Source organism: Rhinolophus sinicus, linkage group LG06 (assembly GCF_036562045.2).
Source record: "Rhinolophus sinicus isolate RSC01 linkage group LG06, ASM3656204v1, whole genome shotgun sequence".
In the NCBI taxonomy this organism is placed as follows: Eukaryota; Metazoa; Chordata; class Mammalia; order Chiroptera; family Rhinolophidae; genus Rhinolophus; species Rhinolophus sinicus.
In genome coordinates, this window is record NC_133756.1 from 141,672,306 (window position 1) to 141,816,484 (window position 144,179).

The 144,179-nt window shown below is 36.9% G+C and overlaps 1 protein-coding gene across 1 annotated transcript; it reads right to left on the reverse strand.

Annotated features, from left to right (window-relative positions):
* Window positions 1–14,758: 14,758 nt before the first annotated feature.
* On the reverse strand, window positions 14,759–89,416 carry LOC109450795 (doublecortin domain-containing protein 1). The gene is made up of 20 exons (XM_074336164.1): window positions 89,297–89,416; window positions 81,243–81,424; window positions 78,360–78,452; window positions 74,133–74,232; window positions 72,527–72,662; window positions 70,772–70,931; window positions 66,961–67,119; window positions 65,653–65,853; window positions 60,405–60,498; window positions 58,009–58,179; window positions 54,185–54,370; window positions 52,566–52,769; window positions 50,905–51,106; window positions 47,480–47,632; window positions 46,681–46,782; window positions 41,405–41,541; window positions 39,985–40,164; window positions 29,753–29,903; window positions 27,107–27,216; window positions 14,759–15,956 (listed from the first exon to the last, which is right to left on the reverse strand). Exons 1-20 carry the CDS (start codon window positions 89,330–89,332, stop codon window positions 15,930–15,932), a joined length of 2,784 nt encoding a protein of 927 aa, XP_074192265.1. The 5' UTR covers window positions 89,333–89,416; the 3' UTR covers window positions 14,759–15,929.
* Window positions 89,417–144,179: the final 54,763 nt, after the last annotated feature.

A 144,179-nucleotide genomic window follows, 5' to 3' on the forward strand; every position in this document is an offset into this window, starting at 1 on the left:
GTTTTTAATCTATATAACCTATATAGTTTAATATATATAATCTATATAAAATGGAAAAAACAAAAGCTTGTTATGAGGAGTTTCTAAGCTAATTTGGGTACAGTGGTTATTATAGAAAAAATTATGGAGGTTCAGGAAATCTTTCAAAGAAGTCATTGTAGAGAAGTGGGCCTTGAAAGATGGTGAATATTTGGATAGTCAGAAGGGAACCTAAGAATCTTCTCACACACTTGGATTTGCCTTCCTATTCCAGAGGGGTTAGCAGAGCTCCTAAAGCCACTTTGGATTTCAACTTCCTTCCGGATTCATGGACGTAACACCAAATAGGTCTTACATCCTCAGACTCTGGATTCGTTGCCTGGGATCAAATCATAGAATTATAGGTCTACCTGCATTATTATTTATGTATGTATTATATGTGTGTGTGTGTGTGTGTGTGACTAAACCTCAGATTTTTTTTATCTGAAAAGTCAGGGTTGTTGAGTGGTTTAAATGGAACAACATATGTAAATGTACAATACATAGTCACTAAAAAAAATATGCGTTAGTTTTTAACTCTTATTCTTATTAACATTGTACTTCCCCCCTAATGTTTCTTTCTCAAGCCCTGACTCTCTGGAGTACTGAGAAATACTTGTTTGATCTGCCTTCCTCATCTACCCTTTGCCCTAGGTGGAAGAACACAATCCCTGATTAAAGGGGTACATCCTGCAAAAACAGACTGTGAAAGCAAGTCCACAATAGACGGAGAGACAATGCATTCTTGTTCAGAGCAGCCACCAACAGTGATGACAACAGCCATCAATGGGCTGGGGTCAAAGGTCAGCAGTCCCTCTGTCATTTCATTCTTCTTCCGGCTCCCAATGGAGTTCATAGGAACTCAATCTCAAGTCTAAAATCCAACCAAAGCCCATCCACGCAGGCCCACACCAAGGACACCTAATGACCAAATTCATAAGGCAAAACAATGTCTTCACTCGGTTTTCTGAAAGTAACTTTACCATCCCTTTGGTGGTTGTTGAAACATGGTGCAGCCACCAGCCAAGGGGGAGACATTGGATGAAACTGGTGATTCAGGCCCTGGGAGTGGGAATTACAGACCATCAGGAGAGCTAGCCCGGACCCCCTGGACACCCCGAGGAAACACCAGAGAGAGCCAGCAATGCATCTCTAGGTGGGCATCTCAGGAAGCTTCAAGTGCTGAGCCAAATTAAAAATGGGAAATGTGTGAGCACAGAGGTTGTTTCTGACAAAGTTTCTTTCTTGTTTCTGCCTCGTGGAAAACAGGAACATCAGCTCCCTTGGAAACCATTAGTGTAGTGGATGCTCTTCCTATGCTCCTCGAGGCACGTGCGTGACATTTGTCCTGGATGCAGCTGGAATCCATCCTTTATGGTGCAGTTTATCCCTTGATGCCATTGTCTGCTGGGAGATTGCCCAGATACTGCAAGTGGGCAAGTAATACTTTTCAATTACTGTACATACATTCCGACATGCTGTGTGGCCTTCGCCAATTTGCTGCATAATCTGTCTTGATAGTACTCACAAAGCAGGCTTCTTGAGAGTGTGGACAAAGTAATTTCTCTCTTTGTTGCCTAGGAATCCTTTTGTAGGCTCAACCCAGTACACGAGCTATGTAGAGCAGCATGTGGGAAAGAGAAGCCTGAGTGGTCTCCACCAAAAGAGGGTGGGAATGAAATGGAGAAATGTGGACGGGGCTTGGCAGAGAAACTCTGCTCAACAAAAGGAAGGAAACCCAGCATTCACATCAGTATGAATGACTCTGCCAGGTGCACCTGGCGCCCTCTTTTCCCTTAATGTGGTTGGTTAATTTATCTTGGAGAATAATCACATTGTGAACGCTAACTATTGCCAAGCCATGTGCTCAACACTTATATTAAATATATGACCTCACTGAATCGCACAGTAATCGTATATGGTGTCTATAACTGTCTCTATTTTGCAGACGACAAAATGGACACTCAGGTTTAAGGAACTTTGGTAAAACTTGGAATTCAAATGCAGACCTGGGCGAGTCTAAATCCCACACTTTCAATCACATCGCTATGAATCTGGATAAACGGAGATTGGTTTGGCATGAAACACCAAATGGGTACTCTGCTCTCTGCTGCAGCTTGGAGTGGTTCCTTCACAGCTGAGGCTGCCCCAGAAAGCCTCAGAAGAACCCAGGCAGGCGGTTTGGTCACTTTTTATAGCCCTTTGGATACATAATGATATATAATTTTCTTATTAAATTTCTATAAACCTATATTGCTTCAAGACAAAGTTCTGTCTCCCTGTTCTGACCCATCCCATGTATCATCATCATCAGCGGAGTCTGGTCTAGTCACTTCTCTGCTCGGAATCCCCGCAATGTCCTTGGTTGTCCCCAAAGCTGCAGCTACTCTTTGGTGTCCAGAGCTGGCCATCCCCTGCCTTTCCAGGCTGACTTCCTACTGCTCTGTGGATCTCTACATCAGCCAGTACTTCAGCCCAGAGCAGCTCTGCTCTAAATATTTTGTGGGTCTGCAGAGAATCTCACTTTCAGAAGGATTCTGTGGTTTTATAAAGTTTGAAAAGTACTTCTCTAACCTCACCACACCCCAATTCATTTGCCAGTCTCCCTCCCCTATATCTCTACTCCAGCTCTTCTCCTGAACTGCTCTTCCTGCCCACACCACCTTTTGGTGTTTTACAAGTCCTTCAAAGGCCTGGTAGAAATGCCACTGCCTGCATGTCACCTTCCTCAGTGTCCCCAGCCAGAAATCCTGTCCCTGTCCCTTAGGTACTCCCATAGCCTTTTGCTTACACTGTTCTTGGAGAACTTGCCACACCAAACCTTGTGGTGCGGTTATTTCTGCCCATCTCATCTCGTCTTTCCCATCTGACCCAATCCTAGGGTTGAGCCAGCAGAAACCATGCCCATATATCCATTACATCTGTGTGTTACCTCAGCATCTAATATTATGTTCTGACCATGCCAGGCATTTAATAAATATGTGCTGATTTGAACTTAAGTGATATTGATAATTGGGCATCACTTTAAGCGATGGCTTTGGTAAACTGATCGGGGAACACATCTTCAGGTCTTTGAAGCTGGTCTGGTTTAATTTTGTTACCCTCAAAAAGATATATAGAAGTCCTAACCCCCCGTACCTCAGAACAGGACCTTATTTGAAGATAGGGTCTTTATAATCAAGTTAAAACTGAGGTCATTAGGATGGGGGCTAATCCAATGACTTAATCCTTAGAGAAAGGGAAAATTTGGAACCAGAGATGAAACGCATAGAAGGAAAATGATGTGAAGCCACAGAGAGAAGATGGATATTCATAAGCCGAGGAGGGAAATCTGGAACGCATCCTTCCTTCCCAGACTTCGGAAAAAAAACAACCCTGCCAACACCTTGATTTTGGACTTGCAGTATCTAGAACTGTGAGACAGTAAATTTCTGTTGCTTAAACCGCCCAGTGTGTGGTGCTTTGTTAGGGCAGCGTTAGCGAACGAACACAGTAGCCAAGTGTTACAGGGACCAACAAAAACATCCTGTGTCTGCCTTTCCAGGCCTTTCTGCTCCCAATGCTAAGGCAGTAAGAGCTGCTTTCATTTTCTTCCTTCAAAGGATCTTTATCCAGGCAGGAGGGTGCCTGATTTTTTTGTTTTGTTTTGTTTTGTTTTTACAGATGCCCTTTGGGACATTTCTATCTTCAACAGAAGGTCTATTGAGGGGGGCAGGCATGGTTCTATTGCTGGGATATAGCCTGAGATCTCTCATGGCTTTAGTTTTGTCTCCCTCCAAGTTTCCAAATGCCTGAGGCATCAGAACAGCAGCTTTCATTTTTCTTTGTATCTTCGCCAGCATCTCTCTACCTATATGGACACGAAGTGTGAGTAGGGAAATAGCAGTGATTCTCTACTTCCTCTAAATGTTACTGTGGTGTGGCCATCCTTTCTAACCCTAATCACTTTCAAACTCTTCTTACAGTTATGTGTGTGCACGTTTCCTCTTTCCCTCCAGATTTAAACTTTCTGAGGTTGCATCCATGGATAAACACCACCTAGGACTCGGTAATAAATGCCTGTTGAGTGGACAGATGAACGAATAGATAAATGGAGGCAGGGGGAGCAGTGGCTAGACACATAATCTTGAAAATAATAGAGAAGAAAACCTAGTCCAAAAGGGAAAAGGGAAGTGGATCATCATTCTTTGACTCCTGATTTAAAGACATGAAGCTGAGGTCCGCCTGGGGCTCATTTATAATTATTTACAGCCACAATGTCAGAATCTAATGGACAGAACCCAAAGATGTATGAGGAAACCTATGGAATATTCATGTCGGCCGTCACTGATACAGAGGGCTTCTAAAGCAACAGCCACTCAGATTAATAATAATAATAACAATAATAGCTAATGTTTATTGATTTCTTGCTTTGGGCCAGCCACTATCCTAAGACTTTATACACATCATTTCATTTAATCCTCGCAACAACCCACTAAGATAGATGATGTTTTTAAAATATAGCTTCATGAGATGTTAAGTAATATACTCAAGGTCTCAAGACAGGAAGTTGTGGAGCTGGGATTACAATCCAGTTGGTACAACGCCAGAGCCTAAACTCACGACCTCTGCTACAAAGTCTCATTTATAAAATTTCCTTGCCAGAAGCAGCCAAAAGCTCCAGTGCTGCTTGCAAGGTTGTCTTTTGTGAAAACCTTTTTTCACAAAAATTATGAAAAACTTTTGTTATACAATGCATACTGTTTCCTGTATGTCCATCTGCATCTAATTAAAGAAAGATGAGAAGATATTTTGATGGGGACACGTTGGTGAGGGGTAGAATACCAAATGTTTCATAATAAAGTTTGGTTCTTGCTATCTCCTGGTGGTCAATAATGTTAATTTAATTTAATGCATTCAATTATGCTTGAACAGCCAAGAGTTATTTCTTGATGGCAGCCTTTGGACACTGTTTGCTCCTAGTGGTGATTTAAAGCAAAAGGCCAGAATAATCATCGTAATTGAGATTGGAATCTGTGGGAGTACAGGGAGAAGAGGAGTAACTTCGAATTTCATGTTATAGAGCGGCCCTTGCAAACGTTTCAAGGCTTTTCAGTGTAGAAGTCAACATATTCTTTTCTTCCCTAGAAATTAATTTCTTTATTCAGCAAATATTTTTTTGAGTGCCAGGCACTGTTATGTACCCCTTGGGGATACAGTGGTGAAAAAAAAACAGGTTCTCTGTCCTCACTGAGCTTACAGTCTAGAAAGGTAGGGAGTATTAAACCACAGGTAGGCACAGTCCTGTGTAACAGGGGTGATGACGGCAGAAATACAGGCTGTTATAAGAGCACATGGGGGGAGGGGCCAAGGAGGTCAAGGAAGACTTTATAGATTCTAGGATCTTTGTGTATAATTTTTGAAGAACTGAAGTTTTTTTAGATGACAATGAAATAGTACTTCATAAAGCATATGACTATTAAAAATACTTTTATTGTTTGAAATGATGGTAGGCGGTTTTTAAAAGGTCCTCTTGGCCAAATGGCTAGTTATCCACATAGGATGAAGGCACAGCTGAGAGGTTGTTCACATTATATCAGCGCTACCACCTGGAGAAGGGATTGTGCTGGCAGCATTCTCTTCCTCCTCCAAAGGGATGTTTCTTAACCCTGGAAATGCTGAATGCTGGAGGAGGGCCTTGTTGCATTTATAAATCTGGCCAGGCAGTCTGTTAATTGTTTATTTAGATATGTTTTTTATCACACCTCATTGCAATTGGAACAACCTGATTAAGAGTGTCTCTGTACCAACTTTTCTATCCTTGCAAGGATTTCAGAACAGTCCAGGATTCTATTAGAACATCTCTTGCCTCATACAGTAGCTCCTTCACCACTGAATCTTCCAGTTCACAAATGCTAAGAGTTTCAATAATATTACAACGATCGAGTTCAATGCAATTTAAAACCTATTTTTAAAACAGTAGAGTGGATTCAGCGCCAATGCTTAGATCCAGCTTTCTGTGTGTTGAGATGCCACCTAGTGGACTAAATTGCATACACAAAGTAAAACTATTCTTTCATGAGTAATAATCTAGCATTTTCTTCCTAAAATTTGAAGCCCCAGTGACAAATCTTAGCTGGTGAGATTTCTAAATTTCTAAAACTAATTATGTGTATTAAGCATAGGTTCAGTTTGAAAGAGGAGAGTATCGGACAATATCTGCATCAAAGGAATTGGTTGAGTTGGTGGTAGTAGTAGAAAGAGACACGGATGCAAAATAAAAGTAGACTTTTATCTGAGGTGATTAAGATTTGGAGCAAATACAAAAACTAAACTTTAGACTTCAAAGTAGATAATTCTGAAGACACATTACGTTTCACAACCTCTTACATGATTAGGCATCGTTAATGCACCTCTGTGATCATTTGGTGAGGGCTAATATTCAAAGAACATTTCCTGACTATCTACTAAAGCTAGGGACTGAGACAGAATAATGAGAAAAACTGAAGAGGAAGCTGAGAGAGCAGAGAGATACTACTGTAGAACATTCTGGATTTTGCCATTTAATTTTACAGTCAGTGTTATGTCAGTACTTCAGCCATCTGTGCTCTGGCGCATTCCTGACAGAATTGATTGTTCGGAATCAACTGAAGACCGAAGAGACCTCTGCTGAGATGATTTGAGCTCACTGACTTTCCAGAATTCCAGGACTCTTAGGGAATTTGTTCTATTTGTGTCAATAAACTTGTTGAAGCATTATGATCTTCCCTTTGATTCAAGATCAGATGAATTTTACCATCTTGCTGTCATGGGGCTTTGGGAGAATTTCTTTGTCCTCACCTGGAGTTGGCTGAGAGTTGCTCACCTTTCATGGAGTGCTTGAATCATTTCCATAGGGCCTGGACCTCAAGCAGTTAAAAGGACTTGAGACAATGGAGAGTAACAATGGCCACTAAATTGAAAATTCAGTGCACACCTTAATTCAGGTAACTCCCCAAGATTACATGAGTTGAACTGACCTTCTTGCTGTTCTGTCACCTTGGTTGAAGCAACATTGCCCTTAATTCTTCTTCGGCTATCTCGATCTGCTCTGTGGAAAACAACATCAAAACTTCTAAGAAATCAAATCTGATGCTTTCAGTAACAAAGAATTAACAAAAGTGTAGGCCAGACACTCCCTACTTCCCCATAACCTTCTCCTACTTTTGACATAGTGTTAGTCTTGGGGTCCAGCAGTATGATCTCTATTAAAAACAAAAACAAAAACAAAAAAACTGGTTCCTGCAAGTGAAATGTACCAGTAATGCGAGCCCTATCGCTGCCCACCATTGCGTAGGTTGTTAGAGGCTGGTGAAATCTTGATGAGAACAAGTCAGGAGGAATAGCATAAAAGCTAGTAGAGTTGTACAGTTTTGACTGCATTAAGAGAAGTACAGTGAAGTGGATAGAGTCTGAGCTCTGGCATCAGGGACACTTGGTTTGAATCCTATTTCTACCACTTACTAGTGGTGGGAATTTGAGGTGAGTGACAACCTCTCAGAACCTCAAATTCTTCATCTGTAAAAGGGGATAATAACAGAATCTTTGAAAGAGCTGTTGTAAGGATTACGTATTATAAGTAAAGTGCTTATCACAATGCCTGTCGTCTGGCAAGTTTTAAATGTAGCTCAGTTAGCTATTATTATTGCGACTTTTATGATCATTAATATTTGACATCACAGTGAGCTTTACTTGAATGATGCTTGGCTACTTCATTCAATTCTGGATAACACATTGTCAGAGGGCTCTGATATAACAAATGAACGAGAATTCAAAAAATGTTTGATCAGATATATCATGAAATTATGTTGCCTGAGGTCTAAGTGGAAAGGGTACAGCTTTGGAGGAGCACCACATTGGACCTCAACTATTGAAAGGCCTGTCATGAGGAAGAGGGTTAAGGCGGCTTGTTCCTCATAGACCCAGACATAGAACTAATGAGAGTGAATAGAAGTTACAAGCATATATATTTCAGTCATCATAAGGGAGAATCGTCCTTAGAATGGGCTGTCTAGGAAGGTGGTAAAATTCTTCTCCCTGGAGGTGCTTAAACCTGGACAATCAGCTGTCATGGATACAATGTTGGAGAGTGGTGAGGGCCACTTTTAAGCACTGGATGAGTATCTGCATTAGGAGATTATCCAAATCTCCCTCAATTCTGATATTCATCCCAGGATAAAGAAGAAGAGAAAGATAAGAAAGAAGTGATAGAGGCAAGAGATGGAGGGAGGCGATCATTCCTGCTTCCTTCCTTTCCTGCCTTTCTCCTGGGTGCTGTGGGATTTAGCGATGGCCACCACTAGTCCCTAAAGCACTTTTGTGCAAATTAGAAAATGGTATCTTCTCTAGACTGGTGCAACAGCACGGGTGTAGGGGTCAGCAAGATGGTAGGCAGTGTCTTCATGAAAATTACAAGAAGGAGACTCTTCCTCTGGGCAGAGGTGTGGTGAAAGGAGTGAAGACAGAATTTCAGCCCCCATGTACCTTCTTAGCAAGGCACTCCTGTGCAGTGAATAACTTGGAGAACGTATGTGGCATCTGAGCTTTAAGTCTCTGGCCTTTTCAGTGTGTGTGTGTGTGTGTGTTGGTTTCTCTTTTCAGAGCATTACCACCTGCTCAGCAATCGACCTGGCAAGTCTTGGAGAAGGAGAGGTTGGAGATGAAACCTGAGCACTGTTTTCTCTTGCAGATTCACTCAAGACAAACTGGCGATCACCTTTATGTCTTCTTTAGCCCTTAGAACCTGGGAATGTGACTTGAGCAATACAATCATTACATTCAAAGCACATGTCTTAAAACAAAGTGAAAATTCTGTGGGATGCATTCTATAGAAGGTGGGATCAGTAACGATAGACATTTATGGGATTCGGCCACCAGCATACAATTTCCTTCTTTATACCCCAATTTCCCCTCATGGCCGTGAATGAGGTAGGAGTGTAATTTCAGGGACTGACTGATCTACAGATTCTTGTTCTTCCTGTCCCCCCACCCCACCCCCATACAACAGGGATTAGGCAGGTCACCTGAGCTCGGCCAAACAGGGGTGATCTCCTCTCCTGAGACTGGCTATTTTGCACTAGTGACCCAGGTCTAAAGAGAATGATGGAAAGTCATTTACTTGATGGCTGTCCTGGATACCAGAGGGTTGCTGTGTCCTTTCCTTTGCTTCCTGCCTCCTGCTTCTTGGGTTTCCTGTCTATTTCCAAGGCTTGTCCTCTTGCATCTCTTCAGTTCTGTGAACCTCCAGTTATCTTTCCAGCAATCTCCTGGTTGCTTATGTTGTCAGTAGTAAATTTCTGTTCCTTGCAACCAAGAACGTTAACTGAAATACCAACATCAAAGTTGAAAATAGCAGGCGTCTATTCATAATATAAAGGGCTCCTGAATCAACGTCTCCACTGCTAGAATGTAACTTTCCGTGCTGGGATTATGTGTCACCTGCTGGTCCAACCTCCATTTCTAGAATAATAATTATTACTTTGTTAGCTTTATATTTATTGAGAATTATTTGAGTATTAGGCTAAAAGCTTTATATACATCACCCCATTTAATTCTTGTAACAATGCTTCTAAAATAAATACTAATATTATATTCATTTTAAAGACCAGGAAACTGTGGTTTAAAATAACTTGCCCAAGATCAAGTTAGGAAGTAGCAGAGTCAATATTTAAACCCAAGTCTGGGTCACTTCAAGATTTGTACTTGTAATCATTCTACTATTTTGTCTCTTATTTTGCCTTACTGACATACACATAGTAAACACTCATTCAATGTTAATTCAAATAATGAAATAATCATAATAAATCAAGTAATAGAAACATATAAAAACACATATATTTACAAATTATGAGCTAGCTTTAGGAAAAGACTTAAATTCAGCTCATTTACAGAGTAGCCATGTTTCAGCTTTTGATATTTATGTGTTATCATCAGGACTCCCCATTTCCCTCTGTTCTCGGTGCATGGCAGCCGCCATGATATCTCAGCTGGGTCTTTCCTGCTTGTTAAATGTCTACTAGACTGAACACTCTCCAAGCTCCCAGCAAGTTCATTAGTTACCTGAAAATACCTACCTCATCTGTCATCAACACTCAAATGACCTAGGGGATTTTTCATTTCCACTCCATTTTCCAAACCCTTTCTAGCATTTACCGCCCACATCTGGAATCAATCCTGACCAGAAGCAAAATGCTGAATGGTTGGGCTCCTCCCAGGGAAGACTTTCTCCCAAGGAGTGACAAGAATATGTCACGTATGAATTAGCCATTCTCTTCTAGAGGAAACTGCCACGGCAGAGGCAGCCTTCATGCATTCTAATTTGCTCATATACCCCCTCTGTCGTTACTTGTTTAAGCAAAATATTTAGTTTAACATTTTTAGCCATTACAGCCTAAAAAACACACATATTTTAAAATTAGATTTGAGTTATAAATTATGAGAATCCTTTAGCAATACCTATGCTCATTATCTTTTGTCTGTCTCTGTAGAAAAGATTTCAGATAGTCTTAGAAAACATCTCTGACTTTCAAGTCTCGTACCGTGGCCCACACCAATATTTCTGTGTGATACCCACTCTAAAGAGAAAAGACAGTATCAGTTTGCCAATTACAATAAAGTCAATTATAAGGTTTTTATTTTACACTACTTTTTTCCCCTTTTCTAAGCAGTTTGGAGGCCAAATTCATAGACTTCTAGAATTGCTTTCAGGGGACAATTTTCAGATTATTGTGAAGGAAAGATAGTTAATTCAAATTTTTCTTTCTTTTCTTTTCTTTCTTTCTTTGTTTTCTTTGTTCGGGAGAGGGACTGGACAGGAAAAGGTGACCTCAGGATACTAAACTCCAGACACCTTTCTTTGGGAATATCTTCATGAAAAAACAAACACAAAAAACAAACAGTGATGAAAGCTGCTTTCTGACGGCCTCTAGGAAAATATGTGTATGCACATGGAAACCGTCAATCTCTTGATTAGATAAACTGCATTATTTTAGTAATACAGCACATCCTGTCCATGATTTCAAATCATCAAAAAGATTTTTTTTGTAGTTCTGGAGGAAACAACAATAAGAAAATCCAAGATGTACAATATATCTCAAGATACCTCAGCACCTGCAAGGAGATTATCTATGCTGATAAAGTGAAATATTACTACGGATAATAGAAAGTTACAAAACACAAGAGAGAAAGAAAACAAGGCAATCAGGGATATAGAAAGGCAGTGTTTTACAATAGAGTCCATGATTTAAGAGACTAAATCCAGGCATTTTGTTTTGCTGCCTTTAAGGTCAATAATTGAACAACAGAGTTTTTTAAACAGACTCAGTTGTCAACAATTCTGAAGTGTCTACTCTGTGCCAGTCGTTGTGCTAAGTGCCTTATTCATCGTGTGGCAGCCACTGTACCACCTCGTGCGGACACTGGGTACTGTGGGGACCATGTATGAATGACCAGACCTGGTCCTGGCCTTTTCTTACACAACTGGGCAATGCAACGGTGAAACCCCTGAGAAAGCAAATCCAACCTCTGGATTGAGGGAACGAAAACAATGTGAACAGTGAGCTCTTTGAAAAGAAAACTGCTTCCCTATGGCAGAAAATAAGGGGGAAGGGGGCCCATGCAGGGAGCCCTGCAAGCAGGGAAGGTAGGCCCTGGGGAGTGTGATATTACACAGGAACATAATGGGGTTGACTGCATACTTGTCTAATTACTGAAGCTATTAAAATCTCTATAATTTAGATTCAGGCAAAAAAAAAAAAAAAAAAAAAAAGGCTTATATGCACACACATGCTCCTGATTGGATTTTATGAATCCACTCCTTTCGATTCTAGAAGGACACCACCCTGCTGTGTACATGTGGCTGCTAAACCTGACTGACCTTCTCCCCTGGCCCTGCCCCTGCCCCAGACTAGTGTAGTCTGTTACTGTAATAAGCAGTTAGGTTCGATAAGGCGATGGGTGATGGGATCATCTGTGTTGAAGCCGAATTATAATGCCTCAGTCAACGAATTTAATCTAAACCAAATGCTTTGGGATTCTGAAAGCTCTGGGAACAGAGAAACTATAAGTTTTATATTTGCCCAAGTTCAAACAGAGAGCAGACAGAGAGATTCCAGAAGCTCAGAGAGTGGTAGCAAAAAAAAAAAAAAAAAAAAGTCTTTTCTCCTGAGTTCAATCAAAGGAACAAGTAGGGTATGCTTTGTACTCATCTCTCTTTTATTTTTTTTCTCTTCTGTGCACTTTCTTTTCTCTTGACACAAAGAAGGGTCATCGGTTTAATGCCAAACTTAACTTGCTCAAACAAGGACTCAGCACATAGTAGGTCCTCAATAAATAAACTCGAATGAACAAATGGACAACAGTTAATGTAGGAGTTTAGTGCCTGTGCTTTCAGGGTCGGGCTTCACTCTGCCCCTTAGCTGTGAGACCGCAAGCAGGTTACTTAACATCAGGGCCTCGGTTTCCTGATCTGCAAGATGGAACTAATAATACTTGTAAGGACTACCTTAAACAGGTTAATGAATATAAAGAACTATCAGAATGCCTGACACATAATGGGCAGCTTCCTAGCTAACATTCATTGCCTCTAGCACTTATGCTCCTACCTACTGTGCACCACTTTGTCTTCTGACAACCCTGGTGGTGACAGTGGGTTTGGTGGCAGTGATAATAACGATTACATTCTCCTGAGGCCCCAAGAGAGATACATATAAACTCAATTAACATTTCTGAAGTCATGTCAAAATTTATTATGCTTTGTCTTTGTCAGGAGCCAGCATATCTAAAACGTGAGAGTCTTCTGATGAATCGGATAATAGTTGCTAGTCTACATTCAAGACACAGATAAGATAGGAAAATTTCCCAACGTTGGTGACACAATTTGATGAGTCTATAGAAGACATAATTTCTTATTTACTAACTCGAATCTACTACTCTCTTCCCCAGACTCTATGGAGTGCTTCCGAAGTATCAAATTATAGTTGTTACCCTCTGCAAATGATTTTTTATATCACCATTCACTTACTCACTGAAAAAAATATCTTTCAATAACTATGTGAATTTGAATATCAATTTGTCCAGTCACTTTCTATCCATTTACTCAACATTCTTTCCTTCATAGCATTTATCCCTAGTTGTTTTCCAACCTATTTATTTGTTTCCCCTCTGTACTGACTGTGTGCCCTCACAAGGCCAGTACAGTCCATGAGAATTAAGATTTTTGTCTCGTTCAGCATTATAGCCCAGCTCTGAGCAGTGCCAGCATATCAAAGGAGCTCCGTAAATATATGTTACATGAATAAATGATGCCAATTTCCTCTGCGTTTGGGGTATTGTTTTCTTCTCAAATACTTGAGTACACCACAATCCTAAAAATGTATGTTATCAGCACCCCTCTAAAATAATTTTTGCTAACTTTCAACTACAGCATTTGCCTCCCCCACCCCTCTTGAAGATCGGAAGGTCCCTTCTCCCCACTTACATGAGTGTCATGTAAAACCTCTCCTACTGGCCACAAGGCAGCTATGAGATGTCTTAGGTTGGATGCATGAATGAAAGAAAGCTCATCATTTTGATGTATTAACACCTGGCGTGTAGTGGTCCCTGTAATTTTAATATAGCATTAAAATTCTCTAAAATAAAATGTTTATTTTGAATTCTAAGTCTGTGATCTCTTTCTTTCCTGTACAATAATACAATGGTATTTACTTCTTTTATGTCTGCACGAGATCCTACAACTACTTTTGAAGACTATTCTGTTCTTCATAAAAAAAGGACAAATGCTTTTTCATGCTTTATCTCATCTGATGCAAAAAACAACTTTTGAGGGTAGGAGGAGATAGTGTTCTTCTCATTTCTCAGAGGAGAAAATACATATGTCCCAGGGGTTGTAAGAAGCACAGTCAGGGTTGAAAAGAGCTCCTCATTTGATATTTCACAAAGATTTCATGAGCACCTACTCTGTTCCAGGCACGGTGCTGAGCTCTGGGAACAAAGCAGAAAACAGAGCAGCCTTGGAGGGTGTCTTCGGCTCCTCGCTCAACGTCCTTTTCTAATCTGAGAACTCTAGCTAAGGACAGTGACGTTAAATCATACTCCAATGTATTTTTCATATAAAAATGTAATAGTTTTAAGGAGGTTTCTAAGCAATACCTTACACAGAGTTAAAAGGCATTTTAACATCATTTCTGACTGAGAGTATGGTAAGCTTTGACTAAATTAACTGAAGTATAGTGGCAACATGACAGAATAAAATGATAACTTAGAAAGTTATCTGAACGTGTGGAAACATCACCATGTTATATCAAAGATAAGTGTAACTAAAAGTATAGCAGTGGAGGTAGCGGGGGTTCCAACCCAAGATGCTCTGTTGTTCAAAGAACAGGTATGACTGATTTCCAGGTAGGCTCCAGACATCTTCGGCCACTCCTCTGCTGAGTTTCACCCCAAAGCTGGGGCTGTCAGTGTTCCCTGTTATTCTCCCAACAGACGAAAGAGAAACAGCATGTATTCCCTTCTGCTTATAAAAGCAGCAAGTAAACGGGCTTTATGATCGTAAGAAATGCCAACTTAATTAGCTTTTTTTGTTCCAGGTAATAAGTTGTTTTCTCCAAGGAATGCCCAAAATTAACAACAATGTTTGAAGAAGTTTATATTTCCTTTTCTTTTCCCACTTAAGATTCATAGATGAAAAATTACATACAAAGATAGTAAGAAATTATCATGGTTTATTGTTTTTGAATGTAACAAGATAACATGTTACAATAGTGAGAGTTAGAAACTGTTTCATCTGACTTGTATTTTGAAATCTTCCATTGAGAGGGAAGGATCCTATGTGCCCCAAACCCTAAAGGTTATGGAAATCAGAAATATCTTCTTATATCAGGAGTTCTTCACTTGGACGTTCACAGATGTTTTTCAGGTAGGCCTGTGAATCCCATGGAAAAGTATTAAAAAACATGTTTTGTCTGTGCATTTTGTAAGTTTATGGCTTTTCAAAAGAATCTCGAAGGAGTCTGTGAACCAAAACAGTTTGAGAACTCCTTTACTACAGTCTATTGAGATTCTGAAGGTAGTGAATTCATTTATAAGGAATTTCACACAATTTTTTGGACGTTTCTTTAAACTTTGCATTTGAAACCAAGATGTATAGTCATCAAAGACATATTTTACAAATATGCCTACTTTACACGATGACATTTTTTTCATGTGCACAATTTGGAGAAGTGTTTCTTGCCCCTGAAAAGCAGAAAGGATTATCCAACTATAAGTCCATTTCATTTGACTCTGAGGATTTCATTCCCTGCACAGCTGACTGAAATGAAATTCTATAAAGCAGATCCTCTATTCCCGCTGTACAGTTGTAATGTCTGTTTGTGGTCCAGCACAAGAGTGGAAGATGGCCGAACCTCATCTTCCCACCAAGCTGCTCTGGCAGTGGGAATTTGGGGCATTATCTTTGAGTCCTTGTGGGCACAGCTCTGTCCCAAGTAAATAAAAAACAAGGGTCTGTGCCCTCTAGGTACGTACCACCTATTGGGGAGACAAAACATGTGCTCAAAATATATGCAAGTTTTTTTCCCCCAACAGGCCATGATATACACTGGAGAAACTATAAGTGTACACAGGATTACTCTAGAATATACAATCCCCATGGCTAACATTGTCCTTGATTATGATATGTCTTATTAGGAATATATAGATCATTTATAGTTGATTTATCAGTGTTGGTAATTCTTCAAAATCCGCCTGTGAAAAATCCAGTTGTTTTGAAGAATAAATTTTAGGACCTAATTTTTAAATAAACTACACAGATTTATTTTGCAAAAGTAGATTTTCCTAAATTCAGAGTGATCAGCAATCTAAATAACTGGACTTTCAATCACACGCTTCTGTTTTCAAGTAGGCGAAGAAAGTTTTCTTTCCTATAAGATAGAGAAAAACATGTATATTTTTCATATACATACGCTTATTTATATACACATATACATATATATGAAGTTTAGCAGAAGTTGCTATTTTACAAACATTTATTAGAATAGGTGCATTAAAACTTGATAAGGTTTGTAAAATTTATAGAGGCATCCCTTTCAAGGCCTGATGTGAGTTATGAAATCTAATTTTGTTTTCATAGCTCTGTGATAAAATTTTATCAATGTTATAAAAAGGGTCTTGACTAAGACTGACCGGAAATCTGAACTATCTGGCCAGGCAATAAAAACACATTCCTTAGCTGCAAAGTGTCAGACAAGCAAGGTTTACCTGAAATTGATCGATAAGTCTTCCTTTTACAGTTGAGTGCATTCACTTTACCTCATAGGATAATAGTTTTTTTTTAATGGTTTTTCCATTAATATCAGACTTCAGTGTTAGTAAGAAACAAGAGAGACATAAAAGGGAGAGAGACAGGCCATCAAGAAAGAATGCTGTGATCTTTAATGGTGAGCACTTGTGCTCAGACGAAGTGCTTGCGTGGCTGGGACTTTTTTTTTTTTTTGCCAACTGTTATGGGTTGACTTGTGTGCCCCTCCCCCCAAGTTCACATGTCAAAGCCTTAACCCCCAGCATCTCAGAATGTGATCTTATTTGGAAATAAGATCATTGCAGATGTAGTTAGTTAAGATAAGGTCATTCTGGGGTACAGTGGGCCCCTAATTCAATATGACTGGTGTCTTTATGAAAATGGAAAATTTGGACACAGACAGGGACACAGGAAGGATGCCATGTGAAGATGGAGGCAGAGACTGGGTGATGATTCTATAAGTCGAAGAACACCAAAGATTATCTGCAGACCACCAAAACTAGGGCAGAGGCATGGAACACATGCACACTCCAGAGGGAACCAACCCTGCCAACACCTAGTCTCCCGAACTCTGAGACAATGCATTTCTGTTGTTTAAGCCCCCATTTTGTAGTACTTTCTTATGGCAGCCCTAGCAACTAATACACGAATGAATACAGCCATTAGGCTAAGAAGTGAGACCCCCAATGGCTTGCTATGTCCTGGTGAGCTACTGAGGACCTCTGCCACACACTGGGCTGTGCTCCTTCCACCTTGAGTTGAGCATCTGAGGGTAACTCACTTGGCCTAACTTAGCCACCATCAGGGAAATCGTCCAGACAGGTAGCACCTAACCCATAAAGTGATTCCTTGATGAAGGCATCCAGTGCACTCAATTTTAGAATTACCAATAACCACGCCTGAAACTTCTACAGCATTGAAAACTTATAAAGCGTTTCTAGGGTGGTAGAATGGAAACAGCACAGGCTTTGAGGTGAAGAAGATCTGAGTTCGAATACCAGCTCTGCCACTTATTGGCTAGTGGCTTCGGGCAAGATCTATCACCACTCAGAAGCTCAGCTTCCTCATTTGTAAAATGGAAAAGGACAAAAAATGTCTCCTTCTGAAGATGGTCATGAGTATGGAATGAAATAGACAATAGTGTCAGAGGTCCAGCTGGCCTGGCACGTGGAGACACTCAAAGCAGCATTGGTGCCCCTCCCCTTCCATGTTTCTTATTTGATCCTCATGCCAAAGCACTTGCTCAATAGTGCAGGAGGCAAGACTCAAGTCAGGCCTTGAACACCAAGCCCCTGGGAGGAACCACCTCCAGTCCTTGGCTACCACTAAGCTGGGCCGTGGCCTCCCTCTGCTGCTCTGATGAAACCTGGATTGGGCTTCTGAGCACCAAAGTGATCTGGATGCCAGTCCTAGTGACCACCTGTTCGAAAGGCCCTACCAAACAGAGAGCTAGGCTTCCCATGGTCATCTGGAATTCTTGCTGTCCCTCTTGTTGCCCAATTGTATCGCACTACTGAATCAGAATCAGACTTTTAAAGTTGGATGGGACTTTAGAGATGAAAGAGCCTACTTTCCTCATTTCATAGAAGACAAAACAGGAGCTCAGAAGGATGGGCCTCCAACCAGTTAGCATTGAGTTGAATGGTCTCATGAACCGTAGTCTAATGTTTCATCCTATTAGATCCCAAACACTCATGGTGTCAGTTTAGGAACGGAAGAACCTGAATAGATCCAAGGTGTCCTTGGATCGTATTGTACGGTATTTTATGCATTATAAAATAGTCTCAGAATAAACCTTTGTCATTGAAGAGAAATGTGGCTTTAGTGGTATCAAGGTCCTTCCTAGCTCTATGGTACTTAGACCAAGACAACGTGCAGGTGGATTTCAAAATGGTGCTGCAATTGCATTTAATGAAGGGGTGGGTTGCTTCGGCGCTCTTCCTCACCTACTTTGTGGAGGGAGTGAAGTTTGCTCATCACAGCCCCCAGCATGGAGCAGCTCCTTTCCGGAGCTCATGGGAGTTTCAAAGTAGGTGGAGGGGGTAGGGAGCAGCAGCTCTTACTTGGAAATCTCCTAAATTGGCTGACTCCCATTTACATGCTGTTTCTGGCAACAGAGATCAGTCTGGGTCACCTCTATGCCACTGAGTAAATATGCTGAAAATTATTACTATTTCAGACAAATGTTTAACTGTTCTCAGATTATCTATGACACCAAGGGCCAAAGTCACAGCAATCTAACCTGGGAGTGAGTTTATTTTACTTGGTGATTTATGGAATGAGAATTCTGGGCGCTCTGTGGGACTAATTTAATACGAAACATTCAGATGTCTGTCTTATAATGCCATTCATCTTCCCTTAGCCTGCTTGCACCAGGGGGCATGTGGTTCAGAGAGCAGGCTCTCCCTTCTCAGCCACAAATCATCACACTTGTGAAAGGGGGTGACATGTCTTCCCTTCCAAGCCAGGCTGCCTGCAGCAGAGGCAGCGAGCAAAGGGTCCATCTGGGCACTGATGAGAGAAGAGAGTTTTCCACTCTATCAGGCCTCGGGAGTGTTTTGAACATTACAGTCAGCAAAGGTGGGATCATAATCGACACTGTTTTGGTTTGCCCTGTGATAAAGGAAATTTAGTCAGTGTCTACTGCCTTACCAACAAGTAAAAGACTTGTTTTATAAGAAACTTATGTAATATTTTGTGGATTTATGTGATAAGTCATGTACTAGCTTAGGTTGCTATAACAAAGTACCAGAGGCCTAGAAGCAACAGAAATTAATTTCTCATAGGTCTGGAGCTTGGAAGTTCCTGGTCAGGGTGCCAGCATGGTTGGGTTCCGGTGAGGGCCCTCTGCTGGGTTGTGGACTGTGGACTTCTCATTGCATCCTCACATGGCAGCGAGGAGAGCAGAGGAAGGAAGCTCTCTTATGACTCTTGTAAGGGCAAGAATCCCATTCATGAGGGCTCCATCCTTGACCTCATCTAATCCTAATTACCTCAAAAGACCCCACTTCCCTATACCATCACATTGGGGCATAGGATTTTAATATATGAGTATTGGGGGCACAAAAATATTCACTCCATAACAATGCATGTGAGGAGAAGAAAGTTCCATCAAAAAAAACAAATCAGACTCTGATTCAATTTCTATGTTAAAAAGCTGGTACCTTTTTAAACCAGTTACCCTAAATTTTAGATTCATTCAAGAAATATTCACTAATGTATGCTATATGGTAAGCAATATGCAGATACTGGGAATACAGGTTTGAAAGCCTGGCCTTACTTTCAAGGAGTTTATAGATGAGTAAAAGAAAGAATATGTCAACAGTGGTGAGCCAAAGTAAACAGGGGGACACAGGGACATATGAAGGAAGCTTCTACAGAGCTGGGTGTGGGCAGTACTCAGGGACAATTTCCTGAGAAAGCAGGAGGAAGAGAACATGCAAAGGAAGTGAGAGACAACACACGATTTGGGAGAAATTGAGGGAACATTTACGGTGAGTGGGATGCAGATTTCTGTGAGCAAAGGGGTGTGAAAACTGAGGCTGCAGGGCTTGGGGGGCCCAATATTCCCAAGATCATTGGGTACCACAGGGAGGAGTCTGTTCTTTATTTTGATGACAATGTAAGGTCCCTGAAAGTTTTTAAACAAGAGGGTAACACAATATGTTTTTTATTCTAGACAGATCATTTTGGCTACAACTTGGATAAACAATTGGAGTAGAGCAAGGCTGGGGGTATACACTGATGAGTTACAAAGCCATCAGTATTATGAAAAGATACTCAACTTCACTAGCTATTAGGGAAATGCAAATCACAACCACAATGAGATAACACCTCACACTTGTTAGAATGGCTATCATCAACAAGACAAGTAATAGCAAGTGTTGGAGAGGATGTGGAGACAAAGGAACCCTCATACACTGCTGGTGAGAATGTAAAATGGTGCAGCCACTGTGGAAAATAGTACGGAATTTCCTCAAAAAATTAAGAATAGAATTCCCATATGACCCACCAATCCCTCTTCTGGGTATCTACCTCAAAAATCCGAAAACATTTATCCGTAAAGATATATGTACCCCTAGGTTCATTGCAGCAATATTCATGGTGGCCAAGACATGGAAACAACCAGAGTGTCCTTCCATAGATGATTGGATAAAGAAGAAGTGGTATTAGTACACAATGGAATACAAGTCTGCCATAAGAAAAGATGAAATAGTGCCATTTGTGACAACATGGATGGATCTAGAGATTATCATGCTAAAGCGAAATAAGTCAGACAGAAAAAGTTGAGAACCATATGATTTCACTCTTATATGGAATATAAAACTGAAAGCAACAAATGAACAAGACAAACAAACAAACAAAAAACTCATAAACACAGAAAACAGTTTAGTGGTTACCAGAGGGAAAAAGGGGAAGAGGGAGGTAGAAAAGAGAAAAGGGGGTCAAGTATATGGTGGTAGAAGGAGAACTGACTCTGGGTGGTGAACACACAATGCAATATACAGATGATGTATTATAGAATTGTATATTTGAAACCTACATAATTTTATTAACCAATGTCACTCCCATAAATTTAAAAAGAATGTGAATGATAAAAAATAAAATAAATACAAAATAAAGATAACCATCAGTATTATCCATGTGAGCAACAATCTGAAATAAAACAGTATAACTAAACAACTTCAAAGCACATTAAGAAAGTTGTTAGCCAGTCTGGCCTCCCTCGGGAGAGGGCGAGATGGTAACAAAAAAAAATCAAACTCCACAACGGAACTCAGCCTATCAAAATGACTGCATTGAACAAAAGGCAAAGAAAGGTCTAATAAAAAGGTTTTGGCATTCCAAATTGATTTGGAAAAATTGCCTGATGCCAGAGTGTCTTGAGTTTTGCTGGGATATATGTGCAAGATCCACATTCTCGGATATACTTGCTTGCGTTCACAAGTGTAACTTGGGAGTCCAAATGGTATCCATTCTGATATTGTAACCAAAGTCATAGATTTCAACCTCAAGTTTGTGTCGCCTGTATAGCAAAGATCCCCAAGGTTACCCCATCAGGGTCAGTTTCGAAGATGCACCCAAGGGCAAGCCTCTCACGGCTGAAGAGGGATAGTGACAGGCCAGCTGAGTCCACTGCTAATTCCATCCCTCAGTGGTGACGGGAGATAAGGACCATAACAATGGCAGAACTAGGGGTCTATACCAAAAATGCCATGGAGCCCCGAATTGCAGTCATGTCCACAGGGATCTAAGGAAAGATCAACCCACACCACTGCTTACACAGCCAAGCTGTGCTTTGTATCACGTGATCCCTGACACCCTAATCTGAATAAATGAGTCTAAGGCAGCTACTGGCGGCCTCCAGCCATGCAATCTTCCATTAGAAGACATAAAAACTGTAATTCAGATGGTCGTGTGGCCCTGGAGCCAAAAGAAATATAAAGAGAAGGCAGAAAACAGAAGTCATGAAGCAGCAGAAACTGTAAGTAGGCATGCGAGCATCTTAGCATAGAACAGAAGAGCCCGTGGAGAAGCAGAAAATTCATGGAAGAAGCAAGAAGCCCAAAGAAATGGGGAAGTCAAGAGTGGGAATGGCAGACTTACTGGGTGGCCATTTGGACAGACAGGCCCTTACATGGCTGCCCACTGCACTTAAAAAAGAAAAATTCAAATGCCTTAGCAGGACCTACAAGGCCCTTCAGAATCCAGCTCATCTCCTTCCCCTACACTTCACCTCATACCTGTTACTCCAGCATTTGTGGTGTCTGCACCATCCAAGTAGCCACACACCGATTGCATTCACCTTTGCGTGCCCAGCACCCAGAACAGTGAGCACCTGGCTATATTTATATATGAATAGTTCCTAAAAAAAAAAACTATTTTATTTGCATTTTCTGTCTTCTAAGGAAAGTGTCTGTCTCTCAACCTATATGGATTTCATTGATGGGACAAGAAAACTATCTTCAAAATTGTCGTTTCTAAGAGCACATGTTACTGAACTGAAATAACAGCCTGCGGTGTTTCACACTGTTAGATGAGCCCGCCAGGGATGCGGGTGGCTCAGGCTTCTACATAAACTAGACTTAGAGCAAACATGGAACAGAGAGGTTCTAGCCTCCCATCTAACAAGAAGCTCTTTCACTGGAGAAAGGTCACTTCGGCAAATAGGACCCTGGTGCTTTTTCTAAAGCTCTTTCTCTTTACACATATAAAAAAATGCATGAGAAAACTCCAGGAAGCTCTTTCCCCCACCCTCAAAATAACTATATATATTCTAGCCCTGGCATTATTCTTGTGACCTTTAAAATAGGAAGACTTTTATCAGCACTGAAAGCAGCTTAATTAACAGGGGAAGCTTCCCCACCTCAAACTCATGTGTTTCACCTACAATATCTGGGTCCTGGTTACAAGCTCTGGGTGGTTTGTCCCGACCCAAGAACATTTCCATTATTTCTCCAGGAAATGGTGATGAGAAAACGTGAGGACATTTAGACTCAAACCCTCACACACATAGCAAGTGATTCTTTGTCTTCATAGCCGCTGAGCACAAAGGCAAGGGGAAGTGTTCCAGTCCACAAGCGTTCTGTAAACTGGTACTGAGAACTTCCGGTCACGCCCAGCTGTCAGTCACAAACTCCTGAGCCAGTTTCTCAGTGTGCTCAGCTAGCACTCTCCATACCAGGGGCATCTTAAATGCTCAGCCCCTGCCCCCACCTCAGGTGTTCAGAGCAAGGAGCTTTCAGTCGGGCCTGGGACTCTGCATTCCATCAAACTCCACAGCTGCTGCCTGGGAACATTCAACTCTGAGAAGTGTATTAAGAAAGCACCCTTACTGATCCACAAATGGCTCCGGGGACGGTTGTTTTTAACATAAAAGATGGGATCTAACGGCCCTTAGACGAGAAATTGCAAGGAAGGCTGAGACGAGAAGGCCCAAATGCAAGGTGTGAAAGAAAGGAAGGAAGAGGGGAAAGAGGGGCGAAAATGAAAAAAGAGATAGAATCAAACCTTATACGAGGGGGGCAATAACCCTAGCAGTTCTAAGGGTTCCTTCCTCTCCTCCTTTCCTCTCCAGCACAGTCTGCAGGGTTGCTTACGGAGAGGCCGCCTGTGGGCAATTTCCTTTAAAACAGCTGCTGGCCGGTGGTACCTTGAGACTGACTGCCCAGCTGTCTCAGTTGTTCTGACAGAGTTGACCTTGAGCATCCACACCCAGGCTAAAACCTCACTATTGATTCCCACGTTTGAAACTTCTCGGACTGATAAGCCAGGACCTAATGGATCCGGCGGTTGACTGCACCGTATATCTATCCCTAAACCAGCACAGGGATACAGCCGACAATGAGTGATAGCACATCCAATTCGGAATCACCGTTTTACTTGTCATATAAATATAATTTCCTGTCTCCTTTCTTCCTCCCTCCCCCAACCCAGTTGCACCCTGGGCATAAGCACGTCCTCTCTCCTCATATATTTCTATTTGCACATATGGTACAGGGTGACAGCCTATTGATAGTAGTTTCATATTACAGAGTCGGAGAATTAGAAAATACTATAGCCGGCAGCAGACACCCACTGAACACCCCCAGTCACCCAGTGGGTCCATTTACTTTCATCAGCACGCGCCTAAGTGGTCTTTGTTGATCTTGCTCTGCAGTTGCTTCTGGCCAAGCAGCCCTAAACCGGGCAGGTTATGCAGAATTCTAGTTTATTGTGTTGAGAAGAAAGCTGCTGCTCTTTCTTTCTGCTTACCTACCCGTAGGAGGGGCTGAGATGTGCTCTGCAACCGAAGGGAACTGGAGCCACTGATTTAATAAAAACATCCGAGGAGCATCATCGGGCCCAAATTCCACTTAACTGGATATTTGCATCTGATGTTGTGGCAATTTAGAATAACACAGACCGGTGAGCTTTGATCGCTCTCTTCCAAATGATGCTAGAAAACACTGGCTGCCTTGGTGAACAAATCTCAGTGCCACTGAGCACACCTAGGCAATTGTTAAAGGTTAGTCCACAAACGCTGCAACAGCTACTGGTCACAATCTCTAAATGATTGTCGTGAAAGAGAACAGATTTATGTTTGCCTTTCATTGTCGTTGTTTGTTTGTTGCTTTGTCTTCTTGACTCACACAAAAAATTATTTAGTTATTATGAATAATCCAGGGGAAAAAAATGGAAATTCATGGTTATCGCTCTACGAAACTACCTCTATCTTCTGAATCATTACTAATATGTCCTGTTTTATAAAGCTGATATAAGCACACAGATAAAATGCTCCTTATTTATAAATGCCATTGGCTAATCTCACAATGTCTGTCAAACTTTCAGGCACAGTGTTTTTAGTTAGCTTGCTCAGAAACATGCCACTTCACTCCAACACGTAATCAGGCAACCAAAGCTAGCAGTGGGGCAGAAACATCCAGAAAATTCCTCCTTCTGAGGACAATCAGAAATGTTGGTGCGCTGTTCATTAACATCTGGATCACCTTACGGGTGTTTGTGAACCAGCAGGAAATAAATTTCTGGAGAAAGCCTTGGACTCGAGGATGGTTGCTATAGTATTTAATAATAAATGGTTTCCAGTTGATAGAAAAATATTGAAATGTGACTTATACATATGAGGCTGATTCAAATTTGATAAACATGTCCCCAAAGGAAATTACTGGGTTTATTAAAAGCCCAGGAGGGCTGAACAGAATTGCAATAGTCTTCTCCTAGAGTCCTTGCTGAAGGTAGAGTAACTGCTCCCCAGTCCACCTTCCAGCCAACCAAACAGGAAGGTGAATAATAAGGAAAGAGAGGGGCTGTTCTTAGTCTAAGGTAAAAGTGGCTATGAATGGCCCAGCTACTCTGGGCTGGCCGTCATCAACAAAGTAAGTGTCGCTGCCTTGCTGGTAAAATGTGATGTGTTGATGACTGTTACATTACCTCTAAAACCCCATTTACTAGTAATAGAAAAGTTCAGTTAAAGAGTTTTGCCTCATGTCTCCTGGTGCTTGAGATAGCATTGTGTGATATTACCAATTTTCGCTTCAGGCATATTCACATGCAACCGTGAAGACTTCACAGGAATTTGCACATTTGAATCAGGGTGAAATTATGCCATTTTCATAGCAAATCAACTTCTCCTTGGCAGCAAAATGATGGGCACTTTTGCACCCAGAGAAATGTCTTTGTTTTCAAGGAATTTTGAAGCCCCAAATTAAAAAACTCTGTGTGTATGGGATGGTGAGCCAGTCATTCTAAGGAGAGGCCCGGCGGGTTAAGAACATGGTTGGTCCACTTTCTGACCGGAAGTATGTTCCTTAACTCTTCTCATTTCGACTTTCTTGTTAAAATAAAATAATAAAATAAAATAAAATACATAAAATAAAATAAAAACAAAAAGCAAAATGGGGGTCCCCTGCGATCTTTTTTTCCTACACGTCACAAAGCTGTTCTGGAATGCCTTTGCATCTCTAACGTAGCCCAACACGGAGGGAAACTGTCTGCAAAAGGGCAAATTGCTGTGGATGTAACTTGTGAAATTTCACCTCCACTTGCACTGCTTTTAGCAGCATTGGAGGCAGTAGGAATTTATTCATGCAGCCCTACTGATTTGCAGACTGAGAGTAAATACAGGGCCTTTTGCAGCAATTACCAAGAGCCCCCTTCAGTAGAAATGATCTACTGCTTTCCAGCATCACATTAAAGTGGGGGGTTGAGGAGTGAGCCCAGCTGAGCCATTCTATACACACCTAGCCAGGCTGCAATTTATATTCAGACAGAGCTGTGAAGGGCTTTCAGAAGAGGAGAGAGAAAAAGAACATTTCTCTGGAAATTTTCCACTAGGACCAGAAACCAAACTCTGATTTGTCACTGCTATTACAAACAAACAAAAAAATGATTCTTTCTTCATGGCGGGAAGAAATTGACAGGTAAGGTCCTTTCTTCCTGTAGGATTGATACCTGAGATTGTTAAAAATATCCCTTGATCCCTTTATAAAACAACTCACACACACAAAAATCATTACATGGCTTTTCCTTCCAATAGTGCATAGATCCTCTTCCAGAGTTTCTGTATTGAGGACACAGTCTATGACTTTTGGTTACTGAGCTAATGCCAGGAATTACCCAGCTTCACCCTTGTGACAACATCTATCTGTGCCCCACCAAGCCCTGCACTGTCACTACAGGCCAAACTGAGGGGGAATTGGAGGAGGGAAGATCAATTCACGTGGCATTCGGTGGCCATCGGCCATTTCATTTTCATTCATAAATGGAATATTTTAACATGGATGTTTGGAAAATATGGTGGCTGAGTCTGAGTCAAATTTAACATTACGTGGTCAAAAAGACTATTTTATTTTAATATATATATATATATAACATATATATATAATATATATACATATATATGTATATATATATATATATATATATTTATACACACATACACACACATATATATATATTATTTTACCCCACTAAATTATTTTTCAGTAATAACTAGTAGTTTTCTTTTTTCCCTTGGAAGAAAATACACCTAACATAGTTATTTACAGGCATTGCTTTGTCTAGTTTTGTTGCCTTTCCAAGAGTAGATTTGAGGCATCAAATGCCACTCTCCATAAAATGTGAAGTGTAAAAACTTTTTAAAGAGTCTGCAGAAAACTAAAAAGGATGGCTAATAATCACATCATAGCAAGTGTATGAGAATATACATATGGGCTATACCTGCAAAATACAACACAAAGTGTGATGGCTCTGCTAGGAACAGTGAGGACGTACCAGACACCGCAGCTTCTCGGATGGAGACACCACAATATCTGTGGCTTCAGGGCCCTGCTGCCTTCGGATTCGGGCATAATTTGCTCTGACCTCCATCAGTTGCTTTAACTCTGTTTAAAAGAGAAGAAGAAAAGAAAATTATTTTGAGAGCTGAAACAATGTAAACAATTAAAAGTCCAGGGTAATGAAACACTTGAAATTCCCTCAGAAATCCTCGACTCCCACGCTGGACTCTCTCATTACACACTTGACTTGCTTATCACACCAGATATGTATTAACATTCTTTGGATTTTTACAGAATGGCAGTTGCTAGAAAGAGCTTCTTTCCAGGCTTTTTAGAAAGCCTGAATTGAAAGCTAACCTCCAATGGTCTGAAAATTGAACCCACTGAAAACATGGTAAACACAGCAGTGAGAACAGTGTTCAGATCTCATGACAAAAGGCATAAAGCACTCTTTTAATTTTGTTGGGGTTTGTGTGAAAGAAACCATTCTAACAGTGTCTGATTTGTTTTGCCAAAACAAATTCATTTTTCAAAATCCCAATGTGATTCTTTGATGACTAACTTCCACATGCTAAATGTTTTTATATTGCAGTACATAAAATACACCTAACACAGTTATTTATAATGTTATTATATAGTTATTATATAGTTATTATATAGTTTTTTGTTTTTACGTAGTGTTTAGTTTTGAAACTCTCAGGCTGTCTTATTTTTCTACTACATTAAGACAGAAAGTCACAGAAAAATTATGAGAGAAATGATTAATTAAATGTCTCTTAATAAATACATTTATTTCTCTCTTTTTCTCTTTTTAAAAAACATTCTGAATATTTAGATTTCTACTAAATAATTATTTCTAACTTAACTATTTCAGGAAAAAAAACAAGAGTAACATGGCACTCATATAGTAAAATATGTCTCTAAAGAACAACTAAATTAAAAGTCTGCTATCAATCAGATTTTCTAGAACATATGTCACTTCCTGGAAAGAATTCAGACAATTGTGGAAAACCACTGACACTTTCAGAATATGAAGGTAATATAGGGACCTGCTTTCATAGGGGAAAAAAAATCAACTTTCACATCATAGCCATCCATGTGGTTACAGAAATGAAGATGCAAAAATGTACGTTTGTCTACACAGTCTTGTCACAGGTCCACAGCGCTAACATGGAGGAAAAGGGTGGGGAGAATAATATTTGCATTTCTCGTTTTCTCTCTTCCCTTCACAGTTTTTCCTGGTAACAAGCTTGCTTCTGGGAAAGCGGCCTGCATTTCTCACTGTATTTTGGATATCCTTTTGGCTAGGGTGCCCGAAGCACAATTAGCTTCATTGAACAGAAAGGCCCAATGAACACAGTGAGGCCCGCAGGGCGGGGTGCAGACAACAGAAGGCCATCCCAAGAGTATGAAAGATTAAGCAGAAGTAATGAAGGCACTTGGAAAGGACCTCCTCCTTCACCACTGGTTGGCTTACTATTCAATCGTACTGTAATATTTCAAGTGGGTTCATGTACTTAATCAGACTGAAACCTCTTTCAGGGAAGGAACCCTGACAGATTTCTTCTATGAGCTATGCACTTCAGGAAAGCAGAATGCTGTCAACTAATACTTGCTGATGATAAGAACCCCACCTTGGTGTGTTCTAAGTAATCACATAGTAAAAGCTGGGGGGCCGCATAATGCTGAGTGATTAGGACAACAGAACACAAAGAATACAAAGATTGGAGGCTTAATATAGGAAGGGGCTGGAGGAATAGTCATAGCTTCCCTCAGAACAGTGCTGGGCATCCCAATATATGCCTGTTTTTCTGCTTTTTCATCTTCATTCCCAGTCTTTTGTCCCTTCTGGGCTAAATGTGAAGATATGATTACAACTGTTTTAAAAGCTTTTGGTTTACATACCTTATATATAAGGTAGTAATAATAATGTACGGAAACATTTTAAAAGAGTAATCTAGCTTTATTATTTTAGGAATCCTAGGTAACTCATTTCCCAACCTATTTAATTTCCTTTAAAGTGATACCAATGTTCTTCAGAATTTTCTAAAAATTATGTCTTTGCTAATACATGCTTACTTACAGAAAAGGGCTTTAAATTCTTCAGGATAAATAGGATACTGGACAAGAGTTGGTTTAAAAACAAATGCATGTTCTTTTCCACTGCTATGATTTATCAAAGAAAATTATCAAGGAACAGATAAGATGATAAAACGAGCATATATTTACTTATTACTCAAGAAAGGAAACCTGCAAACTGAATAGTTGCTATTAATAAAACATTAAGTTTTAAATAACTTGAAAAGTAGGAAGTCAGTGGAGCCTCACTTTCCTCCGGGTTCACGTTAAGGAAATACCTTCAGATTAGGCCCTTTAGAATTTCTGCAAATAGGCCCCTTGGATAAGGCTCAAAACTAACATAACATTCACTGAATTTTTTAGAGCAAACAGTGTCAACAGTGAGGTGCCAGCATATAAGTATATAAATTTAACTTTAGTAATATGGGGTAGAAAAGTACAGAGGAGGGCAGTTACTGAAAATCATAATGGGATATAAAATTGAGTAAGCAAGCTCTTTGCAAAAAAGACTGAATGCTTTATTTCTTCAGAAACTCGATGGAAAAGAAACTGTCACCCGTACCTTTTTGGGTTATAAAGCCGTGTCCCGTGGACACACAGATGACCATGTCTCGCTCTATGTCATCCCACGACTGGATCGGCTCTCCATTTGGGGTGTACAGTGTTCTGGCTGGGTGGACCATTTTGAGACGAGAGGAGCAGTCATCTAGCAGCTGACACACAAAGGGACGGACATACGGAAGATGGTTTGACGCAACATAATTGAGTACTAAAGAATCAATTCTTTTAAGAGAACTATTACACTGATTTGAACATTCATTTTACTTGTGAGTGTTAGAAAGAGGTATAGAAGGAAATGGGAAGAAGGACACAAGAAATTTCCCTCAGTGCTGGAACAATGAGGAGTGTAAGTGTTGTTCGGTAGACGTTTTCTTTCAGTTCTCCAGTTTTCCATGCGGAAAAAAAAGACTTCTTGCTATTTAAGAAATGCATAAATAGGAACAACTCTGGCTTGAGAATCCCCACTTGTTAGAATAGCCTTTTTTTTTTTTCCCTGAACAAGCAAGGAACTAGAAGAACAAAAGCACTGGCCTAGAGGTGAGGCGACCTGGGCTCTGGCCTCTGTTTGACCTCAGACAACTCAGGCAACTTCCCTGCGAAAGAGTCTCTATATAATCTACATAAAATAAAAGTTTTGGTCTAAGACCTCTCTGACTCCGTGATTCTACAATTAAGAAGTCCTTTTTTTCTTTTTTTAACTGGGTAAATTTAAAATCTATCTGGAGGGGCCTTATTCAATTTCTCTCAATTTTCCTAGAAATATTCATAATAAAAACACATGTGCAGATGCAAAGTGTCAACAGTACTAGAAAGATTGGTCAACATGCTGCCAGACCCCTAAAGGCAGTTCCATTAAAGTGTGAATAAGACTTTAAGACTAAATAATGAAAGCACGCAGGAAGAAAGTAAGAGGTTTCTACACACCTACCTATATGACTTTCACCTATCATACAGGCCATACACCTGTTCCTTCAAAATACAGGAGACAGGTCCACATCAGCTCCAAATCACCATTAATACTTCTTTTTTAGATCTGTTTAGGGGCTACAAATCACAACAATGCAGACTGACAGGGGGCAATACTGGACACAGGCCATCTTGCATCTGGTAAATGAATCAGTAACATGAAGCAAGACGAGAGTGATGAGACAATGCAATGCTCAGATGCAGTTTTCACCTGCTATTTTGAGCAAAGGAATGAATTGAATAATAACTAAAATTATCCAAGAACACATTCCCCTCTGTAGAGTGGGATAGTCAGAAAAGAGCAGCAGGAGAATGATGTTAAATGCAGCCCTACCTCTCCTGCTAAATGTCAGCCAGTCAGCAGCACTTTGACTAAATACTGTGCGTATGAACCAGCCCTCCCACTTAAGATGGAGGGGAGAATCCTTATGGCTCCCAAGGGAAAATATAGGGGAACCAAAGAGAAATAATCTGTCCTGTCTACTGTCAAGAAATTACACCCTGTACAAAGAGGTATAAATAGAGAAATGAACAACAGCAACAATATGAGCCTTATGAAAATATTCTACAACAATAGGAAAGAAGTACATTATACTCAATGTGAAGTTTAGAAAAAGATTTACAGCAGAGTACATTTTAGAAAGTATCTGTGCTGTGTTCCCCCAAAAGTAAATGAAATATGACTTTCATAAACAGACACACACACACACACACACAGAAATTAGATGACAATAGCTTAAAGAAAGGGAGCATGGCAGAGATGATGATGATGATGGTGACGATGATGATGATGATGATGATGACGACTGATGATGATGACGATGATGATGATGATGGTGACGATGATGACGACTGATGATGATGACGACTGATGATGATGATGATGGTGATGATGATGATGGCAACAGTAACAAATATAGCAGCTAAAATTTATGGGCTACATACATTTTATGGGCCACATCTCTACAGGCTAGGAACTTTTCTAAAAGTTTCCAAGGATAATTTAATTTCATTCTATGGAAATAACTATTATCCTTCTTTTGTCGATGAGAAAAAATGGAGAACAGAGTGTTTAAATATCATAACCAAGGTCACACAGCTAATAAGAGAAGAAACAGGGTTTCAAATTGGTATGACTAGAGAGCTGAATGAGAAGAGGAGAGAAGGTAAGGAAATAAAAGGCTCTAATAGCATAATTAAAATCTATCTTAGAAGCAGAGCAAAGCAGACTCAAATCAGTATTAGGGAGGACTAAGTTGAGAACAATCTCATAGGGTATAGAGAAAAAATAAGACATAAGATTTATCAGAGAAAGGCAAATGTCTAGAAGAATGTCAAGACATCCAATATTAAACCTGTACGTTATTGGTGTTACTGGAGAAGAATCCAAAATAAATTAAACTTAATTATAAAAAAATAAATATATAGAAGAAAAATTTCCTGTCCCAAATAAGGGCCCATATCTTCAGATCAAATAGGTTCATGTAATAAGTCAAAGTTAATGAAAAAAAAAAAAAAAAAGACTAACATTTAAATTTAACTTGGTGAAAAGTATGAACTTCAGACATCAGGGAAAATTCAGTTTTGTTTAGTCCTGTTTTCTGCAACAATGAACACCGAAGAAAGTAGAGTATAATCTAGGAAGATTTTAAGGGGAAAAGTTTTAACGTAAGAATTTAGTATCCACCTAAATTATTACTTTGGTTATAGGAAAAAAATGATATCCTCATATATAAAAAAATTCAGAAACATATTACACACATACATTTTAGGTTATTAAGAAATGAATGCAATTCTTTCACTATGGGAAAACCATAATATAAAATTACTAATATTAAGCAGCAAGATGCTAGAACATGATTAAAACTGTTACAAAAATAGTCAGAAAAATAAATGAATTAAAAATTTTAAAATAAGTCTTCATGGGGAAAAAAATAAAGTAAAAATGTAAAATATCAACAAAAAGAACCATGGGCAAGGAAAAGAAAAATCAAATCATTCTAACTTTCTAGTTACTTACGTGGGCAAAAGATACCATTTCTTCTTTTTCCCTTTGTTAATAGTATTTATTTTTATGATTATAACCAGTGTAATAAAACATAAAATCAGAATAAGAGAAATAGTTTCCTAAAGAATAAGCAAAATCATCACCATCATGATTAATGAATTTATTATGATTTCATTCTTAGAAAATTTAAGTGACTCAAATGAGAAATTAGTAACAAAAAGAAGAATGCTTAATAAAGTGGCCAAGCATAAAATAAATTATAAAGCATCAATTGTGTTTTTGTTGTTGTTCACCAAAAATAGGTGTTTAGAAAATATAGTGGGGGGAAATCATCCCAATAGCAAAACGAACTAGGAATAACAATTATTTTTAAATGTGAGACTCTTACAAAAATTATAAAATTTTACTGAGGGACAAAAAACAAAGATATATAAAAGAATGAGAAAGAATTCCATCTAGTTCTCTAGCTGCAAAGACTGAATATTGTAAAAGGTGTCAATTCTTATGAAATTAATTAATAGCCTAACACAACTCCAGTCAAAACCCCTGTAGGGTGATTTTAGGGTGTTGAAACGTAAATCCAAAATTGATCTATAAGAATCAACAGTCAAGAAGAGCATTCAAGTAAAACTTGAAAACAGAGTACAGCAATTGGTAATTTAGTCAGACATTAAAACATATTATTAAACTATAATAATTCTAGAAGAATTAGGTACATTATATAGATTAAAAACAGAAGCTAGCATATATAAGAATTTAGTATATTATAAAGTTTGTATTCCAACTTAGTGAGGAGAACAAAAAAATTAGTCAGTATATAGGGTTGAAATGATCATTTTAAGTCAACTACATACAGCAAAAAAAGAATAGCTTCATTCAAACATTACACCAGAAATAACTCATTTCTAAAAAATTTGAAGAGAAATCAGATGAATCCTTACATGACCTCAAAAAACTATTTGAATATTAAAAGCAGTGAACAAACTTATAAAATATATTAATTTCTGTCCATTAAAAAAAAACCATAGACAAAATGGAAAATTGGAAATTTTTTACAATAAATCTGATTAAGTTACATATAATAGCTTTATCTGATTAAAAAAAGAAAACTCATCTTAGTGTGAGAAATACTTCTAATAGAAAAATAGCAAAATATTTAACTGGGAATTCACAGATGACTAATAAATAGTGAAACAAACAAAGCAAAGCAAAGCAAAATCACTTTACAAGTAATTAAAGTCATATGAATTAAATTGTGGATAGAACATTTTCTCTTGTCAAACATGAAAATACATGTTTCTAAATGACCGTACTTAGCACAGTTGATATCCCATGTGTACCACAGGTAGGTAGGAACTCTCATTTGCTACTTGTGGGAGCATAAACTCCTGAAATATTCCTAGAAAACAATTTGGTAATAGCTATCAAAATTGTCAAGCATGTTTATACAATTTTACTTAGCAATCCTTCTAAGAATTTATTTGGGGGAAATAATCAGGGAATTAAATAGATTTACATATAAATGCATTCAATGGAGCATGTTTTATAATGGCAAAAATTTAAAAACAACTTTAAATGGCAAACAGAAAACCAGATAAATAAATAACAATCAATCTATTTGACAGAAGATAATGATGCCGTTGAAAATAATGTTTCTTAAAGAATGTTAAGTTATCTGAGAAAAATGTCACAATAATTTGTTAGGTGAATAATGCAGGTTGCAGAATTGTTTATACCTTGTGATCTACTATGATCACAATGGCAAAAGGAATGTAACTGTACAGAAACCATAGAAATATAACTACTAAAATGATAATAACTGTGGTTATTTGTAGGTGATATAATTTTCATTTCCTTATTGGTGACTTTTCTAATACAATTACTATATGCTGTTTTATAATAATATGCAGAATAAATATTATTTGAACAATCAAAAATTTCAATTACAATAGCTTTGTACAGTTTTCTTTTGTAATTTTTATAAATTTTCCATAATAATAGTCACTGTCTTAGTCTGCTTGGGCTCCCAAAACAAAGAGCATATACTCAGAGCATATACAGCAGAAATTTATTTCTCACAGTTCTGGAGGCAGGGATGTCCAAGACCAACGTGCTGGTTGATTCAGTTTCTGGTGAGAGCTCTGTTTTATTCCTGGCTTGTAGACGGCCCCCTTCCTGCTGTGTCCTCACAAAGTGGGAGAAGAGATCTCTGTTTTCCTTTTCTCATAAGGCCACAAATCCAGCAGGTTAGGGACCCACCTTTATGACCTCATTTAACCTACATTGCCTGCTAAAAGCCCTATCTTCAGATACAGTCACATTGGGGGCTAGGGCCTCAACATAAGAATCGGGGGCGGGGGCATAGTTCAGTCCATGGTAGTTATTAATTTTTTTTCTGCTCCAAGGCAACCAAAGGGTATGACGTTTGAGCTTCCATGTGGGCTGGGATTAATACGTACAGATAGGTCTCTGGGAGAAACTTGTGTAGCTTGAAAAGATCTCACAACTAGACAATTCTCATAGTTTTTCCTACATTACCACTAAAATGTCACTAGTCTATGGAGATCAGATTTCCCATTTATAATTAGAAAAATGAGTGTTGTTTAACAAAAACATACTAAATGCAAAATATGAATTACATATATCACTGTTTCACTTGGTTCTCACAAAAATCTATTTACATGCGACAAAGTCAATGAGTTTACAAAACTCTTTAAAAAATAAATTTGAAAATAAGGCATTTTCAGTATGATTAGATTCTAAAATATCTAGTCAGCTTATTAACCTTTAACTACATTCTTAATTCTCAGTTTTTCAAATGTACCTAAATGTACTCGAGTGTCTTTTTTTTACAGTGGGTAATATAAATTAAATGTTTGTAATTTTTGGAATAACAAAAGCTCTTAATAAAGGAACAAAGTCCTAAGCACAATTCCTCACCTACAATCTATTTTGTGACTTTAGTTTTCCTAGACCAGGTCTTCTCAAGGCGGGGCACAAGGGCATCTTGGAACTATTGCATATGCCCTGTGGGCGTTAGGCACTTTCCTCTACAAATCAAAAGGACCTGTTTCTCATTCTCTCAGCTTCCACTCAGACATTCAGAACTGTTCCTAGCTGAGAGAGAATACACTGATTTTGAGATTCTGTAAAATCAGAGAGATGTTGCAGGGATGGGATGAGACAAATGCTGCAGGTCGATAGAAGGAGGGGCCCGTGCAGCCATAAATCAGAGAAAGATGTTGGCCCTGTAAAAAGAGCCACTAATCTAGCAAGGAAGCCACCTTGGTGTACTGATGACAGATGAGCCTACATGAGAGTTGTTCTAGCCATGTTCAAAGAGTAGGTAGGAAGGATGTGGTTAAATCATCTAAAATAGACACAGGAGTAAAAGAAGTTGAGGGAAAGTCTGCATTAGATGGAATTCAAATGCTATCTGGGGGTTTCATTACAGAAAGTAGAATGAAATGTTTTGAAATAATGTTCTGTTCCTCAGTCTTCTGGTGAAAGTACCAACCACTGATGCCTTGAGATTCTCTGGAGTTGGTGTCATTAGCCAGATTCCCCCAGTGAAATGAACCCTACTCTTCCTGTGGTCTATTTGTTTCACACACACAGTCTACTTTCCAGAAGCATTCTTTACAGCATGATAGCCTGAAAGGATACATTTCTAACTGAGCACAAAGAACCTTACGCAGGTCCCTAGAAACGAAAACAGATAGCATGGAAAAGGAAAAGAAAGAGATGAGAAAAAACATCTTTTTTTTTTAATAAAGCAAAGGAAGAAATAATATGCAGAAAACTTTCTAGATATTTCCTAAGTATCTTTCTACACACTGAGGCCACATTAATCTCCCCAAAATATTGCTTTCACGATGCCATTACATTATTCAGAGATAAGTATGGCTCAAGCACTTTAGGATAGTGTTAGGAACAGAATTGTGTCCTCCCCAAAACTCGTAGGTTAAAGCTTGAACCCCCCAAATGATTATATGTGGAAGGGCCTTTAAGGAGGCAATTAAGGTTAAATGATGTCATAAGGGTGGGGTACTGATCCAATAGGACTGTGTTTTTAGGAGAGGAGGAAGAGACTCTGGAGTCCTTTCTCCCCCTCCACACGTGCACAGACAGAAGGCTACGTGAGGACACATAGCCGTGAGAAGGCAGCTGTCTGCAGGCCAAGAAGAGAGGATTTGCTGGCACCTTGCTGGCACTTCTCAGCCTCCAGAACTGTGAGAAATAAATGTCTGTTTAAGCCACCCAGTCTGTGTTATTTTTGTCATGGCAGCCCAAGTAGACTAATACAGAGAGTATGTGGGATTCACCATATGCTTTTAAACAATTTGTCCAGTTGTGTGTATTTCTCCCTATTTATCCGTCCAAACACCAGCTACACCGAATATGACTTGTGAATTCTAACACTCATACATTTGTGTGTAGTGCCCTTTATCCTTGTTAATGATTTTTCTGCCTAAGAGGTTGAATCTTACCCATTTCTCAAATTCCATATGAGGCCCTGATTGATTCCTCAGTGGAGCCTTTCTCCTTCACCCCAGGTGGGCATAGTGTTCTCCTCCTCTGAACTACTGAACTCCCTGCCTGCACTACTAATTTGACCATATCGCATGCTGTTAGTACTTCTCTACGTAGAATGTTAGCTCCCTTAGCAAATGCATTTTCTTTACACAAACAATCTGTGTTCATTATAACAAAATACGGAACACATAGAAAAAAAAAAACACCAGAAAGAAATACCACCTTTATTAGGTCACCAATAATAACACCATCTAATGAACACTCCCCCAAATAAAATCTTTCCAGTCTCTTTTTCTAGGTGTGTGCATATATTTATACAGAATTGAACTCCACATGCTTTACATTATGCTTCTTTCCCTTAGTAAAATTTTAAACATTTTTATGGCCATTTTTCTTTCTAAGTTGATTTTGAGTTACAATATTCCATCCTATGTACAATAATTCATTTAACCAACTCTCTATTGATGAGTGTTTAAATTATTTCTAATCTATCTGTGTTACAAATAGCCCAATGATGAATGTTCTTACTAAACAATCTTGGCATAGGTTCAGGAAAATATCCTTGGGATAAAGTTCAGCAGTGCGTCTGCTGATGATATGAACAGCCACATTGTCCTCCCCAAACTTGTAGTTCTATCAACATGAGAGTGCCCATTTCTCTACACACCCAAGGAAACCTTGATCTATTTTCAAATGCTTTGCCAATTTGAAATATTAATTTAATGAGAGCACAGATCCTATGTTATTTTATTCCTCCTGCTGGTACCCCTACTATTGATATTAACCTGTCAGTTACACTGCACTATAAAGTTTTCAAAATCTTTTCACGTACATAAATTAGAATACCTTACAGCATCTAGTACAGTGCCCTTCATGTACAAAGTTCATTTAAAAATTATATGATCATGGAATAATATTTATGGAGTGTCTTTTATATGCTTCATGAGAGTCACATAAATCAAAAAGTCAGTCCTCCACCGTGTACATGTGATTTTTGAAAAAGATACCATAAGTTTTTGCTATCCTGGCTCTGATAGGCTGTCTTTAATCCTATAGTCCCTGCTCTACCCTTTACTTATTTAGTAATCATTTCATAGTCCCTCGCTAATGTATCATCAGTTCTAGTTGCAATGGTTATGTGCATTTTAAGACTTAGCATCTACAATACTGAGATTTTCTTTAATTATTTTTATTTTTCAATTACATTTGACATTCAATATTATTTTATATTAATTTCAGGTGTACAGCATAGTGGTTAGACATTTATATAATTTGCGAAGTGATTACCCCCAATTAGTCTAGTACCCACCTGGCATTACACATAGCTATTATAACATTATTGACTATATTCCCTATGCTGTACTTTACATCCCCATGACTATTTTGTAACAACCAATTTGTACTTCTTAATCCCTTCACCTTTTTCACCCAGCCTGCAACCCCCCACCCATCTGGCAACCATCAGTTTGTTCTCTGTATCTATGCGTCTGTTTCTGTTTTGTTTATTAGTTTATTTTATTCTTTAGATTCCACATATAAGTGAGATCATATGGTATTTGTCTTTCCAACTGAGATTTCCAATGAACCCAGCAAGGAACAAACATTTCAGCTTTGTTAGAGAACCTATTCTAGAATGTTCTCTCCTGACAAAGCTTTCACTCTCTTTTTTAAAAATCACTTTCTTCTTTTTTCTATGTGTATGAGGTGCCTTTACTTGTATTCCTAGTTTTAAGTACGTTTTCCACATTTTCCGCTCTTTCTCACATGTAGGAACTTGGTTGTCTACTTCTACAATGTGATTGCTTTCACAGTTCTTATTCAAAGTCCCTATCAAAGTGGAGTGGCCTCTGTCACATGGAAACTGGACCAGTCTTCAGGAACAGAACTCCCCTGATGTGCGCCTACTACTCCAGGTGCCCTCATCAACCTGCATGAATTCCTCTAGGCCGGTCTATGCATCACCTTGCTTTTCCCTCCATTCCCCACCAACATCTCACCCTTTTGTGACTTTTTCTTGTCCCCCCAACATTTATAAAAACATTTCACAAAATGAAAGTCAAACAGCTCTTTAAGATACACTGCAACAGATAAGACTTTTAAGAAGTCTACCAAAATCCATTACTCGTTGGTGCCTAAATATTTTATTTAAAGACTAAGACAAAATGTCACATTTTAGAAATACCCTTGATATTGCAAACAATAAATAAACTGCTACTCATCTTTTTCTTCATCAATATTTTAACTTCGGAAGGTGAAAAGTTTGCCAGTTCCAGGACTCTGGGTATGAAGACTATGATAGTTTTTCTCTAATGAACTCCATTGTTTTCTCTACAGAAAACATCTAGTGAATGATACCTGATGGGGTGGGGGGGAGCCATTCTTTTGTGAACTGGGTCTAAAATGGAACAGGAATGCTATTTTAAATTACTTCCAAGTTTAGATTTTACTCTTTGGCTGCAGTGGGTTTAATTGTCATTGTTCACTGTTGGCCTAGTGTCATATTCTGGCTCAGACATACGTCAGACAGCATCGGACCCCACATTTTCACACATATAAGCTCATTTAATCATCAATCCTGTGAGGAAAGTAGTATTCCCATTTTACAGCTGGGGATATGAGGGTTAGAGAGGTAAACTAATTTGTCTGACCTAACAGTCTAGAAATGTGTGAGACAGGATTTGAACCCTGGTCTATGAAACCCTCTCCTTTCACAATAGGTTTACCTCTGAAATAGTTTTGCCCCAGGCATACGTGCCGTCTTCAGGTCTGCCTCCATTTAGATAAATCCAAACTCGTTTTGTGTTAGGTTGCTGATATAGTCTGTTCTGCGTGAGGGCTCCACGCTTTGTTGTAATTGGAGAACTTCTCTTGGACTGCTGTTTTTGGATGTCAGAAAGGTGTGCCTGTGAAGAAAAGCCCAGAGAATGCCATGTTTAGAGAACTGTCTGGAGTGTGTGTGTGTGTGTATGGAATGTGATGAAAGAAAAAAATCTTACAATTGTGAAGTTATATTGAAAAAAATATTTAGGAAGTGCATTACCCTCTCTTGTCCCTGACTCTTCTGTCAATTCCCCTTGCTTCAATGAATCACTGAAGGCAATAATAATCACTACAGTGATAATGATAAGGCACTTATGTTGGTAAAGCACTTAACTTTCACTTGTAATTTGAATGAATAGAGATGTGTGTTTGGACTCCTGCACGGTGTTTCTCCTACTGAGCAATTTCTCGTCATCTAACAAATGAGTTTTTGATTAGAATCACAACATCATTTCCTTTAACCAAGAAACGCTTAAGGGAGTGGGCAGGACTGTTGTTTCGGTCTTTACTGGCTGTCTTTTTAAAATACAGCAGCCACCCTTACACTTTGCCAGATCCCTGCCAGGCAGCTTTTCATCCTACTTCAAGCACGTCCTAGTTCAATGCTTTGCATTCATTCCCTGGTCAGTGATTTATCCTTCTTAACTTGGCAAGAAGTCATATTTCTAGCAACGTCAATTTCTTTTTTATAGTAACCTTGACTTGGGCATACACCTAAGATTTAGATTGAACACATTTCACGATTTGAGAAACCCTATTAAATAAGAACATATCATGTTAATGAAAACTTTACAAAGCAAAAAGTTTTCCCAGGTCTCTATCCCCAATCCTCTCTCAATGGCTGACCTTTCTCTTCTTGCCTTTTTTATGTCTGGCAATCCTGACTGATTAAGCAATTGGACTGAAACAGCTTCCTGAATTCCTCCCTTTTGAATGTCTTCGTTGCAATTAGTATTTTGCTCCTTGCTCTTTTTACATATTGAGACATACCCTTAGGAGTGATGAGCAATGAAGCCATAAGGCTCAACTTGACTACACTTATTATAATTACCTTTGTACATATCCACTGGGCCTTTTTCTCTTCTTTGCTAAGGTCATAATTTCTGGGCTCCATTCAAACAAAACAGGCTTTCATATGAGCTGGCTATCTTTTAGATAGCTACTCTTCAAATGCCAAGTCAATGCTTGGCATATACTTATGTGGTCATAATTGACCAGATGCTGAGAACATATTAATAGTGTAATTTAAAAATTCAATTCTGTACTTTTAAAAGCTTCTAATAGACGCAGAGTCTTTAATGTCTGGAGTCCTAAAGAACATACCTCTGTATGTCTTATAAGTTCCATGAGTTTAACTTCCTCTTGAGTCTGCTCAGTCCAGCCTCCTTCCAGCACCACAGGCTGTACAGGGCTTCGGTTGGGAACCATGGCGGCTGGCTGACATGCTGCTACTCGCCGCCCTGGGGAAAGAAGTCTCTGGAAATGTTGTTTCTGATGATGGACTTTGATTTCAAACAAATTTGTTTGATTTTCTTTACTCGGGAGTACAGGCTAAAATACTAAATATATCATAAAAGCAAAGATGCTTAAGGTAATAATAATCTAACAATGCCTCTTCATACGGGAGCTTGAGGTTTTAAATAGCCAGGATGTGCATACTCACTATACAGATGAGAAGAAAGATAACATGCTGGCTTCTATACTGGCCCCAGCCTCTCATCCATGACACGGTTCAGCGGTAATGTAGTCAAATAGAGTCCATGACCTACATAGCCCATCATCAGCCCAGTCATGAAACATATGTTTTGTTCTCTTCAGTAATAATAAGCCTTTCCCCCACAATTAGTTTAGCAGTCTGAGGATTAAATATTTCTAAAATATTATTAACCCAAGAGACAGGAGGCCTTTTTTTTCTATTTAATAATACCCCGCGAGCGCGATTAGTTTCTGACACCTCTGCTGTGCCCTTTAAGCTGTTAAGAAGTTGCGGTAAAAGAAAATATTTATTGGCATGCTGTATTCCAAAGAATCACAGGCATAATTTAATAAGTGTGGTGATTTGAATTTATGAATTCTTCCAACTAGACCACTTGAAACTGTTATTAAAAAGGCTTAAAAGTCATACTTTTACAATTTTTGTGTCTGCTGAAGATATACTCAGCACTGAGTCTCATAATGATCTCTAAACTTCTTAAGTAATAATAATGCTTTCTCTTGTGTGTTCATTCCAGAATCCTATGTTGAGCACCAGCTATGGGTCAGGTATTGTGCTGCATGATGCAAATAAAAAGGTTCGAGACTGAGTCCTTGCCTCAAAGGCAAGGCACTTTGATGGGAAGGGAGATGTCAAGGAAATGATTACAACAATAACTGATTGTAACTGTGCTGTTCCTGGAAAGTAGAGGGTCTATAAAAGCATGTAACAGGAGTTACTGGCTTAGTCTGAGGTGTCACAGAAGGCTTCTTTGAGAAAGTAAGCCTTAGGAGGATATAATAATAAAAATACTAAAATGAAGTTGAGTCCTAATTTTCTTGTCAAGGGACTTTTAATATGCAGATTTTCAAACTATGGCTACAAACAAAACTGAGAATAATTCAGTATTTGCAGAGGATAAAAGCATTTGGTGCTCTTGTTGCTCAAGTTTGTGGAAATAGATCCAGTAATAAAAATAAGTGACAGCAATGACTTTTCAGGGAAACTAGGACTCTATGTATCTAATAAGCATGCATATGCAGTTTATGAATGTGGAAAAAACATAATTGAATCAATCAGCCAATGAGTTACAATGGCAATGCCATTAAGTAACATACTTTGGAGAAGACCACAGTGGTACCAGAAAAATATGTAACAGAAATTTATGCTAAACATAGTTTTTAGCCAACTCTATTCATAAAGTGAAGACAACATTAATTTATGAAACATAAATTCTTATGAATATTTCAATAAATATTAATTTATAATGCATTTTGAACACTATCATTTACACTGTTGAGAGCCAGGATTTGAATATAGGAGAAGGCAAAAATCATTATGCATCTTTTTTTTTTTGTCAACTTGCTTCTAATGGTCTTAAGAAAATTAATATACTTGCACTATAATTTTCATAAGGAGACATAATGTCATCACAAAATGTTTTGGTTTGGGGAAAGATTTTCATAACAAACTATTATTTATGTAGGTGAGAATAACAAATTGAAACAAAGCAAAAATGTATGGAATAAATTATTTATTTTCTTATTACATTTTCTATATATCCTATTTTATTTCACATGAGATCAGGGGAAAGTAATGAAAATAGCTAACTATTGATGGGGAAGGCTAGAGAACATGAGTGCTTTGCTGTCCTTTCAGAGGATAGAATTCAGACTATAAAACCTGGACAGCTCTCTCCATACCTCTCCCTTCTTGGGAGGCCCATCCTGGTTCAGTATCTATACCTGGGAGGGTAAGTCCACCTTACTGGGGTTCCATTTAGCAGATTCATTTAGCTCTCACACTAAATAAAATGCTTTAGCATTGCCTTTATATATAACAAAGGTGATAATTTGGTCTGATTTGCAATTTCTTTAAAACTTAGTTTTATCAGTTTTTAAGACCCCAAGTGGGAAAATCGGCTGCCTTCTCAGGAACCCCTATTCTAATATTTATTGAGTATTTATTATGTGCTAATAAGCATGGTCTAAATATTTGGTGTTTGTTTTAATAATAAAAGCTCTACAAAGTTATTAGTATTATCAATATTAGCAATGATCATGCTTACAAATGAAATGTAAAATCAGCTCATACTTTGTACACCATATATGCTCAATAAACATTTGTTGCATTTATCAATGGCTATAATAATGGGAAATAATTGATTTAGCCACTCTTCATACTTCCTATATCTCCTCTTTCATCCAATCCTCAAGTAACTCACAATCCAACAGGGACTACAGTTAAATGAACTTACATTTTTTCTGATTTATCCTCTTAATCCCCAAAACTAGAAAAGACCTTCCTCAGAGTAGGTATTTTATAAGTACGTATTGAACTTACATTTAATAATAGACAACATAACAGTTTGTCAGTAGAAACAAGATTTATCTCAGCACTAAATGCTAAGAGAAACTACATCAGTGAATTGTGCCATAATGGACACCATTATGGACACCAAAAAGACTGTTTTCAAAAGTGATATTGTAGATAATGCCAACTGAACAGTAAATGCCTTCTTAGTACTTAATAATAATAAGAGCTGAAGACAATATAAAATCAGAATTCAGTAAAGGCAGTTCTGTCAGGTGTTATTTTCAATATGTTGCTTTCTATTGATTTAACTTGATACAGGATTAGAACTGAGAAAACTCACTGGAGTGAATGGTTGAAATTCCTTCCATTCATTTTTTTTCAATTCTATTTGTTTTTATTTTTTATTTTATTTTATTTTATTTTTTTATTAGTTTCAGGTGTACAAAACAATGTAATAGTTAGACATTTATCATTTATATCCCTCACAAAGTGATAACCCCCCTCCCCCATCTACTACCCCTCTGACATGGCATACAGCCGTTACATTTCCACTATCTCTATTCTTAATGCTGTACTCCACTTCTTGTGACTATATATATACATATACATATATGTATGTACATATATATGTATATGTGCATATATATATAATTAGAATTGACATTCATTATTGTTCAGCTTCAGCTACAGTGCAATGATCAGGCATCTACATGATCCCTGAGGTGGTCTCCCTAATAAGACAAGTGTCCATCAGATATCCTACAAAATCTTTACAACATTATTTATTATATTCCCCAAACTGACTTTCGTATCCCTGTGGCAATCTTGTGGTTATAGATTGTGCTTTCTAATCCTCATTCATTCTTTAATTCAATCTTTTAAAAACTATTCAGCGAACAAATAATGAAGGTATATAATTTACAACATAACATAGGAGAGACAGTCACATGTTACATGACCAGGTAATTCTCCTAATGTGATGAGGACTATCAGAGGGGGAGTTCAGAGTGTGATAAACTACATTATCCCTGACATGGCATGTTAGGGAAAGCTTTTAGGAAGAAATAACAAGTAAGCTGAAAAGTGTAGAATGAGTAGGAACAATTCAAGAGGACAGGAGAGAAAAAAGTTTGAGGCAGAGGGAACTGAATTGGGCAAAAAGCTCAGAGTTAAAAAAAAAAAAAAAAAAAAAAAGCGTGTGGTATGTCTACAGGACTGAAAAAATGCCCAAATGGGTGGAGTGGAGTTGGCAAGAAGACAGAGAAGCTGACGGAGACCAGAACAAGAAAGGCCACATAAGGAGTTTCCACTTTGTCCTAAAGATAATGGGGGCCTTTGAAAGGTTTTATGCCTGGAGTGCCAGGACACCGTAGTATTTCTGCATGATTTGTCCAGCTCCAGCATGTCGCAACTATGCATAGAATGGAAACTACTGTCAAGACTGGAGGCGGGGTGACCAGTTAGAAAGCTGTTCCAGTAATCCAATAGCTTTAACTTGGATAACAATAGTGGGAATTAGGACTGTTAGAATTCATTTGAGATCAACTTAATAGGTTCAGAGCAACAAGACTCACTGATATTTGCTTGGAGAAAGTGAGAGAGAGGGAGTTGCCTAGGTTGCCTCCCAGGTTTCTGAGATGGAACACCTAGGTGGATGGTGGTAGTGTCCACTGTTAGAAGAAATGAAGGAGGCACTATGATCACTTCAGTTTTGGATCTACCCATGGGACAGTCAAGTAAAAATGTCTAGTAGTGGCGGTAATAGAGGTTAGATTCTTTTCACTGAGACCCAACAATTCTTTTGGTAAGAACTGGATAATGGTCATTTCAACCCAGAGTTCTGTTTAGTGCACTTAGGACTAATTGTATTGTTTACTGAAATAAGATTCACTTGCTTTTTTCACCAGACAGTGCACAGACTTAGGAGTTGAAATCCTGCTATGGCAATTACAGAGCCTGAAATGTATTCCTTCCCAGACTAAAGCCTATAATATACTGTTTCTCCCAAAAGATCCATTTGGTATCTCAAGTGCTGGGAATGGCATAGGTCAGGAACTTAAGATTCTGTGGAAAAGGAAATGGACGATCAATTGCCAATTGATCACTCTGTCTATGCATAACATACTTAGGCTGCCTGAAAAAAGGGAGCTCTTCTGAGATACTGACAATGATCTTTGAAGAATTTAGTACTTCCTCCATCAGATTATTTAAAAAACTTCTTCCATAGCAATACCCAAGGAATGACAGCAGGTTTTGTTTAAGGATGAATTCCAAAGCCCATAACATGTTAGTTCGGGATTTTTTTCAAACCAATTGGGTGTCATATGACCAAGAAAACTTCCTAATTTTTTAATGCATATATAAATCACGTGATATTAATTTCAATATAAAATTTACAAATATAAAATATATTATTAGGTTTTAGATTTGCACAAGTGACTTTTGTGACTATATATATATATATATATATATATATATATATATATTACTGAGTTAAACATCTGGTGTCTAATGGTAGAAAAAACCTGACAGCAAATTGAAGTTACATTTAGAATTAAACATGGTGATACGTGATTTACTTCATACTGACCTTTTAACTGTCTCATTTTGTGTTTCATGGTGTCTAAATCAGCCAAAATTTTGTCTTTCTTTAGCCAGTTCTGTTTTTCTAATTTTTCTGCTTTCTGCAAAGCTAGAATAATAAAAAACATGATATTTTATCATGCATTCTTTTATCAACAGTAATTTATCATGCAAGCCAATAATTTACAAAGAACTTTCTGCTCCAAGAAATAGATTCAATTAGAAACAAGTAATTAAAAGGTAAGGGTCATTAAAAGAAACCTCATTTGAAAGATGACAGGGCTTAAGGCATTTCTTTATGGAATGCAGGGGGGGGGAAAGAACAGTGCTGTTTTATTATATAGATTTACCATATGCAATAGCCATATTTCATTTTCCACTTCCACAAACTATTTGGAGGTGATGAAAGCCTGGCTTGGAACCACTCATTTTTTAAACATCCACCTACTGCCTAAAGGGTGCAATTCTTAAAAATGAAAATGTGCAGACAGGTCGTCTTCAGTGTGAATTAAACTCATTTGTTATTTTCTAATGTACACCATTATTCTCAGTCTTTATAGACCAAGGATCTCTTTATCAAGTAAATTAGACATTTTCCCATGCAGAATTCCAGTAAGAAAAAACAGGCAAGTGTGCAAATATAGGAATGCAGCTATCTTTGTGCACATGTTAAAGGATGGACCTCCTGTTCTTTGCATAAATGTGATGTTATTATGTTGACATTATGCATATTTAATTTATTTTCTTATACATTTACTTGTCTCTCCTTACACTTGCTTGAAAGAAGGCAAGAACAAAAAACTTACCATTTGGAGATAAAAATGGTTCACCACAAGATACCCAGATGGCAATAGGATTTCTGTGAATGATGGTGAGCAAAGGTTTATCTATACCATCCAAACTATCGGATGTAACAGACTTGGGAAATAATTTGTTTTTCAGTTTCACTCTTGGGTTTTCTGGGAAACAAATGACACATTTACCATCACTCAATGAAAAATGAATAAATTTGCTTATTGAATTTATTTGTTTTTCAAAATATTTCATTTTTCATAACTGACTTGATTTGAACAGGCAATACCAACAACTGATGCCACTACATAAATTTGGTCATGAACTTCATAGAAACCAAAAAATTTACACTAATCAAATTGTAAATACATATTTTAATTCCTTTTTTCACTTCACCTAGTTCTGAAAGAAATTTTGAAGTGGCTTACCAAAATATATACTATGAAAGGGGTAATATAAAGAAATTTAAAAACCAAGGTAAGTGGAAAAGGAGTATATGAATAGACAAAAGCCAGCGATAAGATGATTCAGTGTCCTCATCTTTTAAATGAATAATAGTATTTACCTCATTCTGATACTGAGAATATTAAAAGAAAAAAGAAAGTGCTTAGAATAAACAGTGTTCAGTTGATTCAACTGAGCAGGCATCCAAAAAACACTATATAATACTTTTATTATTAAATGGACATGAATACCACACTGTTTTTATTTGCTACAGATAAAACACAATTTGGGCTGTGAGCATTCTAGTGGCCAAAGCAAAGAAGAAAACACAATTTCAAGATTCACATGGCCAAGATAGAGAGATAAGTTCCTCAGAAGATACACCTCCCCTGGTCCTAAGATTTGAGATAAACTTATTTCAGGGTCTTTATAAAGGAGGTATTTGTGATACAGCAAACAGTATCCTACAATAAAAATTAACATGGACTGAAAACTTACTATGTGCTGGGCGTTTTACTAAGACATCTACATACATTATCTCATGTAATGCTCAAAACGATACTCTGAGGTAGGTCTATGTCTATTATGCAGGAAAGGTTACTGAGATTTAATCACATAGCTAAGTGGTGGCCGAGACTAGAAGGATTAGAATCTAGGCCACCTGCCTCTAGAGCCTGTGCCCTTAGCCACTGCCTCCATAGTGAGCACGATGCTGAGATTCTGACAGATACCTAATTCTTAAATGCAAACTGATGGTGTAATGCCAAATCACTATTCAGTAAAGGGAATAGCTGCTAATGGACCTGCCTGGTTCCAGGATAACCTTTAGAATATAGAGGAGAAGAGATGGTCGTTATTGTAGTCCTGAATGAATAACCAGGTTTTAAATAAGAATTTGAAGGAAAAGTGTTTGAGATTGTAACCTGGAAATCCAGAATGTGGAAATCAAATATTCTGTATGCCAAATAAAGGCAAAAATTGTATATTAATACTTTAGTGATCAGTTAAGCATGTTTACATAATTGTTTTTAAAAACTCTTTAGAAAACAAAACAACATCACTGTGAAATAATAGAAAATAAATAGTATATTGGTTTCTGCCCTTGGTTCCTGGCACAGAGTTCCTAAAATTCTTCTAATTTCCTAATTGATAAGAGCACTAGAAGCATCTTTTGTTCTAATATTGGTCATTGACCCTGGTTCCTGACACAGAGCTCCTAAATCCTCTGGAATTTCCTCAGTGATTAGCAGTATCTTGTTCTGAGATGACGCTTGGTGGGCTCCTGGATGGGGCTGGTCACCAGGAAGACCAAGCCATGATTAGAATCCTGAAATTTTCAACCCTACCCCTCAATCTTCAGAGAGAAGAAAGGGGCTGGAAATGGAGTTAATAATTGATCATGCCTATGTGATGACGTCTGCAAAAAAATCCCAAAAGTACAGGGTTTGGAGAGCTTCTGGGCCAGTGAACATGTTGAGGTTCTGGGAGAGTGGAGGGCTTGGAGAGAGCATGGAAGCTCCATTCCCCTTCCCACATACCTTGCCCTATGCATCTCTTCCATATGAACGTTCAGCTGTATTTTTTATCATACCCTTTTATCATAAGATGGTAACCAGTAAGTAAACTGCTTTCCTGAGCCCTGTGAGTTTCTCTAAGAAATTAATCAAACCCAAGAAGGGAGTTGTGGGAACTGCCAGTTTATAGCCAATTGGTCAGAAGAAGCATAGGTAACAATGTGCACTTATGATTGGCATCTGAAGTGAGTGGGGGGTGGGGGCAGTCTTGTAGACTGAGCCCTTAAGCTATGGGATCTGATGCTACTTCCAGGTAGTGTCGGAATTTAGTTAAATTGTAGGTCACTTAGCTGTTGTCACAGAATTGCTTGATGTGGGGGGAAAAAAACCCACACATCTGGTGTCAGAAGTGTTGTGAGTGTGATAGTAATGTGCAGATACAGGAGAGACACATAGGCAGAAGAGTGGGCTTTTCCTACTCAATCCTACACACAATAATGATAGCTAATATTTATTGAATGTTTGGTAAACATCAACCAAGCACTCTTCTAAGTGATATAATATATATAACATATATATTTATATTTATATACATATATTCAAATTTATATATACTCTTATGAATATATAGTCATATTTATGAGGATTAAATGAGTGTATATTCATGTGAAGAGTCATCTGGTCTTCATAAAAGTCCCATGAAATAAATGACTATTAATGTCTTAATTTCACAAATGAAGAAATTGAGGTAAAAAGAGGTTAAGCAACTTGCCCAAGATCATTCAACTAGCAAGTGACAGCTAGGATTTGAACCCTGGTATTCTGGCTCCACTCAACTCCTAACCTCTGAACCATGCCTGCCAATACAACAGTGAAAACCCGAGATGACTCTTCTGAATCACTGCTAGCAAGACTATCATTTACCAAACTGTTGTTGGGGACACAGTCCCTGACCTCAAATTGTACACAGTCTAATGAAACACACGAAGATGTAAACAGATAATCACAATATAATGTGATAGGAGCTGCAATAGAGGTGCATTTGCTGGAGCTTCTGGGAGTTTATAGGAGCAGTGGAGATGGGCGGGGCAAGTAAGGAGAGCTGGAGGGCAGGAGGCATAGAGAGGACACCTTCTCTTCTAATAGAAAGAGATTTGCTTAGATCCAGCCCCTCCTTCTTAAGTGGTCTCCAGTTGGTTTGGGTTCTGAATTTAAGAACAAAAGCTGCCCAAGGTGTGTAAAGTAGCTAAACTGTTATAGATTACAGCAATTTATTTAATCTTTTGGTGCCGAAATCAATTTTGCATTACTTTTATTTTATCTATTCATTCTGCAAAGTAAAAACAATATGAGAATCTCATATGAGAGTAGCTTCCTGTGATTTTGTAATTCCAGAAGGAGTGACTGGATGAAAGAATCACATTTAAGTATTTTATGACCAAACAAGTGGAATCAGCTAAGTCCTGTAGAATGTAACCAACCTTCTGTACTTTTAATAGTCGCGTCTTTTGTTCCAACAGGGATTTCCTCTTTCTTTTGTTCCTCAGAGTTTCTCTGGATACAAGATTCATCTAGAGCCCATATAACCAAGTCATGCAAGGAAACAATTGTGGTTCCGTCTTTGGTATATACTTTGGAGGCTCTTCTGGGAAGACCAAGTTGTTCTGTGCATTCGGTGAGAAGCTAGATAATGCAGAGTATAAGGAACTGAGAGGAAATAGTGATGGAACTGGGGATAATCATGAAGAGCTTGTTATTTTAGAAATCCTCTAATTTGAGAAAATAGAAAGCTGAATAACTATCAATTTGATCTTTGATTACAGACAACTTTTGATATTAGATTGTCCTACCTAATTTCACAACATGAGTCCAATCCAGCTGTGAAAAGTCTTAGCTCCAAACACTTAAAACAGCAGCTGATGTACGTTAATACACTTTAGCATCAGAGTATTTCCCAAAAAGTATTCAACCTAGAAACCCACTTTCAATTTTGTTGCTTTATAAGGTATAAAATTGTTATAATACAGTCATATCTCATTTTATTGTATTTTGCTTTATTGCGCTTCACAGATGTTGCTTTTTTTTTTTTTTTTTTTTTTTTTACAAATTGAAGGCAAGGCCTCCACCAGCAAAAAGATTACAACTCACTTTAGTGAGATACTCGCTTTATTGTGGTGGTCTGGAACCAAACCCACAGTATCTCCGAGGTATGCCTGTACTTCATATTGATAAACTGCTTTAAAATAAATGACTAGTTGACTTTCAAACCAAGGAATGACCATATTATTACTTCCATTTTGCATACGGGAAAATAGGCTGAAATGCTAACAATTTTGCCCAAGACCATAAAAACCAGATGTGGATCCCAGGGTGAATCTTGATCTTGCTAACTTTTGCACTTTGCTTAATCCATTGAATAACAATATCTTAACAACAACAAATGTATTTGTATTCATCTAAAGAAGTGAGGGAACAAGTATGTGTGTATTTCCAACAAAGTCTCAGAGTAACTTTGTGTCATATTTAATGTTACTTGTAAATTATGTTGTTAAAAGTATTGGCCAGAACGTATAGACAAGATAATCCCTAAATGATAGAAGGACAAAGCTGAGTTCAGGCCTTTGGGGCTCCCTTCCATTCCTGTGAATACTGGGAACAAACTCTAAACCACACTTCCCCTCCTGGCAAAACCCCAGCTTCCCCAGTTTGAAAACCAAATAAAACACCCTATCAACAAATAAATGACCATATTCGCTCATGATAAGTGAGTTAGCATCTGCTAGAATAGTCGGACAACATACAACTTGAAGCTGGAATTGGAAGGAAGGCAAAAAACGCATTCTGCCTGTCACAAGAATGAAGAAAATCAGGCAGCTTTGTTTCCCCTCTGCTTTTATATATCTTTGCTCTGGAGCCAATCTGAAAATCTTATTCTGGTTTGTCATTCCTTAGACCATATCCATAGAAATACAGTCAAAAAGAGTATCTTTATGAAAACAGAGGTCTTGATCTTATCAGCTTAAATTGGTGAAACTGGCCAGGGACATTTATCACTCACTCCCACTGCTTTTTTCTTGTCAGAAGAATCACCATTATCATTACCTCTGAGAATGCAAGAACCATTTAAGTGATAGCCACTTACCATGGGGAATGTTTCAGCCACAATTAACTTCCCATTTTGATATCCATCTCCATTTTTGTATGCAATTATTTCCACTGCCTTCTGGTGCGTGGCTGCCATACTACTATGAGACACAACTTGCATGCATGTCTTTAGCCGTAAAGATAATAGGCGTTCTTCATAATAACTTAGAGTTTTCTGAGCCTCATAAGACGATAAATCAGCCTGATTTAACATAAAAATAAAAATCATAGGTCTACTCAAGCTTTTTTTTTCAATTTTGGTATTTTGGTCTACTTCAGCCTCTGCATGTAATAAATACATGCATGTACGTGTGTGGCATCTAAATTTTGAAATGCTCACTTCACGCGTTATAGGTATTGGATTCTGTAGATGGAAGGACATTGGGTCAGAACAAAGCTCTCTTCCCAGCCTGTCACGGAGCCTCGAGGTGACTCTGGGCGTCTGGCAGTGTTTCTGGCCTTCTCCTGTGACAGGAGATGGTGAAGGATGCCAGGACCAGGGAGAGCCAAGGGCTGAGGCAAAGGGACACTAGCACTACAGATCATCTCTTACTCTTTAACTTCAGGAGGAAGACATCCTATGGTGAAAGAAACTGATGATTGAGGAGGGGAATGAGGGAAGCCTTAACCATACGGCAACGAGGATGGTGAACACCCCTCTTCACCTTCCTCTTTCCCATCCTCCTTGGGATGCTGCCCTGAGGGAAAAGCTCTGAGATGCTGGAACATTGGGAATTCTTTCCAATCATCTCACCGCCTCCTTTACACAGCCCCACTATGACTAAAGCAAAGCCAAATGCCTCAGACTTCCCCAGAGGACTGACGTCCTTTTTCCCTCAGAGTTATTATTTCAGTTGATGTTGACTGTAATTGTTACTATCCCACCCACCCCGTCCCCCTGCAATGTGTATCGGGCTTAGGGGAGAGAGGGGAGTGATTGGGGAATGGGGTGGGCAAGCCCTGACGAGCATGTCAGGCATACTGCAGCATCCTGGAAGGTTGCCCAGCTCTTAGGAATTGCTCCTTTGTATACAGGTGTTTAAGTTCCCCTTAGCTCGTCTCATGTCTAAACTTGATAGAAAGGATATTTTAAATGGTACCATTTTAAACTGAGATCACAAGAAAGCAGCAGAGACTTTTTCTCTCCATAAGCTATAAATAATATTAGACATGGATGTGTGAATTCAGGCACCCGAACTGAAGAGTCATTGACAACAACATGTCAAATTCTCCCTGAAATGTTCCATACTAGAAAAAAGGAGCTTTACCCCGTGGATATAAGCAAAAAAAAAAAAAAAAGCTGCTCTACAAAGTAAAGATTTGCAGTTACTTCGTCATCTAAAAGCAACACAGTGAGCAGTGGAAGGTGTCTGTGGATGATTAAAGCTGCAGAAGTGCCCAATTGACTTCAAAGAGTATATTGAACTATTAATAGACAATGTATTTTAAATTACAATGGGGAAAAGGAAATCAATGCAGGTGGAATGGTAAAGGCGCATCAGAGGAAGATGAATTGGATGAGCGGAGATGAACTTGAGTGCAAGGCAGATAATGAATGCATCAGAGCTTCCCAAGTGATGCCACAAAGGTATTAGCAGAGTTCAGATCCTTACACACCTTGGCCACAGTGATGACCTTGAAAGGCCCTCGTGAGAAGGGCTTCTTCGTCTTGGACCCAGAGGCACAGAGGAATGGCAGCCCTGGGAGCAACTGTTTCAGTCCCTTCTCTGCTCTCATGGATTGTCCACACGCCAAGCATAGCATCGTTTTTTTCTTTCCAGTGGGTGAGAGGTAATAGTATCCCTAAATGGAAAGACACAGATGTGTTCTTATAGGCACATCTAAATTATGGTAGCATTTTTCTAGGACACTCTACAGTACAAATAAAATGCTTTTAGAATCCCCGAATGCTCAATTTGAAATCTCAAATTAATGTTCTATTTTGCTCCCTAATAATTACATTTTTTTTAAAAAAACACACACACATATTTACAACCTCTGTTGACTGAAAAACGCTAGAAACAATGACAATTCAACATCAATGTGTACAACTCTTGTCCAGAATCAGGGTGTTGTGGAGCAATGGCTAGTTCTACACTCAGGGCAAGAAATACATAAAATAAGCAAGGGATGTCATGTGGTGCCCAGAAAGAAAAAAGTCATCCAAGAGTAAAGAAATCATGTTAAAAAGACACAGGCGCCAACATCAAGGGCTCCCACTGGCCCAAAGTGGGATAATTTGAGAGCAAAAAAAAAGAATGCTAACAGAGAAATACTCTGAATATGTTTGAATATGTAAAATCCCATGAATTCATACTGATGCTAAAAATATAAGTAAAATCAACAACAACAACAAAACCCCAACAAATAATAAAACCACAATTTACTAGAGTCCATGGGAAGTAAACTAAGCACCAAATTATAACTCTGAAACTTGGTCATTAAAAGGTGTGACAGATTATTTGCAAAGATGGCTACAATAAAACTATCCCATCCTTGTTTCCACGCCCTTTTGAAATATGACGTTGCTGCAGGTCCAATGAAGAAATAGAGTTTCTCTCTCCTTTTCTGCTTTCCTTGAATCTGGCAAGGCCATGTGACTTGCTTGGGCCAGTGTAGCATTAGCAAATGTGATGCAAGCACATGCGTAAGAAGTGCTTGCACATCAGAGCTTGTATCTTTTGGCCGCAATTGGAACCCTGAGATCACAATCTGAACACACTTGGGCTAGCCTACTGGAGAAGCCTTAGGAGAACCAAAGCCCTAAGCTAACAGCCTGGCAAGCACCAGACATGTGAGGGAGGCCATCTTTGACCATCCAATCCCCATGGACCCACCAAAGTACTGAAGGACCACCAGAGGACCACACCCACATTAGTGATCTGGGCAAGACCAGCAGAACCACCCAGCTGGGCCCAGCCTGAAACGACTGACCCTCAGAGCAAAAAATGCTTATCGGTTTAAGCCATGTTTTTAGGTAGTTTGCTATTCAACAATAGATAAGTGAGATAGAACAAATTAAGCATTTATCCTACCATCCCTTACAAACCATATTTTTGGGTAATCAAGTACTAACTAAAGAGGTGAGATTCCTTACATTAAAAGTTCATCTAATACATTTAGACAAAATTAACTCTTTTGAAATTCCTAATAAAGTAATTGATTTAGGCAAAGATCACCAAAGGGGGATCCTAGAGGAAACATCACTGGGAAATTTTTTTAAATGTGAAATTAGGTTGCAATCATATGAACCCAGTGGTAACTGTTATCACTGAAAATGGAAAATCCAGACATTGGATGCCTGCATAAGTAATATATATGAAATATGCAGTAAAACTTACAAAGATTCTTGTCAAAAAAAAGTTGAACATAAATCTAATTATAACTCTAGTGCTAAATTTCTTTTACAGGAACAATAGGGGCTAGAGAAACAAGTTAAAGGATGCCACAGAGAGCAAACAGGTAAATCCAAATAGAAACATTCTACAGGACGAAGGACCCACATTCTGCAACCAAATGTCACATAGAGAGCTTGTTGGAATCCTGACTCAAACCACCAACCGAAAGGAGAATTTTTTAAGAGAACCTGGGACATATGATTAAGAACAAGGTATTTGAAGAATTATCGTTAATCTTGTTAGGTGTGACACTGGCATAATGATTACGTAAGAAAATGTTCAAATTTTTTAGAGGTGCATGCTTAAGTTTGAGGTTAAATTGATATCACGTCTGGGGGTTTGCTAACATTGGAAAACGTTGAAAATAGTTGAATTTTGATGATAGGAATATGATAATTCATTGCACTAGTCTGTCTACTTTTGAATATGTATGAAAATTTCCATAATAAAATTTTAAAGTAATTTCATATAGACTCTCTAATTTGCTTTGTTCCTCACAAGTCAGAGCTAATATCTTCATTCTCGATTCACATATGACAAAACAAAGGATCAGAAAGGTAAGTTTTTATCCAAGGATACCCGAGTAGTACACAGCAGAGCTGAAATATAAAACTGTGACTTCTGATTCCAAGCTCTTGGCTTTTTTGCTTTTGCCATATAGCATCACCTACTCCCTTTAAGTACACAGAGCTACCTCAATTCAAAACCAATATTTAGATGATACTCTCGAAAATGTAATTCTTAAATTCCACTATGGATTTCTCCATATGCACATCGAATTTCCATTTCTCTACAAATTACTGGGATGCAGAAAATTAAATGTCCACTCCCAGATGGAACTGAATGAATATTACATACAGAATCATTTATATAGAAAAGTGTGGGCTTCATGATGAATTGGTGCCAATGCATTTATTAGCTGGGATATTTCTGTGAAGTGAGACTTCTTCTCACCAACTATTTTGTTATCGTGACATACAGTTCGTAAAGGAAGGAAGAAAATAAATGCTTGATTCTTTGTTTCCCACTTTTCAAAGTAATGAATTGGTTCTATAGCTACAGCATCATTTAATTGTGACCAATTAGTCGTTGTTGTTGCTATTGTTTAATATCAGTCTGAACATAGGGATCTAAACATATCTAATGTATGTCAATACACTGCACTCATTAGTCATACCAAGGCTTAAATTGCTTTGTATTCGGACAGTGGGGTCCTTTTGAAGTTGATTTGATTCCATTTAAGGTAACCTCACTAGTCTGACAGCGCATTTGCTAACAGGTCTGAGTTCGCTGACAAAGGAGGAAAAGGCACAGGGGATGATAGCACAGTCAAAACCAGAGAGATGCAAAATGGTGTGGTACGTTTGGACATCTCTTATTCAGAAAAGCTAGAGAACAATGAGTCAAGAAACAGCAGTGGTTTAGAGACATTTGAGGAGCAGAGTAAAGAGGGTCTTGGAGGGTCTTGTGGTGTGCATGATGAGATTTTAATTTTCTGTACACCAATGGTCGTCATCAACAGCAAGATGGCTTGACCCACCAACCCACAATATCTCAGGTATTTGTAAAGTTTGGTGCAAGTCATCCTTACTAATAAAAATGAAAGGACCAAACTTGAGAAATGATTTTCTTTACAAATGCCAGTATATGTATGCTTAGGCCAAAGCTTGGTATAATGTAATACAGTTAAAAGTCACTCATTTTCATTTAAGTATGTGTTCTGGAGTGGAGTGACATCTAGTGTGGCAGGGACACCTGTGGGAGTGGAGTATGTGTGATCAGCCTCCTTCACACGTGTTCTATAAACTGATGATGAACAAAAGATGGTGATAGGGAGGCAGCAAAATATTTTAAGCAGCGGGTAATATCAATATTCTTTCATTCTTTCCTAACTAGAATCCCAGTATCTATGTGATTTCATTCACAAATCAGTGCTTAACTCATGTGAACACAGGTTTTCTAGAGAAATCATGTCTTCTTTTATTAAATTACCCCATTTCCCCCGTCTTTTTCTTTTATCCTCTGTAGAAAGGAACCACTCACTGGCTGATCAACGTTTTCTTCTCTAACCACGGAGGACGTACAAATACCAGCATAATTTGCTGCTGTGATTTCCTTATCCAGTGCAGTGCTGTGGAAGGCCATAAAAGCTTTCCCATTTTCAATGTAATTCCACTTTTGATTGGAAGTCCCATTGTTATATGGTTTATATGTCTGAAAAAGAGACAAAATATGGAGTCAAATGAGACAGTTTATGATTTGGTCATAGCAGTCACAGTTTTCACTGCATAAATTCAGAAACTACAGATAATTACTCATAATTCTACTATGTAGTGTAACTACTATTGATATTTCATAATTATATACATAATATTTTTATATTTATAAATATGCATTCTTTGATTTACAAAAGTAGAATTATAAAACATACACTTTGGTAACAGCTTTGGTTTTCTTCTTTTTTTATTTAACAATATTTCATAACTCTTTTTTGAACATTTTTAAAGGATATATGCTATTTGATCTTAGGGATATTTTATTTTACCAATCCACAATAGTTAAATATGTAGATTCTCAAGTTTTCCTTACTATAAGCAAAAAAGCAATGAACAATTATAAAGATAAATCTTTGTGTAAATCCATAACTTCTTTAGAAAAAATACCTCAAGACAAATAAAGTTTCATCATATCAAAATGCTTTCTAGAAAGGTTATGGTAGTTTACACTTGCACCAATGTTATAAGAAATGACCTGTTTTCTTCACATTCTTACCAAAACATCATCAATTTAATAAGTGAAAAATCGTACATTGCTAATATTTTAATTTACATTTCACTGATAACCAAGGAGTTTTTGGTGTTTTTTTTAATGTGAGTAGAGTCAGTTTTATTTGTATTTGAAACAGCATATTTATTCTAATTATAAGACCTGGTTTGAGCATAAGTAAAGAACCAAGGAGTTTCAATTTAAGAGAATCTAAACCGGTAGATTAGTTCCAACTAGCATATCATGACACCTCAAGGAACTTTATAATGAATAACACTCACTGTACCAAGGAGAGATTGATAGTAAAGAGGAAAATAAATGAGTCTTAAGAAGTGATTAATAGGTCAGACAATAGAACATCCCTCAGAGGTATAAAAACAAAGACTATATTTCAAGGAACGGAGAGGGGGGGCCTAGTAACATTAACCTAACAGGCCTCATTTTTATTAATTTACATGAACTTTAATATTTTCTCACAAACTGATTGCTTCAAGAAATAAAAATGAAACACCAGGAAAGAAAAAAACCTTGAAAGGTAATACAAATTACCTGGGGATCAAACTCATTTCTTATAAAATGGGAACCTTAAGGGAAAACATCCACATCTATAATTTTATGAAACTGATCCCAGCACTAAATTTGTATCTGCATGAGATTTTATCTCACTGCCAAAGAGGCACCTGACAGGGAAGAATGTGATGTTATCTATTTAAGAATAAATTTTAGTCCATATTTGTGTCTCCTAAAATACATTTTTCGTCCATATTTATCATTAGGATAGAAGACTTAATTAAGCTTTGATATTTGTCCAGATTGCTGTGTCCCGATTTTGGATTCAGGACCTGCAAAACAAGTTGCCTATTTGCTATTAAAAGCATGGAATAAAAGAAATGCTATTTAGTGACAATATATTCTGTTTAACAAAAAGATGGGAAATACTGCAAAGGATACAGAAAGTAAACACTGAGTCGGGACACTTCTAAACTCTCTGTCCTCCTAACAAGGAGAAACACATCAACACATATTCGTCTAGGAGTGTCTTTGCTTTAAGTAAGTGAGGATGACAGACAAACATGAAAAAGAAAAAAGAAAAAAAAAGAACTCCCTAGGTCTTTGTCCAAAACCCAAATAAAGTCTGACTTCTCTGGAGTCTCCCGAAATTGTTCGGCTTCTGTAAGTCTTTACAAATGTATGTTAAGTGTATTTCAAATGAGTCCCTTAGAATTAACATGGGCAAGCTCACACCCTCCAGGAGGACCCCTCCGACCAGGTTCTTTCCCTCCAGTTGCCAGGCAAGAGGGGACTTGCATATGTGTCTGATCACTGACCTTACAACATGTGCATCGAACAGCCACTTCCCTGACTGCACCCACCACTGAGACGATGAACGCCAGGGGGACATGGTTCGTGCTTGCTGTTGGATTTGATTTAAGGAACTAGCATCGCTCTTGACATGCAGCAAGCCCACAACCACCATCTGTTGGATTCAACTAAATTAAGAGCTACATGAACATGCTCAACTTGAAATCTAAGCAGACTATTGTAAATATTGTAGCAACAGCATTCAAGATCGCATTCTGTGGCATCCATTTTCAATCTCCACAACAAGGAGCTTTACTTAAATTTAACTAAATCAAGGGCCACGATTGCTCTTCAGCCTATTTATACCTTACCTGAACAATAACTGGATAGCCACGGGCTTCATTTCTAGCCTTGGTCATAGACACTGCCAGCACCAGGTCTGGGTTGCTCACCAGGTGAAAGGTCCTTGGGGAAAACAGGATGAGGCACATTACCGGCAGCATGAGTAGCTTAGCGGTCCCTCTGTACCATGTATCTGTGTGTTGCCTCTCAACTCCACACCTGCTCTGCGATAACGGATGTGAAGGGATGCGAATCCTTTCAGCATTTCTGCCATTTGTACAGTAAGCACAATGTTAAGCTTTCTCTCTAGAGAGTGCTGGAGGAACACTGCAGGAGGCTCTCTGCTCTTTCTGGCTGCAGCATGGGGTCAGGGTGGATGGTGGGATATCAGGGATGCTCTGCCCCAACCAGGTACCCAGCATGCATTGTCCCTCGGCACCCTCACTGCCCCGACTTGGCCTGTTGATCATCTGCAGCCCTCCTGACGTGGATACCACATGCTCCAGGCCTTCTGCCACAATGGCACCCCCATTCCCTTATGCTCATGTGCCCAGCAACCAGCTGCACCCCCCTATATGTTCCAGAGGGCTGCTTCCTACTTGTGCAGCACCCACAAACCAGGTCTGGCCGGGCAAACCAGCAAACTTCTCTGCCATCCAGCGGGCTGCAACCACACCTTTTCCAGGGAGTTCTGAACTCCAGCCCTGGGGGCCGGGGGAAGGGGGTGATGGGGGGAGGGCAATAATTCCAAGTTGGTCCTTCCTTGCATACGTCACCCCTGGAGTACCATATAGAATTTATTCATTCCTTAAAAGATCTGATAATTACTCTTTTATCAACATTGAATAATTCTTTATGTTAAACTTCCCCTGTTTAAATCACTGTATGGTTTCTGTCACCAGATTGTACCCAGACTGATATACTCTCCTCACCCACTGAATTTATGAAAGGCAGTGTGGCGGTGTGAATCCAGAACATGGATTCTGGAGCCACAATGCCTAAGTTTGAGTCCTGGGTCTACCTTTCAGTAGCTCTGCTTTGCTTAACAACTCTGTGCCTCAGTATCCTCATCTGTAGAATGGGATAATGGTGCATACAGGACTATTCATTAAATTAATGCATATAAAATGCATTGAATGTTGTCTGGCCTGTAGCACATAGTATTAGCTACTATTAACATTATTAATCATTGTGATTTTTTAAATAGCTTTCCCTCAAATTTTTTTCTAAAGGAGTTTTCCCTAAAAGTCCAAGATATATGGTGAATCTTTTTAAGTGATTTTATAATGGAGCTAACATAAAGCCTCCTTGACTGAAAAACAAAATCAAAATTATTAAGCTAAAACCCTCACATTCTTTTCCTTGCATCACTTAACAGCACAAATAAACCGAACATTCAAGGCTCTCGTTTGTATAGAAAAAGCCAGTTCTTTACATCGGTCAGCCGAGTTACATTACAGACCAGCAGTGGCATTCCTGCTGTGGAAAACACAACTCTTCCTGAATAGAAAACTTAATGATGTGGGATTGAAGGGAAAAGGAGAAGGTGGGAGGGGATCTGTTATAACAGTAATACATTTTTCCTTTCAAGACTTAAAAAATTCCAGATATCTCATTTAAATCTCTGAACAGAAAACAATGTATCCTCATTATAAAGAATTCACAAAGTACTGGGGAATACAGTCAAATTATAACCGAATTTTCAACATTACTCTGAGTGCTACAAGATGATCTCTATTAATCTTACAGTGTATTTCTTCCTTCTATTTTTAGCTAACGAAGTATCATTTTAAATCCAAAATGGGTATTGAATTTTATCAAATTCCTTTTAAGCATTTCTGAAGACTGTGCAATGCATGATCCTCTATACTGTTCATCTCTGCAGCCTCAGCATGTTGCATACTTTTCTTATTGGCACTCAATATTTTTCACATGAATGAATAAGTGCATATTTCTGCAATGACCTACGGAGATGCCAAGATTAGTTACCTAGCTATCTCTACGTTTTTGCTGACTGGAATGGATGTAGCAACGTTTCCCATGCTTCAGTGCCATGCTCAGACACGACAGTGTTGGGTTTTCTTTTCCTTTTAAAACAGTGCAGTCAATTGGCACTCGCCCATAGCAGGAGCGCCTGCATTCTGCAGGAAGCCTGAGCTTATAGACTTCACATAAAACACCCCCATGTGCCAAACAGCAAAGTGGGAAATGACTCCATGTCCCACCAATACCCAGCACAATATCACTGCCTCCTCTGTTAACATGTGCTATGTGCACACACACGTCACTTCATCTCCTGGAGCCTCAGTTTCCTTAGCTGTGGAATCGAGTGACTAGGACTAGAAGATTTTTAAGATCTCTTTCAGCTCCACATTTTTCCCTGATGCTATATTTCCCCCTCTACAATTGTGAGGGGATTTTCATCCCTGATGATTTTTTCATATATTTTCATATTTCCCTTTAGAGACAAAATGATTAATTCAGATTGTGCTAGAATTGAAAATTGGGGGAAGATGCCAAATTATCTCAAAGGTTGACAGGGGCCATTCTTCTGTAGGGCTGGGAATCAAGTGCATGAGTCTTTGGCAATTTCCTACTACCTTTCAGTGCCCCCTCACTGATTTCTTATATTTCCAGCATAGAAAACATGTTATCCCAGCAAGACCTGGATGAAAGGACTAATGGTAGAAAATTCTCGGTACAGTGACAGCCACTTAATACCTCCCAGGATGTCGGCAGTGAGCTCTATGCCTACAAATTCGGAATGGGCAGTTGCTTTTCTAAATGCAAACTGACTGCATGGGCAAAATATGGAGGATCAAAACACTGGTTCACATACATGGAATTTTCTACAGGTTTCTGCAACATAGTGCAACCAATGTGCCCGGTCTCACCAGCTTATCACAAAAAATAGGTTTGATATCTGATTACATGAAAGGAAACAAAGCAAAATGCCGAGGGAAAATGTGGAAGAAAGCTCAGAATTACTGTCACTATGCAGACACACTTCTGTAACAGGATATATATTCCTCTGAACTGTGCTTGTACCTAATCATCAAGACTTCTGCAAGTGTTTGTGAGAGTCCCTAGATGGTGACACACGTGCTCATGAGCAAATCCTGTCCTACTACCCTTCCCCCTCACTGCTCCACCTCTTCTCTCCAGACTCTCAAGTTTCTGACCAGGGATCAATCAATATCACCATCTCCCGCCAAGTGGTCTTCTCTTCGATGGCTTGACATGGGGAGACCTCCAGACAACCAAGCTGAAGAGTGTTTTGGAAAGTGGAAGGAGACTGTTCTCCTCTTTTGTATTACACGTGGTTAGATTTTCCAAAGCAGTGCTGGTCGTGGTCTGACATTTCCGAGTTTTAACAAACTTCTCTTTCTATTTTCACCTAAAGAGCCTTCCCCTCCTCCTGCTTTCTCCACAGCACTCAGTATGAAAAAACAAAACCAGTAACAGACACTCAGCATGACTTAGAACTTGACTCTCTCTTCCAATGACCAAGTGTTTCTGAGTCAAAGTCATCTCGCTTGGCTTTCTCCTGCCTAAGGGTCACATTCCCCATGCTTGCTCACCAACATTCATCAGCCATGCTTGAATTCCAACTTAAGCTCAAGCAGGATCTCTACTATAATACAGAAAGTCGAGGCAGTAAGATGTATTGCTAAGTTCCAGAAATGTAGAGATGCGGTAGCACTAGCTCTGTAGGGGCAGGGGTTTTTAAATGTTTTGTTCTTTGCTAAAGCACCAGCACTCAAAACACTGCCCCATAATAACCCTTTGCAGCTGAATGAATGAATTCTGGTCCCATAAAGCAAGCCATTTGCAGGGACAAAAGCCTGCTTCCTAGTTCTCCATTGCAAAGACAGCTTAGCTAGGATGAATGGGGCCAAGGAGCACACTCACCACGTCTGTCTACACATTGGCTTCTCAGCCTTCTCTAAGACAAGCTCAGCAAGTATTCCTTCCTGGCCGCTTTGTCACCTTAGACAGCGAGCAGAGTAAGGCTAGCTCCTTTCCAGCCCACGCTGAGCCCTCTGCTGCCACCTGACGAAACTTAAGCAATCTCTCTCAAAGCAGTGACTCCAAAGTCTTTTGTATCACAAACCTTTTGAGAATCCAGTGAAAAATCACAGCAGTTTCTGGGCGGGTGGGGGGCTGGGAGGGGAGGGGGAAAGGGGGAGGGGGTGCAGGGAATGTATTGAACCAATACACAAATTTTGTCTAGTATTTCAAGAGACTGAAGAGGCCCCTGGAGACCCACCACATAACACTAATGGTAGAAGCTGAAACAAACCAATCTAAAAACCAAGGAGTTGTTTTCTTTCTTATTAAGGAAATGTTCAATCATGCAAAAACACAGAGAGAAATGTGTAAGAAACCAACATGGACCCAAACAGCTATCCACAATCTCCCATTCTTGATTCATCCATTCCCCTCTCAACTTGAATAATTTTTGCTTTTACTAGAATTGTTTAAAGCAAATCTGATACCTCTTAATTGTATCTGTAAATACTACTATATATATACGTATATGTGTGTGTGTATATGTATGTGTGTATATATATATATATATATATATATATGATTGCATTTTTATTTTTTTCACATAACCATTCAACCATGATGACACCCAACAAAATTAACAAGCCTTCCTTCATACCATGTGGTACTGTCAAATTTCCTCTGATTGATTTGGAAATAACTTTCTGACAGTGGTTGGCTTGAATCTGGATCCAACCAAGGGTCAGCCTTGGATTGGTTTGATATATTTGTAAAAGTGAGAATTCATTTTCACTGTGGAAGTGGAAGCCATATCAGTTGGTTATCTGATGGACTAGGGGAGGGAGGGAAGTTATGCAAGAGGGGAGGGCAGGAGATTGAGTTAATGAAAAAGTACTACAAAATTTTTTTAAATGGGGACTTTTTTGAAATGTTACTTGTACCCTTCAAATTATAAAAATAAAATTAGATGAGGGTCCAGTTTTCTCTTGACCTCAATGGCCAGTTAAAACTATGAACCCAGTAGGTCAGATTTCACATTTCATATCTGAATCGATAGTAGATAAGTTGTATGTAGACTACTGACCATTTACATTTGACTTCACTCTCTTTCTCTTCCTTGAGTAGGATAAAATCTTACTGATTATGTCAAATAGAAAATCTAAAAGTCCTCAGATATACCCCTGCCTGCTCTTTGGGGATCATGCTGGTTCTCTTAGGCTCCTAGTCACCTTTTGATATATCAACCCCCAACTATAATGGGTTTACCTGCTGCCTTCCTTGTGCATCCAGCGTTGATGGCTATCATTCGCTTTTTTCTCCACCAAAACTACCTCCGTGCCTGAACGCAAGCCAGGACCTGGCACCCCCAAGACTAGCTGAGGAGCTGCACGGCTTATAATTCGCCCATCTCTGTATTCAAATTGTTGGTGGCAAAGCTTCTGCAATTTACTCTGTTTTGGAGAATGGCTGAGATAAAGAAAATCCCATTAGTGGAGGAAAATGCCCCGTGAACTTGGTTTGCTGGAGATGCAGGTTCTCGTGGCGAGCGACAATGGTGAGGCGTTATCATCAGGACAGCAGCGATGCTGTCGGCCTCGTACTGCCAAGCTGATGTGAAAAGTAGAATTCTGAGTTTATTTTCTAACAGAAATATTTATCCAATATGAGAAATTCATCAGCAAAGACAAAAGAAATTCGGTCGAAGAGATCATTTAGTTAAAGAGGAAACAGAAGTAGGAGAAGTAGGGAAGCTATAGAATCAAACCAGAGCGATATAAAGGAGCTCCGTTTAAACCATGATTGGTTTCATCCTCTATCTACACTATCCCTGGCAAATAGAATATCATTCTCCAAGTTTTTCAATCTTCCCTAACAACTCATACAATATCATAAAAGAAAAGAATGATATGCTAATGAGTTAATTTAAAGCAATCTCTTACTTAAAGATCTTAAGGCATTAAGCAGGCTTATTAAACATTAAACATCACGATGTATTGGTAATTAAATTAATTTATAAACATCTATTAAGCCCCTACTATGTGTATGGATGAATGTTAAATGTTGAAGTACCAAAACTGTTTAATTCATATAAACTGCTGTAATGTTTAGCTAATGTCTAAAGATTATGGAACATGCAAAGTACTATAGATTCCTGTCATCTCACTGGACATTGACCAGAAAAAAAATAAAATTAAAAAGGAAGAAATTGCATTTTACTAATTTTTTAAAGACATCAGGGCATCTTACATATTTATTTATAAGTTCATTCACACATTTATTCAACAAATATTATAAGCTCTGTGCTAAGTTCTCAAGAGGCAAAGTTGGATGAGCTTACTGTTTTCACAGAAAGATACAGCAGTGAATAAGAAATTAAACACAGCTAAAATGAGAAGGAACTTCCCACTAACACTTGCAAATACATCAATCAAAAACACAAGAAAAACCGAAATGTGTATGTTGATGTAAACAGAAGCCAACAGCAATGCAAACCCTCAGGGATATTTCTGTCCCAAAGTAAGCGAATCTAAGAACAGGTAGAAATCTCCAACAGGAACCCCTAACAACTTTTACCTGTATTTCTTCTGTAGTTCCACCTTTTTGAAGAGCTCTTCTTCTATTTTCTTTGGCAAACTGTCACCCTCATCAAAGGTATGAGAAGTTTCCTGCCAGGCGTACTTGAAAAGTGTGTGACAAGCCTTTATTTGGAGATGGGCTCTTGCATGTGAATCTCTATCAAGGTTCAGAAACAAACACAAGTCTACGAATTCTGATTTATACTCAGAGAATTTTCTCTGAGGTATAGTCTGGTCATATCCTGAAGGATATTAGTGGATCCACAAATCATATTTCCAAAATGGTGCTTAACATTGCAAATCTACATCCTACTAAAACATAATTTACATCTTTTAATATAAGGACATAAATAAAATTCCTCAATCACATAATAAATAGCATTCATCTTTGTTATATTTACTCAGGAAAAAAAAGGGGGGCCGTGTATTCTATTTCAAAAATTTTAAGATTAAGACTACACGATAGTTTAAAAAATTCGTAACGAATATGTAATAAGATCTCTCCCTACCCTGCAAGTGGGTCATAATTCTGCCTGGAACAGTACAACCTAGATTATTGGGTTTCATGAAGTTTATTCACTAGCCAATGTTAAAGTAATCTTAATTAACTTAACGTTTCCTGTCAATAAAGACATCTAGGGAGACTCAAATAGCATCAGCACATACGTGCCAGCTTTTGATAGAGAATAATGTACTAAAACACTTACAGTAAATAACCATCGTTTGAATAAGTGTGCCAGCCTTCTGGTTTCTGGTTAAGATGAAGATGTGCACAGTAGCATAGCCACCAGACAGACCTGCGTGTATCATGTTCCAGGCCACTGGAAGGGCACTTTTGCCTTCCGTGGGATCATGACACTATGAGAACTGCTCAGCGGAAGGCAGGATAAATATACAGGCAAGGCAGCAAATATATTTCAGTACCCCAAATATGCATATGTGTAAATAAAGTTCTCTGGGGGAAGCTATGATTGTCAAGGTCTTGTGGTAATTTGATGTAACTGTAAGCAATATGAAATTACCAAAATCTTCAGGGACAATGTCTGTGTTAGCAGAACAGACCATACATTTTTCCAATGTAACGGAAGCATTACATGTGGATATGAAGCTGGTGGGTAACAACTGCCTCATTCAGAACTGAAGCACAAGCAGCTTCTCAAGTCAAAAAAAAAAAAAAAACTCAGTCAGTTAAAAAAAAACACTACAGTGCCATCTTGTGTTAAAAATAAAACACACAGCTTTCCCACCAACTGCATTTCTTTGAGGAAAGGAGTGGGTTGGAAAGGTCATATTTGGCAGGGTATAAACAGTAATCTTCCTCAAAATCCAAATGTTTCATTTGCTAACTTGGAATTTATCTAGATGCTCTTGGGCTTCCAGACTAATGAAGTACAGTCAAGTCAATTTTAGAACAGCTATTTTTAAATCCATCTTGCTTTACATATAATTCATTCATTTTGTTCATTCACTCATTCATTCATAAAACTAATCATTCTTTAGTTGGTCATTCATTTCTTTAACATCTGTCTATGATAGGTGCAGAGTTCTAAGTATTGGGGTACAATGATGAACAGAACAGGTAAGTTCTCAGGGGTTCATGGAGCTTACATTCTAGTGGGAAGAAGAGAGAGATAATAGACGAGTAAATGAATACATAAATAAGACAAGTGCCATAAGTGGAATAAAACAGAATATTGTGATAGAACTTGGCCTGCGTGGGGTGGGGTCTGCTTTAGCAATGGAGTCAGAGAAGGCTCTTGTTAGAGATGGCATTTGAGTTGAGAACCTGGACCATGGGAAGGAGTCAGCCATGTGAGGACCTGGAGGGAGAGAATTCTTGGCAGAGAAAAGAACAACTGGAAAGGCTCTGAAGCAGGACTATGTTTGGCTCATTTGAGGAACAGAGACATTGGTGTGACAGGTATGGAGAGAGTGAGGGGAAAGGTAGGAGAAGAGGGTTAAGAGGTAGATGGGCAAGGCCTGCCCATAATGCAGTGAGGAAAAGGGAAGCTCCCCCCACCCGCACCCCAAAGCTCCATGCTTTGAAGCCTTTTCTCCCATAAAGCATCAAAGCAGAGGTTAGTGCTCCCAGAGTTTCTTCCCCATTTGCTTCTTACGTTTTCTACCAAATACCTTTACGTAGAACCTGTCTATCAAAAGGTTTCCTTCCAGATTTATATTCTAGCCTCCTGCTGTATGGATGTCCCTTCTTAAATCATTAAATCATCCCACTTATCAAATATGTCAAAATTGTCAAGCAAACATTTCTAAGAAAGTCCAGGGAAATGTTAGTGACTTTCCAATGTGAGATGATTTAGGATGGAGTCATCAGAAACGGTTCAAAGAACTCGTGAAGTTTCGCCTGGAAAAGGGACAACCCAGTGGGCTGTTGATGGTGAGCTTTGAGTATTTTAAGGACATTTAAGTAGAAGAGGAATAGAGCATAGTACAGAGAAACAGATGAAATCATTGGATGCAGATGTTCTAAATAACTATTTCAACATTAAAATGGGCTGCCTTGTAAAATAGTGATCTCCCTGTTACTAGGCATATTCAAGAAAATACTATCAAAAGGGCCGGCCTAGAATGTGCAGGAGATTCCTGCATTATGGTCTCAATGGACTCAATCACTTTTACCTCCAGGACGCCCCACTTTGATGAAATCTATGAATCAGAACAATGTAAATTTCAAAATGAAAAAGTTTGGTTCCTAAAATAAAAGTTGATATTCTTTAAGTATAGCAACAATCTTTCAAAACAGTTTATAATGGTGATATATAAATTAATTTTCAGTTATTGCAATGGTAATTGGTCAGCTATTTTGGGTTTTATAATTTGGAAAGTCATTCAATCATTCCTTCATTTATTCAATAAATAATGACTAATGTCAGTTACCCTGCTCTTCACAGATGTGCGACCAAGTTTTTGCTCTCAAAGAATTCCCAGGTTGGTGGTTGTTTGGGGGATCAGGGGTGGGGAGGAAACATTGTTACCTATGATCATTGTCATGATTGAATTCAATGATGACGAATCCTTCCAAAGGTAAGAACAGAGCACGCCAAGGCGCTTCAGGTGGAGAGAAATGAGTACGTGACTCAGAAGCCTGCTATAGTGCATAAATAGAGCAGGCCACATTCTCCATTCTCCAGCTGCTGAGCTGAAGCGTGGAGTTCATGTGGCAGGAATAAAAAAGGTAGAGTGGAGGTGGGCATGAGGATACCAGTGAGGGTCAGTGACAGGCAGGGACCAGAGTCAGAAGGGCTCAGGATTCCAGACTAAATGTTTTTTCTGTCTGTCTGTAGAGGTAGGCATTAAAGAACCGCATAAAAAGGATTGTGTTTTAGAAAGATAATTACCCATAGATGGAACTTCAGGTGTATTAGAAAGAGAAGATTATGGATATAAAGACCAATCAGAAAGCTATATCAGAGATCCAGAATGATAACCATATATTAACATGCATCCAACTTGAACCTACATTAGGAAAGAAACTTAATTGTTCCCGAAGTCCACATTTATGGAAACAAAATATGATGGATTCTTCAAATAAATGTCTGCAATTCTAAGATTCTAGTCTTTTTAAAAGAGTCACATTTTAACCAAACTCCTGAAAGTACATCACTGCGATGGTTGAACACTGCAGCTCCAGCTCTACCCTTTTGCCAGGAAACTAAACACTAGCTCTTCACTTGACATCCGTCTCAGAAACTTGGCGTGGATTCCCTTAATGGGCTCTGTGCTGTTATCAAGCAAATGAACTCAGTTCAAATACCAAGCAGGTAGCTTTTCTGGGCACACTGATTACTTACAGAATTTTACTGGAAGCACTTTCCGTTGTTAAAGCATTTTTTTGCATTTGTTCTTCTTCTGGTTCTACTGTTTGTTTCTCTTCTCCGAAACTTGCTATAGGTTGACGCACAGTAAGCTTGGCTCCAGACACAATGTCACCTTGGATTTCTAAAACAAGAGCTGAGCGGAAACACACAAATTGCTACCACGTATTAGTTACGATTGCAGAGAACTAGGAATTTGCAAACACATGCTAAAATAAAAATGCAGAAAATTTCCAGTTATTCGGTGTAAGAGAACAAAGTCTAAGAGTAACTGATAATTGTTCTTTACATTAATAAATTGGGTTTCACTTAATTTTTGTTGATTTTTTTCTTTTCAAGATGTTCTTAGTCAAAAACACTAAAAATATGTCTTTCCCAAAATAAGTTTTTGTAAATTCTAACTACTTAAATGGGCTGCATTATTTAGAGATATGTCTCCAGATCATTCTCTGGGATCCTAAACTCCTCAGTGAAGGTCCTCAATCCTCTGAAAGGCTCATGCAAAGTTTACTATACAGTGTTAAATATATACAACAGGGTAATTTTTGAAATTATATTAACAATTTTTCTCTGTTGCCTTTCTGTGTATAGGGCTTTGTCCTGGTTCCTGCAGCAGCCTTAAGGGAAGGAGGAAGAACACGAGGAGATGAGAAACATTACAAAAGGAAAGCAAAGGCGCAAAGATAGTTTTAACTTTCAAGCACAGCATATGGCCATAAGACAATGGCCATGTAAGTCAAGATGACACTGTCATAATTTAGCATTTTTCCAAATACCTTTAGCTCCCATTTAGCACTTCAAGGGTTTAAGCCTTTCCTCAGGGTTGATCTAGAGAAAACCCATCATTTCTGGGCCTGAGGGAATCTGAGGCAGAAGACAGAGGAAGGCCGAAAACCAGTATGGGGTATCTGATTCCCCTATATCCTTCACTTCAGGTATCGTAGCTATACCCAGAAAACATTGTGGACACTGCCCATTTTCAGGACACTGTGGCAAGTCACCTTTCAAGCTGCCCTTGCCACACCACACCAATCTGAACTTGGATCCGGTTTCTGGGAGGTGCAGACATGAGCCAGGATCTACTAAGTGCCTTACTGGGGGATCTTCCAGAAGTGGTTGCCAAGCAGAGGTCAAGGGGTCCTGCAGAAAAGACTTGCAGAGACGGCTACACAACCACGACCATGCTTCAGAGGGCCAGAGGAAGCAGAGGAGAGGCTGAGGCAGGCAGGAGGCACCACCGACCCAAAGCACTGTCTGAGCCAAAAGAATAAACGCCATCACCCAACCACGGATTTCAGCCAACAGTGCCCAGAAAGCAAAAGGAGCTGACTCCAAGTCCTTTCCTTCCAGAAAGGAACTAAAGTGAGATTCTGGAAACTGGGCAATCAGCAAGCCCTCCCACTAAAGGGATTATTTAAATTCATGACTGGGACAAAATTTAAACCTGATCAAAAATTTGTGTTTTCCTTGGTGAGAGTACACGCAGCTCACAAAAAAAGCCCTATTTGTTGAAGATAAAATAAAGTATGCTTTCTCTGCACATCCAAAATGTAGTGTGAATGAAACTATGCAACTCTATTGAATATAAAAATTAGTCAAAAGAGCTAAACAGCAAGATGCAGGAGTGAAATATGAGCCGTTTAAACAAACTTGGATTTTCTTTAAAAAAAACGTATCATCAAGTATTTCATTTTGGCTGTACATATTAAGGTAAATAATTCCAATACTTACCCTCCATCTTACGAGTACTGCAGAAGGTTTGAATTTTAGAAATATCTGCTGCTAAGTTCCTCAGGAAGATTTGCTTCTTCTGCTGAGCAATGGACAGGTCAGGATTGATCCAATGTTCTCCACATGAAACATACACCTATCAAAGAAATGAGCCTTTGATCCCATATACAATTATTCACAGCAGCATTATTTGTAAAAGCCCAAACTGGAAACAATCAGCATGGCCTGTAACAGATGAATAGCTAACTTTTTCTTCTTCATTTTCCTTATATGTATTACTTAAATGTCCTTAAATAAATACAAGTGAGAAAAAAATGGAGATATATTTCCATGTATTGCGAAAGAATCGGAGAAAACAGAAACTCAGTGTTGTCTTTTTTGAGGCCATTCACTGATCATTACACAGACTCATATACTCTATATGAGGACCCAGGAAAAACTTTCTCAAATTTTTCCTGTTTTTGAACAACACATTTCTTTTTCTCTTACAGACATACTTAATCCCGTAACTGTTCACGTTTCCATCTTCATGTTGGCTGCGCAGAACAGTGACAGGTTTACTTGTCACAAATATACAGGATCGTATAGCAATCACTGCTGGCTCCATCTTACCCTCCTTTCACTCATACTCCCTTTGCCCTGGTGGCCTCATCTACTTGTCTTTAAATTAAATTCATCTTCTGTATCATGTTTTAATGCAATCTACCTTAAATTTTCTGAAATAACAGTAAATGAGCACTGCAGCAAAAAAATTATATATATATATATATATATATATATATACACACAATTATATATAGTATATTGTATATTACATATTATATATTTTATATTATAGATATAGATATAAATCTTGCAAGTGATGGCATTACAGCTCACAAGAACATCTGCCAGTCTTCAAGAACAACAGACTCCATCCACTCTGTTACGCTGCCTCTGACAGGGGTCACTGGTACTTCTACTTAAGACTCTCTCAAAGGATCTTTACATTCAGAGCCTGAACTGAGTTCTGATAACGTGGTGGGAGCTTGGTTCTCTGTTCAAAGAATTTCCAGTATCGGTCAAAGCAGGTATTCTTTTCATACCTCCAATTCCATAAATAGGAGGAAAGGCTGGACTGCTAAAGTCCTTCTCAGCCTTCTCCAGCCACCCAAATAGAGTGTGTGAAAACCAAGATACCACTTTTTTTTTCTGAAAAGAGGATATTATCAGTAAGTAAGAAATCATTGAACAACTATAGTTTGAAGGCCTCAAAAAGAGGAGAGCATCTACCTCCCTCAGAGTAGAATATCACTTGCAAGTAGTTAATAATTTGGTCTTCCCTAGTTCCCTCCGTCATTTATAAAATGAGAGCATCCATCTCTTAGGTTGTGATGGTCATTAAATGAGTTAATTCATGTACAGCCCTGAAAATCATGCCTGACACACAGTAAGCTCTCAACAGTTAGTCAGCTATTAATATCACTTTCTAATGGTTGTTGAGTTAGGATAATTCTGAGGGGAAAAAAAAAAGAGAAAAGAGAGTAAAATTTGGAAGTCTTATACTTTAAAACATTTTAGTAGTATTTATATATTAGTATTTCCAGTTTCACATCCATGTCTTTACCAGTTGGTCTCTTTGAAGGTCTTTCAGGGTAAAGATTTCTTTCCCCTTTTCATTGAACAGTCTCCGAGCTGCAGAAGGTAAATTTAAAATTTCAGTACACCTGTAACAAGAGACACAAAAAGTGACCTTGTATGCAGAAAACTTCCAGCAGAGAAGAGACGCAACAAAAGAAATCAGAGGCCTGGAGCATTAATGACAACTCTCTCTGTAGGACTGTGTGGCCAGAGCGAGGCTCTGGAGCCCGTCAGACAGATCCCTTTCGAATCCCATTCCCCCTTTCCAAGCCGTGGGACATGGGCATTACTTAAACTCTCTAAGCCTAAATAAGTTATGTACTTTCCACGGTCGCTGTAAAGATAGTGAGTTGATTTTGCAAAGTGCTTAGCACAGTGCCAGGCATGATCAATAAATAGGTAGACATATCATTATTGATTTTTCAGTTCTCAATATGCCCCACACTTTCCCACTTTCTTGCTCTTCCTTCTACCTAAAATACCTTCCTTGGCTTTTACTGTTGAAGTTCTACTCTCTCTCCAAAGCCTCCAAAGTCACATCCATCACCAAGTGCTTCCTCAGCTCCCTTCTCCAGGAGTGATCTTTGTAGCCCTTTAACTTCCTTTGAAACAGAATTTTTCTTTTTTTACCAGGTTAAATATTAAACAGTGATCCCCTCCCTCCCCCTCCACACACCCCAAACAAGCACTGGGCCAGCGCTGTGGATATCAAGATGAATGACAGAGTTTCCCTGTTCCCTGAGGAACTCCCTCTCTAGTCAGGGGGAGAGACAGGTCAGCAACTCAAGTGTAATATGAAGAAGTGGGTGCCGTTATAAGCACCTGGCCAGGATCCTGTGAGACACGGAGGAAAAATAATGAATTCCTCCAGGGGAGGCTTGTCTAAGGAAGTACCACTTGGGTTGGGCCTTGACAGATGAGTGGGCAGTCATCAAGAAGGCTTAGGACCTAGAGAAGTTTTACACGGCTGCAGCTGGGTGTGTGGGCAGGAGGAGGAGCCAGATGAAGTGGGGAAAGAAGACAGGAACTAACTGAAAGCACGTAGGATGCCAGATTAATGAACTTGGCCCCTATCCCATCAACAGCAGGATGCCATTGAAGGTATGAGAGCTGAGGTGTGGTGTTATCAGATCGGCTTTTTAGAACGTTACTTGTGGGAAAGGCGAAAGGTGGACTGGAGGTGGGAGAGACTGGAATCTATATAACCAATGGAGGTTGGAGGTAAAGAGGTGGAATTGTGGAGAAGAGGAAGGAGAGCTAAAGGAGAGTGGTCGGGCATTTCCTAAAGGATGCTGTTGAGAGGATCCTGCCATTGGAAAAAGGAAAGTGAAAGATTCTGGGTAATATGTTTTATATTAGAATGTACTCTTGATAGCAAATGAATTAGAAGTGACTTTATGCTCAACAGGAAGACTGAGCTGTATGAAGAATATTTCTCGATTTTATTTCCAAAGATGGGAAAAAGCAGATAATTAGGCCCTCCATTTCTCTGAGAGGTCTTCGAAAGAAATAAGCCAGTGGGAACTATATTTCTGCTTCTCAAGTCACAACTCTGGAAGCCGATGGACCAATGAGGACTGGGCTGTGTTTCTCACCTGCAGTTGGTGGGATGAGGTAGGAAGGACTGTAAGAGGATAGAGCCCCAGTCGCAAGATTTGCCTGATTCTCTTTGGGTACTGCCCCCAAACCCAACTTAATTCCTTCTACTTTCCCGAAATTGATATCTTTATAGGACCAAGCAGTTCCAGCCTGACCTAAGAAGAGTTATCATCATCATATCCGCTCCCACTCAAATTTTCCTAGAATGTTTGGACTATGGAGTATCCTGTTTTAGGACAGCAAGTGGGAGATTAGAAGGAAGGGGTGGTTGGTGAGTCTTTCTTCCTTCCTATTTTGAAACCCTAGTTTTAACAGTGCTGAATTTGATTGGCTCACGTAAGTGGGTTAGAGAGGACTGAGGTAAGCTGTGTCCTCTGTGTTTCTCTAACTAGGTCACATGCCAGTCAATATAAATGGGAAGAGGAGAGAGAAGAATTGGCTCTCAAGTGCCTAATAAGGATGTGGACACTGGAGTCAGACTGCCTGGGTTCAAATTCTAGCCCTCGCATGTATTGGCTGTATGACCTTGGAGAAATTATTAAATTTCTCTGAGCCTCATTTGCCCCATCAGTAAAAAACAAACATAATTGTACTTTTCTAATAGGGATATTTTACTGAGTGAGTGTGTGAATGCCTGTAAACTTCTGGCATATAAAAATCAGCAACACATTGTTAAAATGGACCAATCACTGTAAGCATTTCATGTCTACTCTCTCATTTAATTCTCACACCATTTGTGAAGGCCCACCTTACTGATGAGGAAACAGACTGGAGATTAAATTCTTTGCCCAGGGTCACATAACTAGTAAGAACAATAGCTCAAATTCCAACCTAAATCTCTCTGGGTCTTTTACTACATCATATGGCCTCCTGAGAGGACATCATCATAGAACAATAAGATACTAGATCTACAAAGTGAGTAGACAGGCTGGGATGCTGAGCAAACAGATCAGGGATTCTCTGTTACATGGAGGCAAAGGCACTGGGAAGAAAGTCCTCTGACTCTCACACCAGGAGTTAGGACAGGGAATCATGTGGACTGCTTGGATTTATAGAGAGTCCAGAAAGGACTATAGAGAGTATAGAAAGTCCAGAGAGAAAGAGTCTTCTCTCTGACTTTGCTTTCTCAGACTGGGGTAGAGGAGAAGTGTCAGATGGTGCGGTTCCCTGAGGACTGTATTTCAACACAACCCGGGATGCCCTGAGAGAAAAGGGCAGGGACAGAAGGTGGGAGCAGTGTTTCCCAGGTCTGCAGATAGCTACAGCTTTGCAATAGTGGAGTCTCCCTTCCTCCAATCACTTGTGAGCCTCCCCACTCCCGCCCAGGAGCCCCACCACATTCTTCCAGGTATTTAAAACAGTAGCAAAATGCACAAGAAGATATGGGTATGTGCTTTCTTCTTTATCTTCCTGCTCTGTATCTCTTTATTTTTATATCTCTCTCTTTCCTCTCCAAGTGGCTCTCCCTGATGGCAGCCCCTAATAAGGTTTTCTCTCCTTCCTGGTTATACTAGATAAAGTGATCTCTTGAACATTTTCACTTCTGTACAATTAAATACTGCCCTGTATGGCTTTCTGTTTCAGTAAGCAAACTCTCTTCCCAACAAATTAAGAGTTTCCGGAGAGCAAGGAACATCTTGCCCTTTAAAAACAAACAAACAAAATTCTCCTGCGAAACATCCAAGTCTGGTTGATACACAGGATATGAACACAACAGATATTGAAAAGAATAAAATTCTTTCTTGCCTGCCTCTTAGCTCTTCATCCAACTCTCCTGTTTAACAAGGAGGAAAATGAGACTACTGAGAAAGGCAGAGTTTTGCTGAAGTCTTCCAGCTAGTTAATGGCAATCCTGAGATTAAAATCAGTTCCCGTTACTCTTAATCCAATGGTCTTTCCAACACTCCATGGTGCCCGATGTAAGGCATTGACAAAACAGTCCTATATCTATTTTTTTAATGGGCTTATTATGTTATTAGATCTTAGGCTTTGTAGACGGAAGAACCAACAACAATAATAAACGATGCCCTCTCTGGTGTTAAGTATTAAATAACTAACAGGTAGCATAATTTCCCTTAAATTCTCTAAGACTGCCTCCTCATATGCAACAAGACATATTTTGCAAAAAAAAGATTGTACCCAGTGCTCTACCTTCAACAGTTATCAAACTCTATGGGAATAATTTTTGTTTGGGTAGGAAAATATTGATCAAAAGAAAATTACAACATTTCACAAATAAGACATATGATAGTGACATTTAAAAATTGGTTTAAAGTAGATAACTACTCTGCCATCAACTCAACTATAAACCAAAGAAAAGTTCTGTAAAACTCTGAAATATATTTTTTTAAATGGGAATAATATATATTTACAGAGTTGGTAGTTCAGAAGCTAGGGAAAATTGCCTTGAAATTTGAGGAAAATATGTACTAACTAGCACTGGTATAACAGATTGACATAGTTGGTGTATTTCACAGATTAAAAATTCCAGAATTATTATATTAACAACTGTTTTCTTATGCAGGTACATATGTATTTTGTGTTATGCATTGCACATAATCATTCAGGCATTTGAATGGAAAACACATTTGCATTTGGGATAGTAACTATTTACCTCTCCAAAAGTTGATGAAATTCAGTCTGGTTTGTTTCTGAATATTTAGTGACACAGCTTTTCACATCATCTTTCATGTCAGTGTCAACATTTCTGAAAGAAATGATCCAAGATTTGATTGATATATCAGTATGTATTGCCAATTATCTTTCAACTTGTTTAAATATGTGAAAAAAATCATGAGGTTTTAATTTATCATTATTTGTCTTAAAATAATCTGCCTTTAAAAAATAGGATTTCAAAAACTATCACAATTAAAAGTTAAATTTCATGAACATTTGTACTTTGAGCAATTTATATAAGAAAATACATTTTCAATACTTTAATCCTCTTCTATTAATGCTGAGCACTCTGAGATGTGAATTTATCCATTCTGAAGAAAATGCAGAGATGATGTTATTTTGCCTGGGATGTTTTATTCACATATTGTTCATAGTCATACATTTATTCATATATTATAGGTAATCACGCCAAACTTAAACAATTTTAAACTGAAAAATAAAACATGGTGACCATAGAAAACAGATGCTTACTTGGAATATACATCTCTTAAAATGTTCAAGTTAGAAAACTATAAAGCTTATTTTATGGTTTCAAATTGAGCCTTCCCTCTTACAATTCCTTAAAATATCACTTACAGAATTTTCTTTAACTGATAGTTCTGAAAGATGAAATTCACCTGTGACACAGAAATGGTCTCTGTTTATATGAATTTGACACGACAAGATCTTGTTACGCACAAAGATAACAATCAATAAGTAATGAGCAAATGCTATTTGATCTTCCTTTGGCTTTGTAGATGGAGGAAAACCAAACAATAACAACAACAACAAATATTCCTCAAACTGTCAAGAATGAATCATTAAATAACTAAAGGATAGCATACTATCAAAGCAGGATTGGTTAAACTGGACCTATATTTCATTCTAGCCTGATTTTGCTTGTAAAGACACTATATAGTACACCCCTCTTTCTTTTTACCAATAAGTTTCAGGTGAATGAAAGTAATGTAGCCTACATGTTGTTAGCATTTATTTATCTTGGAAGAGGAGATATTTAACTTGGATATATTAAAAGTAGCATAGCAAGGCTTCCACCTTGCCCAAGTCTGGTGTGCCACTCACCTAGAATACCATGTAAACAGTGCCCTCAGGAGCTGGGCAACATGGCCACCCTGTAATGTTAGCCAGAACTCTTGCCATTTCAACCTTCTGTTACCAGTACTTACATACAGCTCTGAGGGGGAAACGCTATTGATGATCCTGTAGAAAACTTTCTGAATCAGCCAAGAAAAATTCATCTATATGCAGTAGAGTTTTAGTGTCAAGTGTATTTAAATTATTGGGGAATAATTAATTCATGTAGTGAACAAAGTGAATATTTGATTAACTAGGACACACTGTTCCATGAACATAGACAGCAGAGACCAGCAAACACTCTGTGAGAATAGCTGTCCCAATTAACAAGTCTCTTGAATTATGTTTGGATTGCCTGCATTAAAACATTCATGAGAGGGGCAGCCAGATGGCTCAGTTGGTTAGAGCGCGAGCTCTTAACAACAAGGTTGCCGGTTCAATTCCCACATGGGATGGTGGGCTGCACCCCCTGCAACTAAAGATTGAAAATGACGACTGGACTTGGAGCTGAGCTGCGCCCTCCACAACTAGATTGATGGACAACGACTTGGAGCTAATGGGCCCTGGAGAAACACACTGTTCCCCAATATTCCTCAATAAAATGTATTAAAAAAAATCATGAGGAAAGACAAAACCTGTATATAACTTTAAGCCACAGTTAAAGATGTTATAAAATAAGAAAAAAATGAATGTAGGAAGGGACAGAAATTATTTGTTAATTTTGGATGTAAAACAAAAGTCGCATGCTACCTTAAGGGCATTACCCTCACATTTTACATCTAGCAGAATGAGTTAATTATGAAATGTATGCGTCAAAGATTTCAATTTCAGGCTTGACTTTACTTTGAAGATTAATTTTTTTACTTTATCATCTTTACAAGGCAGTTCAGTGGACAGCCGATCTAAATGTTACTCATTGTTCAGCGATGTATGAAGTATATTTAATCAATGTGAAGAAAGCAATATTAAACTATAATCAGCAGCCTCAAATATTCTAAACATCTCAAAAGAAAGGTCAAGAGGTTATATCACTGCTAATCATATGAGAAACAATGTGTTTAACTCATTCTTTACATCAGAGCGTTGTACTGATCTATGCTTCCTTTTATCATAAAATGCAATGAAAATATAGCAGGTGGTTTTTCTCCAGTGTTGGAGAAATACTGACTGAGAAGATTTTATTCCAATCTCACAACATAAGCTGAAGGGCAGATTAATGTTTTTCTAGGATGATAAACTTTTAAAATGTTACTCCAAGGCAAGGATATAAACTATGTGAAGTTATATTTTGAGCGCTATATTTATTTGTTAAATATACCAGAGATATAAGTGTAAATAATTATATATAATAATGACTTACATAAATTATAGAATTATATTTAAGAATTATAAAATTATGTTTAAGAAGCAATTTATGAACTCAGTTATTGCAAAATACATTAATAAAACAACCAAAGAATGTTAATTCCAAATAGACATTGATCATAAAACTTTTTTCAGAACTACTGATTTCTAACTCATTATTTTCTCGTATGCCCAGCCTAAATCAGAAGAGTTCAAATTAAGTTCCTGACATGGAAATTAAGTGAATCTTAGTATCTATTTTCATCTCCAAATAGTAACATGGGAGCCCTTTTTAAAAAACAAACATAGAATTCTCTCAGAAAAACATCTACAATCAAGAAGGCAAAAGTTTGTAGAAATTAGAAAGTGTATGTAAGGAGAAATATAAAAAAGTTGTTCTTACTGCATTTTCCATTCAGGTGAGATGTCTGGACTGATGACAATAAGGGCTCTGTTTGCATCCTTGTCTCCATTCCGCAAAACTCTGAGTCTTACACGGACATATTGGTCAGGTGTCTTACAGAAGGGTTTCTTCATGGAAGGACTGTTTGGAACAAGCAGTCCTTCTATTGGCCAATCAAAGTCCTTCAGAAAGAAACGACAAAAAAATTGATTTTAAATAAGTAAAAAGATTTACTTCTAGATACGAAAAAAAGTAACACACTGCTTATACCTTTAATCTTTCATTCATTCATCAAATATGTATTGGGCATCTTAGATGTTACAGACAATTCTAATTGTTTTCTTTGATTAAAGAGGAAGGATAGTATGCTTTTTAAATGTATGTAAAAGCTGTGTTGTGTTACAACCTGAAAGATTTATTCCCTTTCAGAGAACATCTTTCTAGAAAAACAGAACTGAATTAACTTGGAATGCTTTTGCTCAGGTATGAAATATCTCTAATTAACATGAAGAAAGGCGGAATGTGTGAAAAGTGATTTCACAACCCGAAATATTATCTTAAACTAAATCTATTTGGCAAAGAAGAATATAGTTGGGAAACACTCCAAAAAACATAGCAAGACGATAAAACTTAAATTTCAGATGTTTCAGTTTTAGAATTCAGTTAATTCGCATCCATTCATATATTCATTTATTAACTCGTGCGTCATCCAAATATTCATTGTTTACTATATTCCAGGCACAGTGTTAGACCACGGAAATAACAGTATGAACTAAAACAGGATGCTCTTCCTTGAGAAATTTTTAGTGGGTGCTGTGAAACTCAGCTAGAAATAAGCTGGAAATTAGATAGTGTGAGTGTAATAATAGCATCAGGGTGTGTATGAAGTGCGATGGGACCACACAGGAAGAGAACCTAACTCAGAAATGCCATGTAACAGACCTGCAGCCTTAGCTGGAGTTACTGCTGTCAAGGAGGGATAAGATGATGAGCAGTACATGTATCGGACTTGAGGATTCATAGAAGGTGATGCTTGGGGGATAAAGGAAGTAAAGATGGCTCCCAGGTTTGGAGCTTGAGCGAATGGTATTACCATTCACAGAAACAGACACACAGCCTTTTGTTTCTGGAAGGGGAGAACATTTTTTAAAAACTAGTACACAAGTGCTAGGTGGGTACTAGATTAGTCAGGGGGATGACTGCTTAAATTATATAAATGTCTAACCACTAGGCTGGACACCTGAAATTAATGTAAAATATTGAATGTCAACTGCAATTGATAAATTTTAAAAGGGAGGGGGAAGGTGAAGCGGAATAAGAGTTTCAAATTTCAGGTATGAAACAAGTAAGTCACGGGGATGTAATGTACAGTATGGGGAATATAGTCAATCATACTGTGACAGTGTGGTACGGTGTCAGATGGTTGCTGGACTGACTATGGTGATCACTTCTTTAGGTACATAAATGTTGAATAACTATTGTGTACACCTGAAAATAATATAATATTGTATGCTAACTAGATTTTTAATAAAAATCTTAAAACAAAAAAAAATTAGTACATAAAGTAATAATTTACTAACTTACATTCCCTTGAAAACTTTTTGGAATCATACAATCATACTGAACAATCACATAGTTCAGGAAAATGTGTCTTAAGTAAATTACAAATAATATCTGAAAGTTGTAAAGACTATTCTGAAAAAGCATCTAATTATAATGCTCTAATTTGTGAGATGAGTAAGTAGCATTAATTATGTTCAATTAGGGGAAAAGCAGTATAAATAAATGTTTAAAAATTCATGAGTCGAATGTTTTCAGTCTAATGTTTCTTTTGCTTTATATTTTTAATATATTTGCTTAGTAAATGTGTTCGTAATACTGGCATACAATGAAGCTAACTTATCACACTTCTAAATAAGCAAAATTTGAATTAATGAAGTTTTATTTTATTCCTGATCATCACTGAGAATCTTGTACCTGCATGGCATTTAAATTGCAAAGGGCAGACAACAAAGTGTTTATTTAGATGCGTGTCTATTATTATGGATGGAGCCTCATGTGGTCCTTTTCCCTTACTATTGTTATCGACAAGAAATAAGAAAGGTTTTAACAAATTCACTGCATATTTTCATTTGAAATTTTCCTGTTGTATAAAGATTTTACTTAATATGAAGGGTGGTAGAGGAGTAGAATTGCATAAGTTCTTCAAGAAATAAGTCTGGGATTGACCTGTAACTCTTCTACAATGAAGATATTAAGCAATTCAGAGCAAATCAACATTCATACTAGTTTTAGACATAAACAGGAAGTAAGGGTCGGATAGGTGGGTGAGACAGAGAAAACCAGTCTGCTTATTACAAAATTACTGTCACATTGAAGTCTTGGTATAAAATAGCTAATCTTTCCCCCTTTCTTTATTTCTGAACCATGGAAGAGAAAGGCAAGAAAAATGAGATTCTCCCTAAACTTAATCTGTGAGAACTTTCAATTCATAGAGTGGGGATATAGAACTAAGATCTTTTTCTCAATATCCCAAACATGCTATAATTCTGATTAACTTACCTGAAATGTGCCACCTTAGCGCCTAGTTAGTTTTAGATTCTTTCACTTTCTAAACTCGTTTCTCTCTGACAAGTGGTAACCACTGCAGATATAGGCTTTAGTACTGCTGTAGCATCGCTAACTTCCCACGGCTTCCTCTTCTCTTCAGTTAGATTAAGGGAGCCCAAAGGTCTTCTCTTTTTAATATGAGACATCACAGAAACCCAATGATGAAAACTTATCGTGGGTTTCAAAACTTTCCAAATGTATGAGCTATCATGGGCAGTTCTTCCTTTAAGCTACTTTAAACCTTGTTCTAATGTTTAAGGGACTTTTACTTTGTTTTTCATAGAAACAGAGAAGTACGGTGTCAGGATCATGAATGACAACAAAAAACACAGATTAAACTGACTGGAGTGCTGTTTCCCCCGCCCTCTGTTTATTTCCATTGGAATTCTTACATCCCCACTCATTTCTTTAATGGTTTTCTCTGTGTTCACTCTTATATTGAGGCACCGCTGCATTGTCAGGAGACTTTGACGGGCCCTGGTGTTCCCTTACTTATACTGATAATTCTGCTTTTTCTTTTCTTTTTCACACCTCTCCCATAACCAGGGGCAGCCTGTGCTTTTTTGGGAGTCCAACTCTTAACCAATTATCTAAATTTCTTAGTCAAATTGGCCTTCCTACATATCCTTCTTTTTGCTTTTTACCTATAGCTAATTACCATCATCTCTTAACAGATTAATAAAATGTGTACTTTTAACTTTCTTTTGTTTAACAGGTATCCCTCTAAATGGATATACTTTAATTTAGTAATTTAGAAACTTTAAACTCACTATCCAGTGGTCCATTCCAAAACTTTGTCTCTTCAGACTCACTGTTTGCAGTAATTTCATCCTTGAATATGAAAACCCATTGTTCCTTACCTCTAAGTGGTTAGAAGTATTTCTCAATTTACATTTCCCCCAAGAGGTAAGAAAATAACTTGAGTTCCTAGAAATTATTCCAGTAAACTTAGTCATAGGATAAAACAAAATAATTCATTAATCTTATGTTTTTAGAATGTTTTGACATATTTTTAAAATACTAATATCTTAAGACATATGAAATGCTATTTGTTCATAAAGCATGCATCAATTGCCCTTTGGGATGAATACTATTTAACAGTGAGAAGAGCATGAAATCAGTTCTCAGAGCAGTTTTCACCACTGAGAGGTACATAGTTTGATATTAATGTTGTCTCAGTCACCACAAAAATAATTCCCATTGTCCATATTTCCTACGTCCTCCCTTGGTCATTCTATTTTGAAAGTTTCTCATCATGGAATTAACAGGAGAATCTGAGTCTCACTCAGGATAGTGTTTCTTAGATGGTTTTCTTATAGTCAATATTTTGACCTAGTTTTTCAGGCACATGTAGACAACCAGCCTGGCTAACATTCCTCATACTGACCTTATGACTGAATGAACTGGCTCAACAGATAGCCTTGATTTCTGGGACACAAAACTTTTTCCGTGAATTTTTTCTTTCTCCCTTCTTTGTCCTCTACTCATCAAGTTTGCCTCCTTCCTTTTCCGGTCCTTCCTTTTTGAACACACAGCCTATACTTCTTAAACTATGAGCTCCACAGAGGTAGAGACCATGTCTGTCTCCTTCCTTGCTCTACCTTCATTGCCTAAATAGATAATAAATAATGATTAGGTAAGTAGTAAAGTTGGAAGATTGTATCTGGAATAAATTTAATATATATGCTGACAGTGACCAAAGTGTTCTGAGCCCTTAGTATGAATGTCACATGTCTAATTGCAATTTATATGGAAAGTCTTCCCAAGCAAAATATTACTTGTATTTAATTATACACAATACAATTATCTTTTTTCTTAAAAATAAATTATGTGGAAATGGGATTGCAAGAAAATACCGGGGGTAATAAAAAAATGTGTATAAGTGGACACTTTGGTCAGAGTTGCTCAAGCAGTTGTTCACCGTAATTAGAAGTGTCTGGACGCTGATGGTAACCACTTTGAGCACCTCTTGTAATTGCAGAAGTCAAAGGTGACTTGTATTCGTCTTTTGTTATCGGTATGTAGTGAGTACTACAATTTTAAAACAGTTTTCCTTTCTTAAAATGTGTATACATTTTTTGGGCACCCTCTGTATGATTCCTTCAGATAAAATGGATCCAGACTTTAAGTTAAGTAGATTGCATTTAATTTGAATGAGAACTGACTTCCCTGCTTGGTTAAGTGTATCCTTCCCTTCCTCAAACATTTCAAGAGATAACAGAACTCTTAGGCTCAGTCATTTTGAAATACATGGTCAATTTCTCTTACATTAGCTAATTTAGTGCCTTAGTCCTTTCCCTTTGGTTGACAACTGAGGGTTAGAGCTTTGTTGATTTCTTATCCACTCTGCCCAAAAGCTACTGTTCTGTGTGAATGACCAGAGAACTTTGGAATTGTCTATTTTCATTCCTAACATCATTTAGTTGTCAAATCCCAGAATACTAGCAAAAATTTTACCTTTTCAAAGGTAAATGTTAAAGGGAACCTAGATAATTTAGGTTTCCTAATATAATTACCATTCATCATTTAAATCAATCAATTAATTAACTGAATTACTTTACTTGTATATCGAGGTTATAAAAATATAAGCACAATATCTGTGAAATTTGCAATAATTATAATTTTCTCTCTTTCCCTATATAAGAAAGTACACTATTACAAGGCATCTCTGTCTACCCCCAATCCCATTAGGTGGGTGGCAAACTTGATATTCCAACTAGAGGTGTCCCAGTTTCTGCCAATTTGGAAAAGCTGTTATCATTTTGTTTTGTTTTCAGTTCTGTATTTTTGGCGATATGGTCAATCAAACTGAAGGTACAAACTTCTTACCAGAACTGTTGTTTCCTTTCAAGGAAATACCCTTCCTTTCCCCTTCCTCAATGTGGTTTCTAGGCATAGGTGAAAGTTCAGTAAACCTTATACCATTGGTGGGAAAAGGGGTCAATGGTATATATGTGGGTACTTGCCCTTGATCCTCAGAGGCCCCTAAGGATGTGCCAACTGTCCTCCTTGGCTACTGGGCAACCCGCTCGCACCTGCTCACCACCAGATGAGGAATAAGTTATCCTTTCTGCTCCCTGAGTTTTAACCTCTCCTTTCCTGAATCTCTGAAGAAAAATTTCCACAAGCACAATTCATGTCTTTTTCTTGGCCTAATGCTGGGCCTACTGGTCTCTCTGTGCCACCCTTTCCCCTGGGCTCTCACTAGTGCTACAGACCCCAAGTCTTAGACATGTAATTCGTGTAGCCACGGGCTCAGGCTACTCAACCCACAGCCTGTGGCATTTTGAAGAACTCCTTTCTCTCTCAACACAACTCAGCTTCCTACACTGTTGCTTCACTACAGTCTAAATATAAGGGCATCTCTGGGGTCCCATGAAATGACTTCTTGGTTTCAGACACCATCTATCCTTTTCCTAAAGCGTTGAGACTCATGGATTCAATCAGTGAGGAGTCATAGGAAATTGTGATTTCATGGGAAATAAAAAACTTGGTTGAGACCAGAAAATATGACTAAGCAACTGAAAAAATTAAGATACAATATTTTTCAAAAATCTTTTAGAAGGCACGATTGACCTAGCAATAAAGCAAAACATACCAGAGACGCAGAGAGGTAAACAGAGTGCTGAAACAAGATTTTATCTTGAGGGAATTTTCCAAACTCCAAGGAAATTCTGCTGCCATGCAGGGGAAGGGCACATGAGAAAAATATCAGGGTACAGCCAAGGTGGGAAGTCAAGACCCTCCCCTCTCATAAAATAAGAATCACAATAGGATAAATGTCATTGAAAAGGGAAACCAGAGAATACCTCTCCAGGTGGTTGCAAATAAAATAGACCATGTCAAACATTTTCTCTGTGTGGAAGAGAACACTAAACTTCATACCACAGACTGACCCTCACTTGGAGTATAAAGACATTAGGTAAAGATGAAGAGAAAATTAATATTCTGAAAGAAAAATGTCTGAAAATATGATGCAAAAATGCTTTTCATAAAGAGAAAAAAAGAAAAAGTATGAAAGAGAATTTAAGAGACGTGGAGTTCAAAATGAGAAGGTTTAACATACATACAATCCGTTATCTATAAAAAATGAAGTGAGAAGATAATAGGAGAGAGAATATTTGAAGAGATAATGGGTGATAATTTTCCAGAAATATTGCAAAATATCAGTTCACAGATTCAAGAACCTCAAGCAGGAAAAACAAAAAGAAATCCTCTCTCAGACATACTACGGTAAAATTAAAGATTATCAAAAAGAAAGAAAAGATTTTAAAAGCAATCAGGGAGAAAAGACAGAATAGCTGACTCCTCAATAACAACAATGGAAACTAGAAGTCAGTGATGATATCTTCAGTTCGCTAAGTGAAAATACCTTACATGAATGAGGGCAAAATAAAAACATTTTTGGATAAGTAAAAACTGAGTTTGCTACCAATAACTGAAAAAAGGGTATACTTTCTTCAGAGCCAAAGGAAAGTAACCCCAGTTCGAGGGACTGAGATGTATGAGGGATTTATAAAAAGAAAAAGAAAACTTATGGGTAAATCTAAATAAATATTAACTACTGACAACGTTAATATCTTGTAGAAATTTTTAAAAGAAAATATATGACAATAATGATGTATAAGTTACAAATCAAATTGAAGTTAAAGTATCCTAATGTTCTTAAGTATTTGAGAGAAGAGTACAGTAAATATACCTGTTGATTTCAGATTTTGATCATTTACATATGGAAGTTAAAATGCTCAGAGTAATAACAACAATAAAAACAAAAAGAATGGAAATTGAGGATATAATTTCCAAACTAGTAGATGGGAAAAATATGCGAAAAAAGTCAATGTAAAAATATAAGAATGAAGAAAAAAATTTAAACAGAGAAAAAGCGCAACAAATAAAAAGCAAATAATTTAAATTTATCTGTCATTACAATAAATTGAACAGACCAAATCTTTATTTAGAGATAAAGATTGGCAGACTATTTTTTAAAATCAACTCTATGCTGATTATTGGAGATCTCCCTAAAACAGAAGAATATAGAAATATAAAAAGTAAAAGGATAATAAGAAGATAGACTAGGCAAATAAAAAAAAAGCTGAAATATTTCTATTAGTATTGGATAACTGAGACTTTTATAAAGTTAGATTGAGTCTACATAATGATAAAAATTTCAATTTACCAAGAAGATAAAATGAACATGTGGGTGTCTAGGAACTAAATTTCAAAATACATAAAGTAAAATTTGACAGACTATAAGAAAAAAACAAATTCATCTCCATAAGGGAAGACTTAAACACATCTTTCTAATTAATTATAGAACAACAGAATTAATTGATCTCTTGCACCGAACTGCAAATCAAAAGCTACATGAAAATTTTCAAACATTGACCACATCCTGGGCCTTAAAATAAGTCTCAACAACCATATATTATAGTAAGCAATACAACCTCATTAAGTTGGCCACTGGGAAGAACTGGCCACATGTAGGTAAGCTTATTCCAGAGAGGATTTTCAACTCTGGAATGTTTCCACTGGTCTGGCTTACTGGTCCCTGCATGTTTTAGGGCCCACCTAAAACGAAATAAAAGACAAAAAGGAATTGAGCAAAGTTAAATATCACTTCAAAATATTCATTGAATACTTCTTAAGAACTAGGCAAAGAATGAAAAACCCAAATCTGATAATTTACTGCGTACAAGAGACACAAATAAAAGTAATATCAAAATAATATATTTTTTAAATCAGGAGAAAGTGGCAAAGTTATACTTGACAGTGGAATGTGAGACAAGAGGCAAATTAGGGTAAGAGTCATTTTATAATAACGATGACATAAATAGCAATACTAACATAGAAAAAAAGCAAGAAAAACTTTTTAGACACACAAAGAGAAACCAATACAGACAATAAATTTTGATCTACCGGGTAATTTTTTCTTTAGGTAACAAATAAGGTTTTAAAATATCTGACTGCTATAACTAATAAATGTAAACATGACCATTTATTTATATATATTGTAGGCTGCTAACAGAAAATAGGTAGGTCTTCCTCAACAATTCTTGGAACATTTCTAATATTTACCACACACTAACAAAGTAAACTTCAATACAGTTTTAAAATGAAAATTAAACAAGCCACTCTTTGTGACAAATGATAGAAGAAAATTAGATATAAATGAAAGTTTAAAATTTACAAATTCAACCACAAGATAATTTAAAAACACGTTCGCTCTCCCAAAATACTATTATACCAGATAGGGAAAAAAAAGTAAAAAATTAGAAAGCAACAAAAATAACAATCATGAAAACTTAAAAGACACATCTAGAATTAAAGTCAAAGGTAAATTCATAATGTTAAATGCTTACTTATTAAGAGCTAAATAGAGAAGGGAACTTAATAAAGCATTGAACTCAATAATTTATTTTAAATATATCATATATATATATATATATATATATATATATATATAAACTATTCCATGGAAAATAGATGAAAGGAATTCATATTCAATTAGAAATAAATATTTTAGAAAATATAATAGCAATAGAATGGTTCAAAGAAGTGTTTTTAAAGTAAATAAAATAATAAATCTTTTTTATATAAATCCAGATTATATAAATCTAGATAATAAAAATATTAATACAAACCAAACAGGAAAATTGAGTTAAATATTTATTTAGCATAGAGAAGATTAAAAGAATATATCATGCTTGTGTATGTTAATAAATGCAAAATTTCTGATAAAATACATGATTTTTTTTTTTAAAAAGACCTCATAGAAGTGACATAGAAAACAGAAAACATGCCCTTGCTCATATAACTTCACAGGTCATGGAAGAGACCATTTTTATGCTGTAGAGAACATTTTACACCATAAAGATATAGAAAACTAGCCAATCCATTCCATGAAAGGGAGATAATAATAAAGTCAGCAGCTGATAATTTAAGAAGTAAATGCAGCCATCTTACTTAAAATTAAAGATGTGAAATTTCTAAATCAATGTTAGCCAATAAAATTTAACATTATGGCAAGAGAATAATCACTATAGCTAAGTAATACTGAGCCTAGAAATAAAATGAGGGACAATTATTAATGTATTAAATCACTAATTAGTGAATGAGAATACAGGAGCAGGCCATCACTCTTAATTTGCTTGCACACGTCATGATCGTCTGAGCCTGAAAATGTTCTGAGATTGCCCAGCCCTATCAGACCACCTGCAGTATTCCTTATGTTTGAGGGCCCCGGTGTCCCATATGCTGACTGACAATTCTTGGGGCCTGGACGCCGAGGGGTGGTGGTGGTAGGAAAGACTTGTGTTTACAAACATGGAACCTGCAGGGCTGCTACTGTAGCACTCGCTGCCTGGGCTCTGATCGAAGGTCAACGCTTCTGCCTGTACCTCGATCCTTACCCTCCTCATCTAGGACTGTGTTCCTGCCTTGAAGTCTTATTTGTCTTGCCCTTGTGGGTCATTCCATCTGCATAATGTCTGACAGCTTATACCTTAGAAAAGTAAAATAAAAACAAGTTTCTCTATACCCCACTTCCACCTCCTGTTACTGCCTGACTTTGTGCCCTTTCACAGAAAATTCCTTCAAAGACTCATCTTTTCTTCTTCTCCTCCCTTTCTCTTAAACCAATTCCCATTAGATTTCCATATCTGAAGCTCCAATGAAACAGCCCCATCGGGTTTAAACATTATCAAAACCAAAGGTCATTTCTTCAGACACAACCGAACTAACAGCAGCATCTAACAAAGGATCATTCCCTCCTTCTTGAAACACGTTCTTTACTTGACTTCACTTGACTTCCATGAAACCACTTTCTCCTGTTTTTCTTCCCTCATGTTAGTAGCTAAAATTGTAAGTCTCCTTTTGTGCCAGAGCATCTCAAATAAATGTTATGAAAATTCAGGATCTGCCACATCAATCAAGTTTTTAGATGCCCATTTGTTTGATGCATGCAGAGATATTACTGTAAGGTAAAGGACAGATTGTTGATGAAAAGATTCATCCTTCTGGTTGCAGCGCCTATATAACTTCAACCCATCAGGGTGTCTTTAAAAGGAGCTGGTCAAGTTCAACTTACACTGTTAATAAACATTCACATGGAGCAAAGGCCATGAGACTGCAGAGTTCCAGCACAGCATGAGCTTTTATGTAAAAGCAATAGACCTCTTGCTATTCTGTTTTATAAATGAAGAGCTGACAGATCCTCAACTCTAATGGCACTAGCAGGCGCAGCTACAATGACTGTACATGTGCATAACAAATGAAAACTTTACAGCATCAGTAAGGACTCCTGGAATCTTAATTCCTGAAAACCAGCACTAGATGGAGACAGTGATTCGTGCAATAGTTACAGGCAGCCTTCTTCTTGCTCCTGGAGAACTTAGTTTATTTAATGTTTCCCATTCTTCTCTTTAATGTGGAAAAGGGTGTTATTAAACAATTTGTATTTATAATAGAAACATTATATAAAACAAAATATTTCAGGCTTTTAGAAGGACCTCCTTGAAAACACACACATATACACACACCCTACAAGGTAGTCTAATAAAGTTCAAAGGCAAGTTTATTTATTTCAACTAATGTCTTTATTAACCTTGCCTTTCCAATAAAGGCAAAATTCTATCCAGGACACTTCGTGAGTATCTACCTCCAGGCATAGGAATATGACCCAAACTAAAATATCCTCCTGGATATATCTGAATCTAAAAGTTCAAAAATTAAGATCATTCTTCAATACTTTGGTTGACAGTTACCTCCTCCCTCAAAAATGAAGTCAGGGATTCATCATTTCAGTCCTATCAATGGAGTAATGGCTCCACCAGAATGCTCTATTCAATTAATCTGATAAAAGAATGGGAAACAAAAACACTTTAGATAATATTTTTTTGGAGTCCAGTACTTTTGATGAACTTTGGCGTTGCGGCAGGCTATGAGAAATTACATAGATAGTTGGAAAACTGGGTCCATCAAACATCACTCTCTAGTCTTTTACAAGTACCAGTGTATGAAATATTTGAGGCTACATTTATTTTGCTTTTAAAAAAATTTTTATTAAATTTATTGGGATGACATTGATTAGTAAGATTATATAGGTTTCAAGTGTACATTTCTGTAATACATCATCTATATATTGCATTGTATGCTCACCACCCAGAGCCAGTTCTCCTTTCATCAGCATATATTTAACCCCCTTTACCCTCTTCTACCATTCCCCCTACCCTCTAACCCTCTGTAACCACTAAACTGTTGTCTGTATCTATGAGTTTTTATTTCTTTGTTTGTCTGTTCATTTGTTGCTTTCAGTTTTATATCCCACACATGAATGAAGTCATATAGTTCTCGACTTTTTCTAACTTATTTCATTTAGCATGATAATTTCAAAATCCATCCATGTTGTCGTAAATGGCAGAATTTCATCTTTTCTTATGGCCAAGTAATGTTCCATTGTGTGTATGTAACACATTCTCTTTATCCAATCATCTATTGAAGGACATTCTGTTTCCATGTCTTGGCCACTGTGAATAATGCAGCAATGAACATATGGGTACATATATCTTTATGAATAAATGTTTTCAGATTTGGGGGGTAGATATCTAGAAGAGGGATTGCTGGGTTGTATGGTAATTCTTTTTTGAGGAATCTCCATATTGTTTTCCATAGTGTCTGTACCAATTTACATACCCCCAAGCAGTAAATGAGGGTCCATTTTTCTCCACAGCCTCTCTAACAGTTGTTATTACTTGTCTTGTTGATGGTAGCCATTCTAACAGGTGTGAGGTGGTATCTCATTATGGTTTTGATTTGCATTTCCCTAATAGCTAATGAAGTTAAGCATTTTTTCATATATTTGTTGGCTGTTTGTAAGTCTCCTCAGGAGTAGTTTCTGTTCATGTCCTCTGTCTATTTTTTAATTGGATTGTCTTTTTGTTGTTGAGTTGTATGAGTTTTTTATATATTTTGGATATCAGCCCCTTATTGGAGGCATTGTTCAAAAATATCTTCTCCCATTCGGTTGGTTGCCTCTTTATTTTGTCAATGGTTTCTTTTGCCGGGCAGAAGCTTTTTAGTTTAATGTAATCTCATTCATTTATTTTAGCTTTTACTTCCATTGCCTTTGAGGTCAAATTCATAAAATCCTCTTTGAACTCTAATTCCATAAGTTTAGTACCTATGTTTTCTTTTATGCAGTTTATTGTTTCAGGTCTTTTGTTTAGGTCTTCAATCCATTTTGAGTTAATTTTGGTACATGGTGACGGACAGCAGTCTAGTTCCATTCTTTTGCACATGGCTTTCCAATTTTCCCAGCACTGTTTATTAAAGAGACTTTCTTTTCTCCATTGCATGTTTGTGATTCCTTCATCAAAAACTATCTGCCCATATTTATGTGGTTTTATTTCTGGGTTCTCAATTCTATTTCACTGGTCTTTGTGTCTGTTTTTCTGCCAATACCATATTGTTTTGATTATTGTCACTTAGTAGTATAAATTGAAGTCAGGAAGTGTAATACCTCCAGCCTTGTTCTTTTTTTCTTGGGATTGCTTTGGCTATTCAGGGTTGTTTGTGATTCCATACAAATCTGATGATTTTTTTGTTATTTCTTGAAAAAAAATGCCATTGGGATTTTGATGGCGATTACATTAAATCTGTTTTGGGTGATATGGCCATTTTAACTATGTTGATTCTTCCAATCCATGAACATGGAATATGTTTCCATATCTTTGTGTGTTCTTGAATTTCTTTTAATAATGTCTGATAGTTTTCAGTGTATAAGTCCTTCACATCCTTTGTTAAGTGTATTCCTACATATTTTATTCTTTTTGTTGCAATTGCAAAATAAATTAAAAAAATTTTGTTTTGAAATTTCATTGTTAGTGTATATAGGAACACAATGGACTTTTGTGCGTTAATTTTCTATTCTGCAACTTTACTGTATTTGTTTATTATTTCCAATAGGTTTCTTGGTGAAGTCTTTAGGGTTTTCTATATGAAGAATCATGTCATCTGCTAAAACTGACAATTTAACTTCTTCATTCCCAATTTGGATGCCTTTTATTTCTTTCTCTTGACTGATTGCTCTGGCGAGGACTTCCAATACTATGTTGAATAATAGTGGTGATAGGGGGCATCCCTGTCTTGTTCCTGATTTTAGAGGAAAAGCTTTCAGTTTTTCACCATTTGGTGTGATATTAGCTGAGGGTTTGTTGTGTATGGCCTTTATTATGTTGAGGTACTTTCCTTCTATACCCATTTTATTAAGTGTTGTAATCATAAATTGATGTTGTATCTTGTCAAATGTTTTTTCTGCATCGATTTTGCATGTTACACTGAATATTAAAGGTAAATTTATATACTTTATATAAACAATTATTTTTAAGATTTAAACTTTAAATAACAGACCCTAACAATTATATAAACAATTATTTTTAAGATTTAAACTTTAAATAACGGACCCTAACAAAAACAAGATGTCGAAGACTGTAGTATTATTAATTTATAAAATTCACACATATCAAGTAACTTTTGCATATTAACCATTATTCTGCTTTAGTCCCAGAATATTTTGCACAAACTAAAAAATACACTTGGGATTGTTCTTCTGTCTTGTATGTTCCCAATTGCCCTCTCTCTTTACATTATTTTCATAACTAACAAATTACTTAAGGTAGATCCTGGTATTTAACAGAATCTAAAGGATAAAAGGGAGAACTCTATGATCATGTTTCTACCTTGCTTAACTAGGAATTTCTGAGACTGAGAAATCATTCCAACAATTACACTGAAAATAATTCTTATTTCACAGTAATTTCCATCATTTTATATTATATCCCTCTCAGCTGAAGATCATTAATTAAGCCTATTAACACAATTCAAAGTTGTTGTTTTTTAAGATCAATTATGAAATATGGTAGAAACCTATAGTACATTAATGGTAATTGCCAGCAATATGTATGTATTTTTCTAATCTAGAAAAATAGATATACAGATGGATATAAAGTCAAACCTGATATTTCTTGCAAGTGTGCTTTTTAAAATAAGTCTTTAACCTGTTCTATTTTGTTTTGTTTTTTCTAGTTGATTCAGCTTCCTGGTTATTTAGCTGCTGGATACATAGACGTAATCTATATTCAGCACTAAAAAACTATCATTATGTCTCATAGAGAGTTTCTTGTGTAAAAGCAAAGCTCTCTTTACAACTCCAGTAAAATCTCCATCAATTTGTAAATAAAAAGAAATAATTCTTCCTTCAATAATACTTACTTATGGTTGAACTCCATGGGATCATTGAATCCTTGAATCTGTTTATCACCTATCTGGGCCTGATCAGTTAGCTTTGGTATCTCAGAACTTTGGGGGATTCACTGCCTGAAGATTCTGTATCAATTTTTGTGCAAATAAGGCAAACGAATAACCATCTATTTTGTACCTGCTCTCTCTCCCGAGCACTGTGCTAGGCCCTACAAAGAATCCAAAAGAAGTCAGAGAGGGTTTCTGCCCTCCAGAAAATTACAGCATTTTAGGTAGAAACAAAAGTTACATACCTGGGAAAGTTTTTGAAAACAATCTGAGACAATATGTAATGGAAAAAATGGCACTTTCAGTAAGAGTTATAACAGGTAGACCTCACAGAAAGAGAACAATATGAGCTTTTATGATGAAAAGAAACTGTTGAAAGAGAGGGAGAAATCATTGAAGGAGGAATGAATTTTGTATACATGAAGAATAAAGAGTCTGAAATAGTGAAAGGGAAGAGAGAGATGCCATTTCAAGAGATGGAAGAAGAATACAGTCTTTTGATATTATATAATAACTCCAAATTATATGGTTCTTTTTAAATTGTTTTTTTCAATTACAGTTGACTTTCAATAATATATTAATTTCAGGTGTACAGCAAAGTGGCTACACATCTATGCAACTTATGAAGTGATCCCCCTGATAAGTTTAGTACCCATCTTATACCATACATAGTTATTACAACATTATTGACTATGTTCCCCATGCTGTACTTTACATCCCCATGACTATTTTGTAATGAGAATAATTTGTTTTATATACTAATTAAGAACATATGTATACATTGCTTAAGAGAACTGGTAACCAGAATGTATTTTATATATAGCTAATGGCTTCTACCTATAGATCTTCTATAAGCCTGTATGATGACTAAGCTATATGATACCACTATTTGGTTGTCCGATAAAGTCCTTAAATTCAATATCTGAATGTATTTTCCCAGGCTTCCTTCTCTTCATGTGTTTCCTAACTCACTGAGTGGCATAGTTACCCAGTAAGAATTTCATTCCCAACACTCTCTTCTTTGTTAGTATTCATATCTTTTTAATTTCTGTGCACTTGTAGTTATGTCACCCTTTCCATTTTAATATTGTTTATTTTTGCTTCTCTCTTTTCCTTTGATCAATCCTCCCAGAGATTTATCCACTTATCAGTGTCTTCAAAGAATCAACTTTGGTATGTTTTTGAAATATTTTGTTGTGCATTCTATTGATTCTCCTCTTAGGTTTATTATGTTGTTTCTTTTTTATGCCAATTTTTTGTCTTATCTTCTTTAGTTGCACATTTTATTCATTAATATTCAGCTTTCCTTTCTGTTTTTAATATAAGCACTTAGTAAATTTTCTTTTAAGTTTCAATATGCAGTGGCTTTGTTATCATTCAGTTACAAAAATTTAATAATACACAATTTATTTAGAATTCTGTGTGTGTGTGTGTGTGTGTGTGTGTGTGTGTGTAATATCTTTTTGCTGTTAATGGCCTTGTGGTCACAAAGCATGGTCTTCACATTGACCATATTTTGAAATTGTTTCACACCTACATCATGATCCACTACATAACTTATATGGAACCCTGTACCCAAGAATAAGAGAACTTGAATTCTTCTCAAACAAAATATATGTTTCTAAAAGACATAGAGTTCTAGTTAGAAGAGATAGTGATTCACATCGACAGCTTTCCATTTCCCATTCTCAGTTATGTCTAGTCAGCTCTTTTGCTCCAAGTAAAGTACTTCACTATTTAAAGCTCTTGATTGCCTCAATTTATCCACAGCAGGAAAGAACAGTTATGCCCCAAATCAAATCTCCCTTCCTTCAGTAGTAATAGATTTTTAGATGGGTGCATGGCTACCCAGCTAAGGACAAGATTTCCTTGCATCCAGGTGTAGCCATGTATCCAAGTTCTAGCCAAATGAGGTGTGAGTGGATGTGACTCACAGACTTTATCCATAAAGCAATTGGACATGTGCACCTCTTGTCCCTTTTCTTCATCCCACAGGCTAGGAGATGGCAAGAGCTGGAACAGCACTTTGGACCCATAGGTGGAAGCCACATGTTAAGAATGGCAGAGCTGCCAACCAGCTCTCTGTACCATCACCTTCTCTATAAACACTCATGCCGAAAGAGAAGCACTTCTGTATAAGCCTAAAAGTTTTGGAGTGTTTGTCACAGCAGTTTAGGCTACATGCTGTCTAGTATGATCTTGGTCATTTCCATTGCTCCAGTTTTTTACTTTTTCCTGTGTTTCCTCTGAACCTTTTCCTGCTTTTCTCTGTTATTTACCTCTGAGAAACTTTCATAAGTTGCTGCCACCATTGATAACTCATCTCTTTCCTAATTCTCATTGCTGCTTTCATCTACTCCTGCCCTGTCTTTTCCTTGATGTCTACATATCGATTTACCCAATGGTCACCTTCTCTGATTTCTTCAATAAATGCCCTTAGAGGCAGTAAATGATAACTCTTCGGAAATATTGGCATTAAAAAGATGGACTAAGATGGTGCCGTGTAGTTTCCCAGGGAATTGTAGGATGCATTTTAGTCACCTACATCACTACATCACTACTCAGGATGGGTCCAAGGAGATTGGCAGTCCTGGGCAACCAGGGGCCCTGCCCCAGGCCTCACTTTTGCCCTCCTCCTGCTTCACTCAGTGGGCGAGAAGTCCATGGAGTCAAGGGGAGGAGTCCACCTGGAGTCCACATGCCTTCTTCCCACTTCTAGACAATTCTCTGAGACCTCGGGGTTCCCTGGCCAAACAGCCCCAAATTTGCTTCCAGCAGCTGGAACAGCCTCTTCCCCAACTCTATCCTAATTGCAAATCATGCTGCCAGGTGCAGCCCCTAGTACTGAAAGATGGCCAAGGGACAGCTCTGTCTGGGGTGGGACAGAGATTGGACATGGGGGCTGGTGTGATTACCTGTGCAGCTTGGGTGGTCATTGTGGTGATGGATACAGCTGGGCTGTGAAAAGAAAGTGGGTGGGCCATGGGCACTTGTGCTTTTAACCCAACCCTGCAAATTTCAGTGGAGGCTTGGTTTAATAAATGGATGGATGGAAAAAGGGATAGATGCATGGGTGGATACATGGAGAAATTAATGAATGAAAACAATGCCCTTACATAAATCAAAGAAATATACCAGGGAAAGAGAAATGAATGAGGACACCTGGGCTTTCCCAAAGATTCTGATAATAGCCAATTCTGTCAAGCTGGACAAGAACCTCTTTTAGTGCCTTTAATGATCCATCACAACAGTAACAACATTATCCAGAGAAATGGTGACTGTTCATGAGATATCTTAAAGTGGCCAAAAAGGTGGTTCTTTAACTTTTAATCTAAAAATGACACAAAATGTAAAATTTTAAGATAAAGTTCTCAATTAAATGAAATTTTAAAATGCATTACTCAACACATGCTCACTCGTAATCAAAACAGATTCACACTTCAATGATAAAAGTTCAAAATTCACAAAAACAAAGCACTTTCTCTTGTCTGGACTCTACGTGGCAGAGAAATAGCACCTAGAAGTGCCTACCAGGAATTTGTCAGCAGAGCAGAGTGGTGGAGAGCAAGCGGTCTGATGCCAAACCCCTGCGATTAAATCTTGGCTTCACCTCTGACTGGGTGGGTGACCTTGGGCATGTCATTTTGGGGGATAATGAGAGATCTATTTTGGGGGGTTGAGATAAAGAGGAAATACATCATTATTTGTAAAGGAACAGAAACACATCCAGCTTGTAGTCAGCACTCTGGAAGGCGCTTTCCAGAGTTAAATCCTATGTTATTGTTAAATAACATAAATGGTGTGTGACCCATAGTGTTAGCTATTCTTACTCTATGCCAAATTACATCTAATCTCCAAAACAGGCATGGTCTCTTAAGTGTTCAATTTAAATTTTAAATGCTGTTCTCTAAGCTAACTACAAAGCAACTCTGGTAATAACAGCAGATTTCAACCATTTCAAAATATTTTTAGTGTGTCGCCACAATCGATTTGGGTTAATGTAACATTCATTCAGTGGGAGCTGTGTAAGTCTGCCGGGGGAAAGCCTGTGTTTTAACTTTGTCTTCCCTGGCTAGTGAAGATGTGTTTAACGTTTCAATCATTTAAAGTCTATGCTAAAGTTACAGAATAATAAGAAAGAATCTAATCACCATCTGTGCTCGAATGCTGCATGCAAACCGCATCCTGAGAACACCAAAGCAGCTGGAACACAGGAGCCAAAGAGAGCTACCCAGAAGCAAAGATAAATGCATTGCATAAACTACAATGATAATCATCATCATCATCATAATAATGTCTTTCACCCATGTTTTAGGGTGAAAAGTGACATCACTTATACCTGTATTTAAGAAAATTTTAGGATTTTGTTATTTTCCTTTAAATAGCTAAACATAAATTCTTAATCTTCAATATTCACATAAATTACGTATGTGTAAAATCACACATATTAATGGTACAGTAAAGGCAGTCCAAAGAATTTCCATTTTGAGGGTCTCACAAATAATTTCTATTTTCCCCATTATTTGTATTACTATTGTTTTTCTTAAAGCATTTTTTGTTAAAAAGACACTTTACAATTTCTTCAACGGTGAGTTACAGTTACATGCCACTGAACAAAAACCTTCAAATTTTAACATTACAACTTTAATGGGATCTGTGAATATATTATCAGAAGTGTCAGCAGCACAATGAAATTAAGTTAATGCACAATATCCACCAAACTTCATAACATTGCCTTCTTTTTCCACACGAATCAGACTGATTTGAAAGATAAGCATTTGTTTGAAAATTAATAACAACATTCTTTTGTTTCATTTTATGCAGCTTTAAGAGCTAAGAAGCCTTGGGAATTAATTGCAGGCTTCTAATAAACACAATGATGTAATGACGTATTTCACATTACTGGTTTATGTTTGATTCCAAATAAATTGCAGATTTTTTTCTGGTGTGATACTAAAACAATTACCATTTTGCAAAAAGGATAATTAATCTGCAATTTTTTCACATTAGATCATATATCTCTAAAGAGTGCCCACGGATTTGATAGTCTTCAGCTGCTGTGTATTTATTTTTCATTTTTGCTACTGATGTACCGCCCCATCACCGCTGACATTTAAATGAGTGAGTATTCAACACAAATGTGATCATTTGTACAGCATCCAGTGCGGCCCCATACTGAGATGATTGCTTCTGGGAGCCATCCACGGGTTCTCAAATAGGGGGAAAAAGCCAGGCAAAATTTTATCAATTTACATTTTTCTGTGATTAATTTTTATGCAAATAAGGGCCCGACCGTGCTCCCATCTCACCTGAATCATTCGGATCATCAAAGACAAATTGAGCATCACTTATTTAAAAAATAGGCTTTAAACTACTCTACAGCTGTGTTGGAAAATGCTAAGAGCGGGGCATGAACTTCTCTAATATCACAGGAATAGATAAGAAAATGTCTTTATGTGCATTTTGTACACAATGCCATAAACATGGAACTTAATAAAATAAAATAAAAATGTATTTGCTGGTCTTTGTAAATAGTCAGCAATGGAAATGACTGTGTATGAAGCAACATTTCTACAGCTTCTGAATGCATACTCAAAAGTGTTTCCCGTGAAGCAAAATACACTGACTGTTACAAGTCTTTGCCAACTTTCTATTGCTTCTGGATGAAAGTGTCTAATAAATATATAGGGAAAACAAAATGTCACAGAAGTAATGACAAATCTTAGTTTGTGGTTAGGGGGTTTATACTGTCAGTATTATGTTGTATAAAACTGACAATAGCACTTTTAAGTTGATGCAATCTCTTTCTAAATTCGCCAAACTTCCACTAAAATAATAGAATTACTTAGTTTGCATTTGGAGTCCATTAGAAATTATAAAAATCATATTGGATTTTTTTCAAATAATAATATTCTTTAGATTTATGCACTACAAATAAAGACGTTTTCCATGATATCTGGAATCAAGCTAATGGTATAATTTAGGTAAGTCGTCACAGCTTACAAATGCTACCTCAGGAGTAACTAAGTTCAAGTTGCTATTATTTAGGAAAAGCTGCTTTTTTCTCACATGGTATCTTTAAAAGTGTCCTTAGAGTTTTATATACATGACTCAGTTATCAAAATCTTCCCAGATGTCTCTCTCTCGTGAAAATAATCGACAGAGCAGAAATAAATTGTTGACAATTCTCTGAGAATGGAAACAGACCGCAGGGGGTAAAAATCTGGTTATCTGAATGGGCGATATAATCGAAGGTTCAGCTAAGCTAAGGGAATTTCAACATAAACAATGCTCTTATTTCCAAGAGTGGATTCTCCTTTATATACAATAGTGGAGGAATGCCAATCCTTTCCTTACTGCTGTGAGAAAAGTGCTGGACAGGAACAAGATTAGAATCTTAAAAGCTGTCCTGGGGAGCTAAATTACTGTGCAGTGTACAGGTGAGGAGGTAAAAAGAGCAAAAATAAATGGAGTTTATTCCATGGTTTTTAGAGTTTATTTCACGAAGACAGAATAAAGATATCTAAATCCATAGTTACAGTCCCTCCATGTGAGACGGCTCTGTATGAATGTGTGTGTGTGTGTGTGTGTGTGTGTGTGTGTGTGTGTGTAACTGTGTCATGGGCCTCTTCTCTTCCTTACCAACAAAAATATGCCATTCAACACCATATTCCATGCACACAAAAAAGATTCCTGTTTATATTCTCACTGTTGCACTGCAAAAATAACCTGGGAAAAACAGGTGCTTCTCTAACAAAAAATCACTAATGGTAGCCTGGTGAGCAATTGATGAGAAATAGAAGAGTAAGCAGATTCATACAACTCTTGACGCACATACACATCTGTCTAGTCTGATCTTTGGGTGAGTCGGTTTGAACTGGCCAGCACAGAATGTCGTCTGCTGTGATTCAATCCGAAGTGGAAGCAATTTACATAGTTCGTAATTTGGACATTTCATATTCTCAAACGAAGGTGGGCATAAAGCACCTCAATCCCCAAGGATTTATAAACTTGACTTCTGACTTTATGCAACAGCTGTTTGGATGAAAGCAGGTCAGCCGGCAACCACACAGCTGTTTTTCTAAAGTCCAGGATAGCTGCCAGTGTAATGTGAAAACCAGCTTGTCTCTCACAGAAGTAAACTGGTACCTCCCAAATGACAGAGGGAACTGCTTCTATATGTGTCAACTGAGTACATTTGGGGATAATGGGACAAGGGACTGGAGAAGGAGAAAACCTTTAAGGATGAGTAGTCACAAACTTAGGGCAGAAATAAAGTTCATCCTAAAAGGAGCGGGAATCCAGGGCTCCGGGGAGCATCACTGGGTCTCACAATCCATGCATATCACTTTGGCCCATCTTTTTCATACCAATCAAATGGTCCCTCTTTCCATCTGAACAATCATTCCTTGGTAATCACTGCAAGGAAGGGGACACTGACCCCATAATTTAAATGAAAAGCATAATTTGGGGATTCTGCTTCCCAAACCTCAAAAACGTCAGCATAGGAAACAAAATCACATCACATCTGGGCAAAAACTGTGAATCTTCTAGATCTTTGGGCAAGAAACCCTAGAAGGAGAACCAGAAAGTAAAAGAGAAAACTTCAGCATAATGTGACTATCCTATGCGAACACTTCCAGTAGAATGCATTCCTTCATGTCAGTTTCTGAATTTTAAATTAAAATACCTGTAAATCCCCCCCAGAATGATTATATTTCTTTTTTATTATAAAAATAATATCATCATAGTAAAACATTAGAGTATGTGGGTTTCTTTTATTCCCATTTATAGCATGCCTACTTATGCCAGTTTTTAAAACTGAACTATAATTTACTTAGAGAAATGTGCAAATTTTAAATGTCTAGTACAATGACTTTTTACACATGTAGATACTTGTGTAGAAGCACAACCTCAAAAAAGAGCTCGAGTATTTCCATCCCCTCATTTTACTCTCATTAGAATTATACAAGGTATTAATAAGGTGAGATGGGGCAAGTGAGGCTCAGATAAATTATTCGCACAGGTCAGATAAGTGACAAGGCTAAGTTTGAAGCCCAAGGTCATCTGACTACAAAGACCACTTCCTTTGCACTAAAGCCACAGTAGCTCTAGCAGACAAAAAGACAATGAGAATATGGTCATCAACATTTAGAGAAATAAGTTCCAAAACTAAATTATTTATTTATTTGTTTATTTAAAATTAATAGGAAGAACATTGGTGAAACAGTTTACCAAAATTGACATTCTGATATACTCGAAAATGCCAATCCTTTTGCAAACATCCATAAATGTTTGTTGCAGCTCCAGCAATCATGTCCATTTTTCAAGCATCAAGAAGAAAAAAGGCAATGGTAAAGGGTACCTGCCAAATTCTTTAATTAGTAGCTTTAAATAGCTTTCACAAGGATTTCACCTAATGACTTCCAATTTTTATATCACAGGCCACCTATATTTGCAGTAGAGACTAGGCTATTTAGTATTTGGGCTAGACCCATTTCCACCCATGATAATAAAAGAAGAGGGAAGAATAAAAGTTTGGCAGACAATTAGTAGTTTCTTTTCCAGGAAGAAAGGAAAAAGCACTTTATGCACTTAGGCTAATAGAAATCTAAGAAAATCCAAATATATAAACCAGAAGTAATTGCCCTGAAAAATACCATTAAAAAAATGGTGTTCTTTCTGAAGTGATCAGTGAAAATAATTCTTACTGTCTTAAAGAAAAACAGGATGTTATTTTACATATATTCATTTAGATAAAATTGTAAATAAAATTGGATTCATTCAAATAAATATTTCTTGAGTGTCTACAATGCCAGGAATTGTTCTAGGCACTTAGGATATAGCCATGAGCAAGACAGACAAGTTTACTGCTATTGTGGAGCTTATAACAAACCAATAAAGAAGGTCTGAAAACAGTAAGTGTTATGCAGAGAATTAAAATATGTTAACACGATAGAGTGACCATGTAACTAATTTATTTGCGGTTATCAGAGAAAACTCTTAGGAGGCTACAGTTAAGTTGAGATTTGTATGATAAGAAAGAAAGAGCTATAGGAAGCTCATGGCATGGGAAGAGTGTTTGGGGCCAGAGGAACAGCTGGTGCAAAGGCACTAAATGGGAAAAAACAAGCAACAATAACAACAAAAACAACTTAGTATGTTCCAGAAACAGAAAGAGAGATAAGAGGCTGCAGCAGAGGGGGTGGGGACAATATAGTAGTTGTAGGACATGAGGTCATAGAGATGGGCAGGAACCAGACCATGGAGCATTTGGCAAGTCAAGATAAGAAGCTGAGATTTTATTCTAAACATGATGAGGAGTGTTGGTGAAAATGACATTATCTGAATTTCACTTAAAAATAATAACTGGCTGCTGATAGAGACTGGACAGTAGGGGAGCAAAAATGGAAGCAGAAAGAACAATTAAGAATCAACTGCTATAGAACAGATGATGATGACCAGGATTAGAGTTCAGTAGAAGTCAAAATAAATTGATAGATTCAGGATCTAGGTATGGAAATAAATGAACAGATTCATCAGTTAAACGTGAGAATAAATTAAGTATTTGGATGGGGTTGATGATAAAAAAAAGAAGTGAGATGTCCAGGTGTTCAGATTAAGGACATGGATAGAAGGAGATGACTAGCATAGGAGCAAGAATGGGTCAACAGTGAAATCAAGGGAGAAATCAAAAAATACCTTGAGACAATGAAAACGAAAGTAGAACAATGCAAAATCTATGAGACATATCCAAAGCAGTTCTAAGAGAGGAATTCATAGCAATACAAACCTACCTCAACAAAACAAAACAAAACAAAACAAAACAAAAAACCTCAAGTAAGCAATCTAACTTTACACTTAAAGGAACTAGAAAAAGAACTTCAAACAGAGCCCAAAGTGAGTAGAAGGAAGGAAATAATAAAGATCACAGCAGAAATAAATTAAACAGAGTAATATATATATATATATATAATATTATATATATATAACATATATTATATAAACATAACATAATATATAAACATATATTTTTATTATATATATATAAATACATATATATTTTTAAAAAATCAATGAACCAACAGCTGATTCTTTGAAAAGACAAACAAAACTGACAAGACTTTAATCAGACTCATCAAGAAAAAAAGAGAGAAGGCCCAAATAAACAAAATCAGGAATGAAAGAGAAATAACAACTGATACCACAAAAATACAAAGGATTATAAGAAAATATTATGAACAAATATATGCCAAAAAATTGGGTAATCTGGAAGAAATGGATAAATGCCAGGAAACATACAATCTTCAAAGAATGAATCAAGAAGAAACAGAAAATCTGAACTGAACAATTACTACTAATGAAATCGAATCAGTAACCAAAAAACTCCCAAGAAACAAAAGTCCTGGACCAGATGGCTAAACAGGTGAGTTTTACCAAACATTCAAAGAAGAATTAACACCTATCCTTCTCAAACTATTGCAAAAAATTCCAGAAGAAGGAGAGCTCCCACATTCATTTTACAAGGCCAGCATTACCTTGATTCCAAAACCAGAAAAAAGTCATTACAAAAAAAGAAGATTATAGGCTGATATGAAGACAGATGAAAAAATCTTCAACACAGTATTAGCAAAACAAATTCAGCACTACATTTAAAATATCATACACCATGATCAAATGGGATTTATTCCTGGGATGCAAAGTTAGTTCAATATCCATAAATCAATTAATGTGATACACTATATAAACAAAATGAAAGAAAAAAATCGTACAATCATATCAATAGATGCAGAAAAAGTGTTTGACAAAATCCAGCCTCCATTTATGATACAAACTCTCAGCAAAGTGGGAATAGAGGCCACATAATAAAAGCTAGATACGACAAACCTACAGCTAACATCAATGCTCAATGGGAAAAGCTAAAAGCGTTCTCCTTAAGAATAGGAACAAGACAAGGGTGCCTAGTATCATCAGTTTTATTCAACATAATATTAGAAGTCCTAGCCACAGAAATCAGACAAGAAAAAGAAATAAAAGGCATCCAAATTGCAAAGGAGGAAGTAAAGTTATCGGTATTTGCAGAGAACATGATACTATAGAGAACACCAAAGATTCCACCAGAAAACTATGAGAACTGATAAATTTAGTAAAATAGCAGGACACAAAATTAATATTCAGAAATCGGTTGTATTTTTATACATCAATAACAAACTATCAGAAAAAGAAATTAAGAAAACAATCCCTTTTACAATTGCATCAAAAAATAATAATAAAATACCTAGGAATAAATTTAACCAAGGAAGTAAAAAAGCTGTACTCATAAAATTACAAGACACTGAAGAGAGAAATTAAAGATACAAATAAATGGAAACATATATCATGTTCATGAATAGGAAGAATTAATGTAGTGAAAATGTCCATACTGCCCAAATCAATCTATAGATTCAATACAATCCCTATCAAAATATCAATGGCATTTTACACAGAACCAGAACAAATAATTTTAAAATTTATATGACCCCAAATAACCACAGCAATCTTGAGAAAGAATAACAAAATTGGAGGTATCACACAACCTGATATCAAGCTATACTACAGGGCTACAATAATCAAAACAGCATGGTACTGGCATAAAAACAGACATGTAGATCAATGGAACAGAATAGAGAGCCCAGAAATAAATCCAAACCTATATGGTCATTTAATCTATGACAAAGGAGGCAAGAATATACAGTGGGGTAAAGACAGTCTATTCAATAAATGGTGTTGAGAAAACTGGACAAATATATGCAAAAGAAATTGGACCACCTTCTTACACCATATACAAGAATAAACTCAAAATGAATGGAAGACTTAAATGTAAGACCCAAAACCATAAAACTCCTAGAAGAAAATATAGGCAATAAACTCTCTAACATTGCTCTTAGTAACATATTTTTGCTGATCTATCTCCTTGATCTAGGGAAACAAAAGAAAAAATAAACAAATATGACTACATCAGCCTAAAATTTTCGACACAGCAAAGGAAACCACCAACAAAACAAAGAGACGGCCTATTGAAGGGGAGAAGATATTCGCCAATGACACATCTCATAAGGGATTGATATCCAAAATTTATAAAGAACTCATATAATTCAACACCAAAAAAATAAATAAATAAAAATCCAATTAGAAAATGGGCAGACAATGTGAATAGACATTTCTCCAAAGAGCACATACACGTGGCCAATAGACATATGAAAAGATGCTCAAAGCCACTAATCATCAGAGAAATGAAAATTAAAACCACAATGAGATATATCAGCTCACACCTGTCAGAATGGCTACCATCAATAAATCAACAAACAACAAGTGCTAGGGAGGATGTGGAGAAAAAGGAACTCTTATGCTCTTATGCACTGTTGGTGGGATTGAAAAATTAAAAATAGAATTACCTTATGATGCAGCAATTCCACTTCTGGGTATTTATCCAAAGAAATCCAAAACACTAATTTGAAAAAAGTATATGCACCCCTACATTCACTGCAGCACTATTTGCAATTGACAAGATATGCAAGCAACCCAAGTGCCCATCAGTAGACAACTGGATAAAGAAATTGTGGTACATATATACAGTGGAATAATACCTGGCCATAAAAAAGAATGAAAACTTACCATTTACAACAACATGGATGGAACTAAAGGGTATTATTTTACGTGAAATAAGTCAAACTGAGAAAGACAAATACCATATGATCTCATTTATATGAGGAATCTAAAGAACAAAATAAATGAACAAACAAAACAGAAACAGACTCATACATACAGAGAACAAAGTGATGGTTGCCAGAGGAGAGGAGAGTTGGGGAGCTGGGTGAAAAAGTGAAGGGATTAAGTACAAACTGGTCGTTAAAAAATAGTCACGAGGATGTAAATTACAGCACAGAGAATATGGTTGGTAATGTTGTAACAACTATGCATAGGTATGAGCCTAATCGGGGGATCACTGCATAAATTATACAGATGTCTAACAACTATGCCGTATACCTGAAACTAATTTAAAATAATGTTGAATGCCAACTGTAGCTAGAAAAAAAATAATTGAAAAAATAAAATGGATATTCAAAGAGGTTCTATAATTTGCCAGTGTCACACAGCTTCCGGCAGAGTTGGAATTCAAACTTTCTTCTAAGCCCAAGCCTGTGTTTTTTACATAATTAAACCTGCTACCCAATGAAACAACTCTTTCCATTTGGGAAATGTATAAACATCTCATGCACTGAGTTAAAAAAAAAAAAAAAGAAGATTATTTAAGTGAACTGCTTTCTTCTGTGCTGTCCACATCAGAAACAAGCACGTTTGTGCTTTCTAGGTCTAAGACAGCACTACCAGGCAGAGTATATTATTTCTGCATAACTCTATACAAGAATGTATTCATAAAGTCTTGGATAAAACATCCTATTTAAATAACATATATTACACATGCAAGATATTTCTCATACTCTTAACTAGGAAGCCATTTCTTTAAAAATGAGTATCGTGAGATGTCAACAATAAAACAAATTCATGATTGCTCTCATGAAACAATGGGCTAGAAACCTCTCAGGCTACCAAAAGTTGATGTGAACGGCTGGAAGAGGAGATAAGAGGAAGACTTGTTTGTGTCTATGTTTGGAGAGCAGGGAGTGACCAGTTGTATGAGTGTGTGTGTGTGTGGTGTGTATGCCTGAGGCCAAGCTACCTGAAATGCAAAATTGAAGGATGATGTATCTCTACTCCAGCCAGTCCCAAAATCTGCCAAGAAAGAAACTGTGGACATGACACAGATGTTTTTTCAAGAGATATTCTAAAAACACATGGTACCATTAGTGTTTCTTCAAAATGTAAGCGAAAAAGGGCAGCCCAGAGCTGGGGTGTCAACTACAGCAGAACCTACGCATGCAGTTAAACATGCACATGCAATGTAAAATGCCTTACATATCTTAAGAGAGGCCCAAATACAATTATTCTTATCCTGCAAGATCTCATTTAAATGTATGCCCCCCCAAGGAGCATAACCTAGGGTCATCACTGCAGATCGAAGGGGGTACAGATACCTGTAGTGTTCCGATGCCCTGGACGATGACCCAGGAGCAGGGAAGCCATGTTGTCATCGAAGCACCTATAGTACAGGTAAGATCCTTCTTTATGGGGTGTATGCCCTCAACAAGGAAGCTGTAGCCAAAAAATATGAGCAACAAGAGGACTGTCCATAAATATATGTGAAACACTGTGCTGATGCTCAGGAAGAACCAGGGAAGCAGAGCTAGAAGGGCTACGGTGCTCTGCTTAGCAGGTGGGGCTCTCGGCCAGGAAACGTGGCCGTTTGCCCTATGACCTTATTTGTACCTCAGCCTAACAAGGTCTGAGGACATTTGGGTTCCACTAATAATAAAGCATATGTGTTCTTAAAATACAATTCTATGTTTAGTTGCTTCTTATTAACTGTGTTAAGCTATTTACACAGTGGGATTGTATTTAAAGAGTTATTTAGTAAAGAGTTATTTAGTAAAGCCACAAATGGACAGTTTCACTAACGCTAATCACGCGGGTGCAGTGAAGCAAACTTATGTTCAAGCAAGTAACATGGGTGAGAACTTCCCATTCTTGTGATATTTTCCAGGCCAGTAGACTTGAAATTATGCCATTCCAAAATAATTCTGGGGTGGGAAGCTTCCTGGGATAATACAGCCACACTTAAGTGAGAGTTACGAGGAGAAGCTGATGTGAGAAAGCTGTAATATTGCTGGCATAACAATAGGTGCTGCCAGGGAGTGAGGCAGTTGACAAATGGGCTTGCCAGGGAGGGCTAAGGGACATTCCTGCTAACCACGAGGAGGCCGGCCTGACGCAGCAGGTGCTGGGCTGTCATGGGAGCCCAGGACCTCCAGGGTAGACAGAGGCAGCCACAGGAACGGGCTGCTTTAAGGAGGAAGGAAATGCAACACCTGGGAGTGACAGCCGCTGCAAGAGAGGACTGACAGAGACAATGGGTCCTGTGCAAGGTCACCGGGCTTGAGTGGGCACTCTCAATAAGCAAAGTGTCCAGACTCGGAATATCTGATTCTAAAGATTGAAGTGTACCAGTGATGAAAATCAGTAAGGTTTTCAAGGAATGTGAAGGAAAATTCAGTGGCAGCTGGATCCAGGTGGTCTGGACCAGGAAGCTTTAGATGAGATGCTCATTCAGGGCTCACCATGTCACTCAGCTCTACTGTCACTCTAAATCCAACTAAACCAATGTACAAACCTGCACACCCAATCTCTTCCTCTTTCTCTCTCATTTCTCTTGCCACTCTCCAGCCTGAAAAAAATATATTACTCTGGTGTCTGGTATGTATGACACCAAAAGAGGTTTATTTAGGAAAGATTTTACCAATACACATACAATATTTTTTTTTCTAAATAAGATGGGTAAATTGTATTGTCTCAGATATACATAGTAAGCACATTAGAAAAAGACAAAAACAGGTTTTTATTACCTTTTTTGGGAAAAAAAATAATCTTACTGAAAATGGAAGATAAGGATAAAACAAGAAGAGGGAAAAAAACATATGCTTTATTTATGTATTTATTATTTATTCAGCAAGCATTACTTGGCACCTACTATGTGCTATACATTACTGGATACTGTTGGGTAACAAAGATGAAAGGGATCTGCCCCCGCCTCAAGTTTTCTACGAAAAAAATGTTACACAAAAAAAGTGCAATATAAAATATTCTCAAGGTATCATAAGACAGACAAATAAAATTATACTTATTTCTATAAGATTTCATTTGAATGTATGTTAACTATAAAATGTGGAACGAGTCATTTGAAAAGAAATGCTCTTTTTTTCTTCTAATAAACATGTATCCATATGTTAAATTTACAGTCCTGAATGCTACATTCAGGAGAACGGAGGCCCTGAAATTGTGGCAGTCTGGCTGAAGGTTAACCCCTTGTGGTGAGCAAATAATGACTGAAGATAAACCAAGACAGTCTACTCAACAGGGTAATCTCTCTTCGGCCAAACGGAAGGTCTCACCTCCAAAGATTCCTTTAAAGCCAGACACGGTGAGGCAGTCCAGCCCAAAATGGATACAACCTTACTTCTCAGACTCAGGCTATTCAAGACAGGACTCCAAAGCAAGTTGCAGCATGCTCTGAGAAAGAAACTGCCTCCTAATATTACCGGGTTATAACTGATGCCCCATAGCCTGGCTCTTGCTCCCATCACCATGGTGATGTGCTGAGTCATACCTTAAGCAGTACACTGTAAGATACATGGAGAGGCCATGATGGTACAGGAAGACTGAAATTTTTAATGACAAAGAAGACTGAAAAACCAAAAAGTCCAAGAGCTAGACATCTGATTCTAGGTATTTTGTAATCCAGTGTGTAATGTTTTGGGGAAAGTTGCTAGCTCCTGATTGTCAATATTAGTCTTGATATATAAAGAACCTAAAATAAAATTACAGAAAAAAATGTTTTTATCATAGTCTAAAGAGAAAAATACTGAATTTCATCCCAGAGTATAACGCACACAGCCCATGGTGAACTCAAATGCAGTTTGCATATTTGGTAACTGATTCTAAGTCCACTAAGTTCATTTTGATTTTCTATCATAGAGTAGGTTTAACTTTCCTGAATACTAACTAAGATTTATTTAATTAAAAATTAAAATGGAATTTCTCATAAAAAATTATATAAAATTACTTTTCCAAAATATACCAACTTCTACCAAACATTTAAGGAAGAAATAATACCCCAAATGCTATACATTTTTAACCATAAGAACACAAGAGGAGACAGTACTTCTCAGATCATTTTGTGAGGCCAGCATTACCCAATATCAAACCCAGACAAAGATCTATCCAGAAGAGAAAACTACAGACCAATATTCCCCTTGAATATAGACACATAAAATCATCAACTAAATGTTACCAAATCAGACCCAGCAATATTAAAAAAGGATGAAACAGCATATAGCCAAACAAGACTCACCACAGGAATTCAAGATTGGTTCATCATTTCAAAATCAATCAATGGAATTTGCTATACTAACTGACTAAATAATAAGAAAAACCGTATGTTCATCTCAATAGATGCAGAAAAAAAAATCATTCAGCAAAATGTTAAATGCCTTCAAAATAAAAATTCATACCAAACTAGTAATAAAATGGAACTTCTTTACCCTAACAAAGGTTTCTACAAAAAAACCTACAACTAACATTATTCTCAATGGTAAGAGACTGAATAATTTCCCCCTAAAATTGAGAATAAAGCAAAGATGTCATCTCTTACTATTCCTATTTAAAATAGTACTGAGAATCCCAGCCAGTCCACTCAGAGATGGAAAAAGAAGAAACAAAATGCATACAGATTCGAAAAAAAGGAATAAAATAGTCCCAATCCACAGATAGTATGTCTATGTAAAAAATCCCAAAGAGTCTACAACATAGTTCCAAAAACTAGTAAGAGTTTAACAAAGCTATAAAACAAAGATCAATATGTGAAAGTCGATCACATTTCTGTGTACCAGCAGTGAACAATTGGGATTTGAAACTAAGATTTAAAAAACAAAATATTTGCTATTACATGAAATATTAACATAAAATACTTAAGGATAAATCTTTTACAAATGTGAGTAAGATCTGTATGCTGAGAGTTCTGAAACACTGACAAAAGAAATAAAATATAAATAAATAATAAATACACTATATTAATGAACTGGAAAACAACATTGTTAAGATGTTAAATGTCAATTTTTCCAATTTGATCTACAGATTCAATATAATCCCAATAAAAATCCCACCAAGCTTTTTTTTTTCTTGTAGATTTTGACCAGTTGATTCTCAAATTTCAATGGAAAGGCAAAGGAACTAGAACAGTCAAAACAATTCTGAAAAATAACAATGTACATTACACAGTTTCAAAATCTTATGATAGAGCTACATAATCAACATAGTATGGTCTTAGTGAAAGAATAGAAATACGAATTAATGGAAAAGAACAGAGAGACAAAATGACACATGCAGACATAGTCAACTGATTTTTGACAAAGTTAGAAAGGCAATTCAAGAGACAAAGGATAATCTCTTCAACAAAGGATGCTGGAACAATTGGAAATCTATATGAAACCAAACAAAACAAAGTGAATCTTGATAAATACCTCACACCTTATATAAGAATTAACTTAAAATGGATCAGAGACCAAAAGTAAAACTTAAAAAAATCTTAAAACATCTAGAGGGAAAAAAAAAAAAAAGGAGTTGGCCATAAGATTTTAGATACATCACCAATTTTTTTTTTTAATTATAAATGAGATGTTAGCAAATTTAAAATTTTTTCTCTGTGAAAACACTGTTCATGAGAAGAGAAGAAACAGACCACGGGAAAATGTTTGTAAATTATATATTATTGTATTTATAGATAGAATATATAGAGAACCCTTAAAATTCAACAATAAGAAACAACCCAATTTTTAAAATGACAATGATCGGAACAGACACTTCACCAAAAGAAGACAGTCGATGGCAGAGAAGCACAGTAATAAGGAATTATATAACATCATTAGTCATTAGGAAATGCAAATTAAAACTCCAGTGAGATACCACTACACACTTATTAGAATGGATTAAAACAAAACAAAACAGAACAAACAAGAAAAACCACTGCAATACCAAGTGATGCTGAGGATGGAGAGCAATAGGAGCATTCACTCATTTTTTATGGGAAAGCAAAATAGCATAGCCACCTTGGAAAACAGCTTGGCTGATATTTATAAATACACACTTGCCATATGACCCAACAATCACACCACTAGATATTCTCTTAAGTGAATAGAAAATTTATGTTCACACTAAGACATGTATGGAAATGTTTACAGCAGCTTTATTCATAATCACCAAAAACTAGGAACAACCAAAATGGCTTTCAACAGGTAAATAAATACATAAACTCTGGTATATCTGTACAATGCAATGCTACTTAGCAATATAAAGGAACAAACTGCTGAAGCATCCAGCAACATGGGTGAATCTTTAAGGCATTTTGTTAAATGAAAAAAAGCCAGACCTAAAAGGCTATAAATTCTATGATTCCATGTATATGATAGCATGGAAAAGGCAAAGCTATAGAGACAGAAAAGTGATTAGTAAGTAGTTGCCTGGGAATGAGGTTGGGGGGAGGGGCTGATTACAAAGGAGACATGCAAGGGAATGTTTTAGGATGATCAAACATAATGGGGACAGGTTTCTCACTGTCAAAGAAAGAAGTGTCAAATAGTCTTACAGATAACTACAAAGGGAATGTTAGAATAAACCCTGTAATGCTGCATCAGAGTCAAACATATCAGTATGAATACATGTTTGTTTTACGGTAGATACAGATATACAGATACAGACATAAATATATATCCATATGTTTACAAAGATAACATATATACATATATTTCCTAGATCTGTCACTTGAGAGTGCCTAGGAGAAATATTATGCCCCAAAAGCAATAAGCACACTTAGCACCCAGACCTCGGTTTCTAAATAGCTTTCTTCAACAGAAAGGGCTAATTCTATGGTTGAGGCAGGAAACACAGAAGAAAGTCCGGAAGCATCTGAAGAGAAACTAAGGAATAATTAATAAGAAGGGGGGAAAATATGGTGCACGTCAAAAGGACACAGGAGCCAAACTGAAAGCACTCCCAATGGCTAAAACAAATAATTTGAGCAAAAATAAAGAAATGATAGTGTTGGGTTATCACCCAAAGAATAAAATAAATATCCATGAGCCCATATGAATATAATTAACAGGTTGAATAAATAAGTAAATGGCGAAGAATGGATTAATCTTCCTTACAAAAGAATTCCAATTAATAAATGTAGGAAAAATAAGGGAAATAAAAAGTCACCATTAGATCATGATAGCAATAATTGCAGCAGATAAGATCCACTGATAAATGCTAAATCAGTGAGAAAAATTTAAAAGAAACTTGATATTTGTCTAGCCTCAAAATATCTCCCCTCAGATATGCATTTTTTAATCGTTGTGGTATCTTAACTATGTCTACAATTTTTTTTAATACTCTTCCCTCCGAGAGATAAACTTAATTCCCCTCCCGTTGAGTGCTTCTAACAGAATGGGAAGGGAAAAATAACAACTTTACAGTGGAGATTTCTGGCAGACACCATCCTAACCAAGTTATCAAAGTCAACATCACCAATAATATGTAATATGATTATTATACACACCCTGAAATAAAACAATAAAAGGGGCAAATCACTTCTGTGATATACTCCACAAAATGCATAACTTCAGTCTAATCATAAGAAACCTTAGACAAAAACCCAACTGGGGGGCATGCTACAAAACACCTGACCACTATTTAGAAGGGTCAAGGTTATGAAAAATAGGAAATACTGAGAAATTTAGGAGACTAAGGAGACCTGACTACTAACAGCAATGTGGAATGTGGGGCTGGAGCCAGGAATAGAAAAAAAAAAAAAAGGGTATTAGTGGAAAAACTAAGGAATAAAGTTTGTAGTTTAGGTAATACTATGGCACTAACTCTGACTTCTTAGTTTTAATAAATGTACCATGGTTAGCACTAGGGGAAGCTGAGTGAAAGACATAGAACTTTCTACTATCTTTACAATTCTTCCATAAATTTAAATTTATTTCAAAACAAAAAGTTTTAAAAGCATTATGTATAATTTAACTTTGTTAGATATTTTCCTTAAAAAATTGTTATGCTTTTGTTTTGTAAGAATTTCGAAGAAATTGAACAGATTCCTGGCTGCTATAAGAGTGGCAACACGTAAACGTAACACTAGCCTGGGAACCCAAAGGGTTTGGTCCAAATTCCAGCCCCACCAATAAGCATGATCCCCAGACAACTTGGGGAGCCCTAAAATGCAATCCTTAATCCTTAAAATAAGGAGTTTCCTAATGCTTAAAATAACGAGTTTGGACACCATGACACTTACAGACCTCTTTTATCATAAACCAAAAACAAGAGCAAAAGTTAGAGGGAGGAGAACTTATATTTCTAAGAAAATAGAAAGCTCAAAGTATTTTTGGAGGCTTGAATCATTTTCCCCTTGGAAAGGAAGGCAACCTACCTCTAAAGTCATCAGCCAGAAAGAAAAGGAAAGTCAAAGCCAGTGGCTCCAATGAGAGGTACTGTCTGTCCTGAGTGAAAGGGCAGTCAGGGCCATCATCAACTACAAGTGCAACACCCAGGGCACTGTTGCAGGCAGAAGCATGTTAGGGCATCTAATCTGCTGGATAGGAGTAATGAATGCTCCCTAAGACACACATTGAATTGCTTAATTCCAACTTTAAGTTAAATTATAAGTTGATTCATTGAAGAATCACAATGCTTTATATTAAATGAATACCAAAAATATCCAAGAAAGAGCTGAGTGTAATTGTCTTCAATACTGTTTGCAGTCTTTATTATAATATTTAGTCTCTTTTTCTTATTTAAGCAATTATCTGGGCTGCTATGGCTATACAATGAGATCTTAGAAGAGGAGGATTTATTGCCTTCTAGTTACTGAAAGCAGGCTTATTAAGAATGACATAGGAAGAATCGCAAACATTCATTTTCTACATTTCAGGGCCCTTTTCTCTGAAGTCAAAGGGTGCTATAAAATGTGTCAGGGAACCACACATGCATATACTCACATTTCACTTAGAAATCTTTATGGATTGCAAGTCTCTAAGTGGGTCTCTGTGAAAGGCAAGTATTTAGAACATCACTCTTTTCCCAAGAGAGCAGGTTTTGATTGCAGAACATATTACATTAATGAAGCTTTGCTGGCAGCTGGTGAGTAAAGCTTCTGGGTAGCATAGTGCATTTTTCCTAATACTGTGTTAAAAAGAGCCAAGCCTGAGCCATGCTCCAATTCCTTGGGAAGAAAACCAAAACAGTACAAGTGAATACTGTTTTTTGGTACTTATTTATTGTGATAGTTTCAAAATTACAGGAAAGTTACAAAAAGAAAACAAAAAGCTTCCATATTTCCCTGACCGAGATTGAATTACATATATAATAAATATGTGTGTGTATGTGTGTATATATATATATATATATATATATATATATATATATATATATATGTATGTATATATTATATATATATGTATATATATAATATATGTACATATGTAATTTGTGAGATAATTTGGGCCTATATATCTTGATCCTCATCAAACGTACATCCACTAGTATTAATATCCATTGATGATTCTTGCGCAAATAAATTATTACATGACAGCTGTGAACTGGTGGTTTTTCTAAATCATCCCTGCAACATTTATTAGTTGGCATTCTACGCTAAGGAAGAGCCAATCATCATCTTTTATTTATTTATTCATTTATTTATGTCAGTATTGACACAGGGTTCTTCTTTTATTCAATGGTCTATAGTTCATTGATATTATAGACCATTCATTCAATAGTCTATAATATCATTATTAATTTTGATGCTAAAATTGTCGAGTGAAGGCTTTTTGAAAAAGCATTTGAGGCACATTGAGTTTTCCCAAGTTTGCTTTGAGAGCAAACGGTCACTTGGCCTTCAAAACACTTTGAGGTTAAAAAAAAAAATGCATCCTCCTGTTTGAACAGAAACCCTAACAAATCTTTTCCCTGCTTAGAAACTCCTGTCTAGACACATTACTCCTTCACAGCACAAAATCTCTGTTTTGCTCCCTATCCAGGGCTGCAGTTAATTACATGAAGAGACAGATGCTGAGCAGCCTAAGGCTTTCTGTGCCACTGTGGCGAGGCTGAGGTCCACTCAACAAGCAGGTAGTGAGAGAAGACAAATGCTGTTTGACAAGGCAGCATATCCCAGCACCCAGGGATAGAAAACAGACAGGCCACTCTGTGTTCCCAAGCAGAGACAGAAATATCAAGCAGATTGTTTCTGACAGAAATCATATCACAGCCGCACTTCCAGACAAAGTCCGCGTGAATGAAATGATACACTTTCTGTTTCCCATCTTCCCCTTTAACAAAACGCAAGTATGTCAAAGGTACATCGAAGGTGACAGCTCAATGCAAGGTGGTTAGCAAGATTGTATAAGCTTGGTTTCCCTTTGAAGATATTAAAGAATCAGCAACAGTTCATCGATTTGGGTGCTGCAGCTTTCCTCTTGATTTTAATGTATTTCCAGGTTCTAAATTACTACCATATAACTGCTCTATGTTCAGTGAATGTTGTATCAAAATTGAAAATTAAAGTAATAAGTAGTCTTTATTTCATAGGGGAAAATAGAACAGATAAATTAGGCTTTCCCAAAATTTATTAAACAATGATAGCTGGAACGTAGTTTCCCAGATGTAAACCCACGCTAGAATATATGTAGGTAAAAGTTATTTTTAGAGGCCGCCTAATGACTTGTTCTTATACACTAACAGATATAGAAAGGACATAAAAATAAAATTTTCTCCTTGAATAGTATAATTGGGAGGGGAAATAATATTTTTATCCAATAGAAAAATAATTATGCCAATGCTTCCTCATGAGTTTCAATGAAATGTGAATAAGAATGATTCTTGTCAAAGCATAACTAAATTATTTTAATATATTCCTTTTTAACAGTTTTGTTTTTATAGGGTTTGTGGAAAGTACTTAAATGTTATGTCACAGAGACAATAAGACAATAACACTAATCTGTAAGTTCTAACCAACTGCTGTTTTCAGAAGTCAAGAAAGAATCCCAACACAACATGCTGTGAGCCCAACTGTTGGATGGAAGATCAACAACAATGATCATTCCCAAAGGAGAAGAGGGAGGGGCAGCAAACATATTTAGGGGGGCTCTATTTCTGACCAGAAGGCCTAGGATAACCTTTATGCAGAAAAAAATCAACAGTTCGCCTTAGGGGAAGTAGTTAGCAAGAAACTGCCTTTATGTTATAATTTCTATTACTTTAAATGATCTTTCAGTTAGTCCTCCAATTTTGTTATGCACTGTCTCCATTTTTTAGCATACTATGATTCTATAAATCAAAAGTCACAAAGTAGATTTTTGAAAGAGAGATGCTATGTCTTCAAAGAAATTCGATTATAGTTGGGGAGTATATTCTTGACCAAAAGTGTTCATCAAATGAATCACGTCACCAAAATTATATCATAGAAAGAGTTATAACAACTATAAATTCTATAATAATTTAGAATAGTAAAATCATCTCCCAGTCTTAAGCAATTATTAACGTGCTATATACAAGAACCATTCAAAGGGTCCACACGCCGCACACTTTTTGAAATAAACTTGACCTAAAACAAATATATTATAGTAGCAATAAACCAACAATGTCACCCATCCATAACATGTCTGTTTTGAATTTAGATGGACATTTTTTTCACATAATTTGGATTTCCATATATAGTATATATAGAAATCTATGCAAAAGCATTTTTTTCTTTTTTCCCCACAGAATTTTGTAAACTTAATTAAGTCATAAAAATCATTCCAGGGAAGGCCGGATGGCTCAGTTGGTTAGAGCATGAGCTCCCAACAACAAGGTTGCCAGTTCAATTCCCACATGGGATGGTAGGCTGTGCTCCCTGAAACTAAAGATTGAAAACGGTGACTGGACTTGGAGCTGAGCTGTGCCCTTCACAACTAGATTGAAGAACAACGACTTGGAGCTGATGGGCCCTGGAGAAACACACTGTCCTCCAATACTCCCCAATAAAATTTTTTAAAAAATCATGCCAGAATTAATAAGTTCATAGGCTGCTTCAAAGCCCCTTAGTTGGTGCTTAATAAGACTGTTGTTGGAGACAATGATGGAACTACTTCCACGGGGAGGAAGGGATGGGGGAGCATTTTAATAAATAAGAGCTGACCTAATAGTTCTCTCATTCATATGAGTACCTCAAAGATAGTCATGAGAAGAACACACAAACTATGATAGGAGAAACATGGGGTGCTGTGAAGCATATAGAAGAAACACCTAACATGAACTTGGGAGTTAAGAAAACCTTCCAGGAGGAGATGATACCATATCTGACATGCAAGCCAAGAGCTTAAGGATAAGTGGGAGTTGGTGGGACAAAGAGAGAAAAGATTCTAGTGTGCGGAAACTTCGTAGGCAAGGCCTGAAGAAACAAGCAAGGAGAATGGGAGAAGGGGAGTGTAGAGTGAAAAGAGGCACATCTAGAAAGACAAGCAGGATGGATCGTGGGACATTTACAGCTCAGGTTAAGCAGTATGATAACACTCAAGGATGTTAAATGGGAGGAACAGAGTAAAATATGTATTATAGATAGAACAACAGTGTGAAAAATGTGTTAAAACTGAAGGAAAAGTAATCAATTACAAGGGAAGAGAAATTGTCAACAAGTGAATAGATTTACAGTGTTTGACAATAAGTTGACTGTTTAGGGGAGAGAAGGATAGTGTGGATGATGGTGAACGATGGATAGGCTTCTGCTTGGACAAGTGGTGGCTGGTGATGTTATTCATTGAGAGAGGAAACTTTTGGGGAAATGATAATAAAAGATCACTTTTGGAAATGCTGAGATAGGGTTCCTGAGACGATTCAAAAAGGAGACATCCAACTGTCTTTTGCATAAAAAAATTTTCTCCCAAATAATTTATGAGGGGATATATGAGAACCACTTTTGTAAATGTTGATGGAAACCATACATTTTATTTTGAACCAACTAGAACGAAAATTTGCCGCAATATATTGTCAAATATGGTGTAAACCCTTTTAAATTGTTGGAACATTTGTGTTCAATATAAAAAATATTAAATTTCTCTTCATTATAAGAAACTAGCCTAGAATGCCTGAATCAAAAGACTAACTTGTTGTCCTTCGTATTTCACTGGAATTCAGTATTTAAGTGCTGTCCAGGAGATGATATACTATCACAGTTAAGAATACATTTAAGATCAAACTTCCTGGATTCAAATTCTTGTGTTATTTCCAATAGCAGCATAGCCATGGGCAAGTTTCTTCTCTTTTCTATGCTTCAGTGCCATATGCCTCTTTTATTAAATGGAATCAAAGACTGGGATATTGTGTGATTTAAAATAGATAATATATATAAGTGTTTAGAAGAGCATCAGGTCCACTACACACAAGCTCATTAGCAGCCCAGACCTTCTATGTTGCTTGCTAGACCGCTCTCTGCTTTCTCTGTTCTTTTCTTGGGTCCCCAGGCACAGCTGCATCAAAACACAGAGCTCCAACCTGTCACACTACGTATTCACACAGCCCAACTTCTACGGGTCTCTTATTGCTCGAAGCTATCATTTTGGTCACCTCTATTCATTTCATTTCAGCCCAATTTAACTAAAATATACAATACACAGAACACTTTGCTAGATAATAAAGAATAAAAGAACAAGACTAACCCCACTCTCAAAGAATTATAGTCTATCATGGGAGCAAAACATACGTGGCAAATACCTCAAAGGTGGGATGGGGCTAATAGTATAGAATTCCAAATCTTTCCTTTTCTCCTTCAGATCATCCCCTCAGTCTTCACCTTCAGCCAATGACCACAATTATGTCTCACTGAGATCATGGCTACTTGATGTAAATCTCCACAAAAACATTTTCTCCACCTCCATACATTTCTAGCTTCTCATAGTCCATTCTCTAAATTTTTCACTTTGATCTATCTCTTGCTACTGATCAGGGATCTTTTCCCCATATTTATTTCCTATTGGCCAATATCTCAACCTTTTCCTCTCTGTCTTCCTACATGTACATAGTTCCTCTTAAAAAAAAAAAACCTGCCTAGTCTCTATTTTTCCTTGCCGCTTTCCACTGCCAAACTTTTCTGTGTTCCATTTTAACTTTAAGTCCACAATCCTTCTGCCACCCACAATCTGAAAACTACTTCCTCAGGTATCACCAGTGTCTTCAGTGTCAATCATGCCAGTAGCTTTTCCCCCTATTTCCCTCCCCTTCACGTTTCTACAGTTATGGATACAGAGTGTCACTCAAATCTTCTCAAAACTCTCTGCAGTTAGCTTGAGGACACCACACATGGTGGTGGATCCCTTCACCATTCTCCAATCAGTACTTGCTTGGTTGGTTTGTTTGTTTGATCCTTCCCTTTCCTCCTAAATGGGCACTGCCTCCATGGTTAGTTTCTCAGTCTTCCTCTCCATAGACTCCCACAGAGAACACATATATTGTCATGGCTCACCGATCCCCAGGCCTGTGCTGTCACACACACCAGCCCCTTGTCTACAACGATCTATTGAACAAACCAGAGGCTCTGGATTCAGACTACTTCAATCTGTCTTCCTGCTGTGCCACTTACTAGCAGGGTGTAACTGGAAATGTTGTTTACTCTCTTCATTCCTTAGTTTCCTCATCTTACAGGGCTACAATCAAGATGTTGGTTTTCATCTGCTGACTTGACTGGGGAAAAATCCAAGTACCCTCAGGCTGTTCACAGAATTCACTTTCTTACAGCTGCCTGATTAAAGCCCTTCCTGATGGTGCCTGCAGTTTTCTGCCGCATGGTGCTCTCCACAGGCGGTTCGTGTTATAGCAGTTTACCCCTAGAAGAGCTCTAGGAGAGTTTCTCACTCCAGTCTGCTAATACAGAGTCTCATATGATGTTGTGTAAGAAGAGTGTGACTAATCATTTTTGCCACATTGTATTATTAAGAAGCAAGTCCCAAGTTTTGCCCACACTCAAGGGGAGGGCATTCAGCAGAGCATGACTTACTGAGTTCTACCTTATGACGTGTCCCATATAAGAAACAAACTAACCTCATCAATTTTCTCGTGAAAATTATTTTTAATAAGAAATATTTTAAATGTTTCTCATTTTTAAGCTTTAAATATTTTATCTCAATGAATTCTTGACCAACCTATAAAAATTTCATACTATAAAATTTTTAAATGTATAAATATTTACATGACCAAGCAATTCCTTAGAATATCTCTAATCTAAAGCTAGTATTTTACATATAATTTTTAAAGTAATCTTCAATAAGTTCTACTGTTTTGCTTTCATTATGAATATAGGAGAGATGTTTGGTTATGTAAATGAATACTTATTTACACATCTCAGAGTCCAAAACACATTCATGCATGTATGGAAATATGAGATATGACAGAGGCAATGTTAAAAAGTTTAGTTACAGAATAATGGACAGTTAAATAAATGGGGCTGCAACAACGAATTCTACATACAAAATGTAAATCTTTTATACTTTTCTGTACAGTTGAAATATTTTGCAATGGTAAAACAGAAAAGATCCTACCTCATCATTATAAACACACACACACACACACACAATCTATTATAAGTTGATTAAAATTTAAATGCACTAAGATAAACTTTCAAATATTTAAAAGATATTTAGCATGAGCCATGAAATGAAATATTGATAAATTCAACTACATTTTAAAAATATGTTTAATAAAAAATAAAAAAAATAAGTCTGGGAGAAAATATTTGCAAAGCATCCTAGTATTATCATCTAAAATACATAAATAACTACTGCCAATAAACAAGAAAAAGGTAAACAACTTAACAGAAAATGGGTAAAGGCTATAGCTAAGTAATTCACAGAAAAGGATGCCAGCATGACCAATAAATATGAAAAGATTCTCTGTCACACCAGTAGTCAAAGGGCAAATACTAATATTAATATTAACAATAATAATTAGGTACCATTTTTTATTCCTCAGATTAGCAAAAAGCAAGTCTGTCAACACACTATCCTCTATATTACAGATAGAACTACCTTACCAAGCTATCTGACAAAACCAAATAAAGTTGAAAGTAGACATGCCCTTTATTCATAGTAATCCCACTTCCATGTGGAACATACACCCTAGAGAAACTCTTGCATTCACACACCACAAGACTTCTCAAGGAATATTCTCTATTTGTAATATTATGCAATAATTAAAACTAGCAACAAACATCTAGTAATATTATGCAATAGATAAAAGATTCATATCTACCATCATGGATAAATCTCAAAAACATAATGCTGAGAGAAGAAAGCAAATTACCAAATGTAATAGTGAAATGTTGTAAATAACAAATGTCTACCAAATGAGAATAGATAAATTATGCTATACTCACAATCACATAGGAATTAAATTTAATTAGAGATAAATATATAAACATGGATAAATCTTAAAAATATGTTGTGTACTAAAAGCAAAAAACAAAATAGTAAGCTCAGCATGAGATCAATTACATAATGATTGAAAACATCCAAAACCATACTTTATGTTGTTTATAGAATAATAATATAGAAATATGCATGTAAATAATGAACACTAATTCAGAATAGAAATATAATCTGGAGAACATCAAAAGGAAATGTGACCAGGGAATAATAGTACATTGGGTTCTCCAAATGTAGCAATAATTAGGAATTTCTGAAAAAATAAATATGGAAAACTGTTAAAGATCTATTAAAGCTGGGTAGTCAGTAATGGGTGTTCACTATATTATTCTGCATTCTTTTGTGCTCGTTTGAAATATTTCAAAATAATTTTTAAAAGAACCAACCTACCAGATCTTTCCCCAATATTGCTCTTTGGTTCCCTGTCTGTCCTTTTGTAGAATGTATTTCTATACACTTTATTGTTCTTTTTTAAGTTTATTTTTAGTATTAAAAATAGTTTGGTTTTCAAGAGCACTTCTGTGGGGACATTTCATGTTTAGAATAAAGACATTATAAGTGAAGACCTCTTATTTTAGTAAATTTTTACCAAATGGCAAGTTCCATAGGGCGGGATTATGTCTTTTTACTCTTCTTTTTTTGTCACAATGTATGGCAGCAGGTCTCATGTGCATATAATAGGTGCTTAGCAAATGTTTGTTGTCATATTTCTTAGAAAACAAAATCAGTACTTCAGAACTTAGAAAGTTTTCATACTTTCATGATCATTGTGTTTTAAAAAATATATTTTAACTACTTTACTGTCAAAAATTAAAACAAAGGGCTTAGTGAACTTTATCTGCTTTTTCATATACACTGTAGACCATATTCATAGGAAAGTAAGAGAACATTATTGAAAACAGTGGAAGGCCAGCATGGATATGGTTTTAAAATATACAAAATCCCATTCACTGGTCTTCACACATAATTGGATATTTATTTAGGGAGCCCCACACACACACACACATATAGATACATATATGATGAATATATGTGTGATTATATAATATACTTATAATTTTCATATTTTGGTAGAATGGTATTCATAGTGCTTTCATTTTTGTCTTCAAATAGGCCCAAAAAATAAAATGATACCAAACCAACTCCAAAGGTAACTCCAAAGAGGAAAGGTTGTTGATGAGTCTGGTTTAAATGATACAGAAACCTTCAGAGCAGGGAACAGTCCAGGAGACACCACCACCCAAGATGCTTGTGGTAGTCAGCCTCTGAGATAGCCCCAAATAGCCCTGTCTCCTGGTATTTACATCCTTATGTAGGTTTCTTCCTGTTATAGACTGAATTTTGACCCCCTACCCCCAAACACATACACACACAATGCATATGTTGGAGCCCTAACCCCTCATGTGACTGTATTTGGAGATAGGTTTTTAAGGAGGTAATTAAGGTTAAATGAGGTCATAAGAGGAAGTCTCTAATCCAATAGGACTGGTGTCCTTGTAAGAGGGAAAGATCTCTCTCTCTCTCTCTCTCTCTCTCTCTCTCTCTCTCTCTCTCCACTCACTCTGGGAGAAGTCATCTGAAATAAGCAACACTATGGAGAAGTCCAGGTGGTTAGAAATGAACTCTGCTGCCAATAGTCACATGATAAAACATGGAAGCGGATTCTCCAGCCTACTCAAGCCTTCAGATGACTGAAAACCTGGCTAACAGTTTGACTATAACCTCATGAAAGATCCTGAGACAGACCACCTAGCTAAGCTGTTCCTGAATTCCTCCTCCTCAGGAACTGTTTAGATTGTACTTGTTTGTTGTTTTAAAGCCACTGATATGGCCTGAAGGTTTGTGCCCCTCACCCCTAAAATTTATGTTCAAATCCTAATCCCCAAGGTGATGGTATTAATAGGTGGGGTCTTTGGGAAGTGATTAGGTCATAAAGGCAGACCCCCCCATGAATAGAGTTAGTGCTCTTATAAAAGAGACCCCACAGAGCTGCCTAGCACGTTCTGTCATGCAAGGATACAAAGAGAAGTCTACAACCTAGAACAGGGCCCTCACTTGGCCATACTGGCACCCTGATTTCGGACTCCCAGTCTGTGGTGTTTTGTTATAGCAGCCCAAGTGGACTAAGACAGGTCCTAACGTTTGGGGGAATTTTTTACTCAGCAATAACATACCACTTTTCTCAAAACCAGCTTAAAAGCCTGCTGCTAAACAGACTTACTCTTAAATAGACTAAGCCACATTAAAAATCATTTCCCAGTAATAATGGGTTTTCACTGAAAGGCTTCATTTTTCCTCTTCTCCTACTCATCACCTGCTCTTCTGTTTCCATTTCTCCAGCTGCTTTTGTTGTTACTTGCTTAATTTTCCTTCTCTCTTCTTGATCTCTCCCTCTGATGTTTTCCTAATAGCAACAAACCCATCTTATTGCACATAAGAGCTATATTTTTCTTACCATATTTATAGGTTGTGCCTTCCCATCATTAGCTTCTGAAATGACTTCTGTACCCTTGAACTCTACTGAAGAGAAACTGCAGAGCCTTGGGGAAACCGATTGTTACTTCAGGGATAGAGTAAAGCAGTTTGGGTGGAAGGATGCAGACACGCTTAATAAGAAGCTTTGTGAAGCCAGTATTTAGGAGGAATGGTTATCTGTAATAAGTTTTAATCGATGCTGCAGTCAAAGTTAGGGTACAAGTGGGTGTCCAGGTGGGTGAAGCCAATTGGCCATCACCCCCTGTGTAAAGGGCCCTGGTAGAGATGTCAGTGGTAGAAGTTAAGCAAGACCATACACATCCTGACAACAATAATTGATCCAGACCATCTAAGTTATTAAATGTCTACTACATAAGCAAGGTAAAATGATATGTTTATTTTAAAAACCCACTATGTTCTTAAATGTCTTCTACTGTTGGCAAATTACATCTAGATATTGATATTTCCAAAGGAAAAACAAATTGAAGCACAGCGGAAAGAGGAGATTGTGTTTAATCTTATCTCGGTCACCTTTTAGTTGAAAGAGCTTGTGGTGATCATCTAGTGTTTGAGCCTCAGTTTCTTTGGTTTTACAATGGGAAGAAGAAGAATAATACCTCCCTTACAGAATAGTAAATATGATTAAATGAGACAAGGTGTGTGTAGCACATGGGAAGTGCTCAATAAATGGTGGCTTCCTTCAATTCCTCAAATCTATAGTGAAAAGGAGAGTAGCATGAGTAAGGAAAAAGTGTTAGATTTCCCTCAGATGATATGAGAGGAATGAATTTTTCTTCCATTTATTCTCAGATCTTAAGACTGCCAGTAATGTTTGGGGTAAATTGCTATGTTCACCATGTTTTTCATTATATAATGTTCAATGCAGTGATTCTATAAAATCATATATGTGAAGGAGACTGATAAATAATAAAAGTACACAAGGTGAGTCATGTAAAGTGTTATGTGAAAACTGAAAATGGATTAATTGACCAGGTGACTTGGGTTGGGTGGCATCAAGGAAGGTTCAAAGATGAGCATTTGAACTGTGTTTGTATCAAGGAGCAGAGGAATTCATTCAGTGGACAAGGAATAGCATGGCAAAGGCTCCTCGGCTTTAAATACCATGGCACACGTCAGCGGTGCCCTTCTTCTCCACAATGAAATCACTTTGGGAGCTTCAGATATAGGGGTGCCTATGCCTCACCCCCAGAGAATGGGATTTACTTGTCTGGGGTAGCCTGGGTTTTGAGATATTTAAAGGACTCCCAAGTAATTTTAATATGCACACAAGTTTGGTAACCACTGAAATATTAATATTCTGTATGTTGTTCTGTCAGGCAGAATGTAAAAAAAATAGTGGGAGATTAACTTGAAATGCCCTGTCGTAGAATTTGGACTTTATACTCCAATCCGGAAATTGTACAGTTGCATAATTTGAAAATGTGCCATGCACCCAAAAATGTGTATATGCATTTATTCATTAACATATGCATGTATTATTTTAATGACATGGTATATACAACATAGGTATATCATGCACAAAAAGTACAACTAAAAAAGCTTAGCAAGAAAACGGTATTTTAAGTAGTTATTTATCAATGGTTAAAATTTTTTCTTCTCTCACCGTTATCATTAAAATATTATTTGGTATAAGCCATAACATAGGATATGCTTCATTATTTATGAGAATCTTGGTCTGCCATTTTATAACACAGATTCAAAGTCTCCTTTTAATTGAAATATTTTATAGCTTGGTTTTAAGGGTTTTTAAAGCAAAACCCAAAACGTCTCCAAAATATGTAGATACAAATGGAAAAAAATGCATCATAGGCTGAATATACGAAATCATGTTTTCATTTTTCAAGTTTATCAACAATTATGTAAGAATTCTTGTTAATATTTGGCCAGCAAATTTCCAACTGCCCTGATATCTATCATTTGATCTTACAAATTCATCAGAGGGAGGGTATTAACATTTTAAATAACCTAAAAAATACACTGGGACCTGCATTTTGGAAAATTTAAAACAAGCTAGAAAAATACATTTTTGTGCTTTTAAGTGTTTTGAACTGGAGAGGAAGGGGATAGTTTCTGTGAGATAGAAAAGATGAGACTCTTGCTCTTCAAGTAAAAGAGACAAGATCATTGAGATTTAATTTAGATGCAGTGAATATTATCAAGCTCCTAAGTGCCAGACACCCATGTTCCTCACAGGTCCTCCTTTCCTCTTGGCAACAACCTTGTGTGCTACCCATCTCCATCTTGGTGTCACCAGTGAGGCAATTGAGGCTTACAGGGGGGTAGTAACTACAGTATTAACAGTGCAGCAGAAAAGTTTGGAACTGAATAGTTGATAACTGAGAAAAAGTCTTGCATAGGCTACTGAGAGAAAAATAAGAAGTAAAGGACATTTTCTGAGCCATGCTCTGATGAGTTTAGACAGCATAAACTGGTGGTGGAAGGTATTTAGCATGATTTTGTGACTTTCTTCCACATGTTGGCAATTGAAGAGTTAGAGAGAAATTAGAGATAGGGGACAGAAAAAGTAAAGGGCTGGAGAATTCCAGGATATGAGCAAAGGAACTTTTATAATACCTTTCTTAATGGTGTGAGATTTACAGGTTTTACAGGTAAGGAAATCAAGGAAGACTGTACTGAAATGGAAGATGGATGAGATTAGGGAACCAGAAGATCCAGTGAGTGCTCAACACGTGAGGGGAAATACAAGAGGTGGAATAAGAGATAGCTGGGAAGGAGATGCTTTAAAGAGAAAAATCATAAGTTTGCATATCAGATAGACCTAGGGTTGAGTCCTGACTTGGACAAGTTTTTTTCTGACTTTAAAAAGTTACATAAACTCAATCAATCTCAATTTCCTCCTTGATAAAATGGGAGATACAATAATATAGCATCACTGGGTATTTGTGCAGTTTCTATAGAAAGTGTTTGACAGTTAGAACTCCTCAGATATATAGAAGGAGCTCAATAAATGGCAGGTGCTATTACTACTACTACTACTACTACTACTACTACTACTACTACTGAGTTCTCAGAGATGGAAAGACTTGAAAATGATAGCCAAAGTGTAGCAGGTCAAATGCGTGGCCACAGTTTGTGGAGATAAAGGTTCTTTGAGGTGAAAAGCTTCAAGAACCTAGAATATAAAATATATAACATTTTTATAGATTGAGATAAATTCGATGAAGTAGTAAACAGGATTATGTGATTAAGAGTATCAGGGTTGAACAGCAAGGATGTTTAAAGTTGTCAACAACAGTGACAAAAAAGAAAAAAATTGACAAGACTTTTTTCAGTTGTGTTTTTTCCACAGTCAAATCAGTCAGATTATATAGTTTCTCACATGGTGCAATAACATAATTGGACAGATCTGTTAAAAATGAAAAGCAGATTACATCATGCCTCATTTAAATACCTGTCTTTGCTCTTCAAATCCAATCCAAACTCTTTACCAGGGTCTACAGGGCTCCGATGTCCATCCTCAGCTCTACTGTTCTCCCTTCAGCTCCTGTTCCAGCCAAATATTCGTTTTTCTGTTTTGAGAACAAACCTGACTCTTTCTTGTCTTAGGCTTTTTGCTAATCTCTCTGCCCAGAACACACTTGCACCCTCCCAACCTCCACCCCTGGCCCCCACCCCATATTCTGTCTTTGCCTCATCAAAAATTCCTCAGCTCAAATCTCAACTTCTCAAGAAACCTTTCCTAACTGTGCTGTCTAAACCAGCAACTCCCCGTCAGGTTACTCTTGATTCCGTCTCCCTTTTAATTCCTTTGTACAACATACCACGGTCTGTGACCATGTCAATTTCTTACTTTTCAACTACAAAGCAAATGATGAGAGGAAGTGAACCTGCCGCTGTTGTTCATTGCTGGAGTCACAGAACTGATAACATCTGGTAAATGAATGGTCAAAACACAAGAAATGAAATCTTCATTGGAAATATCAATACATAGAACATTGGTTCTCATTCTCTCAATCCCCAAAGCCACACGATTTCACAGAGCCTTTGGAATGCTATTTTTAAACTAATTGTCTATCATTGTGGTGATTTCACAAACAATACAATCGTTCTCATAAATATAGCTTCCTTGCCCCTACTGCTCTAGAAATTGTATAAAACAAAGCCATACCCGTAACAACTGTAAGAAATGTACTAGAGAAGACAGATGTCTGTCTCTAATCATTAGATCAACTCTAGATTCCCATACTCCTAGACTCCCAAACTCAAAACTATAGAAGTAATTTTTGGCCACTCCTTTTTCTCCATTTTCATCACTTCAAATGTATATCTTGAAAATATCTCTCAGATTCTTTCATAACTTTTAAGTAGGGAAAGGCTTTCTAACTCTCACACAAAATCCAAGTAAACTTTTGCATAGAAAAACCCACCACAAGTAACGTCAAAAGAAAAACTATAACCTGGAAAAAAAATTTGTAATTCAAATCATAAAGGGCACTTTTTCCAATACATAAAGAAACTCTTGTAAATCAATATATATAGATATAGCTATCGATGTATAGATATGTAGATATATGTAGATATGTATAGATATACTGTGTTTCCCGAAAATAAGACCTAGCCGGACCATCAGCTCGAATGCGTCTTTTGGAGGAAAAATTAATATAAGACCCTGTCTTATTTTAATATAAGACTGAGTATAATGTAATATAATATAATATAATATAATATAATATAATATAATATAATATAATATAATATAATATAATGCTGGCTCTTATATTAATTTTTGCTCCAAAAAACGCATTAGAGCTGAGGTCCGGCTAGGTCTTATTTTCGGGGAAACACTGTATATAGACATATAGATATAGATATTCTCCCAAACTAGATTGTAAAATACTTCAAGGGCAGGAAGTATGTTTTCTCCTAACTTTTTGGGGCCTGGTGCTAGACCCATGATAGGGACTCAGAAATGACTAGGAAAAAGACTGGATGAATGATGTTCTAGAAGGCAGTCCCTGTGACTTTTATAGATTTTAACAATTACTGTGACTTTTATAGATTTTAACAATTACTTATCCGTCACAACAACCTTTCAATTAACTGAGAGGAGGTTCCTTGAATCACTCAGAGTGTCAGAATCCAAAAGTAGCATCAGCTCATCAGAACCACATAGCAAAGGCTCCACTTTAAGGAAGGATCAAGATCAATAAACAATAGACTTGGTCCCAGGAATGGAGGTAATTGCATGACAGGGAGGCAATCTAGTCTTCAGCTTCATGTCCAGCTGTCCAGATGCAAGGCAAGTCCCTGCTTTAGTTTATAATTATGGACAAAGAAGTTATCTTTAGAATGGTGCTGTTTTTCCTCAAAATAAAACACATGCATATAGTCACATGTATACATGTATATGTAATATATGAATTGATTTCTGATTAAAACAACAAAGGCTTGGTATTTTTCAGGCATTTAAACCAACAGATCACAGTAGGATATGAACAGCAGTACAATATGGTAATTGGCTGCTGTCTCACTTTCATCGTGGGCAGTCAAAGGCTCATGGTGGAGCAAGGAACGATGAGGAAGACACTTAGTAAATGCAAGGAAAATAAGAGCAGAAGGGAAGGGCAGGGTGGAAGAAAGAGAGGAGATGCAGAAAGAGGAAATCCAAAGAAGAAAACAGCCTAAATACCTAATCTAGGAACACATAATTACATACTTTATAATAATGAATTACTTACGAATGAGTCATATTCCTACAAGGTTGACAATATATGTCATTGTGTTGTATTAGAAAATGCTGCTCATTTTCAGCAGTAAAACAATGATACGAAAAAAGATCAGTAGATTAGACTGCATAAAATTTTAAACTCTTATATATTGAATAATAGCAACATTAAAGGACAACCACATACTAGAAAAATTATTTGCGGCAAATATAACATGCAAAGGGCTTTTCTCTAATGTATAATTAGTTTATTCAAATGTATTTTTAAAAGTTTCAAAAACTCCCAATGGACATAAGATATAAACAGACTATTCATATAAAGAAAATTACAATTAGAAAACTAATACAGGAGAAGTTATAATCAAATAAATGTAGATTAAGGCAACCTGGACTTTAAAATATGTCCACTAAATGAAAAGACCTAAACTTAAAACTCAATTCAGATGCATATGGGAAAGAAATCAATATGCTCACTCATTGCTTGTTGGATTACTAATTACCAATAGGTAATATAATAGGACCATATAGAGCAAGTATTATAAAAATGGTCATACCTTTTGAAGAATGAGTAAGTCCTAGGAGTTTATCTTAAGAAATGGTTTAAAAGAAGCACAAAGGTAAATCGGTGAGCATATTCACTGAAATTTTGTCCATAATAACAAGAATAGGAAACAACCTAAATAACCATCTCTAGGATAGTGATTTTAATCCCATAGAATATTATAACAACATTAAAATTATCATTCTGAAGTTTCTGATAGGTCACATAAAAGCATTACGCAGCAAGGGTAAGTGAAAAACGCAAAACAGAATAGTGGGCACACAAATGTCAACTATGTGAAAGTATGTATTCCTGTGGAATATCAGACTCGTACATCTGTTCAGTAAAAATGTACTAAGCAACTATTATTTCCCGGTCCTATGTTAAGAAGAAAGGATATAGTCCTGAACTTGCACTCACAATATTAAGGAATAAAGACATGTAAAAACAAAGATTGCAATATCAAGAGTATTACAATGATATTCAAAAGTAAAAATAATTATATGGTGAGACTGGAATTACGTGTGACATTTTAAATTCCTATATGTTATACTGTCCTTTTCTTCCACTTATTATTTTTCCACATATTATAGAAAACTTAGATGTTCATTATCAAACATTAGGAAAACACAGCACACTATAAGGATCAGGGAAGAATCTGAGTAGTCCTAGCACCCACTGACAATCACTTTAACAGCAAGCTTTCAACCTGTCTTTTTTAAATGATCACTTCTAGATTTTTTTTTTACGTATTTAGATGACATGTATAACTATTTGTATTCTTGTATTATCAATTTAAATTATAGCATAAGAAAGGTCCCATGCTATTAAAAATACTTTGGAAAAAATGTTGTTTAATATTTCATAATATTCCATAGGTGGAATATAATTTACTTAGCCACACACCCATGGTCAGACACCCTGTTTCCAAGTCTTTATGAGCATTAATAATGCTGCAATGAATGTCTTTGCCTCCACTTCCATTAACTTCTTTGTTAAAAACTCCCAGTTATGTCACTTAATTTTTGAAGCTATAACTTAGTTACATAACTCAGAGACATTTTACAGCATGTGAAGTCTTCAGAATTCTGAGTATAAACTATTTTATCTACAGTCATGTCAACTAAAGCATCGGAGAATTAACATGCTCAGTTTCTGAAAGAGGAAAGCAGCATTGAAGGCTATCATAAAATATGGACAGAGCATCGTTTCCACAGGTACTCCTGTTATAACCTCTCCCAATAGAGAAGGTAAAGCTCCTATTGCATCGACTGAGAAAAAGCCAGTAGAGTAAGTGCTAACTCAAATTTTAAAAAGCCACAAGTACCTTCAAAAATGAGTAACCTTTTTAATGTAAAAAAAAAGAGCCTATAGTTTACAAACTTCAAGACTAAAGTTTTACACATTTGAAATTCCTAATGAATGAAACATTTTATACCATTAATACGAAAACACTATTATGAAATAAGACCTACATATAACATACAAGCCCACAAAGCACTTAAGTACAGATACTAAAATTCAATGAACTGAGCAACTCTCTCCTTTTAGGGACAAAAATATAAAGTTGAATATAGCACTTTTTTGGTGGAAAAAGAATAAGGGATTAAAATATTTAATGAGACTGTTTCTAAGACATTTATGACTGTTATCATTTTTCCAGGTGATATATTTTATATTTGCTTGAATAAGTTATTTGAGATCATTGAAATAGCTACCAAAAATGTTTATTTTTCAATTTTAAGATCATAAAAACGAAACTTACTTTAATGAGCACTAAGTTCTCATCACAACCTCCAATGTCTACGAAGTAAATATAGCAGGAAAACATCCATGTCATGGATGAGTAAACTGAGGCCTGGGATGTGTTAATGATGCACCAAATCTGATACATAGTGGGACACGGCATGGTAGAAAGAAGTTGGGTTATGGAATGAAACAATAAAAATAAATGACTTTGGGAATAAGCCTTTAGAATTGAAACTTGTTTGTTAGATATGAACAGCAGAGATATGTAAAATGCACAGTGTCAGGTAGGTTTTCTGTTCATAATTCTATGAGATAGAAAAGAGAACATTTGAAACCTGTAATAAACATTCTTAATTCAAATACCATTTAAACTCATTAATTGTTGAGGATTCATATCTGTATTTATCTTTAAAGGGAAACATACAAAGCTCTTATCCCTTTAGACATAAAAGAGATAAAAGAATGAAACTTGAAGAAAGGCCGTAAATGTAGGAATTACAGCATTACTGTCTTAATAACTATTCACTCATAGAATACATGACACAGTACCTTTACATAATGAAGACTAAACATAGCAGAACCTACATAATGGCTGTACCACTGTAGATCAGTTTGAGTCTAACACAACAGAAATGATCACTGATCCCAAGATGCTATGGAATAGTAAACTTAAGATATTGTGCTGCTTTTCAAGTTTATGTGACTATGATTATTTAATTTTCTTTTGTGGTTGCTCAAGTATAGCTGTTATGTGACTACACATGAGAGAACCTGAAATTAATTTGTCTGTATGAGATCAGTGACTGTACAAATTCTTATGAAAACTAACATGCCATGACAATAGTAATTTTGATAAAATTACAGCAAGTACTGCAATTCTCTGCCATCTGGCTGTCTCATCATAAATACTTCGATGTGCTTTTTATTACTTATTTATTTTACTTCAACCACTTTATCGGTACCCTTTTAAAGCATGTAAATTATAACGACAGGTTTTGAATGTTAAAGGAAGACTATCTTCATATAATATACAGATGTTGAAATTTTAACAAAATTATGAGACTCTAGTCTTTTTGATGGAAAAAATATTACTCAAGAAAAAGTCATTTTGAAGAACTTTCTTAATTCTTTAATGTAATTTGTTATTATGTTTCATCTTTGAAGCACACCAACCCTACCTATGAAACCGCTTTCGAATTTTCTCTATATTAATACATTGCTATATATTTCACTATTGTTTTGATCCTTTATTTTTTAATTTAATACTTTATATTTGATTACAGACTTCCTATATTTTCCATCACCATGCAGTTACTTTTACATGAATACTAACTAAACCAACATCATTTGTACACTTTATGAAATACGAGGTCAAATCAAATCTTAATTCACCACGAATCCCTTTTATCTGAAAAACTAAGAGAAATGACTTAAACACTCAAAATATTCAAATTACTCCATAAAAGCTTCTCTTTATTTGTTTGATTCAATTTTACTTAATGCCTAGAAACTTCTTTTCCTTATAATGATATCTCCTCATACTTATTGTGCACACATATTCTGCCTCCAACTCTCATAAAAAATCAAGTCTCCGCTGTGTTAAGGGTAAATAGGTTGAATTATGATACAAATCCCTACTGAACACAGATATTAAGACCTATCTCATTGTACTCTTTATTGTCATGGGGGAAATGAGTTGCTAGTTTTAGTCCAATTTCCAAGGGGTCAGTATCTATTTCATGGACTCCATAGAAATAACACTTGTTGATGACTTGGAAAGAAAGTAGAGGATTGCAGGTAATGTTTTTTCTGACCAAATGTTATACACACACACACACACACACACACACACACACACACACACACAATGGGTTGAACAGTATTAGCAAAAAAGCAATTGAGTGACATCTCAATGGTGTGTACAATCAGGACACTTGATTGTCTACACTGATGAGCCCCATACCATAATATATGCTAAGGGAAATTTCAAAAACGTCTCTTGACTCAGTTGGCATAAAAAATTTCTTATAGATGGTAGAAAATAGCTTAGCTGTAATTCACTTGGAACTAATTTCAGTCATTGCTAAAGCATGCTGGGTTGAAAATTAGTGTCAAACAACAAAATGGCATGACTTCTTAAAAGCATTTGAACTCAAATTTTATGTGCCCACAATGCACCTGAATTAAACTTTCCAGGATTCGGGACTGAACCATAGTTACTACTGCCAAGAGTATTTTCATTTCAATATTAAAGAAAATTGTACCCATGATTACACCGGAGATTTGGAATAGCATATCTAGAAGACACCATTGTTTATTCCCATATAATACAAAGCGGGGAATTAGTATAGAAACCAATCAAAATAATATTTGTCCTGTAAAACAGAATACTCATTATTTCAGATTTTGGACATTGTAAATGACCTATAACAAAGCTATCTTTTCCAACACAGATAAAAGTTGTTAAAATAAATTAGTTCCTAAAAGTTTTTCAAAGTAAAATCAAAATAAGCTTTTTAAAATACAAATGCATAAAACTATTAGATTGTTTTAATAATAGAGATACTTTTTAATGTTACACAAACACCTTCTCTATTGGTCAAATTTTACTTTTGTCCTATAATTCTAAAGAAAAGGTTTAAGGTCATCTGAAACAGAACAAGTGTTTTCTCAAAATGTTCAGACCCATATTTGTCAGTACCATTTGCAATTCTCCTCACTACACACTCCCTATCAAATACACTAAATAGAGTGACGGATGCCCTGTCTACCATCTTTACTGCAATTTTATATCTGAATATACTAATTATTTAGTAGCCTTTAAACCATTCCTGCTTTCATTATTTACTCACAGCGTGATAAGTCTGAGGTAGTTGAATTCAGAAAGAATATAATAAATACCTGGGTTTTTAAATGAAATAGAAAATTTGGAATGCAGAAACTGCATGTCCCACTGTGATAAAGCTATTTGATATTTTCTTCTTAATGAAATAAACATATGAGGTCTTGTTTTCCCCATAAAGTTGAATTTCTTATTTAGAGCTTGGGTTTTCTACTAAATGGAGCTTTTGTACAGTGATTGATGAAATCTCTGTATCACTAGGGAGTCCTGTCTGTCTCAATCTAAAACTGTGGCAAACTAAAGGTCTTGGTTGGGGACGAATTCATGTTGAAGAATATATTTTGTTCATGGCACTGTGTAATAAGTCAACATGCCTTTAGGTTACCCCCTGTTTGAACTGATTGCTAAGTCAGGCCTACCTTTAGCCATACACATTATGAAGGATAAAACAGATGTTCAAGTTTTTGCATCTCACGATGCTCAAAGTGAAAAGAAAGACTTACTCCTCTAAACTTCCCTCAACGGAAAGAATTTGGATTATCTTCCTGTCCCATTTCCAATTCTCCTGCAGGAATAAAATTTATCAAATCTCTCCACCTGCCCACTCAAAGGTCAACGCAAATGATATCTTTCTTTTTAATCCAAGTGACCATGTAAGACAAGAACATTCTCGTTATATATTTTATAATTCCTGAAATAAAAGTCCTTTTCAAATCATAAGCAAGATGGAGGACAGTGAAAGAAATACATAGTCTATTTCTTAATTACCTTACAAAAATTTAAGAGGAAAAAGGAGATTTTTGTTATTAAAAGGTTGGTTTTCTGACAAGTGGCTCTTCAGAAAAAGGTATCTTGGATTCAAAAAACAGTAGTGATGATACAACTAGCATTTGTTATAATAGCAACATGCAAATATTTATAGTTCACTTGTGGAGGGGACAAAAATAGTTTTATGAGCTCTTGACTGTACAGTAAAAACCTGGCATTATTTTAGCAAACAAATTTTTTGTCTCTGATACTCTATTTTGCTTCAATTATTTTGCTTATATAAACTTTGGGAATTATCTTTATTGCTGAGAAAACATTGGTCATAACTGCAACCACATCATGTCAGTAAGCCTCTGTGAGACTACCTAATTCTTCTTTATAATAGTAAAATACATTTTGAGCTTTGCTTTCTTCTTAAATATGGGGCTGACATTTATGCCAACTTTCAATAAGGTTTTGGCTTATCTTTTTTTAACGAATACATTATTGATAAAGATGCTATACTTTTCTTACTATAGAAAGTCGAAAGAAGAGTTATCTTTACACATCCGTGACAGGAATTTTATTCACATGGTTTCTATTACAAAGACAACTGACAAAAGGAAGCCCCCTTCCATATAAGATGATAATTTTCATAACATACACAGTCAAGCTGGTAAAAGCAAGATCATCAAAATTCTTCAATTTTTACTTCAATATGTAATAAAATGATGTGAAATACAGTTATTGCGGTATCGACTTGAAAAAAGAAACGTTTATATATTTGGACCAATAAGTCATGTATACAAATCTTTTTTTTTTCTGGCAATTTTGAACTGCTTATCTTTCGTAGGATTTCTTATGGCTATTTACATTTTCACTCAGTGAAAATCAATTACCTTCTTGCAATAAGCCTCATTTGCTACCTTTGAGTATAATAGAAACACCATTAGGATGATGACATTACCCAAAAGAAGGTCACCACACAGTTGGTAGACATAAATTAAGGGCCCTTTCACATATGCATTAGAAATACTGCTGTGACTGAAATATGCATAAAGTCTGTATCTATTAGAGCTATTAGTGTGTGGGGGTGATGATTTTGAAAGGGGAGGGGACGGGTAGATTGTGATCTACTACTTTGACAAAATTATGTATTTCCTTTTTTGCCCGCATGTGCCATTGATGCAATAAGCCTAGGCCCCCAGCTGAGCTGCATTTGGAAATGCCACTGAGCATGGTATACGCGCTTCACTTCCCTTTGCCGAAGCAAGACACTGTCAGGAATAGAGTGCATATGGGCCGCCAAGCCCACTCCTCCTCCATCACCCTGACCTCCACCGCTCCGCGGATGTCTGCCTCGGTGAGGCCGCCACTCAGGCGGAAAACAGCTCCTACAGATCAATTCATAGGATTTAGGGACATTTAACTTCCATCAAGCCCATATCATCTTATTGGTATTTGAGAACTAACTTACTATTGAACATGAATGGCCGTAATGTAGAGAGATTTGTATATTTCTACGAGGAAGAACAAAGAGCTAATCCAGAAATCCCCCCTTCTGAGACTAGAAAACGTAGGAAACCACACTTGAACCCAGTTGTTTTTATCCAAGTTCTTAGAAGCTTAAGTAAAACAAAATTATAATAAATTGACCTCGGGGTGTGAGTAAAAGTTATGTACCTTTTAAAAAGATGTGAGGATTACAAATTATCATTTTTGATGAATGATTTTCAGATCCACCTACCTTTTAGGCAATCTTACAAATATAGGAGACACAAGGGTAAGTGCTTCATTAGAGAAGTTGAATAGTGAACACATAAGGATTACATGAAAGGTTTAAAAGAAGTATAGGAGAATGGTAAAAACTAGCAGGTTGTTATTTTTGAACCTCAGCAGAACTGGCAAATACTGGAAACATACTTTCTTGTAAAAGGATAAACACTTAAAACTTTGTTGTCGTTAATGATTTCTCAAATCCACATAATTATGCTTTTGAAAATAATCTCCTAACATGGTCATGTTAAAATATCCAAGATCAAAGAGGTATATATATATACAATTCACTAAGAAATAGTGCAGTCTAATTCTAGATAATATTATTATAGTTTTATTTAAAAAAATTTATTGTAGTGGCTTCAATTTTTTAAAGCTTTTTATAATGTTAACATAATTTTACAAGAAAAGAATTTATAAAGCAAAATGCTGGAAATTTGTCCTGTAAAAGTTATTTTTACCACTTTTTGTAGAAAGGGAAAATGTCTTAAATAATACTACTACCCCAGATATCATAATTAAACCCATATATCATATTTGATTACTATAAAGAAAGCAAAAAAATTAGGAAATTAATTTCATTCATCATTGCCTTATTACATAAAACTAAAAAAAAACAAAAAACGGTACTCTTATATAAACATTTAACCTGAATCTCTGCTGGAATAAACTGAATCTACAAAAACAACAAAATGATGCACACTGCAGAGCCTGTAATTCTAAAACAGCTGTTACATTTTTCTCTCATGTCATTATGGACAAAATAAATTATGAGATCTTCTGCTACAAGTGTATTGAGACATTTTAATGTGCTTGAAATTCTGTAAATGGTATTCTTCTAAGTAGGATACATTTAGTTAAATCAACTGACACAGTGATACCACCGCATAAAAACTCAGTTCTGTAGAGAATGTTATAATGGCGTAGACTTCCCTAAGTCAACCTCCTTTGTGCCAGAAATCTGACACATGGGGCTGAATCCATATTTTGGTTTGCTGAGTCCATCACCAAAATTTAAATGTCCATCAAATAAATGAGAGGCCCACAAAGTTCAGGCAGATCAGGCACCTGAATGAACAGCCCAAGAAATATAGCTTCAGATTAAGGACTCAGAAACTATGTATTTCAAATGGGTATAGGTCATAACAAGTGAACAATTAGTTTCTATTAACATTTTAATTACAAATATTACGTGATGTGGTATATTTTAATTTATCAGCTCATGTCTTAGATACTCTGGTCCCTAATGTTTTTGTATTTCATTCCCTTTGAAAAGTTAGAGTGATATGGAAGACATTTTATAACAGAGAAACGAAACAAGTAACATTTCAGACTGCTGTAACATAATTATGCCTCAGCTAGAGGAGTAAAAAATACTAGTAAGACAGTGCGAACTAAACTAAAAACTGAAGCTGTAATTGAGGCAGCAGTACAAACAACAGGTATGGGAACAACAAATGAGTGGACAGATTTGTTTCTAATTCCTTTGCTCTAATTAGAGGTGACTTTCTTGTTCTCATGGAAAAAAAGAGTTGGTTTGAAGTTGTGTGGACAGTTTTCGGTGTCTTATTTTAGTTAGTTACCCAAAGTGGAGTTTAAAGAGATTATAGGAGGACAAAATTAACCCCAAACTGTTTGCAAGTACCTCAGGACAATTATCTTACTTTTTTTTAGATCCAACATAATCAGTACCCGCAATTTAGTGGATCTTCTATTTTAAAAGGTAGCAGCCCTTGCCGGCTCTCCTAATCCTTAAAAAAAGACACACCTGGCCCAGGTGGGGGACCATGACTGTTTATCCAAAGGGGCAGAGAGCCTTCCAACAATTCCATCCCAGCTGTTTAGGGAGGAGCAGCTTCCTCTGCCTCCAAGGCGTAAGTGGTAAGTAAGCTAATTGCAGCAGCAATGATATGCTCAAGATTGTATGTCCTCTGATAATTGCAGGAACAAAAACTGCCCACGCCACAAAGCTGGCCCCAAAAAAGTCTCTTTCAAGTATAGAGAAGAACTTAAACCTTGTCAAAAAGAAATTCTAGAATTTCTTTTTACTTTTATTTCTATTTTTATATCATTTAACATCTATTCCATATTCAAATTCTGAGGAATTCTATCTCCCAATTAGGAATAGCCATCTATTATTTGAAGGTTTCAAAGATTTACGTAGCCTAACTAATATGTTAATGAAGGTAGAAAGTAACCTTGTCATTGTGAAATATATTCTTAATGGAGTTTTGTTAATAACTACTTAACTCTATACTACAGAAAAGTCAGCTTCCACATTCACATTCTATACACATTTTGTATACAAATAACTGACTCAGAACAACATGACATTGTTTAGTGAAGGGAGTGATATGAAAAATACATTTCTGAAGGATGTTTTAGGAGCCTAAGAAAGTGTCCAGAAAAAGTCTACAAAATCACAAAATTAGAGCTATTTTTGTATACCTCTACTTTCTGCCTTTGCTTTGGTGCAGAAACATATTTAATAAATCTCAGAATTTTAAAAGAATTAACTTTATGTTTTCCTTCTTTATTTTGAGATAATCTTAGCCTTCCAGAGTTATGAAAATAATACAGAGAGTTCCCGTATATCATTTACCCAGTTCCCCTTTACGTTAACATTGCAGAATTATCAAAACTAAAAGATTAACATCGGGGCAATACTATTAGATAAACTACCGGCTTTATTGGGATTTCATTAAGTTTTCTACTAATGTTCTTTTTTGTTCTAGGATCCTATCCAGGGTACCACATTGCATTTACTTATCGTGTCTCCTTGGTCTCCTCCAATCTATGATGATAGTTGATGAGTATTTCCTTTAGAGACCTTTAAAAGAAAATTAATTAGTAGAATATCTCTCAATTTGGGCTTGTCTGGTGTTGTCTCATGATTATGGATGTGGGGGGACTACCACAGAGGTGTTCGTCTGTCTCATCCGATCATTGCAGAAGGTGTATGATGTCTATTTACAACGGCAGAACCAGCTTAAACTGGTCCTATCCTGTTTCTAACACTATACTGAGCTGCTTTTCAAAGACAACAGAC

Bases quoted from the DNA above. Each gene is read 5' to 3' on its own strand.
- LOC109450795 (XM_074336164.1), bottom strand. From the start codon at position 89,332: ATGTGGCCAGTTCTTCCCAGTGGCCAACTTAATGAG. The intron at 47,633-50,904 runs GTTGGTTACATT...TTTGTTTCCCAG, and splicing joins GACTATTAAAAGTACAGAAG to AAAACCCAAGAGTGAAACTG. The intron at 15,957-27,106 runs GTACGTCCTCAC...TCTATCTTATAG, and splicing joins CCGAGAAGCTGCGGTGTCTG to GAAAGAAAACTTTCTTCGCC.